Genomic DNA, 144179 nt, shown 5'->3' with positions numbered 1-144179 from the left:
GCACCATCAACTCTGTGGCAATCACGGCTCTGGGCCTGACGCGCTTCTAGATTTAAACTCAAGGACTGTTTCCTGGAAAAAAGAGAGAAAGAAGTTGAGGTATTTTTAGTGATGGATACAGAGCATGTGGATGTTTGATTCCGAGATGATTTACAATGCCGAGTGGGTCTATAAATCCATAGCGTTGAAAAGATACAAACATACCTCAGAGGCCACTGAGCAGTGGGAGTGGGAAGTTGTGGACAGAGAAGCAAACAAAAAAAAACGTTTCATCAGGCAATTTTTGATCTTCCTCTCGGCTGCGTATCGATTTCCTCGGCTCCCTGTGCAACTTCACCGTATGCAATCTTTAACGGTTCAATGCCATGAAATAGTAGCTGCTCTCATTTAATTAACAAGGTCAATCGTTACCTCAAAGAGAGTGAGCCCTCTTCCGCCGTACTATTCTCTTGTTGTCTGACATGGAACTGATATTAAGAACTATAGGAATATGAGAAAAGGCAGAAACGAAAGACCTCCCCCACACACAAGTGATTCAGTTTTGAGTACGCTGCATACAGACAGCAGGAATTACTGTTGCCTTGTTTGAAAATCATATTGATCTTTGCCCCTTTTGATTCGTATTTTCCCCACTTGCAGCCAAATCCTCCCACACAGGCTTTGCTTTTTTGAAAGATCGCTTTCAGGCCCCCGTTTAAAGATGCCAGCCACGTACCGAAAAAATTGTTCTCGGAGAATATTACTTCAAAATACGTATTGATTCCGCTCGCAGAAATGAAGCATTATGTGGGTGTTGAGTGGAGCAGGGAGATACGGGCGGTGAAAAACGACACCGTGTCATGAGCTATCAGTTTCAGTGGCTCAGAAAGAAACATCTGGTCGGACTCGGCTCCAAAGAACACAAACCCAGCTCAGGAGTCGGCATGAGTCGGGAGCAGACAGCCTTCAAAACAAACGCCACCAGCTTTGTTGGCTTCTGACACAATTTGCTCGAGGTCTTATTCATCGCCAGAAGCCGGGAGTCTTACTTATGATCTCCATGTGCAGAAGCAAACTTATTGCCGTGTGGCGGGCCAACATTAAAAACTAAAAAGGTGAAAAAGGGAGAGAGGCAGTCACTGTGTATGATAATAGACAACCCATCCTATGAATGTTACATTTTTACCCCTTCGGGCACTGTACATAGTTTGGCTTTAGAGTAATCCATCAACCCAGGGCGAGAAATAGCCTTCTATATTTGGCCACTACATCTTTAGCTTGTTCTCTCAGTGGGTACAGCTGAGGAGACAACTCGCTCCATCAGTCATAACTGCTGGCCCGAGGCCCAAAGTTCCTGTCACTAAAAGGCTTACACCAAAGAATCTTCCCCCCCTCCTGTCGTTCGTACAAAAGCCAAACAGGTCAAAAGGTTCTCAAATGATTTGCAAAGCCAACGGGGAACAATGAGTTGTAAGACGCTCTAAAAAGGGCTAATTTCCTTATCTTTCTCCTGTTCTTAAAAACCATACAAGCCTAAATGTCCAGACCTCTAACAGCACTGCAGAGCATGCTCGAGGGTTTACTACCATCATCACCTTGAAAACATGCACTCCTGTAAAGTCCTGATCAAACCACACACACTTCAGTTCAGTCATTTCTTCTACATCAGCCCAATTTAAAGGCATCGGGCCACAGAATACGAGCCCCATAAAATGCAAGTGTAAGAGCGGGGATAGGAAAACATTCGGGGAAAGGGAGCAGAAAACTGGGAATTGCTTCTGTAACGCTGCAGGGTGACCACAAGAATCTGTCTGTGAACCACGTGAAGACTGTGATCACGATTTCACTCCTTTCTCCAGCTTTTCGTCTGCGTTCGTTTACCACCGCGTCAGCGTTTTCGCTCCAAATGAAATCCGGAGGCATTCCTGTCTCCGCTCTGCTCCCTTCACAGAGCCCTCATCAAAGCCAGTGTGAGAAGAGCTCAGCAGCTGATGTACGATCACTGCTCACACATTAAACATCCTCGAAACTTTACCCAACTCACTGATGAAGAGTTTAGCACCAGAGAGTTGATAGACAAAACTATAGTTTAGATTTGATAAAGGTTTTTCTATCTCAACAACAAAACTATTCCAGTGTTTCTCACTAAAACTAACTGTGAACTCTGGATGTTTTAGTACAAACCGTGGTTTTCCTTTCACAAGAAGATGGGTGCGAAATCCAATTAAGCAACAAGTAGCCTGTGGCCCTGAAATGGATGCAATACAAAAGGTTGATGAATCTAATCAGTGCAGCTCAAAGGGGACAATTTCTTTAATTTAGAAAATTCCAAATCCAAATAGGAATCTAGAGCTAGTGGATTTAAGTCTGGTTTCACACTGCGCTGTAACAAAAAGGGCTCTAAACCTGTAATGGCTGCCAATGTGTAGCTGAGATCATGTGGATTCAGTAGGGAATCAACAGTTTGCATGTAACTTCAATAGTTTTAGAAGTGTGTAATTTAAAGCCTTGCCAGAGGTATGAGCACCAATTCATGTTTTTGACTGGTGTCAGTCTGATGTGCCTCTTGTCCATTTTATCTAGAAAAGATCATTGTTTTTCTCAAGTAGTGATTCTCTGATTATTGCTCTCCGCCTCATGAAGACCACTTCACACTCAGTATGTTCACAATGGCTCCACTAGTGTTCTTGGAAGTCTCAACACAGTGAGTGCTGAACACAATTACCAAGATGGAACGTATATATGCACTGGCACCAGCTGATACCTTGTGGTCACAGAGCTTCTCCCACAGAACTACTCCGGCTGGAATGATTGACAGATTAAGTTGAAATAATGGTAGAGCCATCTCAGGCTGTCGTCAAAGTGCAACTGGTGCAATTTATGAAGTGTTCAGAAGTATCAGACTCTCTGTGTGTTTTATAAGTCGGGGCAGGACGCCATCCAATACACACTGGATGTTGCAGGAGGGTTTTCAGAGTGTGTGTGTTTTTACACTTTTTAAAGTCCAATCCCCCTGCCTCAAATTTCAATTTGTGCATATATAGTGTAGGCATTCAAGGAGCAAGATGAGAGCGCGTGAGTTCAGCGACTCTAGGATTTCTAGTTTTAGACAGGCTAACCGCTAACGGCTAACAGGCCAACCAGACAGAAACGTCATGTGGGAGTTAGACACAACTGCTGTTGACTTAACTAACTTTGTGTCCAGTAGAAAAACAAGGTCAGATTCTAGAGTCTAGTCTTGTAGCAGATACATTGTTTGTGCAAGAGTTCATGCACCATTAAAAAAAGGGTTGTACGCAGTAGCCAAGTGTAGCTAACATGCTACGTTATCCTCCGTTTGGTTCCCTCAAAGGTCAGAAAGGTCATTAACATTAGACTATATCCATTCCATAATTTGGGATTTAAAACTAAAACTTTCTCTTCCCACACAAGCTATAACACACTTGAAAACACGTTTCCCATGACCGTTCAGATACACTGGGCATCTGTATGCCGATGTAAACAGGAAGCAAGTTGTCAATGGTGGAAAGTAAAAGCATGGATTTATTGTCTTGGACCAACGAGGAAGTTGAAGTGAAGTGTTTGCATCACTTTTCATTCACTGCTAGAAGTTCAGTGGTGACTGACATGACCCAATCAGGAAGAGAATGCAGATGATGCTTCCAATGGAGTTTTCAAAATAAAACTGGCCCAGCAGCAATAGTGATGTCTTTAAATACTAAATGAAAGTATTATGGATGTAGCCTTAGTCGTTGGTGCAATTTCCCATGTTAAACTTCAAAGTTGAGCTCGACAGAGAAGATTCACACAGATCAACTTTTCCCCCTGAGAACTAAGACAAACATATAAGTTGGGAATAAAAAACAGTTCAAGGATATGCAGATAATTATTTATCTTATACTTTCTTGTAGTAAATAAATGTTGTTTAAGCTTTTCAGGGAAAAAACCCTGATGTTTTGTTTACGTCAGAAAGATCATTTTCACTTGATCTCAACTGTTTGATGTTTTCCTCTTCTGCTCAAATGGATATTTCTCTACGATAAACCCAGGCACTCACCACATTTCCGCACTTACTATTCGCTTCTGTTGAGGCAGAGTAAAAATGCAGAGGCCACACAATCATATGTACCACAAGTGTCTGATAATGTTATCCCACTATTGCATCTTCTGCAGCACTCGTAGCAGAAAACACTCGCGACTCTCGAGAGTCCTCATTCTCCGCTTGAGTTGACCGCCGCCCGAGCCAAGAGAGGCGGTATGAAGTCATCACAAAAGTCAAGAGCTACTGTGCCACAGAGACCGATGTTCAAGGAGGGAAGAAAAGTTGGCAGAAAAATCAGTGTTGTGTCACTGGAAAGGATTCGCCAGTGGGAGGAGGAAGAACAAGGGGAAGTAGGGGAGGGAGGAACTGTGGCTGAAAGCGGAAGAGGGATGCAATGGAGGGAAAGAGAGTAGAAGGAGGGGTGAGGGAAAAAAGTTCTGTGGGACCAAAGTAAAATAAAGACGGCAGCGGAGCAGCGAGACGTGTGGTTGTGGCGCAGGGAGAATGCTGGTGTTGATGGGAGAGGTGAAAGACATTTTGTCTGGCTCCAGACCCAGCTGGTGTCTACGCTGCACCGCTGCGGGTGTCAGATCTTTATTCCGACCCTGGAGACAGCTGGAGATGTCAACACCGCGCCAGCCTCAGTTATACCTCCTCTCCACAAAACTCGAGTCATGTGTTTGTGCATGCAGCCGCCCCACTGCCACAACAAGCAGATATCATGTTGACACAGGGTCCCCCCCCCGCCTCGTTGCATCTTTGGGACTATTTGTCCAACATGCCCCGGAGGCAATGCTTTTGTTTGTTGCATTGCCTCTTCCCAAACAATAAAAATTGATTTGAAGGAAAGGTTTTACTTTGAAAGTGTCAGATGTCCGCTTGAAAACCAGAAGTCACTATAATCGAACATGACAAGAGCCAAAAAGAAAAGTTATAGAGCAGCTTTCATGCCCCATTTACATTGAAACAATCACTCACTACAGGGGTTTCAAATTCTCCTGCACCGCAAACAGACATTTGAGGGGTTAACCCTCTAACTACAAATCAAACTGGTAGGAAGGCCTTTTCATACGTCTCCTAATGGGTTCCAGAGCAGAGGATGGCTCTCATCTATCGTGTGTGTGTCTCTCCAAAACTCCCATGTCACCTTTAAAACTTTACAGCTCTACATAAAGGAGAGGGCAAACACCAGAGTTGGGAAAAGATGAGAGGGAATCCACTTCCATATCCGTCAAGAGTCGTGATTTCTCTTTCGATCCGGGAGCAGCGTCCTGAAGGGGAGATATATGGTCGGGAGCAGGAGGCGAGTGCGTAGGACTTAGACACATTCCTCAGTAATGAGGTTAGTTCTGGTCTGATAGGTGACAGAGGATGATTTGACGGCCTCTGCAGGAATCTGGAGACGGCAGCGTCCAGGTCCAAAGATGATAAGTTCAATTTCCAAAATAATCCTTAAAAACTGAGGTGGCAGATTTGACAACGTGAATTAGCTCCTTGGATAATAACAACAATAATCATAATAATTGATTTAAAAAAGAAAAAAGAATGAAAAATGAAAACAGAAAAGGAAAACATCTGTCCTTTGCCGGTCTGGACTTCCTCCAGTTGAGATTTGATAGATCACCTCTCTGGTCCATGCAGTCTCTCCCTTTAAAAAAATAATGAGTCCATTTCAAGAGGAAAAAAACATTTACTACCGATAAATCATAACGGATCAGGAGACGGCGATGGTTTGGCGAGAGAGGCTGCGTTTCACTTTTTCAAAAGGGAAGAAAAGGCTTCATATTTTTTTACATCAACGAACTAAAGAGAGTTTGATTAAAAGCTTGAAAGAATAACTATGAGTCCCTTTTCACGATACTGCATTTACTTTAAATTTAAAATAAGGAGTTGAAGAGAAGTAGAAAAGTGGATCTTCCTCTTTGCCCCTTTAAAAGTTGAATTCAGCCCGATGTGTTCCACCTCCGTCAGGTCTGAGATGTTTTACAGATCGCAGCCCGACCTGCATCGGAACTCCGCCTGCAGTCGTGTTTATGGGCAAATGGGATGCCTAATAAATCTGTGGCATGATGTTATTGAATTAGTTGGGACTTAGGACCAGATACCACATTAAATCCTGTCTTTTCCAGTTCACTGCTCTTGATAGAAACATATTAGATTCCCACATGATGTACTTGCGCATCCGCCATCGTTTTTTTTTCCCCCACCTCCAGCGAGGGCGTCGGGCGAGGGGGGGGCTGACGATGAATAATAAATGAGCCTGAATTTTCTGATGGAATTTCCATTTGTGCTGTGAACAATTTTCAGGAGAGAGGATTTACAGTTAATACCTGGCAGTGGCCCCTCTGACAGTGGCTGTTTGTAGCACAGATTAACAGAGAGATCTCCATCTCCTCCGTGGCATGATGTGATATTTGCAGCCATTTAAAGAGATACTTAGTCCGAGCACTCAAATCTTCAGATGTTCCAGCTGAATTAAAGCAGCTGCCCATGGAATAAATATTGGTAAATCATAAGATCTGCAGCGTACACAAGTTTACTGCACAGCAGATAAACACATTTTGGCCTAAAATTACATCTCTACACGTCTAAATCTTACATGAATACATAAATCTAATTTTGAACACGTTTTTGTTTAGAGACAAAAGCATAACTTTCAATAGTAATACTGTGAGATCAACACCGATACATCAATGACATCATACTAATTAAATGGGTAAAATACAATTCACTAGTCACACAAATAAATTCCTGAAGTCTCGACCCGTCTTTCTGTTGTTCCTTTAAATTTTTGTGACAGTCGTTCATCCAATCAACTTTGTGCCAAATACATCAAAGAATATTACTGTTTTGGCAGCAGTATTCTATATGAATAATATGAATTATGATCTTAGTTATAGAGATGGGGGAAATGTTTGGTCCTCTCTAATAGGATTATGTACCTAAATTTAAACCTTTTTTGTTTTATTGACAATAATTATTGATGCTAATTTTCTTGTAACGATGGATGTCTAACCTTATGGAAGCCTGAATGGATTCAAAGTTTCAAACCTCAACTTATTTTGAGTACTGGGAGCCGATATTGTTGAGGTATGGTTTATAGTTTGTTTGTTCAGATTTAAATCTTGCATTTTCTTCATATATTTTTTTAAGGAAACGTTGTACAACTGCCTGCTTGAGAACTTTAGCCTATTTTCATTAAATAAAAATGGAATTTGTAAAAACTAAGTTTAAGAAATTCTATTCTTTCCACATTTTAAATCCATTGCTCAGTTTGAACACTTGTCATAAATGTCCTGTCCTTCAAGAAACATTGGAGCATATTGTCCTTTGCTTCTTTAAGAAACAAAATATTGACCACGAGCATCGATTCCTGACAAAGGAAACAATGACGCGTCAGGAAAGTGAAACCTCTTTAGAACAGAGAGTCAAGAGAAAAGGCTGGCACAGTAACAGGCAGCATTTGATTGACAGCTGATCACAACATAAAACCCAGACCCGTCCCTGCTCATCACCCCACATGTCACCAGCAATCCCAGACTGTTCCCGGTCATAAACCTCTGGTGTGTCACCTCCGGGCTTTGAGGTTTCCTGCTTCAACTGTTCAGAAACCTCACTCCACCGTTTCTCTGGATGAGAGCAGCAGCTCGGAACCTCGGATGTAAACGTAAACACGCTCACACGCCCCCGCATGGCACATACTTCCTTTCTTCCCAGCATGGCTCGTAATTGGACGCCTGGATGCCCCTTGCCATCCCTCATTACCCAGCATTCCTCAGGGCTACATGCCGAGGGCGCGACAGAGAGACCCCTGTGTGAAGCTGGCACGGGGGGGGTTCCAGGTGACAGTGACTGATCGGAGTATGATTGATGGCTACAGCTGATTCTCCGACTCTGTTTTCAATTGTTGTTGGATCTGGCACTTCTCGCCTTGTAAAGTCGCTTTGAGGGGAGCTGTGGGATGAACGTGGGTGAAGAGATGGAGGGAGAGGAGGGGAAGAGTGAAACGCACGATCTGTCCCACAATATTCTAGCATCCAGTCATCACAGGGGGTCAGACAACACGATCTCCACCCGACTATAGTCTGACCCGGAAGTTGAGATGAAGCCACAAACAGATACGAACATGGCGAAGCAAAAGGAGAACGATGCTGGTGATGTCAAAAGATGGAACTGGGAAACAGAGGAGAAGTTCATCAGCCTGTGGCAACACGGCCCCTGTGTTTTTGAGGTTTCCTGCAGGAAGTCATTCGAGGAAGTTTGAATGTGGGCTCTGTAAATTCTCTCGGCCTTGACGCGGTGATAATTTACGGCTCTATAATCACCTAATGTGACACAGTTACCATCTTAACAAAATATCTTTTAGTCGGACTCCCGGCATGTATAAGAAATCCTTCATTCAATATGCCCTGTACTGTCTGTGGAGTTCTAAGAAGAGGATTATACACATATTACATATCAGACACTACATAATATAAAACGTGCCACATCAACAGCAATAAATACATACATGCATTTTTACGATAAACACATTACACAAATGAATGAATATATAAAAAAAACTGTTTTCTGTTTGATGCTGCTTCTTATTCTTCTTAAAGTTTTTTTTATTTTTCAATTTTCTTAACTGAAAGCTCATTCATATACATTTATTGTACAATTTATCTCAATACTTTTAAACTGAAGTTTTTCTTTGAGTCAGTGTGAGTGCAATGCATGATGGTAGATATTGCTTGGTTAGCGACCTTTACACATTTCCTTTCATGATGCATTGTGTGATACTGTCTAAATGGGATATAATGCATCTCACTGAACACACTGTGGCAAACTCAGTGAACTAGTGAGTGATTTAGAGCCCGGCCTCAGTCTGTTAATGCTCATCTGATCGCTCCATCTTACTACTGAACACTGCAGGTAGTGGATTTGCAGACTTTGTTTCACATTACTTTTTTTTTCCTAAGGCAGAAATCACAGCACATGCATCAGTTACTATCTGAGCCAGTGGTGTAGGTTGACATGTCTGCTGATCCCCTGCCTTCATTGTGGCCGTCTCGTGCTCACATAGGACGATTATAAATCACAACGTCTCCCTGTTTAAACGGAAATACCTATTCTCTCCTTTCAAGTGCCCACGGGTTAGATGGTGCAGTGGAGGTGAACAGGTGGCACCGCTCACTCCTCTTCCCCACCGCGCCGCTGTTTGGGCCGGGAGCCGCATAGCTGACGTCTTCGCTTTCCGAGTTCCTGCTCTGCAGCCAGGACAGAGTTACTCTGTGTCCCAGCAGGGAGGAGACCTATCAGGAGAGCCAGGGAGCTGCACGGCATGCCGACAGAGTACAGAAGGACATTAAAGCCTCTTCTGTGACCTTCTGAGACACCAATAGCCGTCTGCCCTTTACTCCACTGCTGTGGTCCTGTACAGTGCACAGGACAAAACGCAGCTGGTTTCAGATGCATTGACGGCTCAGTGCTTTGGTTTGATTTAACTTGCAGCCGGAGAGAACCAACATTTTTACAGGGGGGGGGTGGAAACAAATTTGAGATACTGATTCCCCAGTACCAATAAGATACCAACGCATTTAAAAGAATAATACATATATAAATTTTAAATAAAACAAATTCATACTGAGAATGAATGCCATGGAGCTTCTATTATTATCTATGCTTTGAGAGTCATAACTGAAAAATCTAGGAATACACAACAATTACTACCTTTAACAAGGTAAAAACTGAAGTACTGCATATTGTACATGTCACCTTTTTACTGGTGGGACTTTTCAGCATGAAATATTGCCAAATTGCTGACATTAAAGCGAACTTTAAAGATGTGGCATCACATCGGTACATTTATTTGTGTATTCACCGATCCCTGGCATGGAATTTTTTGCCTTTCTGACAATGGTATCGGAAGATATATAAAAAAAAATTATTATGGTGTGATAAATCAGCAGGAATCTGGTATAATGAGACACTAATCACAATCATAAGAGAAAATCATCAGTGAGGGAAATAAGAAATATCACAGCCACACGTCAAAGTATTTTCAAACTGAACGATGGTTCCTGACGTTTTTAACTGAGGCCTCCGCTGTGAGACTTTATATTAACAAAAAAAAAAAGAAAAGAAGCTGCCCCTCTCTTGTCGCGTACCAGCAGACATGATTGAACTAGAGATGGAGTCTGATCTGATTCCAACTCATTCTTTGATTTGGCTGCTCTGGTTCAAAAGCTGAGGGGATTTGCGGTTTGTATGCTGAGGTAATTGGACTGATATCTAATTGGGTGTCAGGAGAGAACGAAGCAGGCGGGCATGCTAAAAAATCTCCACGTGTGTATGAGCAGCAAAAAGGAGACGCTCTATTCTTTTTTTGTGCAGTTGTCTTTGTCTTAAAAATATCGGAATCAACCTTGAAATGTTGAAAAGGTGTCGCTCCTCCACAGTTTGCACGTTTTCTCCTAATTTGATTCTGTTATATTTCAGGTTTTTAATCATCCATCATCATTTATCACTAGGTATAATATCGTTTTATCGTTTTCTTTGAGATATATAACGTCGAGCACGAGAGCTCCACAGAATAGAAAAATAATCTTTGTGTTGTTTTTCTTCTCTGTGGCCATGGACCAGTTATGGAGTCAGGAGTTGATCGATTTGTTTCCCCTAAAGATCCTCGAAGTTGAGTGGGATTGGTGACAAAGCCGCGGTTCTGTTGATATGGGCCCCCGGTGACCTGGCGGTATTTGAGCTGCCCTTCAGGTCCAGTGATCAGAATGCTTTGTGTTATAGCCACGAGCACCAGAGAAGGGGTTAAGACTCAGTTGGTCCGCAAGGGCCAAGCCTTCTACACACTGGAGGATCTGCAGTTCTCTTTGCGAGGATCACGGACCTACAACCTGTCAACCTCTGCTAAATTCATGTCTCGCTGGCCGATGGAAAATATACCTGAAGCCCACCATTCAAGGTCAGCAAATCCAGTCTGTAAACATTTTATCCTTCAGAAAAAAAAAGAAGACGAAACCTTTCAGTGTTTCCATCGATATTCTTCCAAAGATGGAATTTATCTGAAATGGCAGAGGTATGATTCTCTTCACTCGGCCTCCAGCTTTTTACAGTTTGGTCTTTTCGGTCATTTGTTCCTTTTCAGTCAGTTGAGTGTAAATCCACAGTTAATATTCAGAATAATAAGTAGAACAAGCATTTTGGTGATGTTATGTATCAAATATATGTGGTGGGAGCATATAAGGACTTCTGGTACTGCAAAGAAGTGAAAGTAAAAAGAGGTGGTTGTTAAATTTAGTGCTTCCAAACCTCCGGAATACGATCTTCACACTCGCACCTTAAGCTTTGGGTGATTGGGTTGCTTCCAGGGTCTTTCTGTCATGTTCTTCATTAGTTTACTGACCAAAAAAAACTGACTTTAGGGTTAAATGCTCAGGGAATCATGTGCATTAAATCTAGATTAACCCTAAGAATAACCAATCCTCCTTCTAGATCTGCCGAAGCACTGTTTCATGCCCTTAAAAATAAGAAATAAAAACTAAAAATGTATATGTAAATATGTCCACGTTCGGCTAGAAAAGCTCCAGTGTCCGATGACTGTCTGCTGAAAGCTTCAAACTATCTCATTGACAGCAGCATTTATGTCTTTGTGCTGAATATGACAGCACAGCCTCAATTATATGTTTGAAAAATACCACAGGAAAAGACGAAAACTGGTTTTGTTGCATCACTTCAGGCACTTCCAGGCTATTTCCACTCAAGAAAGAATTAATCTGCTTCTTACAAATAGAAAACATCAAAAAAGGTCCTCACTTTTTGTATAAAGACACAAGATACTCTGCTTTAAATCATTACACTTTTTACAGTTTTTGCTCAGAAACCTCCCAGGTCCAATTTATCAGCCACATAACCTCTCTGTGTTTGGCCTAAACAATCCTACTTCACATGTGCTCGACTGTGAATGTCAGATAGCTCTGTCAAGATACAGGCCGAGTTCACCGGGTCGTCCGCAGCTGAATCTCACAAAAATGGAATGCGGTTCAATAACACGCAGATTAATTTTCGTAATCAAACTTTTTGCCTGTGCCGTATATTTATTGAAGTAGCATGTGAACATGAGGAAAAGAGCAAAGACGGAGACTGTGAAGTCGCCCGGATTGAGCGCAGGCCACGCTAGACATGCACAATGAAGTCATGTGCCCCACCAGGGATGCACAGTTTGCGTGATCCATCACATCAGACATTATCAGTCATGTAATGAAGGCTTTGGTTCCACTCCCATGCTTTCTTTTCTCTCACACTCCTCAGACAGGGTTTTTTTTTTCTCCTCCCCCCAAATAATAAGCTATCTCATCCCTTTTTCATTACACAAGTATTCCAACGCTGGAGTAGCCTGAAGGTTAGAGGAGCTTTCTTGTGACCGGAAGGTCACCACAGTCGGAATCTGCAAGATTTGCAATGAAAACCGAGGTGGGGGTGGGGGTGGGGGGGTAGGAGTAGGAGGAGGGGGGCCATTGAATGAGTACATCACAACCTCCATCAGTGTGCCCTTGAGCAACACACAGTGATTTGCATTGGCCCCTGTGAAGCTGCTTTGTAACCTTTTTTCTTTTTTAAGTTAAAACTACAAAAACTTAAAAAGCTCATAAGCAAACAAACTGTATTGCTTTTTTCAGAAGAAGCTCGTCAGTAAAACAGTTGATGAATCTATGTTGAGAAATATCTATAATAGCTCTGATACGTGAACCCTGTCAGGAGCACAGGTCTCAGGCTGGAGGCAGGCGAGGCCAGAGGCTGCAGTTGTGTGAAACAATCTGGAACCAGATTTTACACTTCTAATTAGATCTATCAACAACTGGGGCTTTCATGTCAAAGCCAATGTGTTTCCTGTTAGCTGAACACTGTTCGTGACAGCCCTGCAATTAATTGAAACATTAGAGAGACGGGGGAATGCTCCGGGGCTCATGTGGCCTTGGCTGACGCGTCGCATGCACCACAGCCCCCCCCCCCGAAAGACACGGAAAGCGCAGGCCGTCCAGCGGCAGCTTAGCCTAGCCTCAGTGTCAGCAGGCTAGCTTTCCTCCCAGTCAGGGGGAACCAGATGTAACCCGGTACTCAGCATTAGCACACGTATCATGTGGAGGCAGCCGCCACGGAAACATCCTCTTGTGACCAGGATACCACTCGGGCGCGTGTGCGACTCTGGAAGGCAGCTCCTCACGACAGCTTCGTTCAGGACGCACATATGATTCGATGACTTATGGAGCTGTGTGTGTGGAGAGCAGCAGGACGGACTTGCAATAAGAGCAGAGACCTTAAGATAAGAGGTTTAATCTCAGCCACAGCTTGTGTGTCTCTTTCTGCAAACATTTGCAGAAGTGACGTATGGTTGAAGTATGAAAAAAAAGAGGGAATATGAAAGAGTCATGTGCAAGATTCGTGTCAGAGTCCCTGAGATAAGAGAGTTGTTTTTGTTGGTAACTCAAAAGTAACAATTTGCATTACACTACTATTTGCCTGTTTGTGAACAGGATTAAACACAAACTACTGAAGCTATTTTCTTTAAATTTGGTGGAAGGCTGGAACATCGGCCATAAAACAACCCATTAAGTTCTGAAACAGATCCAGGAAATTTGTATCACTTTATTCAACATTGTGTTGTCTATTTTTTCAAGTTTTCACCGACTTCCCAGGTAACACACCATTGATCATGATGAGAAACAACAGGCATATTTCTAAGACTGATAACTATTGAGTCCCATTCTAGTTAATTTTGGATTTGACAATAACACCGTTAGACGTTCCAATACATTTTGACCCATTGACCCATTATTATGTGATGCTGATTTATTTTTGCGTCCCTAATCTGCGGTTTGCAGCTGCACCAGTTAAAGGAAACTAACTGTGCTGTCATGAAAGTGATTAAATCTGATCTTTGACTTGAAGCTCTCCTTTCCCCATTCATATCCACAAGTGAAGGCCTTGCAGGCACCAACTACTGTCTGCATCTGTGGCTGCAAAATCTGCAGGCTAAGACTTTGTAAGAACTTTTAAAGACCATCATGAATGAAATTTAATACCCATGTCAAAAACGACCGACATGAAGGAATATCAGAGTCCCAGAATACTTACACTTCTCCTCATTTGAAGATAAAGTGAAGTTGTCTGGTAGAGAGAAACTCCTCGATCAACACGATATCTCTCAAACTACAGCCAGAGACAGAAGGTATCTGGGTTCCTCAAGGTTTCGTGGACTCACTTGTCAGTTACACATCAATGGTCTTGATTACGGTTTTATACGAGTATAATATCTGTATGGTTGAGAAAGTACTACAACGCAGACATTTCAAACTATGCATGCCACCAAAACTGATCTTTAAAAAAGTGCTAGCGTGATGGAAGAAGCACTGAATGTTCATGTATTTAGAGCTATGATGTGATAATTAAACATATTTCAGACTTTGAATATTCAGATTATACATTTTAAGAGTTTGACAGTATGTGTGTGTGTGTGTGTGTGTATGTGTGTCAGTGTGTGTGTGCTCATTACAATGGAAACTCTTGTGTGACATTCACAGCATGCCAGGGGTCAGCAGCGCCCGGGCTGCAGCGAACCGACACGTCAGTCAGGAGAACGCACTTGGAAACAATCTTAAGTATTATTTATGAGGCCGGCAACTGCGATTACAATGAACTATGACATCACGTAAGCTTGGACCAATAAGCATTTATTTGCAGCAATGTGTCACCTCACACATCAAAGCTGTCCGCCTGGTATTCCTCCGACAGCCTGCAGCTAATTACATGATCTGATCGCTACACAGGGAAGGTTGTGACTGGATGCTCACGGCGGGGACAGTCAACCCGGCCGCTACCTCTGAGACAACGACAGCTGCTGTGCCCTTGAGCAAAGTGCTAAACCCACAACCAGTCCAGTAGCTGCTCATTGGCCGAGAGCGGATGAACCGGGCAGCTCAAAGATATCGATTAACATTTTTTAGAAGGGAGTTGATCATCATGTTCACGATTTAGATTAAGAACATTTATTTTTTATTTAAATTATATGTACTTGTGTTTTATCTATAATAGTACACAATGTTTATATTTTACATTTTGTGGTTTAACAAATATTTTCCTCCCTAATATCCGCCTCTAAATATCAGCCTCTAGCATGAGAAGCCACTTGTCTCATTCTCATTGTCAATCAGATAAAATACAAATACACAACAATCGTTTCCCTGTAGCTGCATGAAAACAGTATCAGAGTCACACTTTGACTCCACACACACATTTGTCCTCTGGGATCAACACAGTCCATCTTTTCCATTCTGCAACTTTAATCTTCACACAACATTCGACAAAAAAGGTTTTGAATATTTGTCATGTTTTGAAATCGCCCTGTGAGGTGAACTCAGTTTCAAGTGGAAGAGCGACACGGCTCCTTTCAGAATGACGAGGACACACACTACTTCTGTTCGATGGAAGCAGGGAGTTCACAAAAGGGTTTTCAGGTTTCTATGCCACCGTCTCCACCTGTGGCATGTGACAGGGTTAAGCTGCTGGTATGTTTTTCTTTTCACCACATCAGAGCGTCGCAGCTCGGTTTTGTTAAACTGATGCAAATTAAAAGAAAAATATTTCCTTGTTGCTGGTCTGGAAGCTACAATTTTTATTTTGTCGGGCATGGTCGAAACTTTTTTTTTGGCTTCACATTTGTCACTCCAGTTAAATATCAGTTACACGGACCCCATTAAAGAGAAGAGCTACCTTGTGAAATTGAATGATTTCAATGAAATATTAGAATAAAAGGATCAATGCTTCATTCAGGCCGGACATCATTAGGTTACAAACGTGTTATTGATATCTTGTGTTGCCTCATGTGAGATTTATTAGAGACTTGAGACTTTATTCAACTTTAAACCTTTTCATATTAAGGGTCAACGAGTGCACCGTCGTTTTTTTTACATTGCCGAGTGGAAGTCGATATTATGATACCAGAAATCTGAAATATTGTTTGATTTAAACACATGGGGCATGATGCTGATTTATCTTTGGTGATTTCTGACTTTGGTTATAGAGCAAAAAGTTTATTTCTGCCATAAGTCTATAGCATCAATCCATCGACTAACCCCTAAACAAGAAGGCTGCCATGTTTATTTATAATGTTGTATGATCCAGAATCCATCGCGGTGAGATGCTAAAATGTAAGCTTAGAGTAAATCTGTCTTTCATATTAAAAGCCAGAGGCCTAAAGTGCACTATGCTGACTGAACTAATCACCAAAATCAATTCCTTAACAATCTCACATATGAAATTATTCTTACTCTTATATCTCATTATAAATCCTCCATCGGTCATTGTTGTAATGAAACAGGTACGTTCTGGTTCTAGGACTAGAACCCAACCATCCTTCCCTCTGCACAGCACTGGCCTTTACTTTTCCTCGGGCTTGTGTCACCATTGTGTTGACGGGAAATCAAAGCGGCCGCAGACAGAGAAATAGTGAATATGTATACCTTTAATCCCCCTTATCCTGCTGTTAGGCCAGGGTGTGTCCCCCGGTCTTCTATAATAGTCTGCAATGAGAAGCTTGAGTAAACACAATCAATGGAAGACACTAGCATATGCACCGCAGAGACTTACCAACTCCCCCCCCCCCTTGTTCTATTCAACCCTACATATATTCAATTACACACCTCAACCTTTGTGGGTTCCACACAAATTACAATTGACGCAATATTACATGTGGGCACCAAAAATAACCATCCCAATCACAGTCGTGGAGAAAAACTGATTCTACGATAGGGGTGCCCTCTCTTTTTTGTGTATTTGTGTGTGTATTTGTGTGTGTGCATCTTGGTGCGTGCGTGTCGGGTGCTCTTGCATGCTCTCTTACTCCTGGATTACAATCTCTTCATCCATTATTAATGAAGTTAAACTACTAGTGGCATGCTGAATGTGCTGCATGGGAGATTTGCAGCTAATCCAGCGCAAAACAGCCCCAGTCACATAATGAAGGGGAAAAAAAGCACAAATGTCAACAGTTTCACACTGGGACTGGATTAGACACCCCCACCTCACCTCTCTCACACACACACACACACTCAGACACACACTGAATCAGTCGCACCGCAAATGTCGCATCCAGCATGAAGAGTTGTGAGTCTCCGTGCAGCCTCCTCCCTCCGTCACCTTCTCTGTGATGTGTGCCCGCCGGAGGATTAGTGAACCTGGAGTACCACATCCAGGGAGAAGGCCGAAGAGCTGCTGAGGTCTGAGACTCCCAGTCGTGACGCTGCCTCCTAAGAAGAATCCCAGTCTGTGCTGCGCCTCAGTGGTGACAGCTCCACTGGGTGTGAGTGGATGTAGACCCTGCGTCAGGGTCTGGTGTGTCACTCTGGTTTGTCGTGTTGTGTTGTGTCGTGTTGTGTTGTGTCTTGTGTACAGTGCAGCCGTGCATCGTGTCTCCGTGAAAAGCAGAGATGAGCGTGAAACACTGGAACTAATCAGAACACATGACATGGGACTAGCATGCTGATTTCAGATTAGCCATGTCGTACTCGCCCTCCCTCCTTCTGTTCCTCTCTCTCTCTCTCTTTGTCTTCCTGTTGGATACGCTCTTTTTCACATCTGTCTCTTTCTTTTCTTTAAATCTCTTTGGATCACACGTGGTGTATTCTCCTCTTTGCTCCCTCCATTCTTCTCTTACCACAGACCATCTTGTTTGGGTCACGTAATTAGAACGTTGATATGAAACAGAACTAATCTTGAATGTTGCAGTTCACACTATATGTCAACAAGACAGTGAAAGACCAACGCTGCCGTCAGACGGGGTCAAATTTAACATGTTTACAAGAACGTCAAGATTTCGTGGTTTTCACAAAAGTATCAGAAAGTGGCGACTTGTTTTCAAACATTTTCAGAAAGGCTGCAGGCCATGGGCAATGGTCTCATATTTTTTGTTCCTTTGTATTTCCTGCACTAGCCTGCTAGCCGACAGCATAGCCACAAGCTAATAGTTGCATTTGAGGTCCTGAAAATACTGCGACACGACGCCCATCTTAACAGGAGATTCAGAGACCTGGAATAATAACTTCTGATGTTCCATCTGCACAACTTTCCATTTTCTTCCCTGAGGAATGTAAGGTATATGAAGCAACTTTTTCTAAAACAATTTTCAACCATTATCACAATGATACAATACTAGTTTCGAGATCACAGTATAGCTCGGTTTGGTTGGTCCACCACTTTTAGCCAGAGCTATCTTAACACCTACTGGATGGACGGGAATTATAACGACTTTATACTCATGGGGCCACTTTACGCTAGTGGCCCCATGACCCTTGTTAGTAGTTCTATACGGAGTTTATTGCTTAATAGCAAATGTTAACATGAAGTCATTAGTATTTAGTTTTGGACCCTAAATTTGACTTCAAGAGAATTGCTAGTTATTGAAAACACGGGTGTCAACATTGAGGAGAAAAATTATTTTCACATTTAATTAGTGAATTTGTTTGAACGTTGCCTGGATCCATCTTTCCCTCGATATACTTCCAAATAACATGCTTGTCTTTATATCTTTTCAACCTTTTTACGGGATTGATGAGCACATGTCATCCATCTTCTACTCTCCACTGTCTGGATGTGCCTCTGCCTCTCTCCTCCATCTCTCTCCTCCATCTCTCTCCCTCTCCCCATGCCATCCCTCTCTGCCACAGTGGACCAATTAGGCCTAAGCTGATTCCAGTTGTGACCTTTGGGTGCAGCTCGGCTCTGCTGACAGGAGAGTTAGCATGTAGCTGAACTGTTTTACATGTTATTGACGGGCTGGGAGGCATCATAGTCATTTTATCACACCAATTTCATTCTTGGCCGATTTCCCCTTAGGCAGGTTAGTGGCAGCTTCCCATTGATTTTTCCGGTAATTGATCAGAGACCTGCTTGAGCAATTTATTGGCCCGCTCGCACCTGTGATTAAGGCTGAGGCCGCATGTGTTTATGCATGCACGGACTATTACCTTCCCCGAGATCAAGTGCGGTCAGTAAAAAGCGTGGCCGTGCGGTGCCGTCCGTCTGCGGCCCGTCGGCCTAATAAATGCCGTCCTAGTCTCAGGGACATTTTTAATCACGCTTGACCAAAGCCATGTCATGTCCAAAGTCAAGAGAAAATAGCGGCGGCCTCGTCCGACTGACCAGCAATGACAGGAGTTAATGTGCTCACATAAAAACATGGACCAGAGTTTAATTCAAAGTAATCCTTGCTCATCTGAAGCCGCCTCGTGCATGGGATTAATATTAGAGCAGACTGGGGGCCAAAACCACAGTGACATCAGCTAAGCATTTTCTTTGGAAGCCGAGGATGGGATAATTACAGAAGAAGACAAAGACGAAGAGCTGAGTACTTTTTAAATATACACCATGTTCGCCGGGCACGTCGGGAGAAGTGAGGCTATAGCCTAACATGCAAGTCATCCACTGGGCCCCGCACATTACGCTCTAAACCACAAGCCATGTTGCTGAGCTGGAGTGGTTAGCGTCGGTGTAGCTCTTCTCCCTCTGGTACAGTGACAGAGCTGGAATGGTACGGATCAGGCATAAAGCCGCTCAACAAGCTCAAGAGCTATCAAAGAGCCACCCTTTTAATTTGGTTAATTTACAGGCAGCTTTTTCACTAATAACATTCTTGGAGTGATACTTGACAAATGGAAATACACACACAGGGTATTTCTGTCTCGGGAGGAGGAGGAGAGAGACTCGTCTAACGTTCGGTTTTCCTTTTTTTCTCCTCCTGCAACGGAGACCCAGCCCGCGAACGAAGCTGAATCCACATGCCCGTTGCTTTATTTCTAACATATTAGCAGCACATAAACTGATTTGTTTAAAGATTTGTGGCTTTGGAAACACCAATTTGACTCCAAATTTTATTACACGGCCACAGAGCGCTGGCCAGACAGAGCGCTTCGGCGACAATCACGTGTGGTTTGAGGCTAAAGCTGAAAAGAAAAAGAAAAACCAGGCTCAGGCAAAGCACCCCCCCCCCCCCCCCCCCCAACCCCCCCTTCACATCTGCATTACTCAAGCTTCCCGGTGCACCAGAATGACGACCATCTATAAAACAAGGACGGTAAACAGTAGATCACTGAATGCTGTGTGGGAAGAATAAAAAAATAAAAAAGCTTTAGATTCATTTTAAGCGACGGCCTATTTGGAATGAATTCTGAAGTCGTGGTGCAAGGTGAAGGGAGAAGTCCCTCTAAATTTTTGTTTCTTTTTTGATTTGACTGTAATTGATTCCTTGTGGCATGAGCAGGATGCAAAGGCTGTATGATGGAGGAAAAGGCATTAGTCACAGCAAACCATTTCTCTAGAATTAGGTGGGGTTCCATTTCACAATAAGACTAATATCTTTGCAATATACACCCTCCATTTAACAATTATTACTGATGCTATAGCTATATTCTGGGAAATGTAAATGTAGGCCCATATTCTGGTGGAACATGTGTATTTTCTCAATACTGATGTGGCTTTGTGGCCTAAATCTTTGCATTCAGCCACTTTAAATAAGTGTATATGGTTTCCTGGCCTTGCAGATGTACACTCTGCTTCCAAGAAGGGAAATATTGAGTTTTAAGCATCGTATTATTCACATCACCGGTTCTTAGAAGGTTTAAAAGTGCAGTTTAACGCAGTAATAAATCCCAGAAGAGAATAATGAGCAGAAAGAAGCTGGAATTTCCTTCCAAATAAAAATGTAAAGCAGATTTCTCTTTTCTTCTTCTTTTTTTTTTTGCCCTATAGCTTTGGGAGGTTGTGTTAGTGTGGCCAGTCAATCATCTCTCCTCTTAGAAGAGAAGGGCTTGGATGGATGCGTGCTGATGTTCATGAAAGCTGGGAAAGGCTGTTTGAAAGTCCGTGCGCGCTGCTGCACCAGCACGAGGAGGAAAAGTTGAAAATGTCCAACTGTACCGAGGCTGATGTGCTCGTTAAGAGTCAGGAGAGAGCGTCGGCGGAGCAGGTCACCCCCGTTTCTCACATCACAGCCCCGTCAGAAATTCTTTCAAGTGTCCTTCTGCGTCGCCAAAGATGACAACGGCGAATCGATAAGCGCTTGAAATGAAAAGGAGCCGCCGGTTTGGCCCCCGAGGCGAAAGATTTCATACCCGCCAGCCTCCTGTGAACTTCAGGCATTCCTCTGCACCTTTCTGCGTGAGAAAGAGGAGGCTCGTGTGTGTGTGTGTGTGTGTGTGTGTGTGTGTGTGTGTGTGTGTGTGTGTGTGTGTGTGTGTGTGTGTGTGTGTGTGTGTCTCCCCTCCTCCTCTTCCTCCTCCTCTCTCTTTGTATAAGAAGGTTAGAGGAGAATATAGCAGCCGAACCATCACCACGACTCTCCAGACGCAGCTCAACCTCCTTGTTCTCTCCGTGCATGCAGGAGGAGGGGGTGGGGGGGGGGTGCATGATGTGGAGGATGTTATCTGCACGTGCTTTGGGGTCGTTTACATGTATTGTGCATATGTGTGTGAGTGTGCACCACAATCCAATATTAAAGCGACCAGGTCAAATTGCGCAGCACCGAACGAGCAGTGCTGGTAAACGGTTGATTTTGTATTTGTTCCCCTCGTGTTGTTTATCATTTGACTCCACGCACATGTGTTTACAGCGGTGGAAAAGGAAAACAACAAAAAAAAACAGGTCTGGCCTTCACGGGCCTCTGTGGAAGAGCCATTTCCTTAATGTGTTTTAAACCCACTCTTATAATTATACGCATTTGGTGATTTATCATATCACATGTGATGCTGGGATGCCAGGTTCTGATTCACCTAAATTTAAGGATGCTGGAGAAGGAGTGAGGGGGTAAGGGGGGGAGGGCGTGATGCGCACGGTTTGCTTCAGTGTTCCCTTTTTTTGCCTGGAAATTCCCGTGTGGATGTGCGCATTAATTAGGGTTTAATGGGAGTATGACTAAAAATGTAAAAGAAGGATTAGGCCAGGAGGGGGGAGGGTGGGAGAAGGGGGGGGGGGTGCACAGGGCCTACGTCCGGTCTGCTCTCCTCACTTAGGATGCGAATGGAAACAAAAAAAAAAAAAAACACACCAGTCTGCATCTCAAGAAACGGATCTATAAAAACATTTGCATCCGAGCCAGCTGTTCACTTCACGAGCACATAAATCCGCAACACCGCTGCTGCTGCTCGGTCTGGCCTCGCGAAGGAGCCTCGTGTAAATACATGTGTTCTGTTAACCAGCCACCTCTTCAAAATAGTCTCAATGTTCTGTTTGGCAATTATAATAAAAATTATGACTAAAATGACCCAATAGATGTTAATTGGATGTTAATTAGACGCAGATTTCGTTGATTACACGTGGGTCGGAACAGGAATCTTCAAATGCTGTGTTGGATTTCAAGTAATTTGATATTTAGCCATAAATCTATTTGTTTATTCATTAGTTTGAGATAATGAGAGGTTGGTTCGTTTATTTAACGTTGCAGGTTCGGTTTTACGCTAATTGTGTTTTGTGTATCTGTGCCACAAATGGTGCAGTGCATCAATAAACCTGTCAGGGCCCACTCACGTGTTTCTTTTTAAACATGCATATGCGTTTTATTTCAAAGACGCCTCTGTTATAAGAGGACTCTTATTTTTTTGCGTTGTTGATGAAATGTTGTCTTCTGCCGGACTACAACAGGGAGAGACGCATACATACACAAACACACCCCTTTAAAGGCGCGCGAGCACGCACACACACACACACGCGCGGGGTCCCTGTCTGAGCTCAAAAAGAAGGAGGAAAAAAAATGCGCCACTCTTGAAGCGTCTTTCCAGGGGGAAAAAGTTGAGGAAGACAGAAGAGGACGAACCAAGGGGAGACTCGGATGAAAGCGCCTCCTTCGCTGCTTCTCCTCACACTGTAAACAGATGGTTATTTATGCGCATAAATGAAACTATCCTGCGTCTTTCTCTCGCTTTCTTTTTGGATAACATAGCGAGAGGGAGCCTGATCCGCGCAATTACGCACGCGTTTCCGGACAGAAACTTCAGACTTGTGCGTAACTGGACCTTGAAGACTGCTCAGCCGTCGCTGTAGAACACAACTACTGTAAACACGAGCGGGTCCCGGACGCTGGAATTTACCTCTTCACTGTAGAATCAAACGCCGACGGCTGCAGGGCGACGCACCGCTGTCCACGACTGGTAAGTGAAGAGTAGAGGAGCTGGAGGCGCTTCGAGAGGAAGTGAGTTGTGAGTTAATGCAAGTGGAGGAATTTGTTCCACTTTTTCCTGCGCCTTTCTGGTGTGAATTTCCAAAGCTGTGGCTGTGGCACATAGCGGAACATGAAGTGACGTGAGAGCAGAGTGCGCCTCACAGGTCGGCGGGTGATAATGGTGTATCGTTAGAGGTGATGGAGTGTGGGGAAGTCAAAAAACACAAGGGGGAGGTTAAGGGCTTGATAGTCCTGTCCTTTGGTTGGTGAGGCTTTTGGGGAAATTAAGAAATATCAGCTGAAGTAAGAAAAACTCCGTATTTTGTGCGTAATCTGCGGGTTTTGGTTCTTTTCTCTGGGTTTAAAATTGCGTAAAACGTGTGTGCACAACAAATACAGCTTCTAAACACTCATAGATAAAAATGAAATGGAGTTATCTCTCTCCAGCAAAATACAAACAACAGTGACAAGTGATTATAAAGTGAATTCCAGTGTTTTTTCACCTTCCTCCGCAGTACAGTGTAAAGAGAATGGAGAGGGTGAGAGGTAGGGGGGGGGGCGAGTTTGGGGGACGTTCACGGTCTCACGCCTTTAATTAATACGGGACCATATGGTGGAGGTTAGACGATCCATCTCCCGGTAAAGGCTGCAGTCTCATGCTCCGCGCACTGTGCTGATTTCAGAAGTGGAGCCAGTGTGAGGCGGTGCCAGCTTTCTGTCTGCGCTGGGCCCGGTGCCACGACACTGACTCACCGACCCACTGTCGGTGCTGAGAGCTGAGAGAGTCCGCGAGGAGCCGAGAGGATCCCGGGCTGAACGAGATTCATATGAACGATCCTAAATATTAAAATACGGAAATGTGTTTCAATCTGGACACTCAGCATTTAATTAAAAAATATTAGCAAATTAACCACCAATATTATTGTTATTATGAATGTGTCACATATATTAAAACGTCGTTAATTTATAAAATATTAATTGAAAAGAAAATATCACTGTATTTATATAATTCGTCCCTTACGTGTTGTCAAATTAACACAATAATGTCGTTTTTATTTCACTTGAAAGGTCAATTTATAAAGGTATTTACACTTTTTATTAATCTGGGCCATATTATTATTATATTGGTATTAAAAACGTGTTGTTTTCTTTCATTTTTCACATGTTATTTAACAAAAAATATTTTTTTATTTAATGGAAATACTCGCCTTTAATTTAATTGTTTTAATTTTTCAACAAACACAGAAGAAAAACGGATTAAAACAAATGATTCGAGGCTGAAAGTGAATACATAGAAAAACTGTATAAATATCAGCGGGTGCGAGTGAAACACTGGAGGCAGCCTCTCATTAAATCTCACTGATTAGATAACACGCAGGCTCATGCAGTGACCTTACACCTGACAGCCTGACCCGCAACATTTCATTTTGCGGAGGACAGATGCGGGGAGAGAGGGTAGGTCGGGTGGGGGGGGGGGGGGGGGGGGGCTGCGCAGGTATGAGACACACCGTGTAAAACTTAACCTGTAATATCTGCATCCTCTGAATCTGAGGCAGAGAAATAAAAAACCCAACCCCACAGACGGTGTAGAGCAGGTGAAGAGAAGAAGTGATGGAAAATGGTTAACAGCATGACTGCATGCAAATTCGCCCCCGACTCGAATTATCATAAGCAAACAGTGTGAGCCTGGGCTAATAAACCCCCATCTGTGTAACTTCATATCGAGGTAGTATGAGGGCTGCGATAATGAATTTTGTAATATCCCAGCGACAGACATCTCAATCAGACTCTAATCCCGTGATTTCCACTGCTCCTCCAAAGCGGCTGCAGGCTGCGGCAGGAAAACACACGATCCTGGCTCAGGCCAAACACGACGGCTTCTCTGCGATATACAAATCTGAGCGATGCGCAAAAAGAAATCTGACGCTGGAGGAGGGAGGGGGGGGGGGGATACTGAACAATGCACGAGCGATCATATTTTAGTTTTAGTCTTTAAACAAGTGGGAGAAAAAGCAGAATCAAACTGGGGGGGATTCATAATTTTCTACAATTAAAAATAATCGTGTTTAGACTCATTTCTTATTGTGTAAAATAAAACGTGTAAACGTGTGTTGCTCTCAGCTGTCGAATCAGGTCAAATAAAACTGGAATTAAATTAAATGAATCTTTTTATATTAAAAAAAAAGGTGCAGAGCAGATAAACTCGTTAAAATGCACATTTCCCCAACTGTAGTGCAACAGCTGAACATCAAGAGTTTGAATACTGCATTTTAATACACAACTCAACTCTCTCATGTCTGAATCCAGAGTTGTTGTTTTTCACTTTCGTCATTCTATAAGATCTGAAGAATAATCTTTGAATTCAAGGCCTAATAACTCAACGTTGATTGTGTGATCTAAAGTCTAAATGCGACTCTTCTTTCTGTTTCTTTTCTTTCTCAGGAGCCGTTTCCAACAAATTTGCCATAATGGATTCCCACTGCCGCAAACTGGCCACCACCTGCGCGCAAATAGGTGAGTGTCTGGTCCATGGGAATCGATCTGATGCGTTTTCGACCACGAGAAAACAGGAGGTTTTGACAGCATTGTGATTTTATATGTCAAATCTGCATGGGAATTAATAGGAAGATATTTGAACATAATTTAAATATATATATTTATATATGACATGGCTATTAATTCTAGGGAATAATCGGTGTACTACTCTTTAGGTTAGGGTAAATACCATGAGGAGGAAAAAACAACTAGAACATAGAAAGTATTTTGATATCCCCTGATAAGTAAGGTAATAATAATAATAGTAATAATAATGATTAATAATAATGATAATTGTATCTTTAGATGTGGCTTTTATCTTAAAATATATTTGACATAAATTAACACTGGTCTCTGTTCAATTGACTGTTTTTACAACAACAAAAAAACATTAATTAAAATGCTAAATTACACAGATTTCTCCAGAATAAAAAGCAATTCTCACAAATGATCTCAGATTAATAATATTACAGTATTAGAAGAAGCTGCTTTATGTGAATATTCCACAGATAATTCTACTAGTATTCCTTTTTCTAAATGAGTGGTGGTCTCAGGTAGTTTTGGCCTTTGGTGATGTGGAGAACTGGTGGTGGTAAGGGGGACTCCAGGTTGTTCTCTGTCTTAGAGGGACACCTGGCGGCCACATGTGGGACATGCAGCTTTAGAGTTGCACGAGGAAGCGTGCAGATAAACAGAGCATCATCTCCCCAGCATGATTTAATCAGGAGGATATTTGACGCAATTATAACCAATATGATTATTAATGAATATAAAAGGATTTAATTTGGCTTTTACAGGACTTGTGTTGCAATAAAGCTGCAGCAAAACACATGAGGGTCCTTAAGCATTTTCAAATCTAATCTCATTCCAAAATAACGTCCCCGAGGAGGGGGGGGGGGGGGGGGGGGTGTGGAAGGAGAATAACAAGATAACAAGAAAAATCTGGGATCCTGCATTTAAATGTGTGATTTATTAATTATTCTCTTCCGCAGAGGGGGAAATCACATCACGTCTTGTTAGGGAGGTAAACGAATAACCGATAACTCCTCATTCTGCTCCATTTACCCAGCGTCGAGGTGGGACAGAGCGCGGGCAGGACATAGCTGCACATCGGGGGCGCTCATTGATTATGAATTATAAAGAAAATAAAACAATAACAGAGGTGGAGGACGATGCAGAGGCGTCGAGCATGCTGCAGTAAAATATGCAGCGCTCGTGGGATCGACTCCGGGGACAGAGAAAACGAAATGTAGAGCGGAAGCCAATTCGTGAGGAGGAATATACTAATGGAGGAATGTGATGTCTGACCTAATCCTATGTAGAGCGCCTGCTCGTCTCCTCCTGTATTGACTGAATGGCTAATTAATGGCCCTCTATGACAGAGGCCTGCTGCGCGCGGTAATCCGCAGAAGAGAGATAAAGCATTCACAAGGTAGAAATGAAGAGGAGACCGATAATCCACTTCAGGTTTAGTGGCGTTACAGTGGAGGCGGGAGAAGAAAGGAGCAGCTCGCTGTTTACTGAGGAGCACGAAATAAATACAGAGAAGATGGGATGTTATAATATTTTGTTTTTAAGTGTTAAAAAATATATATTTTAGATTTAGACCTTTGTAAGATTGGTATTATTCATGAGCCTCATTTTCTTCTAACTTTCACTTTAGAGGATGCTGACAAATACAAGAGGATGATTTTATTGTGTATTTAAAAAAAGAATAATGTGTTGGGGATACATTTGTCAATTAAAAAATATATGAAAGACGATAATTTAAAAAACTTGCATCACCCAAAGTGACGCGGGGTTATTGCTCAATATGAGAGTGTGAGCGTGCGTGCGTGTGAGCGTGTGTGTGTTATATATCAGGGGCTTTGGCGGGATTAGACCAATACCTTCATAACAGCCACGATTCCAAATGGCCACGTGGATCTGGGAAGGGTGTGCTTATCTAATGATGATGGTGGTGATGATGTTATGTGGAATGAGAGAAAATGGCCAGAATCTCACGGGCCTGCACTTTTACGCACATTGTCCCACATGCACTGCTGTGAATTTGCGTAATTACGCAGCCTCCTCTCTGCTCCATGGCTGCTAACCTGTCTCCCAGCTGACAGCCCCCCCACCCTCAATTCCCCACCTTGGAAATTAAAGTCACCTCTGTTTGATTAACCGTGTTTACTTTGCCTTTGGACGCGTCACAATCTTAAGGGACCAAATTTTTTTTTTACTAAATTAAAAAAATGACTGCACATCAACTCCAACTCATTAAAAGTCCTTTTCCAGAAATTCTTAGGCAAATGAGAGGCTTATCAGATTAGAAGGAGAGAAAACACGCAACAGGAGAGCTCCCTGGCTGAGGGGTCCGAACGCACGGTGAAGAGAGAGATCCAGTTAAGCACTCTGATGAAGTAATCCGTCGTCAACAAACCCGAGTGTGCGCGGCTAACTGCGGCTCCGCTGGGGTTGATTTAATGGATATGTGAACCTTAACTCTGGTGGGGGGTCAAGAGGATGGCCTCATTTGACAACTATATGACTGTCAATGCTTTTTTACCCCCCGGAGACCAGTGAACCACTTCAGGTCAGACTGGGCCGAATCTTCTGTTGGACAATATTTTACAACATTCATCTCCTGATGATCATAGTTCGGGGGGGGGGGGGGGCACTTTAACAGAATTTGTTGCCTTTGACATCCTCTTTAACTTATTATGTTATATCTTGGATGAACATGCGATAGCTGGAAATTCTGCACCAGATGCACATGTGCTCATTTTAACATACTGTACATGTCTGGTAGTTAGCGTCAGTTGACAAGTGCGCACTGTTTGGGAGCAGACAGGCCGGGACCCCCTCCCTTTGAGGCTACCATTAACCCCCCCCGCCTCCCTCCCCTTTGTCCTTTCACGGTGCCATTCTGCTGTGTGTTGTTGTGTTTGCTATTCAAGTGCACATCTTTATTTTCCTTCTTTGCGCTTTCAGTACAATCCTCTCAGTGCCTCGCTTTATCCACACTGAGTCCCTGAGTAAACTGCAGAGCCAGACGCACTGTGAACACGCGGCTCAGCTCGGGTATCAATAGAACTGCGTCGTTTTGCTGGGCCACTGGACCCAGCTCATAAAACGAGGCCAAACTATGATATTTTCATTTTTTATTTGGTCTTGGGCTGCTGCGCAAAGGCACCTCGGAGCGCCGCGGGGGCACCGTGCGTCCCAGCTCTCTTTACATGCTTTTATTTGGAAGAGAAAATAAGCGCCCAGCCCGGCATAACGCATTGGCAGACATATCTCGTTTCTGCGAGCTCCGGTTGGTCGGGCACACTGTCATATCCACATGCATGCGCCTGTCAGAGGAAAATCTGGGCGGGCGCAACGTGGTGACGTGGAATCTGGATAGAGGCGCAGATAGAGGCAACAGCTGAAATGAACACAGAGCGGTGTGGTGTGTGTATGCCTCTGGATCTAATATCACCTACCTGTCCTTGTCACTCTGATAGTCAGCAGAGGTAGCCGCTGTTCACCGCCGATGCCATGGCAGCGCTCAATGGCCTCTTTTAAAGCATTTATCAGCTCAGACACAACGAGGGGCTCTCTACTCAGCCGCAGGAGGAACCGCGCTGCTGTGCGTATTTTGGAGAGCCGCTGAACACATTCCGCAGTCGGACTTTCCGATCATCCTTCCAGTACTGAGAGGGACTTAATCTGCTTTTTTGACAGCCAGCGGTGCGATTTTTGCCGATGAACTCTATGAGGGATCCATTAAACACAGACCATCACCACACAGGGAATAAACTTGCCTCCACGCACTACACGGCTCTGGCGATGGCCTCTAGTTTACAGCCGCTGCAGCGGTCGGTGGACTCGAAGCACCGGCATGAGGTGCACACCGTGTCGGACACTTCCAGCCCGGAGTCTGTCGGTAAGAGCCGCCCGGGGTGCAGATGTGCTCAGCGAGGAGCCGCTCCAAACAAAAGATGGCTCCCGGTTTTACATGCATGCGGATAGGAGATTACAGCTGTCATTTTACTCGGATAGTTAGTTTTGACTCTGGCCTGAATGTGTGTGTGTGTGTGTTTGTGTGTGGTGTTGAAGTGACAAGTTTCTGTGTCATGTTAATGGAGCAGAGCTTTTCTTATGTTAAATAAAATTAGTCTCAATGTCAACATGGAATTAGAAGATTAACACAGATCCAACTAAACTAATTTCAGCCCATGAAACGTGGGGTTATTCTGTGAATCGGAGCGGGAACAAACAGCTCGTCCGTTTCCCAGGAGAGTCGTGGGTTCAGGATTGTATTTTACTGAAGCATTATAAAGGCCTTTAATCCGCTGAACTAAACCGAGCGTGCTCTCCTCTCCACAGAAAAAGAGAAGAACCAGAGTAAGAACAACGACGACTCTTCGGATGACCCCTCGAAAAAGAAGCGACAGCGGCGGCAGAGGACTCACTTCACCAGCCAGCAGCTCCAGGAACTGGAGGCCACTTTCCAGCGGAATCGCTACCCGGACATGAGCACGAGGGAGGAGATAGCCGTGTGGACCAACCTCACAGAGGCCCGGGTCAGGGTGAGTTAGTCCCCTGGGTGTAAACAAAAACAATTCGTGTGAATCATTTCGGGGGAATTCGTGCCAATTGTCTGGTTTTACTACAAATATCCTGGACGTTAGTATTGTTTACGCACGGACGCCAATCTTTACGCACGGCTGAAATTTCCAAGAAAATAATTAAGGACACAATTTTAGATTAAGGAAAACAAATAATCAGATTATTGTTTAAATATACTACTTGTTGGAGCTCAATTTAATTAATTACACCGTATTTGCTAAGCTAATAAACTAAATATAATTACATGATGCCAAATAATCAATTGTTGGCACAAATTAATTTGTAGCTGTGCAGACTTTTTCTTTTTCTGTTATTATTATTATAATAAAACAGAAGAAAACGAGCTGTTGGTTATTCGCCTGTTGAGGTGTAAGAACACATTATTGACCTTAACAGTTTGAGTCGGTGACAGATACCAGTCGTGTTCGCCTGTTCGTGTGAAAGAGGTGCAAAGCTTGTATTTTGCGATTGTCGCCCTGGTGTTGTGTGATGAAGGTCAGCGTGTTTGTGGGAGCCTGCAGGGGAATACACATCCACGCCACATTAGGATGGTGCAGTGACAGCCCGGTGTGTATTCAGATAACAGACACAGTCTAAGCGGATTAATGAAGTCTGTGTGGATTTACGCACGGTGATTCTTTAGGGGAAAAAAGAGATTAATTTAACCTAAAACTTTTTTAACAATTACAAATTAATTAAATAGGTTTACACAAAGATAATACGCAGCAAAATATCGAGGTTTTAAAGGATAATTCATCTTCGAAAAATAATCTCTAACACTTTCCAATTTTCTTTATTCCAGGTTTGGTTCAAGAACCGGCGAGCCAAGTGGAGGAAGCGGGAGAGAAACCAACAAGCCGAGCTTTGCAAAAACGGCTTCGGCCCTCAGTTCAACGGACTCATGCAGCCCTACGAAGACATGTACCCCAGCTACACGTACAACAACTGGGCCGCCAAGGGCCTCACGTCGGCCTCCTTGTCCTCCAAGAGCTTCCCTTTCTTCAACTCCATGAACGTCAACCCCTTGTCCTCGCAGACCATGTTCTCGCCGCCCAACTCCATATCCTCCATGACTTCCAGCATGGTGCCATCGTCGGTGTCGGGCGTGCCGGGCTCCAGCCTCAACAGCCTCAACAACTTGAACAACCTCAGCAACCCATCGCTCAACTCGGGGGTGCCCACGCCGACGTGCCCCTACGCGCCGCCGACCCCTCCTTACGTGTACAGGGACACTTGTAACTCCAGCCTGGCCAGCCTGAGACTGAAAGCCAAGCAGCACTCGAGTTTTGGATACGTGCAGAATCCGGCGACGAATCTGAGCGCTTGCCAGTACGCCGTGGACAGACCCGTCTAATACCGATCCGCACTGCCAAGAACGACCACCCTAACAAGTCATTAAAGGCTGAAGTGGCGTGATTTTGCGCGTAATTGGGGTGAGGAAATCTGGTTTTTACTTGTTTTGTTTTTTTAAATGCATTTAGGGAAACTCCTCCATCGACTGGCATCTTCAATAGCTGGAGTGCTGCATTGTTTTGGGCTTTTTTCCCTCTTTCCTCAACATATCGCCACTTGCCCCTTGAACATTCCCCAACATTAAAAGAACCGTGTGAGATTATCCCACCCGCTCCCTGTTGTTAAGATTTTTTTTATTTGATTTTATTTCAGCAGGAAAAATAAGATTTGAAGGTTGGCTTGTTATGGTGGTCATTTTTTGCAGTGTGTGAGTGTGTGTGGGTGTGTGTGTGCGTAATCACAAACAGCCGGCCACAGGAACAAGAGACTACTACAACTACTTCTTTTTTTTTGTTGTTGTGTTTTTTCATATTTTTTTTTTTCCAAAAAGAAAAAAGGGCACTAGAGACTTAACCACTGACTCAAGCTCAGCTCCGGGAGGTTTTAGGTTTATTCCCCCTTCGATGAGTCCAGGCCTGTTTGCGCCACCGTCAAAAAGAAGAAGATGATGAAGAAGAAGAAGAAGAAACACACGCCTGGTTCATTTTTTTCATAAAAACTCCTCATGAGGGTTATTTTTCATTTTCTCTGGACGTTAAATGTTGACTGAAAAAAAAAAAAAGGTTGTAAATATATATTTGAACTATCATCTCCTGTCTGTCGAGGCGAATGCGCTTTAACCCTCCAAGTTTCTCTCCCCAGGTTCGATTTATCAACGCATGTGGAAAAAAAAACAGAATTAAACAAAACAAAAAAAAAAGATAAAACCCTAAAAAGGAATCATGTTTTGCTTGCAAACAAAAAGGGAATGTACATACTAAAAAAAACGCACCAGTTGTGTGTTTCTAACATATTATAAATTTATTATTAATGTCTGTGTGAATATCGATTTAGAATAGCAATTCTGGATTTAAACAAAACTAAAAAAAAAAAATAAGAAAAAGACGCATCAAAAATGTTCCTGCGACAAATTATTTGTTTGTTTTTTTGCTCTGTGTATACTATTTGGTACGGAATTATGTTTCTCTCCTCTTTTTTTTGTTCTTTTTTTTTTCCAACATCCAAAAAAACTATTGTGTTTTATTTAATGGAAGTAAATATATTGTTCAAAAACATTCTGCTGTTATTGAATCTTTGTGTCGCGCGGTGGGTTTAGCGGCGAGCAGGGCCACTGACAGTCTGTCTATAGCCTTTCGATTATGTGAGGTGCTTGTGCCGCCTAATCTATAGAGGAAAAACAATGGGCCCGCTCCAATACACATAGCAGCGAGATGCTCAGTCAGATTAACTGCTGAATACATGTCTCGGGCCCCGGCTGGTCGCTGGTGCTTGAAATAACACGGGAATCAACAAACAGGAGTTGGACCACACAACAATGACAGGGGTCCATTAGAGTCTGTGGGGTTGTCTGAGTCTCTGAGTGTGTTGGAACTCAGGAGAGTCTCTGAAGTGGATCATTAGAAAAGGGCAGAAAAATCCACATTTACATTGAGTTTATGCTTTAATTTAAAAGGGGGTCTACTAAAGTGGAAATGTCCAAATTGTGTGTATTTAATCTAGAATTTTAAAAGATTTGAATTAACCATTAGGATAATTGTTGTTGCACATCTTTACGCAGCCTCACACACACACATCCATCCGCCTTCCTTTTGAAACTCTCCACTCCACATTAACGCGTAATGTTGACGACAAATGCGCCAAAGCAAAACAAAAGGGAAACTATCTCTGATTCACAAGCTTAAGCAAACAAATCTCTGTCACACACACACACACACACGTAGGTATGTGGGGCGATGCTGACAGTGGGAGGCGGAGATGGGGGGGGGGGTGGACGAGTGCAGATTCGTGGCCGCAGGCAGAGCCCAGACACCGGCGAGGAAGCACCGCCATGGGCAGAAGGAAAGAGCCAGACAGATAGAGTCTGTTTTTTTTTTTAAAGCCTGCTCCATAATATCCATCTAGTGAACTGTATTGGAGTTTAATTACCCTGTGTGATTATATACAAGTGTCACAGCTATTTAAATATCTAGAGTTTTTGTTTTTAAAAAGAGCAGAAACTCGATGTCAGCCTCTCGTTGGAGCTGATTTAGGAGCTGGTGTTAGGCTGGAAGAGGCCTGAGGTCATCCATGGGTGGGGTGGTGGTGGTGGGAGGGGGGGGGGGGTATTATGAAGATAAATAAATCAGACTTAGTCCAAATTGTTTTCATACAAAAATGTTGAACAACAAACACGAGAGAAGCATTGTTCTCTCTTCACATCCATGAGGTTCTCTCCTGCAGCCACTTCTCCACAATCACATTCCCTCTCTCTCTCTCTCTCTCTCTCTCTCTCTCTCTCTCTCTCTCTCTAAAAGAAAAGACAAGCTGCGGCCTCTTTTCTTTTATCCGCCTTGTGTCACCTTTTGATGGAGCCGGTAACGCAGGGCAATAATCAGCTGACAGGAGGGGGGGGGGGGATAAGCCGCGGCTGCTGTATAGGGACGAATACGCAAGTCTGCAGCCTCAATACACATCAACACGTGAACAGGGGATGACCCTGAAGAGAGGAGGCTTCAGTGGGAAATGTCCATTTGGCTGAAACGGCGCACAGGACTGCGGACCTTTGCCCCCCCACCCTCTCCTCTCCTCTCCTCTCCAGCCTGCACAAGGTAAGAGCTTATTAAAGTTTAAATGGGAAAACAACATGGAGTACACTTAATCAGCTGCTGTGGCTGCATGTGCACTTCAACCATCGATTTCTGCAGAGACAACGGGAGGATTCTGTTTGTGTCGTGGCTGCGTTTGATCAGAAATCAATTGTGAATCGTTGGTCATCTTGTGCGTAAAACAAAAAACAGAAAAACAAGTTCGGGTCAACCTAAGAAACGTCTCCAGGTAGAACACCGCCAGAGAAACACACTCAATAAACGTCAGACTCGTGTAGTTCATGTTCCGACAAAGATGTGATTCTCGGTACATGTTTAAAGCAAATTTATACTTCTCCTCCCACATGCACCCAAAACGCACAAGTACATCTTGATTTGAGATTTGTTCCGCCAGCGTGATTAAAAAACAAAACCCAACTCGAGGTAACACAACACACACACAGACACACGCCGCTGCAGCTTTCACCTCCACTCCGATGGGAATTCAAATAAAAAAGCGAGCGAGTGCAAATATCCAAACATGTATCGTTATAGGCTTTAATCTGAATAATTAACAAGCTGTCAGTATTCATGAAGCGGCGCGTGCACATCCTGCACGCGAGGAATCAGGGCGCGAGTTCTGCTAATTACACGCTGATGAGGCCTGGATTTCTACTGTTGCGTTCTTAGACAAATGAACGCAACAGAAACAAATGAACTCACACACATAAATAAAGACAGTTTTAAATTCAAATATAAACAGCATGAGCGTAAATATGTTAAGTCACACGCATGGAAATGGTGACTTTCAGCTGTGTGGATTAGTTGCAGATATTAGTGTGCGAATGTTATGAATGGACAAAAGATTGTTCGATTATGCACTTTGAGAATTAACTCCTTCAGAGAGTAACAGGTTATTTAGTTGGATCTCAGGTTGTGTTGTTCTTTTTTTTTTTCAAGTAATAAAAGGACGAGTGGTGCATGTGCATGAATTCAGATGCTTCTTGGATTTCATTTTGAAGTTATAGCAATGAGGCAACAGGGAATTATTTAAATCACAGGAGGAATCCATTTCTGACACAGAGCAGTTTCAAAACCTCAAAGGTCTCCAGTGAAATCAGCAATTTTCAGGTTGTTAAAAGCACATTTGTATCTACAAGTGAGATGAGATGTTTCCAGTATTGAAATATCACAAATATACCAATTAATTATAGTACAATTGTTGGAAAAACAAATACACACAGCCACATGTGAAGTCTCCGATTTATATCAGGCCAAGTCCTTATAGCCTTGTATAATCCGCTATATGTTTAATATAAGTATAAATTAATGGAAGTGTGTATAGAGACCCACGTTTCTTGTTATCTTCAATACACACACACACACATTCACTTGCACCTACCAAGCTTTTTTATGTAAGGACAAAATACATGCTTCTATCTTCGTATATCCTTCTAGGTGTTTCATATCAGAATTGAATACTTGAAATAAATAGCGACCCACCTTTTGAACACCCCTACTTACATACATAAATACTCACATGTGCAGAGTATTTGGGGAACTCAGCAAGATATTGAATTTAAATATGTCGTATATACACACGTCTATATATAAATCACATAAGACCTGAATAATGGAATTGATACATCTTTCTTAAATCTCCACCTATTTACATACAAATGCACACACACACACACACACACTTATATTCTTAGATATCCTTCTATTGGTTATATGTTTAACATAAGAATTGAATAATGGATACGTATAGAGAGATATGTGTTAAATCCCAGAGTACATCAAATTGCTTTCATCTATCCAGCGACGTATTGGATCAAAGGACAAAACTCCCCCCATATACTTATAGAATTAAATGGCTACACATGCAACCTCCACACAGACTGGACTCCTCTCCGTCCCCTCTGAGTGCAGCAGAGAGGACTCCTGTGTGTCTGGGGGAGGTGGGTGCTTGTGGCTATGGGGGTTTGGCTCTGGACCAATGGCGGCCCGGCGGCCTCAGCTAAAGGTCACATGGTGTGACCTCACACATTCTCACCCTCACCTTAGGCCCGATGAGACGCTCCTCCATAACAAGACGAACGGGCCGTCCACACCCGAGCTGAGCCCGCACGGCGACGTCTCTAATTCGGACCTGCTCGCTTTGCTTCTACAGAAATCCATGAAAGATAAATTGTAGAGTTTGCTTTTTATTCACTGTAACAACATTCTCGTTTGTTTGCAGACTGTAAAGAAAGAAAGGGAAAAATAAATGTATGTCTTTGCCTCGGGTTTGTGCTTTGTGTGAAAATATTGACTCGCTGGTTCATCTATGCCTCCATGCTTGGGAGTCGGCCCACGAAGCCACGCATTGCTTCCTCTCGGCGCTGCACGCATCTTGAGAGTGTACGTGTGTGTGCATCTGGCGTGCATACATGTACGTGAACATGTGCGTGCAGATGTGTGTATCAGCTCCTCTCGCAGTGGGGGGGCTCGGTGCTGTGCGAGGGCAGGCGTCTGGCCGGAGCGTGTGAAAGCAGATAACCAGGGCGAATTTCTGTGACGCACACACTTCCTGCTCACTGAAGTTCTATTAGAGAAAGATGAAAACAAAACACACATCTGAGCTGTTTTCTCTGCAAATCAATTTCTGCACATTAAGCGTGCTGGAGAGATCAGCAGCACGGCTCTCATGGACCTTGAAATAGGGAGGGGGGGAGGTGGGGAAAGGGGGGAGGGGGGGGGAATGATCCATCAGGAGCGACTCGTGAAACATAGGCAGGGTTTAAAAAACTAAAATCTTTACGAATACAGTTTACCTGTAGGTGTCACGTGTATTTCGCCATTTGTGAGAGGCAGCCTTTCAGGAGCCTGGGGGGGGGGGAGAAGTGAACGTCACTCATCGTAGGTGGGGAGAAAATGTTGGAGGCTTCTTGGAGGCATTTTGAGTAGAAAAAAAACAAATACTTAAAAATTAAAAATGCACTTAACACCTAGTTTGCTCCTGGAGTTCTTTCTCCTGTGTGAGTGTGTGTTTAGGTGTGTGTGTATTTGTGTGTGTGTGTGTTATTGCAGAAGAAAAAGCTTGCATGCTCAAACTCCTCTGGATAAAAATGCCATTCAAGTGGTATTACGCAGCATTAAGGTCGACCTACCCAGCTGCAAGGAAAAAACAGGGAATCCTTTATTATGTTCCACGTTGATCATATGAAACACGTCCTGTGTTCTTCTATCAGATCCTATCCACGAATGGATTCTGTGCATAATCTATGGAAAATTATAAAAATGACTTGAAACAAGGTGTAATTCATAAGAACAGGCAGCCTGCAGGCCCAGCAGCCGCCCAGAGTCTTCCTCATGCCTCCTCTTGTTAACCTGACAAGTCCAAAGCTGCTAACATTTTAGCCTTATCTGCAGCATCGTGTTCAGACACCTCCAGTTTACACAGTCGGCCCCAGATGGCTTCTCTCAGCACTGTTTTCTTTGGACCTGTCATCTACTGTAACGTCTTAATTGACGTTTACCTCTGCTCGCCTCTGTCAGCCACCCGGAGTCTGACGAGCAGCCTGGCAGCACCGGTTCCCAGGCTCCGGCTTCCAGTTAGAAAATTACACCTGAGCACTTCTGTTTGTTTAAGGTCCCCCCCCCCCCCCCCCTTTCTTTTCATTTTGTGTTGGACAATTTTGTGTCTTTCACACGCAGAGCAAATTCAGAAAAATGTATTTGTTTCCTCTCAGTTGATGCGAGTGCAATCCTGCTTGTATGTCCTGTTTATGACCAAAACCCTCAATTTGACCTCTTAGAATATGATTAGATCCGATTCATGCTTCAATCAGGGACTGAAGCTGAGAACATACAAATAATAGAGAAACTAACATCGCACAACAGTTTAAAGTGACTTTTCAGTTGATAAGGGTCGTCTCAAAGGATAGAAAACCCAAAACCATGCAGAGTTGATGTTGTATACTCGAAACACTGATCTGAATCCAGCTGTGCAAACATCTTTGGGCATAAAACGCACAACATTATCGAGAGGACCACTTAGAGAGGAGCTTTACATCCATTATTCCAGCCTGATGCCACGTTCAGCTCAGAGCTGGAAGTCAGAATAGTGTGTTTCCGAAATAAAACCTCGGAGCTCTCATGTGATCCAGTTATAGAAGCAATAAGACAGAAATGGGGACATTGAATAAGATTTAAATCATTAAACAGCGTAAAGCAGTTTCTCATTTAGATGATACAGATATATTTGGTTTTCCAGACGGCAAATGTAGGTTTAAATTCTCACAGCGAAAAGGGGAATAGGAGCTCATGCAATGCAAAATGTGGTTTAACTTACAGTAAAGTGCCACAGCATCACATTTTCAGTAAATAGAAATTAAATGAAACTTTCTGAAGCCAGGGATCTGACCAGCAGCTCAGTTTAAACCACAGTTACAAGAGTTACTTTTCCCCTTTTCCAGTTTATCACAACTTTAAATCTCCCGTTGTTTGATCAGTGTCAGAGCGAGCTGAGTGACATCCCACAGAAAATCTAACTTTGCTTATTAATAAACAAACTCCGGCAGGAAACCGTCCGATTCTCACGTGATGTAATCCTTTGTGTTTCTGTTACACTGCACGTGACCTGAGATCAATGTGCTTCTCTCTCTCTCTCTCTCTCTCCACTGTTTCCAGAGCCTGTTGCTGCCTGTGTCCGTCCTGCCAGCAGCAGCTTGTGGTTGGAGACCAGCTATAATTCAACATGTGCCTCCATCCACAGACTTCAAGCAAAACACAGAAGCTCTGCCTGCTGAGTCACTGTAAGATGATTGCTCCTCGCAGAAGTTGCATGTTCCAGTTTTCCTTCTGCAGCGTTGAAACAATTTTTTTAACTTCCAATTTTTCAATTTCTGCTCCAGTGGTTACAACAGATGTCAGATTCACTCTCATGTGGACGAGCAGCTGTTTGAAACAAGCAACAGTTATATACTAACAGATGTTTAACTGAGACTTAGAAACTGTAAATATTGATTAAATGTTGAATGCTTGCTTCATGTTCCTCATTCTAATGTGGTCTGTTGTGTGAACTATGCATTAAATATTATTGTTTGATTGCAATCTCTGTTTATCATCATGTATTCATGTAGTTTATTAAGTTGAATGGTCACGCTCGTCAAAGTTGTCATCTGATGTCATATAAGAAGACAGATACCATTAATGACCAGGGTCGGCAGTGAGGTGTAAAATAACGCTCCACCTGGTGTACCTGGTCGCTCTGCACCTCCACCGGCCCCGCAGCACTTCCAGCCCGGCAAGAACAGACGGCAAGGAGAGCGACTTATTGGATTCGATTCCCACCCAGCAGTGACTTATACGCTCAACCTATATGTCACAGATGGCAGGATTTCAGCGGGGCTGATATAGGAAACCCACTAAGAAGTATTGATCTGTGCAAGATCTGCTCCCAGAGCCTGATCTCCACAGGATCTGAACATATGCAGAGCGCTGCAGGGGAGAGGAGCCGCGGGAATCTCACTCTGTACCTGGAACCACTGAAGCACTAACAAGCAGTTCACAAAAACACATTATACTTAACCTAAACTCTCTCTTATATGCAGAGGAAATCCAGTCGATCTTGTGTGAGCATGAATTATGGTTATTAACGCCACATTGTCCAGTTAGCAGCGGCTACATTAGCATCAATTAGCAGAACGCTAGCATGCCAATCGCCTCCGTGTACGAAAAACAATGGGACATTAGTATTTTTACATTTACATACATCAACATTGATTTACAATCAATACTTTATTGTCCACAATTAAAATAAAATGTGTTGTAAATACATCTTCAGCTCCATACACCCTGATTGATCGACCTCATCAAAGCCTTCATGCTCATGAAGCATTAATACAGTGTAAGAAAACAACCAACATGCTGTTATTAAAAAATACTATTAATGCTAATGCAGAATCTAACATGAATTGTGATTTTAATTTGATAACTCAAAGCACTATCAATTTGAACCATCAGAGTTTTGGCTGAGGAACTCGATGAGAAAAGGGTCGAGCTCATTCTGACACTTTATGCTTTGACTTTTGATTCCCCTGATTATTCAGATCTAACAACAATCAAATAAATATTACATTCTCTTAGACAAAACTATGAAGTTAAACGCTTCTGCAGAGAAAACTATTTTTTGAATTTAGTTGCAGCTTTGTATATTTTTAATCAAATTTAATAAAAACAACCTATAACAACAACAACCTTTAATTTCCAAGCAGGTGATTTGAAAAATTGCCCGAGCAGGTTGACTGAGCAAGTCTATAGATCACTAACATAGAGTGTGTGTGTGTGTGTGTGTGTGTGTGTGTGTGTGTGTGTGTGTGTCTCAGACAGTTTTAATCTCTGATAAGACAGTCACGTCCATCTTTGTCGTCTGCCATGTAAACTCTGGTGGAGAGCGACCTGCTGCCTGCGCCTCCAGGTCTCCACAGCTCCCCTTCATTACCGTGCACGGTGGGAGAGCCAGAGCGCACGGTGTGGTAATCCCTGCTGGAAGGTGTCACCATATACTGTCATTAATGATAACACACACACATACACACACATATATGCTGGGCCAGGATTGGCTGAGGGATTAATGGTTACAGCAGCAGCAGCATGTTGGAGATGACAGCTAAAGGTTTATATCTCTGCAGGTTATGTTCGCTCATATCATCCTCCTCTGTAGGAAGCTGTACACGTTTACATTACTCTGTTGTTGGGGACATGTGTTACACTGTTGTGTTGTTTAACGCCATTTGCTCACTTCTGTTTAATGCTGCAGAAATCATGATATTTTAGAAATAGATGGGGATTTCCGCAGGGAAATTATCCTTCAAATATATTTTGAGGTTTTTTAATTGTCTCCTAAACTATTAACTTTCAACCCCCTGAGAGAGAGGTAAGTATACGTGTTACTCCTTTAAACAGACTATTTATTTACCCTATTTGAATTATATCTAGAGGTTATCTAGGCCAAAAGTTGTAATGAAATCCATTCACAACATTAAAGACTACGGAGAGAAGTCGGAGAAAGCAGCCAATGGTGTGTTCAGCAGAAATATATGAATCCACTCATCTCAGGACCTGGCAGGTTTATTTCACGACCCCTAGAGGGCAGCCGCAGCATTGCACTAATATGTTTGACCTGTGCCCTTTGGGTTTCTAATAGTATGTTTATTTTAAAAATTTTCCTAAACTACATTGGTTTCAAAGGATTTAAATATGATTTACTATATGGTGAGATCACTTACTATATGTAACAGGGATGTTAGCTGCTGAAATGCATCTACCTGGATTATGTGTAATTGTAAATGTTATGATGAAAATATTTAGACACAAATAGATATTCATCTAAATACAGTATCTAATTTCTTATCCTAATATTAGAATGTTTTGATATTAATTTAAAAGAATTTGTCTCCAACTGAATTAACTAATAAAGTATTGTGATTCTGTAAATAAAAGTATAATTATTTAATTTAAGCTCAGGGTTGTAATATGAAATAATTTCTCCACAGGTTTGTTAGATGACCCAGAGTTGATAACGTTGTTTTCTTGATGATTTGTCAGTGAACACACAACCACCAATTATTCAGTCTTGTAATTAGACCACATGATCCAGCAGAGGGCGCCACAGACAGTTGATTTAGAAAATTAGCTCCTCCAATATTAAAATTATTATTTTTAAACGTAGTTTAGCATCTTCTGTTTTTGAAAATTCACATTATGTTTGAGTCCGGTAAACTAAAGGTATCATCATATCACTAAGCTGTATATTTCTGTATACATCTCAATATCTATCAACTGCAAATAATGTTTTAATAATTCATGCCATTTCTAATTTTCTATAATAACATATCCCTTAAATATATCGTGATAACTATTAAAACATATTTATCATTCAATCATTAGCTTTTCATTAGGCTTACATTGCAATTGTCTTTAATTAAACTCTGATTTTACAGAATCACAAACGACAAAACAAAGTCAAGCAGACGCATCAAGTGAGAAATAAAAAATGGCAGAGAGAATAAAACCGAGGGTCTGACGTGACACCGGCTCCGTATTCTCCTCAATTTATCAGGCATCACGGTGGGTAATGAAGCAGAAAGGTCAGGCGGGGAGGGGGGGGGGGGGGGCGATTTGTTTTCATCCGCTCTGAACCAATAGGTCAGATTTCCACTTTCCACACCACAACTCTGTGACTGCAGCTGCTGCCCTTCTGGTTAAAACAATACATTCACCTGGGCCACTCATACATCATATCACCAATTCTCCATCTTATTGGCAATGTCACAGCGAGTGCTGCCGGGGGATATTAAGAGAATAGATTTACTGCTGCCTGACAGCCTCGGATATGATATGAACGGCCGTGTAATGTAAGCCATACATTATGAATCCAATTTGTTTGGGCCACAGCAGGTATGTCAAGAGCAAAACAGGTCGGCCTGAGAGTCACGCTGAGGCCACTAGGTGGCGGTATGCTGGTGAATATGGGCCCAGAGTAGGGTTTTCACGGTAATACAACATTTATATTAAAACTATAGTAAGTAGCTGGGACACTATCAGGACATAAATGATGAGACAATCTCTAATAAAAACATCTTTATTTAAAAAGGCACATTTATTGCTCTATTTTGAAAAGGAATGTGTAATGAAACCACAGTTCACAGCCATTTATTTGCACTTTGCTCATTTGTGGTTGTTTTGAAATGTCATTTAAAAAAAAATTACCTGACATAAATATCCTGCAGCATTTTACTCCCTAGATTCTCCTACTGTTCATGTTTATTTTTATATAATGTGTTGTCTCCTCTGATTCTACAGTATGTAACCAGTTATTTAGTCTGCACTTTGAAGCATATCATATTTTTTTAAAGCACTCCTTTGCAGGTCTGCACTTTGAGGTTCTAAGCAGCTTGGACATTTGACACCACAGTTACTGGGTTACTGGTGACCACACATCTTATTAGAACACACACACACCCCCACGCACACACAATTTACACTTAATTAGAATAGGAAAACAAGCCTCTTATTTAAGAACTATTGCCTGTCTCATTTCTTTAAGAGATGCTTATAGGGGTGGACGTTGAATACATGATACAAAAAGCAAGTAATGACTTTCACGAGTCGAAGGTAACATCTGGTTTTAGATTGAAACAAAAACTCGAAAGCCTGAACATATTAAAAATATAATATGATGAATATAATATATTCACTATAAACAAAAAGAGAGAACATATGTTGTAATTTGGGCTAATAATAAATTCCTCAATAATTACATTTAATCTTGAAAATGAACAATTTTATATATAGTTAAGGCCATTATACATTTACAGTTATATGAGCATTCAGGGGGAAATGCAAATACACTTGAATCTACCAGAGATAAACTTCAGTGCATCCAGATGAGACGTGTTGTACTTTTGTTTCAGGACAGACGGGTTTGTTTCAAGGACACAGTGCATTCAAGACACTGCCAACAACAACAACAGTATAGGAACAATATGTCATGACGTTAAAAGAGCTGAATGTACCAAAGGGGAACGGGTTGAGGATTAGGAAGGGTCACAAAGATTCATGATCCCACATGTGTGGTCATGGGAAAAACAGGTTCACAACACAAAACGATGACAAAAAAAAGTGTGTGTTTCTATCAGATAAGAATCGGCTGTATACAATGAGGAGGCTATTCTACGGTCACAGGTTATCTGCTGAGATTATTGTAACCGAAGTTGTTCTGGTTTGTCTGAACCGAAGTGGCAGCTCACCACAGAAGCTCTTGTTTTGTGATGCAACGATAACAACGAGCATCGATACTTGTTCTGGTTTCAAACCAGTCAGTGTTTTCAGCTCAAGTTCTTGAGACATTGAAGTCCTGCCCCCTCCCACACAAACACAAACACACTGTGTGCTGCTCCAGATACATGAAATACCTGTCCAACCTCTTCTTCAGGGCAGATCAGCTACAAATTCACTTACTCACTACACACAGCACACACGAAGCAGAACACAAACACAAAAACACACACACACAGAGAGACAAACACCTCTGAGCAGCTCCAGATACTTTAAATAACTGGAGAACTTCTCCTTCAGGGCAGACCAGCTACACACTTACTTACTCACTACACACACGAAGGAGAACACAAACACAGAAACACACACACACACACATACACACAGAGAGACAAACACCTCTGTGCAGCTCCAGATACTTTAAATAACTGCTGAACTTCTCCTCCAGGGCAGACAAGCAACACAGGTGCACCCACAAACTCACAACACACAGACACACAATGCATGCTCACATTCCTCAACAGTGCAGATTTATTAGATGTGCAGAGAACAGGGTGTGATGATGAAATCCCGCATGATGCTGCAGCACAGCCCCCGCAGATGCTCCACCGGGACACGTTGAGATGAGATGTTTAGACAGACAGGTGAGAGGTCACCCCGCTCACTTCTACTGCTAAATTACACCCGAGGGACTCGTGGGAAACTAATGATGCAAGGGTGAAATCCAACAGATGATATTTTAGGAGGCATAATTAGGTAACCGGGGAGAAAAGGAGACGGACGGTGCGGGAACATAAGAGCAGATCAGTGTGTTGGCTCAGGTGGAGGAGATTCACTGAAGGGAACACAGAGCTGATATTTGGCAGCGAGCCTCAGCTCTCCTCACAAGCCTGCGTCCAACTATGTACAAAATAAACCAGTACACACACATTAAGAGACCAGTGGCAGCCAGTAGGAGGACTCATCATCTTCATCATCTACTGCAGAGAAAGTGACATGTTTACAGGCCAGAAATTCCAAATGAAATTCAGCAACAGAAAAGAACACATGGGCGAAACGGAAAATAACTGGAATGTCCCTCAGCGGAGCACAGACCTCGGCCAAGGGCCCCCTCTCACTTTGTTAAAGAAAGTGATTTAAAAATTCCTGGTCCAAATCTATGCCGAATTTGTTGCCAAGGAATATTTATGTATAACTATTCAAGAGAAATGTCAAAAAAGAACATGTACCCTTTGCACAAAATCCCCATTTCCCAATCTTAAGGAAAGTGGATCCACAGCAACCTGTAATGGGTTGTTTCCTCCCATCACTCCAGCAACTTGCATGGAGATCCATTCAGTAGGTATTTTTGTATTAAACAAACCCTAACCAATGGTGATAACTCACTTCACTTATATCACACAACCCTCAGAATGTTATGTCACACTCAACAGATCTGGATGGATATGTATATATAGGCAACATGTTGGAGGTCCTTCTGGCTGAATGCAGGTGCAACCGAGACCAATGACCTTTGGAGTTAAAATAATCCTCCAAAGCTCAGATACACACAAAACAGCAGAGAACATCTTAATACAACGACTAAGAAGGAAAACATGAAATGACTCAAATATCTCCACTTCTGCACAGGCCTACACTGAGCCAAAACCACTGAAGCACCACACACACAATACTGACAACAACACGTTTATTGGAACATGAGTGTTGATATGTGAGCTATGTGTCAATCAGCATCAGAATCGACACAATAACAGAAAGGGTAAACGAGCTCAGCCACAACATGTGGATTGAAGCTAGGTAGTTAGCGGCCATGATGCAACAAGCAGCCGAGCAGAAAGTGGCTGAGAGGAAACACACACCTGCACAGAGAAACCTCACCTCACAGTGTCTGAGCAGCAGAAACTGACCTGGTGCAGTGACGTGTCTGGGGGGGGGGGAGAAGCACTGGATCCCAGCTGCTGGGCCACATGGTCCAAACTTTACTCCAAACATCAGGAGCAACAGCTGGATGTAAGTTCACTCCACTGAGGCCACACCAGGAACCAGCAGCAGCAGCAGTATTAGTATTACTAGTAGTATAAATATTATAATTAGTAGTAGTATTAGTAGTAGTATAAGTATTTGTGCACATTCACAGTAGTTAATGGCAGGATGCGCCAAAACAGAGAACCCGCCAGAAAAAGGGTGCGTTAAATATTCGACCCAGCAGGTGGAGACAGTCACGTGACTGCAGGAGCGTTCCTGTGCTACCAAAGTAAAAGTTCAGTTATGTTGTTTACTTGACTTACAGACAGTGGAGATGACCATGAACAAGAGCCAGGGGAGATATGTGTCATTTTCAAAGGATTTAAAACATTAAATATTTTATATGAGCTAAGTTATGAGAGCTAAAATGAAATATTAACATTTTCTATGAATCTCGAAAGTAAAATCCTCTGAAACTTGACACAGACAGTGAGAGTCACCATGAACAAGTGTGAGAGGAGATATATGTGTCACCTCTTAAGGATTTTCTAAAATAATATTTAATATGAGCAAGTTGATATAATAAAGAAAGTAGCTGACTTTCCCTTTTGTGTCCATTTCCTAAAATAATTTAGTCTATTTCTTTCTTTCATTCGTACTATAGACTAATGAGAGTTTTTTTATCTAGGCATCTTATGAACACATGATCACAGTAAGTGATTTAGGGCCAAAAACCCACAGCTACATATAAAAGATATAGAAGTTTTTAAAAACGAGTTGAACTGCATGTAGAAGTGTGGTTCATTTGCTCAGTTTCTTAGGCCAGGTGTTTAAAACAGACAAATACATTTTAGATTATGATTCTATTCAAAGGCTGTTACATCATTTTTGAAAGCAGCTTGTAAATGTCAACTTGTCCCCCCCCCCCCCCCCCCCCCCCCCGCTGATGGAGTGTATGCCTTGTGATGATTGATGAGCTGTTCCTGTTCTTGGTGCAGGGACCTGTCACTGGGCCTGAAGGAGTCAGATGTGGGCGATTGTTTCAACATCCGCTGTCAGCAGGTCTGTCATAACTCAAAGTCCTCTGACACTCAAGTGCTTATTGACTGTGCAGAGATGAGTTGTACGATTTCCTCATCCCTTTACCTGCAGAGCGAGATGGTGTCACAGTATAAATCCCAAACTGCCTCAGAGGAGTGAATGAGGAGTTTCAAACAAAACGAAAGAATTGCACAAAGGGATTAATAACCGAAGACCTGGTGCCCTGCAAAGTTTGCAGACCACCTTTACTCAGTAAAAAGTTACAGCTGTCTAATGACAAAGGGCTGGTCTCTCGGGATGAAGTGTATTTGAAGATGCATGTGTAGAGAGAATTCAAAGTGAAACAACTAATTAGAAACTATTCCTCTGACAACATGGTGGTATCAACCAGCGTGTTGTATTGTTGACTGTCTCATAGCAAACTATTGAAACAAGCTATAGTCAAGGTGTGGCCCGGAACCGACCTCACATAGCCAGTTTCCCACTGAACAGCTCGTAAAGAGGCTTGTCTCAAAACTACCCGCCAGACCTGATTTACCTGCTGTTGCAGATTAACAGCGTATTCTATGAATCGGGCTCCCACTCTCATGGGAAACCTGGAAAAGGTTAAAGACTTGAAAAGTCAGGAAATGTTGTTGTGTAATTTTGTTTCATTTCAATGTGGCCCACTGACTCCATCGTACAATATAAACACCAATAAAACTCTTTGTTTGAATGAAAACTTTAATTTTCTTTGTTCCGGGGAAGGAAAACTTCTAAACCTCCATTCTTACCAACTTTAAAAGTTCATATAGATACAGTAGTTGAGCCTGTCTACCCCATTTATGTCAGATGGTTTCATGTAGTCGTGAAAGAACGAACAAATCCTTTATATCCAGATACTGAGAGCATGTTCAGGCAGGCTGTTCTCATCTGTTGGGTGAGGAAAGAAATAATCCATTCATCAGTTTCCTGAAACTTCTTTAAATCTTTGAATCAGAGGGTTTAGAAATCATGATCTTTGTGCCTGAAGTCAATGTGAAGCTCCAGTAAAATCCAAAAACATCATCAGGTCACAATTGAAACACACATGTATGTACAGACGTCTTCCAGGGGGCACGGCCTGCATGTCAGTGCTGAGAGGACACAACCTTTAGCTGTATGAAGACGGCTTCATGTACTTACAGTATGTCTTGTAAATGTTTGAGTAGTGGGAATGTTTCCTCGGGCGGGTTCATGAATGGTTCACTACACCTGTAACTTTTTATCAGATGAAGCTTCCACCTGATTGGCTGATGAAGCAGGCATCGCATCGGTTTCTCTAAACGTTGGGAAGAAGCTTAAACAAACTGAAATGAAAACTTATCACAAAGCTTTTAATTTGAATTTGTGAATGTGAAAATCTGGAAATCTATCTTCTTATGTCCATTCTTCCTTTTGTCTAACTTATGGAAACCTGTTCTAAGTTGGAATCATGCTGTCTCTCAGTTAGTTAAGATCAGGGGCCCCCCGCGGGGCCGCACCATCTGTTGATCTTGTCACTGTCGAAGGACAATGCAAATGCAACATTGCACTGTACTTGCAAATTCCACAGCTTGGAGGCAAGCTATAGGGCCTAGTCAATAAAGTCAAACTAACATGTGTCAAACAAATAGTTGAAATAAACGTTTCTGTCCTTTTATGAAGATTCTAATCACACTGATGTTTACTCAAGTATAATTTGGTTTTAATCACCTATTGGATTTGATTTGTACAATACTGGGGTGAAACATCATGATTTACAGCTGAGACTGAGCAGCATTCGGTCCAGCATGTGTATCTGTGGTAAACAGTAAATATCTACTGTTCATATTGCATCTATCTTTTTCCTGGTTTCTAGTGTTTTTTATTTTATTTTATTAGTATGCTTGCACTGACAACTCACTGCAAATTAAATCAATCCATCATATTGTATTTGTTTAGCTCATATTCACAATTTTGTCTCTATAGGGTTCAACATGACATTGAACCCTATAGAGGTAGGAGGGGGGGGATGCGTCGGCGTTAGGACCCGGGGAGCTCCGCCCTGAGGAAGAGGGCGTTGGAGGAAGAAGCCGCCGCCACCGATAACTCGCGCACATCCGCGAGGTCCTGAGCACAGCGCGAGCGATGCGAGTCGGGGGGTCGCGTGGAAACTAACAGACTGAGAACTGATCGAACCCGGAAGCAGCTGGACTCACGGTCACGTCCCGGCTACAAGCGGCAGCAGCAGCAGCGGTGAGAGGACGCACACGGCGCAGCGAGCATGTCGGTGCTGGCTCTGCAAGAGTATGAGTTCGAGAGGCAGTTCAACGAGGACGAAGCCATCCGATGGATGCAGGAGAACTGGTAAGGACCGCGAGCACCCGCCCGTGCCTCCGGGCCACAGGGGAACCGGGAGGCTGCCCCGGCGCATCGGGGGATTAAACCCCCCGCGGCGTCCGCTCTCCCCATCAGCCGCACACCGTGCCTCAGACACATTCACAGGCCGATGCTGAGCCACGCTCCAGCCGGTTCACTCACACACACACACACAAACAGACACACACACACACACACACACACACACAGACACACACACACACACACACACACTCGGGTTGCGTTGCATTACGCCTCATGTGCACAGGGAGGATTTGTCCTGTAATTAATTATCCTCATCATCACCAGTTACCGCAGCTGCAAAGGTCACCAGCTGCCTCGTCCGCGGTTCACTGAAACCGAAAGCCTCCAACATCTGCATCAGCCTCGAGAGATGCTCCCTTCATTCATTCCACTGGAACTATCCTGCACTTTGTTAGTCCTGTGCATGGTTATTAGATTAAAATCTGATTTAAAGTCGGTGAAAACGATGCAAACCGTGTTTCAGGGATGAATATAAATGATCTGAGCAGCAGGAATCAGGCTCAGAAGCTCGATTTGTCCAACTGACAGTTCTAGATTCAAAGACATGTAATTTAAAGCGATGGCCCAGCAGCATATCTGCACATTAGAGATATTTTCAATCAGACTAGATAAGGCAAAGTACACCCATATTAGCCGATATCGATAATTATTGTCATTTCTTTGCATTTACAGACAGGACAGCAGAAGTGTGTGATGGGTTAGAGTGGGGGGGGAATGGGAAGAGGGCTGGGTCAGCATCGAACCTGCGGATGCCACAGGAGGCCTCAAGCCTCAGCACATGCCCCCTCGATATCCATAATTATCACGACAAACTTTTTAAACTGCTAAACAACTACGAGGTAGAACTTTAAAACCAACTTCCACATCATATTCGCACAAGGCATGAATATAGTGATGTGTTTTAAACTTTTGCTACATTGCTACTGACTTTATGGCCCATAATTGAAAGGTTAACTAATCAAAAGTAAATGCAATCGACTATTAGACCGATCTGGGTTTTAAAAATCTGGGTTTCAGCCAAAGCAGGAGCAGAGAACACTGATTAACTGTCAAAGGATTAATTGCTAAACAATCTCTGCAGATATGAATCCCCTGGAATCACTGACAGAAAATCAAAACTGCTTTTAGACCGCTGTGTGTTTACCCAGGGAAGTGTCTGGCAGGGTTTGCATATACTGCAATATTGCCCTGGACTAATATTTCACTGTTGATAGTGGGGGTTAAGTAAATATTGCTCTGCGGCCGTGTGCAATGCCGGTGCATCTGAAATGTAGGCTGTGTCCAGAAAAACCTCCACTTTCCCTTTTTGTGCATGAACTCACTGAAGGGGCCATTCTCGCTGCAGGTCTGTGCCAGGTTGAAGCTTCGGAGCAGAAACAGAATGAGTCATGTGTTAAGTTGGTACAGGCTTCATTAGGCATTCAGTGGCACTGGATTGGTGAAAAGTAGCACAGGCGGAGCAGGAGGCATTCGTCTGGATTCCTCTGTCGTCTGTGAGAACGCTCACATTCAACAGAATCGGGATTGAGTAGCGTTCACAGAGTCTATCTGAAAAGAGTTTTATTATTTCTATTTGAAATAAATCTGTCTGTGTGAGAGAGGGAGAGAGAGAGAGAGAGAGAGAGCATGGCAGCAGTGTGCAGGAGCTGTCCATGCCCGGGTACTGACAGCCGGCCAATCGCGTTCATCTTCTGATGTCTGCTGACTGAGAATTGGCCAATCGCGTCAGGGCATGATCTGTGCTGACTCCTGTGGTGGAGGGTGTCTGGACGGGGGGGGGGGGCCGGTGCACATGGCCAACCAGGGCAACCACCGCAATTAATGGAGTTTCAGAGAAAAACTGCCGTAACGTTGACGAGGTGACTCAGTGTGACTTTGTGTTATTTTTAGGATTTAAGGAAGCGATGGAAAGAAGGTGAAAGCATCTGAAGGCTTGAAAGAAAGAGGAACAGAAATAAATAGACTTTATTCACACACTTGTGCAGCACACGTTGATTTATTAGTCGATGTATTCATCCAAGTTTAAGACACTTTCATTAAACCTTACGTCCACTCATCAAGTACAAATGCTCATTAAATTAGTTTTTGGCCGAGGAGCGATCACTTAGCTGAGCTGGACATTAAGATTGAAGTGTTAATGAATCTGTTTTATGAAGTTCAGATCAGAGTTTCTTTTGTTGGCATTTAAAATACATATCTGTCTTCAATTCAAACTTCTTTCCACTTTTCACTCACCCTATTTCTCTGCCAGTTTTCTGTCACTGTGCGTCACAGGCGGTATAATTGTGTTATGAGGGAAAGCAAATCTATTGCATCATTACACATATAGAGAGAGAAAGTAGGAGCTCTTGTTTTGATTTAATATTTGTCAAGATGTAATCACCAGTTAATCTGATTCTGAGGCATCATAACCATAGCTTCAAATTTTACATGGCATAAAAAAAACAATATTCTTTAACATGTCTTTGAAAATCTTATTGGTTTTTGGGTCCAATATGTTGATGAACTATGTTAAAGTAAAAAATGCATTGTCTCATTATGTAGGCAATGCTGTGCTGAACATTAATACAACAATCAATGTTGTATATAAAGGCCAAATCAAAATTGGCCATACCAAAAATATGCTTTTTGTGCTGCATACTTTTTAAAACTGATACTTCTATCCAACATAATATTGGATAGAAGTATTTATCAGTTGAGCTCGTCATGCTTTGTCAGTTTTTTCTAACTAAATTCAATCCTATGTTAAACACCGTGTTTCCTTGATGATGTTGAGCAACTCAGAGTTTCACTGACAGGAAAAATGTTCTATAGGTTCAGACACTCACACACACACACACACACACACACTTACATACTAACACTTACACAAACACACACACACACACAGAGGGATTCCGCTGCAGGTGTTTTACCTTTTACACCCTTTCTAAAAAATGCCTGCAGTGACAGAACTGGATTGGGCGAGGCCAGAGCTGCAGCATGCCTCACAATCTGAACCTACAGTCTCCATGTTGTAGGTGAACCGTTCCACTTTCTTCCCTGATCATTCCCCATGAAATCTGATAAACGAGAACTGAATAAATATGAAATCTGCTGTCGGTGATCGATCTCACATTTTGATATAAAATCCTCCGACGAGGCGGAGCCGACACCAAAGATGGAGGATCGGCTTAGATGAATCTCCTCAGAAACTCAAAGGTAAGACATCTTTATGTTTGGATATCGCCTCTTTTGTTTAATATATAACATTTAGAGTGGGCGATGCATTGTATGTGTGCATGTCAGAGTAATTAAATCATCAAATATCCAGATTACGACACAGCACTATCAAAGCATGTATCAGATGAACTAGATAATTATATTCCAGATTAATTATGATAATGCAACCCTGGCTTTTTCTCTTTTTATCCATCAGTATGACTTTAGCTTGACAGAATCTTTCTTTATGTGATGAGCACTTTGTCCATTTTAGCCTCCATAAACACAGCTGCTACTTTTATGAAGTGCTAAATTACAGTGTTGCATTTCTTAAATCTGTTATTGAAACCTCAGCTTTGCTTCTGACTCTTTTTCATATTTCATACGTCATTTGAGCAACTCAATGAGTCGTAAGTAATGTTTTCTGGCAGATGTTTTCAGGTCACCTCATATTGTTATGTTAATTAATCCAGCTCATTTACTGCTCTTGGTTCATCCTGTCACTTTCACTTTCTGTCACAGTTAGAGGAGCGACACAGTAAATTAATATATTTCAGTAAAGCAATTGTTTTGTCTCGCCTTGGGTAATGCACGCTGTGATACATGTGTTGACGTTGTGTGTTTAAAGTGTGTACATGTCATTGTTTTGCAGGGTTGAGTGGAGACTGGTACTCTGATCTGATGTGTTTTCATGGAGACCGGCTGCAAACAGATCAGCATTGTGATGCAAAGACAAAAGAAGATGAAGAGGAGGAAGGAGTGGACATGGATCAAGATGCTGCAACGACATCAGCATTGAACCCTTTGACCCCTTTGACCCAAGCATGAGGCGGTGAAGGAGCAGGACAGTATATTGGCTTTACATTTGGAAACTAATTGGTAAGATTTAAATATGAAAATGACACTATTAATTAATATTTAGTTTACTTATGTCCAGAAATTGTATCCACTGTACTTTCTGGATATAGTTTAGAATTTGAAAAGGGGAACTCTTCATTATACATGACAGGAAATGTAGAAATGTAAGTTTTTGTTGTTCCTTTCTTTTTCCTTATGATAGTGGATGTGGAGCTTTCTATGAAATGCTGTAGGTTTAGACATGAGCTGTCAGATCTTTCCAAATAAAGGATGTTCTATCAAACATATCATGTGCATTTCATTGTGTGTGTATAGTTTGTTAGAGATTGCCGTGTTCACTTTCTCCTGATTATAATTATAGATTATTTGTTGTACTCCACATTATTGCTGGACTCATCAATTATATCAACAGGAAACAACACAAATAATAGAATCGTCAGATCACTCGTTTAATCAAATGGAGAGAAACGTCATAGCAAATACACAACTATCAGTCAAGTGATTAATATGGGAATGAGCATGATCTACTTGTCATTCAGATGGATTTGCTTCAGCCCCCTGTGATCCTCTGCAGGATGAACATATAGATAATGGACGGATCCAGATGGAGCTCTTGCATTGTATCGTTGCATTTGTGTATTGATTTTCTTAATGCAATTCATTGTGATGGGTTCAACCTGCAGTTTAGCCTGTTCTGTATTGGGGTTGTGTGTGTTTCAGTTTGGCATCACTGTCCTGAGGAGAGCTGCTATCTGCTGTTACACACATCTCCATCCTGCTGACTCACAGTGCATTCCCACAGACGTCACCCCCCCTCATTGCCATGCAGGTTGCTGCAAATCTGTGTTCCCCGTCTTTGAAAAAGTCGGCGTCCCCCCTCGGGTCTTTGCAAATTTGATCGATGTCTGGTGGTTTGGGCTCTGGACGGATAAGAGATCCAGAGCCGGAGAATGTTGCAGTGAGAATTAACAATGAGATGGCTGTGGTCTGTTTTGTTAATTCTGCCTCTCCCCACAAACTAGACACACTGGTTTCCTCTTAGCTTGACGGAGATGTTGTTATTCCATTTCTCAAAGCGTAATATCCAGCTTCTTGTTTCTTGGCAGTCGCCATGATGCTTGTCAAAGATGGCACGAAATCACTACAGGCTTGTTTTGTTCACCCTGACTGACCTGAGAGGCATCCAGCCTAAAGCACAGCTAGCGTTTTGTCACTAACTTGCTAAAGGACGATAGTGACATTTGTGACAGACATCATATCTATGATTTATTCAGAGTGAAATTAGATGAAAACATGAACTGCCTTCCACGGATGGAAAGTGAAAGTGAAACCAGAGAGCAGTGGCACATCCAGCCTACCCGTTAGTTTCTGAGCAGCCAGTCCACATCCTCATCTTTGGCTTGCAAACATCAGGCCTGGGGTGGATTCTGTGTTAGTCAAGTCTTATTAAGATCACCTCATGCTACTCTTGTTACAATGGCAGCAACATGCTAGGGACTAGGACTTTGTAGATTCAGTGTTTGACGATCAAGAGACACATCTAGAACTGGAAAGGAACAGTTTCTATATATGTAGCCTGGTATAGTAGCACATGTTGGTTTTTGCTCATGCTTGCTTTAATAGTGGAGGTTTATTATTTGATTTAATACAGAATAAAAAGATGGTATCGAGAAGAACATCATCTAAAACAAAAACCTAGCATAACTCAGGGAAGGTTCTGGATGGGTATGGATTTGAATGTTTAACTAATGCTGACGTTGTGCTTAAAGTGGAAACCTACAAGTGTCCTTAAGGCCAATTGTCTTACAGCTTGAAATAAGCTTTACTCAAGATGCTCTTAGGGGTTCAGGTTACTTAACAGGCTGAAGTAATTGCTGCTCAACAAAAGTAAGGTTTCATGATTAGACAAATGATCATTGTAAGCTGGCCACCAGATGCAGAGTGAAGTCAAAAAGTGCTGCATAGTTTTGTTGGTAATTTTATGTCACACCAGAGCGTGCATGCAGGGAAGGGGAGGGGTGCGTGCCACTAACTGGATTATATATGGGCTCTTCCTGGACGAACTGATGCTGTAATAGCTGTGTCTTATTTCCAGCACCTCCTGGTCTGAGGCTGTGTTTGCTGCTCATCCAACTCTCTGGCACAGAAGCTCTGGCAGCTTTCTACAGCTTTAAATACAGCAGAAAATATACTGTAGTCACCCACTCTGAACTGCACATGCACAATTGTAGGCACATGCATTAGCTGCGGGTGCAAGTTGTGTCTGCATATGTGACAGCATATGCTTTGCAGAGACAGTTCGAGAGCAGCTCAGTGGCCCAGGCGTGCAGACTCATCCTCAGACTGCAAACTCAGGATTACGTAACGGCTGAAATCTCCTGGACCAGCTAATACAGATCCAAGTTCCACAGCAGGTTACCCGGCGGCTTTGTGCAACACTGTCCGTGGGGGGAGGGGAAGGGTCTGAGGGATCAACATCCTCATTATATCATGCAGTGTTCCAGAGAGGACACATGCAAGTACACATAATGTGCACACTGTGATTTACTTTGACAATACTCTGAGCTCATGTCTAGACCTGGAAATCAACCCTATCTTTTCTGAGTTGTCTGGGCTTCTCGTTTAAAGTTCAAATAAACAGAGGAGGACACATGATGCTTTTACACACACACAGAAAACACTGCTCCTGAAGCTCATCATAGCCCGACTGATACTTTCCTCATCATCGCGATGTCATGTGACATTATGATGCCCCACATTTACATTACGTACAGCTAGTTGCTAGTCCTGCTTGGGCCTTACCTCAGCCAGGTAGAGCTGAGGCTGACGTTTTCCAACAGGCGCTGGAAACCAGTTGACCAATCACAACCAGTGGTCTGTGTGGCCAATCAGAGCATACTGGACTTTATCGAAGGGGGGGCTTAAAGAGACAGGAGCTAAAACCAAGTCTTTCAGACAGTTGCTGAAATGAGTTGCAGCAATTTTGTGAACTTTAGATCCTGTAAACCCCTTTCAAGTAATGTCCGAAATTAAATTTATGAACCTGGAAATGAGGATATTAATGTGTCTGCATTACCCATCTTCATAAATGTTGTATTTAGTGAAAGCATTTTGATGTGAACAGCTCTGTTGAGTTTTTTTATATTTATACTCTCTCGTTTGGCAGATATGAGCATCCTTTTTTTTATGTCAGATATCAAGCAGAAATTGGCAGCGGTGCGAACTGGGCCAGCGCCCACCATCTCACCCTGTGATAATAATCTCACATTAGAGAAAGAGATGCCAGCGATGCCTAACCAACCCCACTGAGCAGCTCTTGCACACTGTGCTGGTTGTGCACATCGATAACGGCCTCTGGAGTTGGCAATGTTCCTGTAAACTTAATATTTGACTCAATGTTCCAACAACACAAGGACTAAACAGTATGACAGCTCTGTAAAAGACCAAAATAAAACCCGTAAAGAACTGGACCATATAAAATACGTATGCAGCGGATCTAGGACACACACTGATTTTGCTGCTTACTGTTGTTTTGGAGGAAATGTCAGCAGGAAGAAAACAGCTGGTTTCTAACCAGGCAAGAAATATCTGCTGATTCTGTCCCCACGTCCTGCTGATCCTTCTTTAAAAGAGCGCTGCCTTGTAGTTTTTCACTGGTGCAGCCGTGGCCCACTTTCCCTAACAGCAGAACAAGCCTCTTCACCCACCCTTCTATTATGTGTTCCTCCTCCAGCTCCCCACGACCTGCAAAGGACGAACGGTTTCTTAAGCCTTTCATTGACTAATCTGCCTTATTATTGTAGTCTGCCCTGTTATACTTTTCTAATTGTTGTTGATAAATGAGAATAAAGAGGATTACTTGTCAGATCTCCCTGCACCAGAGACGGAACAGTGATGGAAGAGATCAGCTCTTACACTAGCCCATCCTATTTCTCTATTTTCACAGAATGGGTTTATAAGAAACCTATTGTAATTTGTGTTTATATCCTGGAGTTGGTTCGTAGTGGTTTTGAGCCGGTTGATGAAGTCGGGTTGTACACAGTCGGAGTCCGTTTCTCTCTGCGATGCAGTGATGGTATTCCATTTGGCCGCGGGAATGATTCAAAGAATCTATCACTTGTCCGTTGGCATTCGGTTTCAAGTGTCAGAAAATCCTGTTTAATTCGAGTAATCACGTTTTATATCTCAGACAAATTTAACTACTGAAACTCGTTGGCGGAGCTTAGAACCCATGATGTGAAGGTGTGATGTGAAATTCCACTGACATCTGAAATGCATTCCTGTGACTGCACACGGAGCTCGGCCTCAGTTGGCACTTTGGCGCATTTGCAAAGACAACAGCAGCACCTCCCCCACCTCCTCCACCACTTTGCCAGCTTTGCCCGAGCCCGTGGGTTTCTTTACCCTTGTGTTATTTCTTCGGACAGCTGTGGAAACCATCTTCTGAACCTAATGCATCAGGCTGTGCACATCTTAATCTTTGAGTTGGTAGTAATGTACATACTTATAATGATAAAATACAGAATGACACAGAAAGAACATTGAGTTTATGTTTGTTGTAGCTTTAAATTTCAGTTGTGTAATGATACTGGCGGGGATGTGAAGTTACTTTTCAAACCATTTCAGACTGTAGACTGTAGATAAAGATGGACGACGTGACAGCTCCTCAAAAATCAATAATCACCAAACTCCTTTTTGACTGAACAATGGCCACAACAATGACGTCTCCACACTTTGACCTTTTAGCTTGGATGGCAGCACACTGAGGGCGAATGCCAACATTGTTTCTCGTCTGCGGCTCCTCCGGCCAGGCCACAGTATGTAGGCCACCGTCTCTGCTCTCCCCTCATTAGAGTGTGGTTGAGACACAGTGCTGTCCCTCTGCTGTCCAGGCCTGTGGTTGATTCCGTGGAAGCGGCTCCTCTTGACTTTGACTGGGCTGCATTGTCCTTTGTGCACTGGAGGTGGCCTGAATCTGGGAGGATCAGAGAGTTGGCATCCTTCATCCTTAGAGGAATGACACACAATGAAGTCTGTTATTATTTTTAACACTTGACTGTTATTGAAACTTTGGAACCGATGTTCATGAGTTTTTTTTGGAGGGGTGAAGCATCATAAAAGGAAGAAACCATTCAATATCTAACCCTCCAATCTATTATTTTAATGTAAAATAAGTTTTATAGTGTTGATTTAATATAGAATTGTTTATATTCCAAATGTATTAAAAAGAGAGGTGGGAAATGGGGATAGCCAGTCTCCTGCGCACTGAAATGCCAGAGCAGACAAGTTTATAATATTATAAACTCATCTTTGTGTGGCTACTGGGAATTAACACCTTTTCCCTTTCTTGCATAGCTTCACACCTGCTCAGCAAAGCTCAGTGCTGCTGTAGCTGTGCTGAGGCTGCAGAACGGGATCTACTGCTGGTTTTGCAGGTTGCTTATGTCACGGTTCTGTGAAAAATGTTGGCAATTGCAACAGAAGAAGTATGCAGAGCACTCGTCAAGTCCGCTTGTGGGCATGTGAGCTGCACTCTACAAAGACAGATGACGTTAGATGGCATCCAGAGATACAAATTGCCTCGAGTAGATTGCAACTTGCAGTACGGCTTAAAAATACATTCCTTTCCACTGAGTAATACATTTTAATTTAGTGATTACTTCATGTCAGGTTGTGTAACCTCCGAACAGAACGAAAACAACATATCCGAATTGGATCATCACTCCTTGAGCTAGTTTTACACCGCTCCTTATCTGCAGCACTGTGGATCCCTGAGGTCCCTGAATGCCTCATTCCTGGTCCCTGTGCACATTTCTCTGTGAACAAACCTGATTTATTTGTTTGTGTTACTGTACAATCTTCTTTTAGCTCTAAGTTTATAGTTAAACACGTGTGACTGCACACTGTCCAATGCTCTGCAGACGCCTGGTCGAGTTGTTTGTCGGCAGGATTACACAAAAAACACTGAACGGATTTCCAAGAAAAGGATGAGACACAGGGCCGAGAAATAACCACGAACTCCAGGAACTTTTAACCCTTTATGTAACATTGCAGGATAAGGAGTCGTTTGACCTTTTCACATATTTCTCAGAGAACAAGGGCCCGGTCACACATACGTGAAGGAGATGTGAATATCGCAGGTCAAATTTCATCAAAATTGACATTTGTCTCGTCACAGAAATGGACAGCCACTGATTGGAATGTGTGACAGGGCCCTTATGCATGGATTTTTATGATTTTTTTAATCAGGTATGTTTAGGAAACTGATATTCATGAACGTTTGCAATTTTGTCCAGATAAAAATCCACATCTTGCAGATTGAAATGTGGTTTTTCAAGGGGACTTGTGATCCTTTGCCAAATTATGCTCCCTACTGAGATCCATTCACCTGCAAGACTAAAACAGGTCCAAACAGTTGCTCTGCTTTGTGTCCAATACACCAAACAGTGTTCATGGACACAGCTGCTCTAGCTTTAGGCAGCATGCCCCATCTCCTACTCAGCATCGAGTCTGTCATGTCAGAGCACCTGAGCTCTGTGATTGTGCTGAGCGCAAATTCAGCTGCTCCAGGTGATGCATCATCACAAGTCCTCAGCTTCACACGGCACAGCAGGCATCTCTGAAAACTGAAAGCTTTTCTAACTGATCAATAGAGGTTGGAACTACTTCTGGATATCACTTCCATGTCTTCTTTTGTATAGTTGTTCTCCTCACTCCTGTCCTGCAGAGCATCTGTTAAGCTGTTGGTGTTTTCTTTCTCAACGTGTTCATCACTTAAACCTGTGACTTGAACAGGCGATTACAAGGTCACACAGAGAGATTAAAGTTGTCCTCTTTTCTGTTTGTGTTTTCAGGAAGAAGTCCTTTCTCTTCTCTGCACTCTACGCGGCCTGTATCCTCGGCGGCCGCCATGTCATGAAGCAGAGGGAGAAGTTTGAGCTGAGGAAACCTCTGGTGCTGTGGTCGCTCACGCTCGCTCTCTTCAGGTCAGAAAGAGTTTTTCTTTATTTATTGTTTTTAAGTGTATTTGGATTTTTTGATGAAACTGATGAACAGTGACTATAAAGTAGGTTTTAGCTAGATGTATTAATCTGCTTTGTGTGTCTGTGTGTGCAGTATATTCGGTGCCATCCGCACTGGGAGCTACATGACGTACGTCCTGATGACAAAAGGCCTCAAAACGTCCGTTTGTGATCAGGGCTTTTACAACGGGCCCGTCAGCAAGTTCTGGGCGTACGCCTTCGTACTGAGTAAAGCACCGGAGCTGGGTAAGTCCACACCTCCTTAGAGCTCATGCTGCTCATCATGCACACTGGTAATAATGTGTTTCTCCGGAAAAAACAATTTCAATGAACCGATCACCAAAATCTTTACTTCTTTATTCATCTCAGCTTTAAAGTTAGAAAAAGACAACAGCATGTTAGTGAACCACAGTTACTTTCTGTGAAAAATTAAAATCACTTCATTGCAACGGATGTGTGACTGACAACATTGATTTGATTTTTAGATCAAATTTAGAGTTTAACTTTTTTTTTTATTGGAGTAGATCATCGATATTAGATTGTGTACGCCTCTGAATCCGATATTTCAGACACGATTTAACTTTAATACCTGAAGAATTGAGGAACCTTTTATTTCTCCATCTTTCACATCACGTTTAAAATGCAACAAACTCCAGGTTTAAACTTAGAGCAGTGGTTCCACTCGTAACCACCTCGTAGCACCAATACACAAGGTCATGAATTACATAAATGTCTCACACTTTCAAACACGTTTACATTTACTTCCTGTATTTTTGAAATATAAGGTCATAGTGATGTGACATGAAGGTTCCTTAAATTCTTGTGGTTCGTTTTCTTCTTTACTTCCTAAAATCAATTAAAAACCTGAAGTCATTCACGTCAATCCGACTTTATTAGTATGAATAAAAACAATGTGACACAACATGCTTCATAATAATACCCATAAAACAATAACAACACTTCCTAAATGTTTTTAAACACCACATGCATGTAAACAGATTGAGATAAATGAAAAAGATAAACACTAACATCTGCATTTTAGTGACTTGCAGCTGAAAGTATATGTTCACTATTCTTTTCTATTATGGCATCGTTAGTTTCTAGATTAATTAAAAGTATATTTGTTTACTTCTGAAAGTTTATGGATTATACTGGATTACTTATGTGTTCTCTAGATACGGATTTTACTGTCACTTGTGTTTCTGTTTATTATTTCAAGTTTTCAGCTTTCTGGCTTTAGCGTGTCTCTCTGCGTGTTTGTGATGATTGTCTCTTTCCTCCGTGTCCCATCACGTCATTCATCCTCCTCTCTCTCCTGTCCCACCTCCAGGTGACACCCTCTTCATCGTCCTGAGGAAGCAGAAGCTCATCTTCCTCCACTGGTACCACCACATCACCGTGCTGCTGTACTCCTGGTACTCCTACAAAGACATGGTGGCCGGCGGCGGGTGGTTCATGACCATGAACTACTTGGTCCACGCCGTCATGTACTCTTACTACGCCTTGCGGGCCGCCGGCTTCAAGGTGTCGCGCAACTTCGCCATGTTCATCACGCTGACCCAGATCACCCAGATGGTCATGGGCTGCGTGGTCAACTACCTGGTGTACTCGTGGATGCAGCAGGGCCAGGAGTGTCCATCCCACATGCAGAACATTGTGTGGTCCTCGCTCATGTACCTCAGCTACTGTGTGCTCTTCATCCAGTTCTTCTTCGAGGCCTACATCATCAAGTCCAGAGCCTCGGCTGCGGCCATCGCCAGGAAGAGGGAGTAAAAGAAACGCCATAAGTACGGGAAGACGGGAGATAATGACGAAAGAGGGAATTCGAAACGGAGAGCAGGGACCAGTGACTTTAGAGGGAGAGTCGGGCGGGCGGGGTGGTGGTGGTGGGGGTGGTGGTAAATTAAAAGGTGGAGGTCGGGAAGCGGGTGGGGGTTGGAGGGACAAGAGGATGGCTGGTGTTTGTGCTTGAGCATTACTAATAATGTGCAGATCCTAAAAACGCCTCATCCGAGGTGACGAGTCTGTTTGCGCGACGCCACGTTTCAGAAGCCATCGCCATGAGCGGTCCCCCCCGAAGTGTAAAAACCTCCTGTTTTCAATCCAACATTAAATCGTTTTTTAAAATATTAAAAAGAAAATTACATTTGCCACAAGCAAAAATGTTTATTCGATATTTAAAATAAGAAGAAATGAATCCGTACATATGAAGATGGATGGAGTCTGAGTATGTGTTCGTCCTCTGTGTTTGTCGTTTTGCTGGCATCTGTCTGGAGAAAAGGTTTGAGACGCCGGCGAGTGCTCGGAGCTGCGGTGCGGCGGCGGCCGATGTGAAACCGACGGTGGTGAACGGCACTGGATCGTCTGTGTCTTACGTTGCAACACGCGATATATTTCTCAGGTCTTTTAGGTTATCTCCTTCAATACAATATGCATATCAAGACAAGGTGGACGTGGGTTAACATCAGCGAGGGTTTACAGTTCGGAATCACCGGACTGACTGGGATGATCCCACTGCTCCAGGAGGGGGGGGACCAGACGCTGACAGTGGCCCGCTTCACCGATCGTCAGGACCTTGCAGAAGCTGCCGACCACACTTTGATGGGGACTTGATTTCCAAAAGCTTGTCTGTGTTGAAGGGTCCCCACCAGGGAAGAGTCTGTCGGACACTGAAATCATAAATGAAGGACAAACATATTTATGTTTAGCGAAAGGCAACAAAAAAATCAAACACGCAAATTGTCAAAAACCTGCTGTTATTGACTTAGTATGTATCATTAATGGCGTCTGTTGTGCTATCGTGCATTTGCACCGTGTCAATGTCAGAAAACAAGTGTTGCTGAAAAACATGACGTGAGAGCAAAGAGTGCTCAAATGTGACGTGTGCCTGTCGTCTGCTTTTCTTTTTTTTTTTTGGTCTCAGCTGTGATGTCTTTGTTTTACACAAATCTTGTTTTTCTGGGTAACCCTCAGGTCAGAGGGCGATTATCAGTTATAAATATCAGTTTACCTGTTCAGCTGTTTTACACAGAGACTGTTTATTCTTCAAAACCCCTCATTTGACCGAAGGACTCCAAAGAAATGCTGAATTGTATTATTACCACAGACAAATAGGACACACATCTTGGTTGTAGATTTTAATGCTGCTTGTATTTCATATGAATTTTACTATTAAAAAATAAATATTGTCTCCTACTCAAAATGGAATTTATTGATTGTCCCTAAGTGACAGCCCTGTCATCTGAGGTGAAAGTCCAACCTTAAACCAACTTCACTTTCTTTATGTACAATGGCAGGAAATGGAGTCAGTCAAACTTCTATTTGTTTAGCCCATTTTCATCATAGGGTTCATCCAGGTGGAATGTCCTCGGACCATTACCCTCGACTGTACAGAGGCAAACTAATCTAAAAATAAAGTTATACCCAAATGTAATAAACTGCTCCAGCAAGAAAACCAAATAAAAAAAAAGCTCATTGGAAATCAGGAGTAAAGGAGGACAAAAACCAAGCGGTGTCTCTTAGTTTGAGTCACATCAATCTGTTCAAAGTCCAAACTCCCAAGTGAACTTAATATTTGCTCCTGGCTGCATGAAGGAGTCTGAGGAATCTGAACACATCTTCGAAACTGAGGTAAGTGACAGAAAGAAACGTCCTGAAAGGGTTTAACAGGAATGGATTGTGTGTAATCCTCAGTCAACTCAGATGCTTCCTTATCTTATCTCATCTTGTTCCACTTCACTGGGCCTCACCTGAAACTGTCCAGAGCCACTTAGAAGACTTCTGGTGCACGTGTTATACAAACTAAGAGTATATAGAGCCTTACAAGACAAGATCTTTTAAATCATCCTCATAAAAATCTGTAATAACAAACGTATAAAAACTCTATTCTGTTCAGCCAATGAGATTTGAACAGAGATCCTTTGAGGCCCCAATTATTTAAACTGATTTGTTTGTGTGTTTGTTTATCTCTGAAAACTGGTATTTTCTTTAATCTTTATTGTTACTGAATTTCACACAGACAGGCCTGAAAAGGGACTTTTCTCATTCCAATGAGAAATGTTTATTCTAAATGAAAGTTGCTCTGTGTTAGAAGCTTGCAGGCCCCATTTCAAATACTTTCACAATAGACAATGAATTTAGGCTAAAACTCCTTTAGGAACATTTTCCACCTTAAAACACGAATAACAGCAGATGAATTATACTTCAGGCACGAACCAATTTCATAATAACAAACATGTCTCACAAATTAAAGCTTTTGCCCTTCCAGTTTATAGATTGTTATCATTTGATAGATTATCACTTTATTTCCTTACAAATGACATGTCACTGTTTGTGCAGAGTGGGTTTCTTTACACACTATCGCCATCTGCTGGAAGGAATAGAGGGGCAGCCTCACGTGTCATTGATCAGGAACAAGACAGACAAAATGATCCTAATAAATAATATTATGGTCTGTGTGGTGGATATGTTCATGGAACTAACAGCTCTAGTTATTTAAGTTTATTAATCAACAACTATTATGATCAATTCAATAATTGTTATATAAGTTTCAGCTGTTTGGGGATTTCATGCTTTTATTTCAAACATGAAAGTGAACTGAATATTTTTGAGTATTTGGATGGTTGATGAAACAAAACAGAGCATTAGAAAACCTGCATGGAATTAAAACTTTTATTTTTCAACCATTTAAAGTCACTTTACAAACAAAATGATTAATAAAATATTTTTAAACTACACAAGTTGTGCCTTTTCTTCAAACCTTTATAAACTACTGAACATTTTCCATCATCAGCTGTATGTTGCCTGAATTAAGACAGTATTTGAAAAAAGAAAACATATATTTGGATTGAAATTCACAAATCAAATATCTACAAATTCATCCTCTGATATTATTCAATCATTTGAAACAGCTCGTAACAATATTTGAATATAAATGAGATGTAATGATGCAGGTTGCACCACTTAGAGGAAACGTTTCAGACTTTAAACCAGTGAAGTCTAAAGGTTCCCTGCTGCCCCCTCAGGAGATTAAATTAACAAGGGAACTCCCAGGTTCTGTTCTTTCTCTCTCCCGCATAGATTCTGGCTCATGTATCTATGTCTAATATATGTATAAGACCACCACCCCCCCTCCCCGCTCCACGTTTTAGACTTTAAATCTGCCAAAATCCTTTCAAGCCATTGTTACTATGTCCTGCTCAAGAGCCGAGGAGACCAACTACTGACCTGGAGGATCAGAGCAAAGCCTTTGAGTGGGCAGCTAATTCCCTCTTTAGCCCTCATCAGCTGTCCTCCAGGCCGAGATGGAGACGAGAGCGATAAAGCAAAGCTAGTCCCATCTGGCAGAAACATTCTAAAACTCGCTAATAGAGAAGGAATTATAACACTGCATTAGTTTGAGGACGTTTTTAAAAACAACGACTCGCACCATCACATCTCATTCCTTTATCATTCTAGTTTATCAGAGTAACTTTTCCACTAATTAAGTCTTACTGCCTCTTCTTATAATTGTATTCATCTGTTTCATCTGACTTTTAAATGACAAAACTGAAGGTTTAACGTTGAATATGTCCACAGCATAAGTGACGTGAGATCCCATCGAGTGAAGATGATGGTTTTGAAACTTTTCTCTCTCATACTCTTACAATTTTGTCCATTAAAGTTTATGATATCACACATTGGGACAGTTGTGTCATTAGAGGTCTGGAGCTGGGGACCAGTGAGTGTAGAGGGACCAGTTTTAATCAACTTGTAAATTACCACAGCATAAAAAACGGCTAATTCATCGTTTTAGACTTTAATATGAAGAAGTAATAATTTGCATTGCATTAGAAAATCAACCAATGTTTTTATCAGCATCTAAAATATCTACGTGAGGCCACTACTCATTATGAAACCTAAATTAAAACCTAACAATCTCAACTGATGTATTTTAATCGTTAAATCTATGTTCAACAATCCAAACCAATAGAAAGTTTATAAATTCCTCATATTCTGACTTTTTAATAAACGACTGCAGGATTGACTCACTGGACGCAGAAGGTTTTCACACAGTATAAAAGAAGCAGAGCCACATTCACTCTGATTCAAACCCACTGCTTATTGCCAGCAGGTCGTTGTTGAACTGAACAATAACTATTCCATCACACGCGCTGCAGAGTCTCAGCTTCATAAAGTCTGCACTGATTTGAAGGGATGAACCTGTGGGGCTGATTATGTCAGTTTATGAGGGGCCTCTAAAATACAGGCTGATACAACACTCCTGTGATTTATTCGACCGTAATGAAGGTTGTATATTTCTAATAACATTTAAATCAATGCTGCTTCCATAAATCCGCCCCCCCCCCCCCTCCCCGCCCCCCTGAGGCCCCTGTTACTTACAGTGTCAGTGACTCTATTGCCCCCTGTTGCCCCAATTGAGGAGTAATGCAAGATAAATTGACTCTGGGCCCAATTTCATCTTTTCTTTGAAGGCTGATCTGCTGCTGTTTAGAGCGGCGCCCTAACCTATCTGTCCGGCCTAATGGAGGCCAATATATATAGATGAGTGTGTCTTGCCAGGAAAATCAATATCTATGTGGCGGCTGATGGTTTTCAAGTGAAAGTGCTTTGTTTTCTGCCACCACCTTGAAACAAAGAGGCTGCGGCCACTTCTATTAACAATCCCCAGTCAACCTTGAGACGGAGTCGCAGACAGAGACTCAGGGAGAAATAGACAGATGGGGGGGCGGTGGTGGTGGTGGTGGTGGTGGTGGTGGAGGGTGGCAGCAGTGGTACCAGCATCACTAGAGCGTTAGATTTGGTGGAGGATAGAAAAGCATCATCAGTGGAGCATGGGCAAGAGCTCTGAAGAAGCGATGGGCTGTGACGAGCTGTGAATGGACAAAATAATCTCTCAATTATAACAAAGATAATGTCATTAGAAAAAGGTGTTTTGAACATAGAAGTTGACGATAGAGAAGAACAGTCAAAGTTTATTGATGGTAAAAATAACCTCACGCAAACTGAGGTTAGGGGATAGGTAAATGTAGTTTTATTGGAATAAAAACAAACTTCATCCTGCAATTTTTCTTATTCCAGTGATTGTATCAGATAATCAGAGCTTATTCCCAGTTAAATGCAATATCAATAAAACAATTCTGGATGTTAGGAAATCTTTACCCACTTTTGCTTTATTGAAATGCGAAATAAGTCAATAGCAACATCTTTATCCAAACTCTTCAACAGTTCTGGTCTTAATCCTTGAAGCACTGATTCAAACAAAAATAACTCTTTTGAATAAACTAGGTAAAGCACAAACGTTGCAAACAGTATCACGGTTTTCATGTTAGGTTTTTAATGTAGTCGTTCTTGGGTGAATGGGACCATGTTAATGCAAACAATTTTGTTTTGCAAAAATATAATAATATAAACCAATATCTAATATGAGTGTTTCAATGAGTCTATACAAAAGTAAAGTTCATGGTTAAACTATAAAATGACATGTCTTATATACTGTATATATATATTTGGCTGAGAAGTCGAATCAGAAATGTTTTACTCTCTATAATTGCAATCGGCTCCAAAAATGCTTATTGCTCTAAACTTTGAATCTAACTGTGCCTCTGAAAAAACCTTTGTCCTACAATTACTCAATTTATATATAACAAACAGTGAGAACATGTAAACAACTGCTAAACAACAAATAACAACAACACAGAGTATGTCCCTTTATAACACTAGCAAGCAGTTGCACATGTGTACATGACTGAGAACTCCACAGATACACAAGCGTTTATTATTTGCTCTCCTACAACCACAGTGATCCAAGGAAATTCAGAAGTTTGTTTGGATGTTAGAAAATTTTAAACTTTTTCAAATAACTGCTGTTCTAGTTCCAGATCCGTGATAAAGATTTGTTCAATGTGAGTGTGTTTGTTTAGTTTGGCATCTACTCTAGAAAGTCTGTAGGAAAGACTGTACACATGTAGATGACATAGCTAGTTTTCTTTGCCAGCTACAGGTAAATTAGTATGAGAAAGAGTTTCAGTCCAAATACTTTATTTTTCTCTAATAGCTCAAAATAGAACTTAATAAACTTACCAATTACTAAAATTACTACCAATCAGAGCATTATGCTGATTTACACCAGGATATGAAGTCCAGAATATACTTCTCTCTCCATCATATGGTGGATAAGGACACTCACTCTACTGTATATACATATTCTGCAGCTTCGTTGTGTTTTGATGTAAGAGAGCTCGTTGCTGTTTTTCGATGCACCGGAGTCTGTGTGTGAAAGCAACGGCTCCAATGTGACTTCTCCTGGGTGGGTGTGTGTGTGTGTGTGTGTGTGTGTGTGTGTGTGTGTGTGTGTGTGCAGCCTAGATGACTCAAAGGGGACTGTTGGTCTTGGAATGAAACTCTTCACCTGCAGTTGGTAAATCAACCAGATATTTCAAACTGTCCAGCGCTGAGTCGGTTCCCTCGGCTGAACTAGGAAGCGGGCGACTCCAGGCTTGTTGTCTTGGAGACTAAAGATGAACATGAATATGAACTTGCTGGTGATGGACCTGTGGGTCGGGTGATCTCCATGGCAGCAGCCGACACCATGGAACACTCGTACCCTCTGTTGTGTTTGGATAATGTCTCTGACTCCTCAGACAAGGGGTTGTCACCTGATGGACAAAAACAAAAAACTATAATTTATCAACAAAGAAAAGAAGAGCATACAACAGTTTAGTTGCAGAGTCATGTTAAAAGTAAGTCAGCATCAGTTTGAGGCACCTGTCTCTGAAGAGCAGGACGGACAGATGGCTCTCCTGGGACAGCCCATGGCAGGGACGACTCCTCCTTCTGAACCACTTTCCATCAGCAAGTAGAACTGCAGAATCACACAGTGACTTATTTAATGATGGGAGATAATTGATCAGTCAAAATTTAATTGAAAAATTAATTTTCTTTTTGGGATTTCATACACTGAGGTAAATGAAAATAGTTAGTTGCAGCCATAGTGTTTTACAAAAAGAAGTTCATGGTGTCATGAGCTTAGTTGAATACAGTTTAACCAGAATCCAAATTGCTTGATGAACTTGTGACCACGTTGATGGCGTTCTTACCTGAGGCACGGGGCTGCTTTCTGACGTGCTCTCGTCTGTCACACTGGTCTCACTCACATTATCCACTGACGGCTGTTTGCGGAAGAATTTTCTGGTTCTGTAGAGAAGACGGAAAAACAGTCATCAGAATCATATAGTATTTTAATTACTTTATAAATTAGTCCTCAAATTCAACCCATTATTATTATAGACTCACAAGTCAAGAATTTCCTAATTTGACCTGAATTTTTATTCTATTTTACTGAATATTATTATTAAAATTCATCTAAAAGAGTTATTTTAAATGAATATTGTCTTTTAATATTTGTGATTCCTTAAATTTGAATGTGTTCATGATCTTATGTTTTATTTTGATGCATTTGTAAAGGACTTTGTAACTTAGATTTTGAAAAGTGCTTGATCATAAAGTTATTATTATGAAAGTGATAAGGTTTTACCATCATTATGGGGAAAAGGAAAAAACTAGGAAACTAAGAAAACCTGAATACACACAAATGGTTAAAAGCACATTTAAGATTTAGAAAAACAAATTTCAAGTTATGATCACAGCTATAGATGTTTCTCATCTTTAAGAACTTTTACATACCTGTTGACCAGAGACAGTCTAGATTCACTACATTTGTTTTATTTGGTATAAAACCACAGAGCACGAGACACACGTTTTTATTCCACCCGGTTCTATATGATGCTTTCCTTGTTTGTGTCTCAGAAGACACTAAACCACCAAACTCAAAACCTGCCCAAGTGCACTTGCAGTCAAGTGCAGAAGGCAATTTGAGGCAGAGCTATTGGCGGCCATGTAGCGTTTCCACTGGGGTCATACCTCAGCGGCTTCCATTTTGTAGCCGAGAAATGACCTATTTTTATGTGTAATTGCTGTAGAACAAGCTAAACCAAGCATGTAATTGAAAGCGTGCCACTTCCACAGGGGAACCGAAGGCTGCGAGCGACAGGATGTGGTGTGTGTGTGTGTGGGGGGGGAGGTGGAGTGTGCTTTGTGAGTCAAAAGAGTGGAGGATGCCAACAGCCTTGTCCGTAAGCCAGCAAAACAACCGTAAAACAAATCAGCTACTTAGGGACGGCTCAGGTGGAAACACAAGGGGGGCGAGGAGGAGGGGGGGGGAAGAGGTGGGTGTGTGGTTTTACGTATACGCTCCTCGGTCGGCCGGGTTGGGGTTGCATGCTGCCATTTCGTTCCACGCGTGATCTGCTCCCTGACCCCCTGCTGTCATGCCGAGACACTGACATTACACGGATCATGCCACCGTGGGTTTGATAGACACCTCTAAATTCTGTCAGCTCATTCATTGCTGAGGCCGTCTGTGCTTCCCCTGTCCAGACGACTACACACAACACTGCTTTTGCTATACATCTTTACATGGGTGACTAAACAGGCGCACACTGTGACATTAGGTAGGTGTGGATCTACATGACAGCACTTCCCCTAGAGTATGTTTTTAAAGCCAATAAGACCCTTACGTTTAACATTTCGATAAAACCCAGTTGAATTAAATCATCTTTGATCTCACTATGTCTAAACAAGGCAAGTTTTTTAAGGGAAAACCAGGTAAGCCTTTGTGGAAAGTGGTTTTGATCAAATGGTTTAAATCCCCCCTCAAATGCAGATTTAACATTTTGATTTTCAGGTATTTCTCCCCCCCTCTTGTCCTCTCACCCGTAGCAGTAGGTGACACAGGCAGCGATGGAGAGCAGGGAGATGAGGAGCACCATGGAGGCCGCAATCACCACGTTCCTCCTCTTCTCCTCCTCGGCCTGCTGCAGCTCCCACCACTCCAGATCACTGAACTGACAGCGCTCGCCCATGTAGCCCAAAGGACAACTGCAAAGACACAGGTTTCAAATTAATTTAGAGTTAATTCTCTCTCTTTCTCTTAATGTGCTTTATGCACATTTAGTATTCTCATGTACCAAATGACCAGAATCTATTAGAATCTTTTATTGGGCAATTATACATTACCCATTTTCAAGTCAGTGGGTAATGTATAACTTCCACATTCAATAAAATCGTCACAAAAATACATTTTACAAACTGACTTGTTGCACTTATCTGAGGCCACATTTTCATAATCACAAAATTATCAGCAAAGGTTCCCGTTAAAAACTTCCCAATATAGAATATCCTAATGAGCTGTAATGTCAAACTGCCAGAGAAAAATGCAGAATAATTGTAAAATTTTGTCAAACAATAAAATTGACGTTTCTTTACACCACAGATATGAAACCATCATTTTGATGCAGTGGCTTTAATCATGGGACAACAGTGACTCCTACTGGTTGTCAGCTGTTATAAAATAAAATCACTGAATGTTTGGTTTCATTCCAAACTGAAGCAAGATGCGACAAGAAGTTTGGGAAAAGAAACATTTCCCTGTACGATAATTGAGTGGTATTCTACAGTATAAATGATCATGGTTTCTCTCAAACATATGAATAGAAGCTTGTTATAAAACATCTTTACGACTGATATGAGCAAACTGTCTCACAAGGAGGTGGCACGTGACATGAGAAGGTTTATTTACTTGCAGGCATATGACTTCAACTCAGGAAAGTAGAAGCAGACCCCCTGGTACAGGCAGTAGGACTCATGGGAGGCGGGGCAGCTCTCCACTGAGTTACTGATGTGGTGCAGGGTGGTGACGTCAGCAGGGCTCCCGGTCGTCACCCAAGTCGATGCCGCCTCCGGCTCTTAAAATCAGATTTAATATGACAAATACACAGAATGTCACTGCTGTGCATCTTTAATTATCATCTGCTATTTCAAATACAGCTTGTTTCTTAAAGCATACACTGATTATACAGGTTACTCGATCCTAGTCCTTTAAACCACTACTTTATCACATATGCTATTTAAAGTGATGAGACATTCGGCAAAAAATGAATGATACCTAGTAAGATTGCTGGTTTCAGTCTTTGTCATAATCTAAAATCCTGTCCAAAAACAATATATTTGAATATAAGCTGTAAATATTCTACACACACCGTGACATGTTTGCCCGTCGCTCTGGAATCCAGCCTGACATTTGCAGAGATACTTCCCCAAAGTATTTTGGCATTCTGCATTTCTGTTACAGTCGTGTGCTCCCAGGTCACATTCGTCGATATCTGAAACCAAGGTGGAAGAAAAGATTAATATATAATATGTGAACGTATTCTGTCAAATCACACAATATAAATTAACATTGTAAAATTTGTAAGTGTTGTTTTAATTGATCAACTTAATTGACACACTCTTCTTAGTGACAATAATGTTGTGTGCAAATCAATTTATAACAAGAAAATTAAGCTCTGTATCATTTTCTTCCAGAGCCGCCCTGCCTCTGAATAAAGTCTCTACATCAAAACATCAGTTCCATCCCCAGCACCTGTGGCTCCAGCTCAAAGCCCTGCTGCAGAAGGCGAGATAAAGACTTCTCTGAGGCAGATGTGATGCCGGGAGCTTTTCTGCAGGACGTGTACAGAACTAACTTCATCCCTCTGAGATACTCACCCTCACACACCTGTCCATCACCTGTGAAACCCTCCAGACACAGACAGGTTGGGCTTCTGGTCCGAAGGAGGCACTGGGCGTTCACGTCACAACGCAGTGAGTCGCATTCATTCTGGTCTGACAGAGGAGGGCACACGAGGGGACGTGACATTAAGTGAGAGGAAGTCAACGGGTTGTGATGAGGGAAAATAAATTGATTTTAAGATGTTACCTGAGACCATCTTGTCGGTGAAGAGCGTTGGTTCACTGCGTTTCAGAGATGTTACATCAGTGGGGTCACTCTCTCCAGATTCTACACATTTAACACATGGAGTCAACTTTAGGGTTTAGTTCTACCACATAGCTCGTCAGTGTCTCCAGCTGAAACAGGACGACAGGAGAATGAATCACCTGCTGTTCCGTTAGAGGCTTCAGCAGACGAGCAGCCTCTCCTGTCAGCTGATAGGATGTAGCGTGAGAGACAGGAGCAGTGAGCCAGTCCCAGTTTGATTTCACAAACCTGAGCACAACCTCCATTCAGATGAAGGCAAACATCTGCTCCTGGAGATGAGGACACAAAATGAAGAAGCTCAGCAAAGGGTTTTGTTTGTTTGTGTTTCAGCAGGATAACCCAGAAAATACCACGCAGGTTTCCACAGAACTTAGTGGAAGGATGAGACATGGACCAAGAATAAATCAATATCATCTTAGGGTGGAAGAATCAGGCACATTTAGGGGACTGATATCTGAGTATGTGGAATGTGGTGCAGCTGTTCTAATTGGATTATTAGTTTTGTCTGTTGCATAATGCATTAAGTCTCTACAAAGTTTGTTTTTAAAATACCTCACACAAAGATTTAAGCTGTATTCAGACTTGAATTCAGGAAAATGTCCAGTTTCGAGCCCGTCACATTCGAAACTTCATCAACACGCCCATTCAGTTGCTTGGAATCTTTCTGACAATTATTTTAAAATGTCTGAACTATACTACGTGTCTGAAAGCAGCTTTAGAAAAATATCGGAAATATAAGGAAATTGGTTTTGTTTACAACTTGACAACAAGATAACTGTTTAGACGCTGTTAAGCACTATTTGGGGTAAGACAACATTACTCTCCTCCACCCTGCTTTAATATAAAACATGATTCTGTTTTAATCATCACAGCCCCATGCCTACTCCAAATCGGAGCTGTAAACTGGTCCGAGCCTCATCCCAGTGGTCTCTTTGTACCTGGCTTTGCGAGAGGATGAACCACCACAATGGCTGCTGGCTGGACCATGTTGCCATGGATCCTCTGGAGTTTCTTCCCAGTCCGCTTGTGCACGCTCGTCAGCTGCCGGCGCTCCCGGTCAGAGATCCAAAGCCTGTCCTCGAAAACTGCCAGGTCAAAAGGTCGACCTGGACAAATCAGAGAGGAAGGAGGAGCACAACTGAATTGAATTGGTGGAACCAAGTGGGAGTTGTTTCCTCTTTGTTCAGCTGTTAACTCAGTGATGAGAGAAAAGGCAAGATCACACTGGTTAAAGGGCAAATTCACAGGAGGAGTCAAACCAGGGAATGAACAGTTTACTTAGGGTTAGGGTTAGAAAAAATAATTAGAAAGGATAAAGACGAGAGCTTGTACCCCTGAGGTACTCTGATGAGCACAAATACTTAAAACTAACTTTCTAAAGAGTTTTATCAGGAGAATTTTGGATTGTAGAAGTGAAAAGACAATTTAATAAATGACTGGTTATATTTTGAAACAGAACCTGTAAATGCTGTTGTCTTGATTTGTGTCTATTAACACAGCCAACTTTTAAGGAATAAAAATAATGATCAAACGTAATTTAACGAGAACAAACGTCATAATTGTTCAGGGATTAAGTCGTAATTTAATGTGAAAAGTAAATATTTAGATAACAAAGTCCTTATATTCCGAGAGTAAAGTCTTAATTGAACAGAGAAAATCATAATGTCATAAAGTTGTTATTTTACCAGAAAAGTACATATTTAGAGAACAAAGTAATTGAACTAGAAAAATATAACTGAAAAAGTGATTGTCCTTGAAAAGGCATTAGCTAAATGTATTGATCATATTTTTATTTTTGTTTATACCTTATCCAATTAGTGTAGGTTTGTTTTTCATTTTGGTCCCAGGAGAACTGTATTTTCCACACAGCAACAACAACACAACCACACAGCAAGTTACTGAGAAGGAATCAAACGGATGTAGTTTAAATAGTAAAAGCAAAAGTTTGATCTTTATTGAACCTGGATTCAGGGACGGTTCCACCTGAGTTCAACATGGACGGAAGCTCACACAGCTGAGGATTAAACTGAGGGAACCTTCCTGTTCCTCCGTGACTTTCCTCACAGGTCAGTTAATGGAGTTAAAGTTATAAACCTTGTGGATAATAATGGAGGGAAACGGTCGTTCAGAGAAAATACAAAGAAGGTTAGCTAAGAGCTAACGTTAGCTAGCTATTACTGGCTACAGCTAGATGGCTAGCTCTGCCACTGCCTCAGCTCCAACTGCATGAAGGGGATTTGTTTCATAAAGAGACTAATTAATTTTATCTTAATGTTGCTTCAGTTCTACAATAATGACACCAGAGACAATTGAATGTATTAAACAATATACACAGTTATATGACGTGGCAGATATTAGGTTACCTGGGGTTTTAATAAGGTAGATAGATGGAGGCAGACACAAAAGTATTAGGGCCACATGAAGACAAAAATAATTTAAAATTTTTTAGATTAACAGTAAAGTTTTAACTGACAAGCAGTTCTGATTCTGACAAGAAATTTATAATGTAATTGAAATATAGTCATAGTCTAATATAACAAGAACAAAGTAGTACTTTTACAAGAAAAGTCAATATTTAGAGAACAAAGTAACTTAATGAGGAAAAAAGTCACAATATATTCAGGATAAAGTCGTAATACATATGTAGGAAATAATGACAGAGGAGAACCCAGGCTCGCAGGAGTTCCACATTTTATGGATCAAAATCTATTCATTAGAATTCATGACATTTTTTAAAATACCATTACAATTTTGTTTTTGACATCTGAGTTATTTTAAGTGAACACTTATTTCTTTAATTAAGTTAATGAAGAGACGTTGAACATTGAACAGCAGCGACAATATAACATTTTTTTTCTAGAACCACAGGAATTCAGCTTCTATAAAATATAATTTGTTCTTGTTTTGTTTTGTGCTGATTTTTGCCGCCAGTCAAATCAGAAGGTTATGTTTTCACCCAAAAATTAACAGGGACGTGACATAAGGGCAATGTCCCCAGAAGAGCCGCCCTCATCTATTAGCAGTAGAACAAATTTGTTAACCTGGATAACACTAAATTTATGGGATTGGTTTAAAGTTTAAAAAAGATGCATTTGATAACTATTTTCACTGTTCTGACCTTTTTGACATTTTCCTCCCCTTCTATGGAGGCCGCTCGGGGCTTTTAAAGCTCAGCTCGTTAGGCTTAACTCGGTCAGAGTGCTTGAGTTCAGTTTCTAGCGTTCTGAGTGGGCGGCTGTGGCTCAGGAGGAAGAGCGGGTCATCACTAATCGTGAGGTCAATTGCCAGCTCCTCCAGGCTGCATGTGTCCTTGTGCAAGATGCCGTACTCCTGTAAGAATGGCTGTGCCAGTAATAGTGGATGCACTATGTATTCCCAGTTCACCTCTACATGATGGCTTGTGCACGTTTCAAACAAGCCTCACCTACTTGGTTCTCTAACAGGATCCGTCGGTCAGAGCCATCCAGGGCAGCCGTCTCCACCAGACCCCGGTGTTGGTCGCACCAGAACAGACGATCCTCTGTGAAATCGATGGCCAGGCCGCTGGGGGACACAAGGTTGGTGCTGGCAATGATGGTTCGCTCTTTTCCTTCCAAAGACGCGCTTTCCACCACAGGCTGGGCACCGATATCAGTCCAGAACAACTTCCTCAAAACAATAAAAAGAAGTATATTAGGCGTATTTATTCAACAGACCCTGTCCCTCTTGTCCATTATCACAATTAGGCACAGAGATATGTATCAATTCAAGCAGGATGCAGCATTACGAAAGTACACAACATTCTGCGAGTCATTGTAAATTTCTTCTTAAAAACTCACTTCTCCAGGGGATGAACTGCGATTCCTCTTGGTTTCTCCAGCCCTTTGCTCACAATCGTTTCTCTGCTTAGTCCAACCAGGCTACTGCAGTCAACAGTTGACCGACTGGAACACAAAAGTTCACATAAGTTTAAAACTGAAAAAAAAAGTAATTCCAGTTCTGCTTATTTTTTAGCAACAGAACCTGAAATACTTTAAACCCTATCAATCAAAAAAACCCATGAAATGCCCATGTCCCACAACATTTTTAAAACAAAACAAACAAGCAGAATGACCCGAACATTAGAAGTCACATTAACAGTTGGGTTAAAACAACATTCTCATCCACACACACAAACCTTGTATCTGTCCAGTACATCCTGCGATGGACCCAGTCAATGGTCAGTCCCTCCGGAGAGTTCAGATCCTCAGAAATGACAACGCCTCTGGATCCACCGTTCAAATCAACCCGCTCAATTGTCTTTCGGTTTATACTGGAGAAGTACACCTTCAAAATGCATAAAAATGTAATGAATAAATGTGTTTATCACAAAAAGCGGTTAAATGATAAACCAGACGGACAGAAAAGACCAAAAACTGCTTGTGTCACTTGATAACCTAAAGGCCATGAAGTTACAGTAACTGTCCACTAAGTGGCAGTAGATGTTTGCACCCGAATCTGCTCCTGTTAAATTCAGTTTCTCTCTTAGGTTAGAATCACACACCAGCAACAAATAAACAAGACAAAATCAGGAACAAGAAGGCAAAATAAATGTTCATCTTACATTGTTTTGGACAGGGTCATAGTCCAAAGCTACGATTGTTCCTCTGGGCTCCTCGACCAGGGTTTGATCCCCTGTGCCGTCAGGGTTAATTCTTAGTACATCTACAAAATTGGCCAGTAGCAGATACGGTGGTGGTCCTGAACAGAAAAACAGTGCAAGGTTGTGGTTTGTTTTATGTCCTGCAGCAAATATCAACCCAGTTAACAGTGAGATTATGACAGACAGGAAGTGTGTTTATCTGCGTGGGCTTGTGTGCCTCAGCTCTCTGCTTTGCCATGGTATGACTCACCGGTTGCAATGCACCGCTTGCCGTCCTGGTGGAGCCGGTAGCCTGGCAGACAACCACACTGCCACACACTGGGGCTGACAGGAGTACAGAGCTGGCTACAGCCCCCCATGTCCGTCGATGAACAGCCTGCAGCAGCAAAGAAAAAGACATTCAACTGATTTGATTTCTGGAAACAGGCTCCACGTTACAAAAACACCGATACCGTTTTTTCTGTGAACGACTCATACTGGAAGATATCAGCCAATAAATATTGAGCTCAGGCTCTAGTTTCTTGTAAAAGCAGCATTAAGCGTGCATTAATTGTATGTATGTAACACCAGTTTCCAGTATAACGCAGTCTAGAAGGCAAATAAAGAAATAAAATGTGACTTCATTAATTAAGATGTCGTTATGCCACCATTTTTATGACCGTTATCTGTTGTCCAGTAACATAAAGCCACATGGGTACGTACTGCTTTTGTGGTCAGGCTTATAGCCGACCACAAAGGGCTGATACACCAACACTGTACATACCAGTACAGGCTTGTCCATCATCCTGCAGTATAGATCCCTCAGGGCACACACACACGTTGCCCTCATATGTTTTCAGACAGCCGTGGCCGCAGTTGGTCATATTCCCTTCACACGGCAAGATTTCTGATAGAGGAAAGAAAACGTCTTTAAACACTGCAGATTTTTTTAATTGTGACAGTTATGGTAAAAAATCTGATAAATTAAATCCAAGGGAGATAAACTCAGACAAACAGATTTCAGGCTAAAGTAATTGAACGAGAGGCATGCAGTGATGTTACATGTTGAGTTATTTCCTGGGTTATTCTTGGGGCCCAGCAGGTAGTCAACTCTAAAGGAGCCAGATGGACAACAAGCTTCTTAATCCCTGCTCTGCTAAAATCCCTTTATATAAAGTCAACCATAATCCCATCAAAATAGGTGAAAGTGTGATGGAAGCAGGGGAAGCCCTCACGGTGATGTAATGTTACTTCACAGGTATGTGGTATGTCCCCGTATCTGTCAATAAGGGCCAGGTACTGTACACACAGGCAGGGTACAGGTATCAATGCAATGTGAAATAGTTACGGGACCTGTCGCTGAACCTCCTACTCGTACGAATTTTACTCCAGGAAGGTTGATCTTTGCTTTTTTCAAGTCTAAAAAAGCAAAGCTTTTTTTAACCCTAACCCATTAAATAGATATTGTAAATTTGTTCCCATTTATTTGTAATTAGTTGAAAAAACAAAGCCATATGCAGTGCTGTGATATCCTCCTGTATGTATCCAGGATGCTTGTTTTCTCTAGACCTTGGCAAAGGTTGTCTGCTAAACAGCTTAGACAGACAAAGCTGCTGACCAGATATGTTCCCTATCGCAAATGTCAACCTCATCATTTAATCTTATTGTGTCTGTGAATCTTTCCTCAACTCTTGGCCTCATGGCAGCGAGATTAGAGGAGAAGAGATTACGATAACGTCTTTAATATGTGAGGAAGTTAATCACAGCGTAGATATTAAAGCCATTAATGGTGAATTGAACTCTCGCTGATTCATTTTTTGTTTTATTTTTAAGGTGGCAAAAGATACACAATACAATCATAAATATCAACAAAAAAAGAATGTAACGATAACAATGCATTTAAATGACCACGACAATGTTTTCAATGGAGGCCTTTAAATTGATATATTGATCTAATCCCTACAGACAGAGATTGTAAATAAACTACTATCTTGACACCCTTGTTTTCGTCTCTTCAGTCTTTACACTGCTTCTCAGGCTCACCACTACTAGGCTTTTAGGGAGTGTGACAAAGTGTCTGTGTTTTGACCCACGTAACCTCACACACAATTGGCAGTTCACATAAGTCCAGCCTGTCTGGTTGTCTGTGACCCAGGCTTTTTATTGGCCCAGCAGGGTCAAGATAGTGTCTAGGGGACAAATGCCACCTTTCATAGTCCCCAAATAGGGGAAAACGCTCCAGTTCAAAAGCAGTGCTACATTTATTATCCCGCCCGAAACAAAGCACAACTGTTATTTCAATAAAACAAAAATGCTTCTACTCTCTTATTCCAAATATTTAAGATTCTTGAATGTATCATAGATACTCTTAATGTTTGAGCAGCATCAACCAGAAGTGTATTTACAATCTCTAAAAACCTTTAAGTAAAACTGAATTAAGTCTGTAGTCCATCAGCAGCAATCCTGCCAGTCCCAAAGTAGCGGCTTACACTAAGTGACCTTATTACATATTAGTTTCTTGCCATGAAACTTATTCTGCTAATTTATTTAGTATTTAATAATAAAATAAGTTAAGGAATCCTAACAGAAAAGAGAAAACAATATTAGAAGACAATATAACTAATATAAATTAGCTAGATGCTTAACATGATAACAATGAAAGTAAATCTGTTTCCACTCTACCTCCACATGTCTTCCTGTCTGGTAGGAGGGCGTATCCTTTTGGGCAGGTACAGAAATAGGAGCCTGGGATGTTCTCACATCCGAGAGAGCAGCCATGGTTCCAGTGGGCACATTCATTCACGTCTGTGGCAAACACAGAAAAACTGATTGTTATATTGTTATGAAATCTATGAGTCTCAAACCACCCTTGATTAGAAAAGCAGTCAACGGATATGTTTATATGTTTCCACAATAACTGAACTATAAACTGACCAAGCAACTAATAAATACATGCAGAAATACGAACCTTCACAATGAGTCCCTTGCTTACTGAGAGCAAACCCTTCAGTGCAGTGGCAAACCCCTTGTTCAGCCATGTTGGAGCATACATTCATACAGTTTCCAGTCTGTTTGTCACAACCTGTTTGAAAGGGTTTACAACATGTCATTAAAATGTTTTCATTTGAGTTATAGCAAATAAGATTCAAATGCAAGTAATAAAATCATGTTATGTTACAGAACAACGTAAATGTCAAAGTTCAGTGGCTACCTGGGAAGGAAGATAGGGAGTCGGCCAGTGGCTGGTTGAGGGGATGTACCACCTTGATCTGAATCGGGGGTTTTGTCATTTGCTTTGTGTTCACATCCAGTGGATTTCCTCCAGTGTACTTGTTCATTTGTTTTATAATCCGAGATTCAGTGTCAGTGTAGTATAAGTTCTCCAGAAAAACTGATATCCCCAGCACCCGAGACCTAACCACGAATAGAAGTAGTAAAACATCAATAGAAATAAAGATAAGTACAAATATATGTAAGTATTTGGAATACAACATACTCACCAAAGTGGCTGATCTATGATGTGAAGGGCGTTTCCATTGTAATCACAGGAGGCAATGGCGCTTTCTCCTTGGAAACCAAACTGAACCCAGAACAGTCTCTTGTCTTGTCGGTCAATCGTCAGTGAGTTGAGTTGCTCTGACATCTTAATAAGTGTAGTTTTCCCCTGGCCGCTCATATCAGACCTTTGGATACTGGGAGTCATCCCACCAGACAGCCAAAAAAGAAACCTGCAAAAAGTATGTTTGGAACTTAGAGAGAAGACTTTGCAAAGGAGTGTTCTGAACCTAGTTTTCAATGTATCCATAGATGCTTTTTGTAATGTCCCTGAGATTGTAGCATACCCTGCTGATCAGAAGCCTCCGAACCATTCTGTCATAGTCATGTTTAGGAAATGTAAGATGCTCTCTTACATTCGACTGAAGTGTCTTTGCTGGTGTCACACAGACTTCTCCCATCAAGCTTCCATGTTGTGAAATGCACATGGCTACTTGAACACATTTAAAATGTCACGCCCAATGAGTTGTGGTCAAATGTGGGGCAGTGGTGCAGTTTTTTACTAGATTGTCAAGATAGTCAGACGCACCTATACCCACTTGCTCTTGCTACGTACACAGATGGCTACTTAGTGCCTCTTACTACAAATGTGCCATTATAATAGCAATCCGCCAAGGCACAAGTGCACTTAGCTCTTAAAAGGAATATGAAATGGCTCTGTGTGGTTTATTGCATGTTGTGCCCAAAACACATCTTTGATTAATCAAGAGGTTAAGAAGAAGGCTTTTCGAACGACGTACCTCCTGCTGCAACCCTTTTATTCCTGCTCATAATCAAGCAAAGGGGAATTTTTTACACACACTTCAGACCAGGTGCTTAGATCATTAAAATACAGTCCCCAGAGTCGGTCTGGCATTTTGCACCTCTGTGTCAAACCGTGCTTGACGGAGGGAGATATAACGTCTGCAGAGTAGTAACACCCAAACAAAATGCCAGGAATCTGAACCGTTTGAGGAGCTGTACGGGAACTTTTTAATTAACCTACCTGAGATTAATACAGAATTGATTACCTGTTTGTGGGGTCAACAGCTATGGAACCAGGTTGGTTCAAGTGTCGTAATAAAGTTCTCTCATTTTTCCCATTTAAATCCATTCTCTTGATTTTTCCCTTTTCTCGACTTGTCCAGTAAACGCTGTTCCAGATCCAGTCCACTGCCAGGCCTGAGATGTGCTTGTCAGACGAGTGCAGTTTCTGGCAAAAAAATATATTTAAATTAATATGTTGTGGCTCAAATCTCAGACTAAATAAACAAATTTGAATTATTGGTAATTTCTTGGAAGTTATACTGATGAGTTACCAGTTTAAAAACCTGTTTATGTGCTCCTCTCACTGACGCTTTGTAAATGACCCCAGTGTGTTTGTCAGCCCAGTAGACATCTTCGTCTCTGTAATGAAAGTCGAACAGGATCGATCTCCCCACACCGGCCAGAAGTCTCCTCCGGTGCTTCCCCTCCAGGTTCATCCGATGAACAGCTTTGCCATGACCGAATATCAGGAAAGGCTGCGAAGCTTAAAAACAAAAAAATGCACAAAGTTTTGTCTTAATATTTTCAGAGGTTTTTGCGTAATCCTGCTGATAAACAAAACAACAAACAAACAAATCCGCCAACAAGAATACGGACAGGGGCAAAAACTCCATGTTTGGGGTTATGACACAAATACAATATTAGTTAAATGGCAATGACACATTCTGCTTGATTTGCAACAGCATATGTAGTCATTTAGATGTAGTGATTTACATTTTGATGCACAGACAAATTGCATTCACTTGTTGTCTGTTGAAGAGAATCCCAAGGACAAGTTAGTAACTTTGGCAGCGTTTAACATTTCAATAGCAGCTTAATTTTGGTTTGTGTCATTCATTTTGTCAAGTTATATGATAAATGCTCAATCTTTGCTGTAACGGGCTGAAGTTCAAGGCAGACAAACATTGTCTCTTAGAAACAAATAGTTCCTTACATCAACCTGAAGTTGTGAAACAGCTCTTAGCATTAGCTGTGTTTTCAATCGTTGTCAATAATGTATTTTTCCTAATATATATTGTAGAAATCTGTTGTAGAAGTATATTTTTAATACAAACACTATGCTTCTCTGAAATGCAATAGATAGAAGGTGTTCCGGTCAGTCATGGTCATGAACAACCATGGATACTGCTCCTAACTCTATGGAATGAGGAAAACAATGAGCACCACCAGAGAAACAACACAATGAAGTGTGTCTGGACTGACATCCCTAAGATGGCCACTGGTGCTGAGTTGCTAGGGAAGCATCCTAATGAATCATTGATTGACAAGTTCACAGGGTGGTCAACATGATTCTTCACCTAGTTAGCTCAGTTCACTGGATGTTGTTGAGAAAACAGCTTCTGTCACACAACCATTTTCCATTTTACAATTAAGGTATTGGACCTGACAGCAGAGGGACACAACAGAGGGTTTCTCTAAATGCATGGGTAGGCAATCAGTAGACATTGATGACCCATTTTATATTATGGTAAAACAGTCTGCGTGGTTCTTTTGGCTGCTGAGCCAGTTCACTGGGTTTGTAAATGCAATCCTGTTCCTCATCAAAACATCAAGCATCTTGAGTAATGGAAGTGTGAATGAATTGTTAAAGATGCACTTCAAAGACATGAGAGAGATATATATCGGTTGGCAGATATATCGATATGGAGAAAATGTTTCCATATCAAGATATGTAGAATGATTTTAATGAAGGCGGCGTACAGTATTAGTTTCTGTGCTTATTGTGACAAGAGGTATAATATCCTTCTTGCCTCAGCATGGTCAAACTGGATAAGGGGCTTAACTGTGACAAATACATTAACATATGACGGAAACAAAAGGAATATAATAAAAAAATGCCCCTGGATGTTTTGTTGTCTCTTGTTTCATGTGTTGGAATCGTTATAGTTCCTGTTGTAGACACATCGTGTGCCCCTCCAGGCTTTCTTACATAAAGTATTTGTTTAATTGGTTTAGGATGGCTGTAGTGGAGAATACAGTAAACAGGGTCAGAGGGGTGTTTTCTTTATCTGATCATAATCTTTGACACTGTTTGTAAAAACAGCACATTAATACAATTTATCCAAAGTTTTTTATGTTGTTATTACTTGTTTATATTTTGTTGAGATAAAGCTACGCTCTGGCCATCTGTGACTACAGTGGCTGTTACTCCAAGAAAACATAGTCACCATTTGTAAGCTCAAGGTGAAGTACCTGTGGCATCCCGCAAAAAACTTGGGATCATTCTGAGATACACCCACTCATCACAGGCCGTCTTACAGTGCACATTTCGTACAGTACGTCGTATTGTCTGTTAAGCCAGGTTCAGTGAGTGGCTGTGTTTTACCATCTGTTGCTCTGCTGTTACTTGAGATGGGGTCGTTTTAGTCCAAGTAACTTGTTTTGTTATTTTACATGATAGCGGATAGCAGAGTATGTAATAGCACTTTGCATACACACTTGTAGTTTATACTGTACCTGTAAATGAAAATGTAGTCCTTTTTCTTAGCCAACCACAATCAATCTTCAAGAAAATCTTTTAACTACCCTCACAGATGGTTAAAACACATCAGAATTTAAAGCAGTCTACAGTACTTTCGGCGTCACTTCTGTCAGTCCTCTGAGTTGGGATTATCAGTATTGACGGTGGAGGTGTCAAACTCACCCACACAGCTGCTGTTCCTCCCTGCTCGTGATAGGCGTTCATCCCAGCAAGCTGTTCCAAGGGCCAAGGCTCCAGATCTTTGCACCATAAAAAAGATCAGCGCTGCTGTGATCGTTGCAGCCAACATAATCCTGCGCCTGGCCCCTGCCACGGGAGCTGCACTTGTTCACTACTTCTCAGGCATTCCCACTATCAGAGCTGGCGCCCAAGAATTCTCCAAAATTAAGCAACGTCTGCTCATTGATTGTTGGCATCCTTGACCAAGATCTTCAACCTGCAGCGCCAGAGAAGTTTCACATACCAGGAAGTGTCCCACTAAGAGATGAGCCCAACGCCTAAACCCCAATGGAAGAGATGGAGAACTAAAGGAAGTGGGATACAGAGGGTATTACTGCTAAGAGGAAGAAAAAAAAGTGAGTGGGATCCTGCTCGCTCCCCAGTTTGGCCCCCGCAGTGCCAGTCTGTTTTGGAAGCAAAGATTGAAATTCCTGACACCCCCGTGGTAAATTTTGCACATGCTAGTCCAGCATTGGAGCAGGATCTTCTTTAAGATGCAGTCAGTGTCTCAAGCAGAATGTGGAATATGCAAGAAATGAGGCTGGGCTGACGATAGGTCCCACATAACAACAAGTCTTACCCTCACCCCACCCCCTGACCCATGTCCTTTCTGAATGTGGATGGATGAGAGTATTTGTGTCTGGGAGAGAGCGAGCTATCGCATGTGAGGCTATTAGCCGAGACGTAAGCCTGACATTTTTTATTTATTTAGTCATTGGGAGAAAAATGTATCTTTTGTACCTTTAAAACCATATCACCATTCGCAAATGACCCACACTTACAGTAAAAGTACAATTTACACATGCCACACACAACAACAGGCACTCTGTTTTGTGTCCTGTGTGCGAATGAGAAGTCAGTGTGTCCGACTGTCTCCTTCTTGACGTTCATGTGGCTCCCAGAGAGAATCTGTAAAATTAGTCATTTATAGAGAACGGAGCAGGAATTGAGCCGATTATCCCCTAATTGTGTGTCCTCCTTTTACCCGGGAGAACAACTAACAGACAGCAGGACTCAAAACATCCATTCAGACCCTACATGACTAGGATATTGTCAGCAACAACGTCACCAGTGAGCTCGCAGAGGAGAGGTAGAAGATTTACACTGCTGAGAAAGTTGCCTTGTCTCCTGACTAATGTTAGCCGTCTGAAGGGCACTGACCTTTTCCCACGGTATCACCCTCAGCAGATCACAATGAATATGTTAATGTCACTTCAGGTGACAATTGGACTGAATGACAACCGCACATTGGCTTTGAAACATCGGTATCTAGGATACAGCAACAGAGTGAAGATGCTGCAGCCATTTTAAATGCCACCTCACCTCATTGCTCTTCCCCTCCATTCCAAGTGATGGATCTTGATTAACAGAATCCCATGTTTAGGGGACTGATATTATTTCGTTCATAGAAATTGCTGCAGATTCTAATGAAAATCCAGATCTTGTGAATTTGAATGTGGTTTTATAGGGAGTAGGCATTTTCAGTTGTCGCACATTAACCGACAACAACCACCAAACTGTAGTGGATAACAGTAGGGAATCAAAAGTCTTTATGTGTCTTCAATAGTTTAGAACTATGTCCAAAAGATCAAGAGTGATTTGGTGCAGAATTGAAGGGGACTGCTGGGCCCTAGTGGAGTTATGAGCACTACGGGTGGAATCATTGCTAAATAAACCTAATGTGTTTGGTGGACTATATATGACAATATTGACCTGGGTTGTCAGGTCACACTTACCATCATCCATTTTACAATTTTACTAAACTGTTTTCCTGTTCACGTTACTTGAGAGTAAGGTTAATGGGTCGCTCATTGTGTTATTATTGGAATCATGTGTTTTACCTGTCTCATCTGTGTTTAGTATGATTCAGTGTATATACACCCAAGCTTTTTGTACTTATTATATCTGACCAGTTTTCCACTTCTCTATATCAGCGATGTTCCTGGATCAGAAGAGATTTGTGATGCAACCTCTTGAAGTATCTTTCTTGCAGTTGCAATGTGAAGGTTTGATTTAATGGACTCCAGCCAATTGGCAACTATGACACACTAGAAGAAGACAAAAATCGATCAGCTATGAAGGATGGATAACTCTGAGGCAAGAGGACCAGGGCAACAGAGAGAGGGGGGAAGAGAGAAAGACGGACAAAATGATAGAGTAATTACCTGTCTGTTCAGTCCCAGTTTATTGATCGTTAACAGCCGATCCCTTTCTACCATCCATTCATTCTGTTTGTTAAAACCTTGCTGTTGCCATAATAACAGCACAGCCGGCAGTAGAGATGACTTACTGCTGCATGCTCCTACAGATGGTGGCACAGAGGTATCCATGGGAACAGTTTCCCAGGTTCACCCATCGTCTTATCGGGATTTACAGCAACGCCTGTTCAGACATGCAAAGACAACTGACGTAACAAATGCAACCCATTGATTCTTTTAGGAGGAAAATGCTGTTCATAACTGAGTGAGCACAGCGGACATGTGTCAAAACTTTCATAAATAACACTTATACCAATTTACGAGTAGTAACCTCTAATATTCTGTTAATAATAGATAATATACCTTTTTTCAGGCACTCTTCTCCTCTTAGTCTGTAAGCCTCTGCCTGAAAGTAGCAGGATGGATGCACTATATATAGCACATGGAGTGGTGTGTGTATTGTAACAATAACATTTTGTTTCACCTATTAAAGCCTGGAAAAGTCATACAATATTCTGATAAGAGAAAAGGCAAAAAGATGATCAGAGAAATGAGAATTACACTGAGAAGAAAATGGAATTCTGTTTACGTGTAAAATATTTCGGTGTTAAAGAAATACAGAAATGTGTTACTTGTCTAAGAAATGGTGAGAATTATGCGTTGTTGCGTGTGACAGCAGACCAGATAACATTCTGATTAATTCAACACTACCGGTGATTAATGTCATTATTTACAGTGACAAAATGCTTCCTGTGAAAAAGGACCATTAGAGTTTTCCTTGTCCTATTGGAATCTTCACGGCATTTAATGATCTTTTGGGAGTCACCAACTTGTTACGAGTTACTTGTAGAAGGATATAATGTTGACGTGAGAATATGCTCTGTAATTTATAAACTGGAATATGAATAGAATATTATATTCTCATCAGAATAAAGTCAATAGCTGTTATATTGCTGTCTATGTCACTGACGGGCAACAATTATTTTTGATTTTGGAAACTCACTCACAATATTATATTTCTTTTATTTGAGAGTGTTCTGCATTTACCTATTCAGATAACATGGTACTAGTACATGGCACAAATATACGTCAACTGTTTTATTAATGGTTCATTAAAAAAACTCAAATATATACATAAAGTGATAGAAACTGGCATTGATTTTCAAGATGTGTCGATCAAACACACTGACAGTGCTTTTGTGTCCAGTAAGGCAACAATCAGCTCAATGCTTAAAGCAACAGTGATGTGATGTTGTGAATGTGATGGGCTGTGGTTAATGGGTCCTCTTTGACACACCATGCGATATTCATATATTAATCTTTGGCATTGAAATATCATTGAACACCACACACAGCAGGTTCTTTGTATGGTACTAGACACAATTCAGTTTAACAAAGGTGCTGTGCTTTAGTGACAACTATTGAGATTGTATATAAGGCTCCAAAACAAATAAGGGCATGAATAAAAAAAAACACGTCAGTCATTGACGGATCTGATTGTGGTTTTACAAACAGCATCCAGTTTTCATGTCACTTAAGTTTTTATAAACCGTTGAAAAAATCTTAATACATTGATAGGAAGTAGAGAACAGCTATCGGTGCTGTGTCACCTCACAGATGTGAAAGAATAGTATTTATAAAGATTTATGAATTATTTTGTTATTAATATCACTGTCATGAAAGGCAAATAAAGAGAATGTCACATAATGTCTCTCTAAAGTGGCATTTGGGCGTTGGCCATGGATTCCTGACGTCAGCAGAGATACTCAGATCGGGAACTGTCACTCTTATAGGTCATCTGAGAGTCTATGCTCGACCTAGAGCAGAGGAGCATTCGCTCTGAGTCATGGGTTGCTCTCCTTGCCCAAAACTCAGTGGGATTAGAGTTCAGAGTTCGCTGTTTCATTGAAATCGTCTCGAACTTGACATAGCTCTCTTTTTCCAGCTCCTCCTCATCCAGATCTGGTTCACGCCCTTTGCAGTAGAGATCAAGGATCTTGTAGAGCAACAGGGCAATGAGAGGCAAAACCAAAGCACAGGCGATGCCGCTCATAATCATGAAGACCTGGTTCTGACCACCATCCTCTACAATCTCCAGTGTGTAGAAGTCAATGCACGGATCTTTTCCGGCATCACTACCTTTTGCTATGAGGCAAACTGAGTACCTCATCCCAGAGGAAAGACCCTCAAGAAGGACTTTTCCACTGCCAGCATTAGTTTCTTCTGTCCTTTTGGTGTCATCCTCACCATAGGGGGAATATACAACTGTTAGTGGTGCATCGTTTGGTAACCCATCTGCTGTCCAGAGCAGCACTGCACTGTCAGCCGTTTCCTCTACAATCTTCAGGTCCTTGACGGACTTTGATGCGTCGCTTTTCTTGCTTTTCTCATCAGCTGCAAGCTTTCTCCCTTTCCCTCCTTGCTGGGTCTTCGTTTGTTTGAGTGAGCCCTTCTGTAAACCATTGCTGGGGGTAGTTCTCGGCTTCTTGGTTACTGCAGGTGGGGTTGGTGTTGTTCTTGGAGGAACTGTAGATGTTACAATAGGTGAGACAGATATTTCCGTAGTGGGAGTCAGTGTTGTGCCTTGGCTGGTCGGTGCAGTCTCCGTGCTTTGCCTCTCTGGCGGCATCGTGGTACTGATGGTACCAGCAACTGAGAGGGAAATAGTGGCTTCTGCACTGCCAGCAACATTCGTAGCTTTGCAGCTGTAGTTCCCAGCATCTTTGGGCAATATTCCATGCAAACTCATGATGGACCACTTGATGCCATCTCCAGGTGACTCCTGAACTATAGGGGGAAGATAAACACAAAAGTCAGTATATGGACAAGTCTAGCATAGTCTTTGCCTGTTTTGTCTGTTTTCATAAGAATAACATTGTGGCAAAAGCCTTACACAGATTTTCGCCTTATTTTCATCAGCCAATTTGAATTTACACCAAAAATTCCTTTCCAAATAATACATGTTATACCTGTGTTGTTAACTGGTGAGCCTTCTGCTCTAGCCCAGTACAGATTTGGTGTTGGCATCCCTGTGGCATCACATCGCAGGAGAACGTTGCTGCCCAGATAAGATGTGATCTTGGTTGCAGAGGTCATGACGATTGGTTTTACACAATTGTCAAGTTCAACGCGTTGAAAAAGGTAACCAGCCAGATTCTCCGGTCCACTGCAGGTCAGGAACAAGTCCATTAACACCACTGGGCTGTCTGTCATTTTTGAAATCTCTAAAAGCTTGGAGATTTTACAGTCACAGTACCAGGGATTATCTTGGAGACCTACAGGTGAAAAGATAAGACAAATCAGAATTATTCTTTGCTTTTTTTGCACCATCTCTTAAATGCCATATTGCTTAAAGCCCTTGTTGCTGGACACACTAGAAAGAATCAAGGGTGGGGAGAGAACAGTGGAGCAGCAAAAAAAAGGCTATTTCAAAATAGAAGAAGTCTCATGCTTTTAAAACAAATGCAGTGATGATTTGTGCTATAAAGTGATGATTGGAAAGAATAAACTTCTTAAAACTGCAATACAGTCATAGAGGTGGCTGTATGTCCTCAAGTGTTGCTTCTTTCTCTAGCGCGTGCATCCTTACAGAGTAAAAACTTAATAAAATATGTAGTAATGTGTAGTCTGAGATTAGTTGAACACCACTATTCAACAACCACCGTCTCTCTTCTCTTTCTGATGTAAAAAAATACCATGAAACTGAAATTTAAGGGCTATCCTAGTTACTCATGTACAGCTCCCATACCAGTTGCGCAGGTGCAATATGTAAGCTCATGTACTGATGCAGATGAAAGCCCCTTAACCAGATTAGTTTGTCTTAACAGTGGCAAAGCAGCTAAGGCTCTGGCCCTCCTCCAGTTTGTGGCAACACTCTGTTTCCATTAGCTTCTCTGTTAGCACAAATGTTAATGGATAACTAAATCTGTAACCCATTAATATCGCTCTGTTTTATTTTGAATACAGAAGTATTTGTATGGTTACAAAAACATAAACTGAAAATTGAGTGATCAGGTAATTTGTCATTTTAACTTCAGACTGTATTTGCATTTTTTTATAGATATTTTTAAATCTGTTTATTTTTGCAGATGTTGATATGATTGTTTAATAATACCAAGCAGAACGTCTCATAAGATATAGACAGAAAATAGACGTGCTTTAGAAGCTGTTTGTACAGAGTCTGTTTTTCTTTTTTCCGAACGTCTAATCCTGTTTATCCCATAAGCTAGTTTGCCCTTTTACAGCTTATTGACAATATCCCTCCCACTCACTGCTATGTAGATACAGCAAACACACAGTTGCATGTAAGTCGAAAAAACGCATCTGACAAAAGTGCATTAGCAAGTTGCTATGGTTGAGACAATTTCTAAAATGAATCCTCTTTTGCCAAAAAAGCTATAAGCAATTTCTGCCAGTTATTGCCAATCAAGCTAATCAACTTATTATTAGCAGTTGTTAGACTTTGAAACTGAAAGCAGGTGACAACACCTATCTGTATCTGTAGTCCCTCATGAACACAACTTAATTAATCTAAAATGTTGAAAACATTTTTTTTCCCCGAAAGACCGCAGAGCGTTGATTACCTGCATTTTGTGCAATAATCTTATAAATCCAAATTTGACACACAAAGAACATTTCTGCCTACTTTTGTAATTAAAAGGATAAATCGTTGACTGTGCAACTTTAGACTTTTGGTTGTTTTACATCTTGCCTTTAGAAACTTTACGCAAACGATGTTCTCTACTGTGTTGCATGTTTACCATATTGCATTGTCATATGGGATCCAGTCCACTTGCAACTTAAACCTAGATTGGATTGCCACGAGGTACCGAGTTAAACATTCAACATTAATTAGGACAGAACATTTATAATACAAATTAAGCGTCAACTCTGCCACTGCTGGGACTAAGCTTATTAAACTGTGTCCTGGCAGTCACTATCAAGACAGGTTTGAGTCAGTCAGAACGAGTCTGGCTAGATTAGCAGGTGATGGACTAAAGTTCATGGAGTAATTACAATTCACCTCAAAAGTGTCCTTCCTTGGCTTTTACATCCTGTGCAACCAAGTACTTTCTCCTTACCTAACACGATTTTCTGCGAGGAGTTCGTAGAAATGGGGGCTCCATTGAAGGGAGGCCAGATATCCATGAGGTCAGAGGGCAGGGTTGCTAATTTATTGCTGGATAGATCCAAGTAGGTAATGTTGAGGAGGTAGGGGATAGCCTCAGTGGGAACATTGGTGAGTCTGTTGTTGTGCAGATCCAGTGTCCGCAGCCTAGGCATCTCTTTTAGAGACTCCCAGGGGAACACGGAGATCATATTTCCATCCAGCCTGAGTTCGTGGAGCACTTTGAGGTTGTAAAAACTTCCAGAATCCACTGAGGTTATGGAATTGTAAGTAATCCACAGGTATCGCAGATCCGCCAGATAGTAAAAAGCTTCTGTTGGGACTCGGCGTACAGCGGTTTTCTCAATTCGAAGCTTAACCGTATCCACTGGAACGTTGACAGGGATATCAGACATGTCTGGGTCATTGCAGAGCACAGATCTGAGAACAAACAATAAATTCATTAAATGTTCAAATCTTGGGACAGATAACGGAACTGATTTACAAAGTCAAAATGCTCTTCAATCCATTTTCCAGTGGGAAAGCAAGTGATGAATATAAAAAATTGATCAATCCACAAGCTTATTAGTATCGATAGGTATCTGTCCATTCATTTATCCATCCGTCCCTCCATCCATTAACCCAGACTCTCTGTTGGGATGTGGGATGGTGTTCCTGACCCGACTAGTACAAGGCCACTTGCTGGATGTCAGGGCAGAGCTTATCACAGTCATCATAAATATGACTGATTATGTGGATGAACTTCCACTTCCGGAGACGGAATATATGGAATTCATTGTAGTCGTGGACAAAGAGAGAACGATTTCATTATAGTTACTTTAGCATTACATGATTACAGGGAGAAAAAAAACTTGAGCTATACCTTTTAGCCTTTCACAATGACTGTAGATGTCAGTTGCCCCATTTTCTTTGTTTATATTGTCTAACTTGTTCGTGGAAGAGAGATCCATTGTGGAATTGGGTTCAGTGCTAATACGACTAATCATGCAGAGGGCAATTAGATCTTTCTCTGGGATAAGTGGATTGGCACCGTGCCAGAGAACGTACACTATGCCAATACAGGTCAGGGCATCTTGTACAAATTACATTGTTGTGGATTTTGGATATAGACTTGCCTTTATTTTTAGCGTCCGTGAGACACCTAATTCAAAGCTGATTATTTTACTTAATGCTGGTCTAATTTCCCTCCATCTTCACTTGACAATGGATGGCTCTGCGTTTTAGTTAACTGTTGCTCATCCAAATTAAAAACACCCCCAATGGACATTAGCAGCTTTATGCTCCTGATTCATCATGTAACTATACCTTTTTCAATGCAGGCCCTTCTGACTTGCCATTCTTTTAACATTGATCACATACCAGGCGGTCTGAGAGCTATGGTACTTTTTCTTGTGCTTATTCAAATGAATCAACTGTGCAAAATAAGCCAACTTTAAAAAAAACAGTCCTACAAACTAATTTCAGGACGACATTCAGGTGAAATGTACTAGGGCCTGTATAGGACCATATTTTTATTTATTTTGTAGGCGATGGTCTAGCAGAGGTGACCTAATTAGACAAACCAATAGTTTTCCAAATTCACAAAAAAGCAATAAAGTGTAGGTTAAATGAGTGAGCACGAGTTAAATGCACTTTTTACCTGGATCCTATTCCATCATTACGTCCATGGAAGACACAGGTGCACTGCGATGGACAGAATGTATGAGCCATACTGAGGCAGCATAGGAATACGTGCATGCAGAGAAGTCGACGCATGGTTTCGCACCAAAATTCTCACATCGAGGAGAGATCAGGAGAAAAGACATCGGGATTCATCGAGAGCCTGGAGAATTATCCTTCCCAAAAAGAACAAAACCAAGAAAAATACCAAGTGGAAAATAGAGAAAAGAGCTTTCAGAGTCCATCAGAAGCGACGGTACACAGGCTTGAAGATCTAATTACAGTATAGGTGACCTGTCAGATTGACACTGTGTGTGTGGGGGAAGGGGTTGGGGATTAGCAGAGGATTTCTTGGGTTTGGCCGGGTCACGCAAGCTACAGGGAGACAGCAGAGCAGGACCAGCCCTTGGACATGGAACTAATCGGCTAATTCCGAGGTTTTCTCCTCACATGATCAAACCATTGGCTCCGGTTAAGCCAGTCACTTCCCAACCACGCCAGTGCGTTTTGTAGGTTTTGCTAAATCTCAATGTTCCCCAACTCACATTTAGTGTTGGACACATTTGAAAATTAAGCTAGGATCAGCCTTTTCGGGTTATATCCAACCACCTTTCCTTTGTAATGATCGGCAGTGGGGTTTTGACCCATTGTTGTTCGCTTTCTTGTTAAAGGAGGAGACTGTTTTTCTTGCATTCTGATGTAAGTTCCTCTGCTTCTGAAGAAATTCCTTAAATGTAAATGTATTATTGAGCTAGAGGCCATACGTAAGATGTGTGAGCGAGCTCTGTCTGGCACCGGGGTGCAAAGTGTAATCTTGGATTTGATTTATTACCTGACTGGGTGCAGACCAGCGGCTTGGGCTGGGGCCAAACCCTCTTTCATATTTTCTGCACACGTCGGTTTAGCTCGGGAATAAAAACAGTGATGGCTAGAAAGGGTCAAAAAACCTTCATAGCGTCCAGTTTCTTCCACAAAGTCCTCTATCTCAAGTCTTACTTGTCAATATATTAGGAAAAATAAATTGATAAAATTAAATTTTTCTTCTGCAGGTAAAATTTTACATTTTAATTACATAACTTGTTTGATAACACTTACTTAAATGCTTAAAAGTGCTTATTCATACCCTGTATTAATTAGTAAAGTTTAAATAATGGATATAAAAATAGTGTGCCTGTTATTATTAGTCCAGGCTAACTCTATTTGGTACGAGTAAGAGGAAAGGGGGACATCTAGTGGTATGAGGTACCTACTGATAAACATAAATGTTTCCTATCGAAATAATGATCTTTAATCCTTCCTGACCACAGTTAATAACAATAACGTATTGGCTCATATAGTTGCTATTAAGTAGTCAATGATATCAGGACACATTGAAATGCCAAGTTTTTATTTAATTTTTTATTTTTCAAAATCTATTTTAAGGTGTTTAACTGTTTAAAATGTATATTTATTTTGTCTTATTTTTGACTCACCTGTTATTTGTGAAGCACTTTGCACTGCACCTGTATGAAACGTGCTATATACAAATAAAGTTTGATTGATTGACATTGCAAGACACTCTCAGTGGGAGAAAGTGACATGGAAACAAAAAGGGACACAAGAGACGTCAAGTACTTATTAACAAGTACACAAGTGAGTTTTATTTATGCAAGCAAATTTGATCATACAGGTCAAATAAGCCGACTCAAGCTGTTGGCACATGAATGTACAAAACAGATTCAATTTAAAGCCTGCTACTAGAAGCATTCGTAGTGAAAGTACAAAAGACTAATACAAGGAAAAAGCAGAGAGCGTTTTTTTTTTCAGATCACTACATAGTAAGCAATGTTGGTATTAGTTTTAAGACATGGTTGAGAGCTCATCACAAACTAAACAGACACAAATCAAAGACTACAGTCTCTATTATCAGTAGCATAATGCGGTAAGCGTGGGGGGGTTAAGTACTGCACATATAAACAAAAGGTTGATCCAGCAAGACAGTCATAATCGTCAAAATAAAGAAGTGAAGTAAAGTAACGTTTGAGTCAATAAGACTATATTAATGCATGTCCATGCCACGAGAAACATCTAAATTCACAGTCTTTACTAACAGTACAGTTATCCAACTTTGAGTTGAACATCAATGCGCTTACATCTAGAGATAGAGCACAGAAATGATCAAATAAGTGCATGAAACAAGCTTTTTTTAATATTTTTGAAATACTGACAAAACAAACGTTGCCAGCCGATGAGCCGACATGTTTGTAGTTGTATGGCATCGAGATGTGTAAGCAATACAGTTACTGTCATGAACAAAATTACTGTGACACACACGTTCTGACATCTGATAATTCCACCAAGGATAGTGCCATCACACCAACAACACTTCACACCGTCAGGGTTTATTTTCCGGTTGAGACTAAAAGTGGATGTACGGTGACCTCTTCCTCTTCTCATCCGAACTATCCCCTAACGTCAGTGGTTAACATATAGGTATGCTTTGATATATCAGTATTTACAGTGCAGAGTTCTGCCAAAACAGGAGTTTCATATTTATAAAGTTCCACTTTTAAGAAATTAAAAAATTGGTCATGAAAGCATGTTTACATGTGCTTTTTGTGGCTCGTGATTCAAAGACAATGGAATCATTCACAGTCCTAAAATACATTTAAAATGGCAGGATTATTATAAAATAAGCCATAATTTCTATTTAATTAACTAATTTCCATCTTTGATAGCTATCAAACTGGTTGTCTCCTGTTTAACAGGCTTGGCACGTCTAGCAATATTTGTTTTAATCTAACGATTTGGTATTTGTGTCTTCTTGCTACTGTGTAACTTCAAATAGAAAAAACAGATTGAATTACTTTCACGTGAAAGTGGTTTTTTGATCCCTGGGAATACTGGTATGACAAAGGCTTACGCTGCTTCCTATTGTTGCATTGTGAGTTTAAAAATATTTCCAAAACTAACCACCCGTTACAGTACATAGTTTTTGAAGATGAAATCTCCGCACACACACACACACACACACGACATGAGAAATGTGCTTGAAAACCGTTTTAAGCCCCTGTTGACCCCCTCAGAAATCAGCAAAAAATAAATAATGCATGAGAGCAAAATGACACTTAGCATCAAATAAAAAACTCAAAAGAAAAATAAAACAATAATACGCAAAACTTATTCAAAGTAAAAAAAAAAGGAGAAATACTACTGCTACTTCTGATTCTAAATACTACACTAACACTACTATCAGCACTAAACAACTTGTATTCAAGAATAGTATAACTGCCATAACGATAATCGTAACACCATCCATGAGAGAGGTAAAGGGGCTTGTTTCATCTGAAATGCTGTTTGTGACTGGAGAGTTTGAGTGACGTTTCCCCCCCCAGACCACATTGTCATATGACGCACCAGTGACATCAGCGGTGGTGAGGGCCCTAGGCGCCATCCGCCCCCCCTCGGGAGGGGATGGTAGAGAGACAGAGAGAGACAGAAAGGGGGAGAGGAGAGAGAGAAAGAGAGGGAGGGAGAGAGAGGTCGGAGTGGGTTAGGGCCAGGCCTCCTGCTGCTCTTTATGTGTATGCGTTGAGACGCTCCTTGGAGCGGGTGGAGTGGATGTCGTGAAGCTCCTGCTCCTCCTTCGACTTGATGTCCTCGTACTTCTGCATTCGGCAGGCGTCCTTCACGTAGGCCCAGTTGGCAGACAGCACCATCAAGTAGTGGATCTGAGGGGAAAGTTCGGAAGTGTGAAACATTGCTTCTTTCAGGGTAGAAGCTAACACGGTTTAATGAATGAAACAGCGTAATCAGCTATATTATCTCTTGTGGATGTAAATCCTACAGTAGTTGTATATTAATCTGAAATTCAATTAAAACATTTGAAAATTTAAATTACAGATTATGTTCCCAGTGGTCCAGCAGGGGGCAGCATGATGCTAGATGTGGTCCTGTGCTTGTTACCATGGCAGCTAAGGCTATAATGAATGTGTTGTGCTTTAATGACTGAGGCTGAAACACAGCTTCTCTTTGTGAGAAGCTGTCTGATGTCTGCAGTCAGACGGATAATTGTTCGACTGGGATTCTATCGCGACAATTACAAATATTATTCCATTTGTTTTTCTTGTTAAGCTTAATTTGTTTGGTACCGTTTTTAAAGATATTTTTTTTAGCCCTGCTTGAGTTTGCCGACATCAGAGCCGACAGATTATCTGTTGCGATGATTTGTTTCCATCATTTGGCAGGAAAACAAACACGAGTTATCATTGTCCTGCTATAATCTGCCATCATAGCTGCCCTATGAAACACTCTCTGTTTTCTCAGAAAATGGCTCCTCGCAATTTACCGAGCGATGTTTGCAACAATTTTCTGAGCCTTTCTTCTCCCTGTTTCCATGACAACACATTGACATGTCTGGCGCCTCCGAAAGAGGGAGGGAGACAAACCCCATCTTTTCCACTGCGCCAAAATGCCTTCCACCCTATCTGCAGCTATTCTCTCACAGGCGAGCACGACGCAGGCCAAGTAGGAAGCAGCCACAACACAAAACACAGCTATTTTCCCAGTTATAGCATCTCTCCTCAATTACCCCCCCCCCCCCCCTATTTTTATTCAAAAACAGTTCCCGCCTACCGATGCGGGAATGATCTGCTAACTAACAACGAGGGGAAATCAGTGCTTTATGAAGAATGTGAGATGCTTCACTCGTTGGTGCTAACACTTGATTTAAGAGATATTTAGTCGCATCCCTCGAGAGGGAGGTGCAGCTTTTATGGGCGTCTCACCATAGCAATGACAGCAGCTCCTGCTCCAGCGAGGGCACAGATGAACAAGTGGAACGTCATGTCGAGCTGGAGCAAAAATAAATCACATATTAATATCTGCCAATCAAACACCTACATGAAAAGGGACCTGTTAAATGTAAAAAAAAATTGGAAATTGATTATGATCAAACAGACTCAATTAAAAAAAAGAAAGCAACACAAGGTAATATGTATATCATCACCATTAGTAAAAAAAAATTGAACAAGATGAATAATAATAACATAGAGATAATAAAACCATAAAATAATAAACACTTAATGAATAAATAAGTGTGCATTTAATTCATATTTCTCCTTTTCGAATCCTCTGGAAGGCTGATTTTCATATACACTGATTATTGATGTGGTTTGATTACTTAAAGTTGCCTTTATCTCACCTCATTGGATTCACACATCTTGAAGAATTTCTCCGATCCAGCACACACGGTTTTCGCCTCGGCGATTGGCACGATGCCTATAAAAAAAGTCACGTTAATCACAAAGCAAGTGCTACGCAATAAAAATCTGACAGAAAACACGAGCAAAAGGTGTGGAGAGGCTGATATGTACCGACAGACCATTACATTACTGTGTGCATACAGTCACACACAGGTCTGTAATGTGAAGGTGGCAGCACAAATAGTTGTTGACACAGAGGCGGCATTAATGGTAGCTGTGGCTAATGGAGTGGAAGACGTGGCACTAATTAAAAATAATGAGCCAGCCACATAAGCTTGTGATATGATGGACTGTTATGGAGCAGTTTTGATGTAATTTTTATTTTGGATCATTAAAGTTTACAGGACAATAATTCGAGGAGGAAACGGGGAGCTTCACCCTCAAATTGGACCCTTTGCTGTGTTTTATTTTGAAAGGGGGTTATTTATTAAAGTTGCTTGTTCGGTAACAAAAATATAATTAAGTGTAAAATGTATCTTATAGTTTATTACATCCCTGTGTTCAATAAATGCATTATTTATCCACAGTTTAAAGTCATTTTCCTGTAGAAACACAAAGGGCCATGAACTATATATTCTCCAAGACATTGAAATAAAGCAGCGGTTGAGGCCACAGAGATCAGAGCAAACTGAGATCTGAACGGTTGTAGGAGGGAAGAGATGGAGACAGAATATCCATTCTTACCATACTGGCGTGGGTCCAGGCAGAGTGTGGCCCCTTCCAGCACGGTAGTGTTTTGGCAGATGTTCCAGATGTTGAAGTATATAAAGACCGGCAGGGAGGTGAAAGCAGTGACTCCGAGCCAGGCCAGCATGAAGATGTATGTCAGCATGATGAACTGAAAGGGCAACAGACGAAAACAAGGATCACAACTAGACACTGTGTAAATCAAGAGTCCTAATTGAATCTATGTACGATTAAATGATTGAGGATTTGAACACTTTTACTTCTTCCATTACATCATGGGTTTGGTTCCAGGTCGTGAGATTTTAAAATTTGATCGACGTTAATCTGTGAATATATTATATGGTACAAGGTGCTCCTTGTCTGCTCCATGGCACACTTATACATTTCAGCCAGCTATAGTCTCATGTTGGTGTGGATATTTCCATGGGCACAGGATTAACCCCCACTAACTTAATGAACTCATCCATCACAAATACTATAGCGTGGCTTACATCCTTTGCCTCCATGTGGAGCCTCAGATTGGCTGAGCAATTATATTCCAGCCATAATCCTGTTAGGACGGCTCCCAGCTCTGTGATGTGCGCCAGATGAGAGTGCTTCTAATTTCTGTATTGTTATCAGCAGTTTAATATTAAATAATTTTTGACTGATGTTTTTAATAAAACAAATTTAGAGCACTTGTTATTAGAATTGATGCACACATGCAACTCAACACTTGTCTTCAGGACACAGAACCATTGCCATTGGTTAGACTGCCACACTTGCTTAGATGTAACCCTGTTTAACCCTTTTTCAGATTAACTGCAACAGAGATGGGTGAAAAACCAATGACCGCATGGTGTTTGTCACTGTGACTGCAAAAATGTGTGACCTACAGAAACCTTCACGTTCTCAACCTTTTTCTAGGGAAACTCCCTCGGGAAACTACCTGACATTTAGATTTCCATGTGATTCCGACAGCAGAAGGCTACAGAGTCTACTTCAATACAGTCATAGGGTCGGATACTGAATAGATACATAGAGGAATACATCTAAAAACAAAAGACAAAATGGGAAATCAAGAATTTAAATTTAAATGGCAGCCCACCTACACCAAGACCTGCATCCATTTGATGGTACTAGCTGTCAATCATACTGTATCCACGCCCCAATGCTTTATCATTCTTTTACTTTGAATTGGACCACTATTTACGAAATGAGCATCATGCTGTTTTCTAAATCACATAAAATTACAGATTGATGACTAAAATGTTAGTCATACCCAAGCGCTGACACAGCGTCCGCAGGTGGTGATCTTGAAGTCTCCATACAGGTCTTTGATGGCTCCACTGGTGAAGAAGCCCTCCACCATCAGCAGGATGCCATAGACGAAGAAAGCTGAGGCGATGCCGTAGATCACGTACTTTATGATGTCAATCCTGGAGAATGAATAGAGAACCAATTTGAAATTTTACAACTAGACCATATTACGCACTTTGGTGAATTTTGACCTGCAATATTTGCTTAAAATTTACTCATGTGGGACAGTGTCCTTAGTAACGTAGACAATAAAAATAATATATTGTTTATAAGCTAAAAAATTATGTGGAGATCTGGTACAGTATGGTGCAAATATGGTATGTCATGCACGTATGGTTTTCCATTTGTGGGCAAATAACCAATTCCTAATGGTCGTAATGTTTGCTTCCTAATCTAACCAACACTCAACGTCACATTATCCACTCACATGGTGAACACATCCAGTGCATCCACGGGGCTCCGCATCACCTCGAAGTAGTTCTGCAGGATGGTGACGGTGCCGGAAAGGGCCTCATGTCCGCAGCCGCAGAACAGAGCCACGCCAGCATACAGCAAGATGGTGGCTATAAGGGATGGGTACGGAATCCCACCCAGGCATTTGATGCAGCATTCAAGGCATCCTAAACACACACACAAAAAATATGCAACTGTTAGTGACCAAAGACAGAAAAGGAAATTTCAGTTTTGAATAATTCAGCAAAACTTTGCCGATGGGCAAATGCATTTGCATGTTTCACGCTGTAGAGCCATTTACTTTTTGAGAATCTCCAACAATCAGACCACGGTTGGGCGGCAGCCATGCATGCATGCGTGCACAGTGGAGCAAAATATCACAACTTCTTAAAGTGGCCTGACCTCAGTACAGTACATCTTCTCCCTGGTGTTCGAGCAGCAGAACTCATAGTATTTAAAGACACAAAAGAGAACGAGATATTTAATGGCCTCTTCTCTTTTATCTATGCCATTGTCTAGCGTCACATTTTGCCCTTATACTCTATCGGTCCACACACTATATTTGTTGTGTCAGTGGTTCAGCCCTACAGAGGATGCTGACATTTTATTCAGCACTAAAAAAGGTCCGGCTGAGCTCTACATAGTGATCCTGACCTTTAGCCCTATTCTTCTTTGGCCCCGCTTCTCTTCCCTGGGGCCCCTTAAGGTGACTAACCACTGCTCAGTTCTAACTTCAATCTCCTGTCACATAGATTGCTCACAGAGAAGCTGAGACTGTAAATACTCGCGCACGCAACTGTGTCTGTGTGAATCTTTGAGATTTATGAGTCTCCATCTTATGTCGGCGAGTGTGTGTGTGTCAGTGTGTGTGTGTGTGTGTGTTTGTTTTTGTGTGTGTGCGTGTGTGTTTGGGGCATAGGCACTCAGTCATTTCTCACTGTAGCAGAAACAGAAGTGGAATTTATTTCCTGTGGAAGCACAGAACATAACCAGACTTTATGGGGTCTTGCAGCGCATTGCGATATATTAACCACACAGTCCCATTTTTCACAAAGCCGAGCCCATTCTAAATCAATTTGTGACTCCTCATCCGCAGTTGATGATAACCTATAACCTGAATATGTGCAAAGCTGTTTGAATCACTACACGCGTGTGAAATGTGCAACATGTAATGTTGTGTTCATAAAACAGAAAACTCCCCTCGATCGGTTACATCACAATCATGGCCCATGATTAAATTCATCTGCATTCAGAGGCTCGATGGCGGCACGGACAGTTTTCATTGTCAGTTACAGAGACAATGAAAGATTTCAGGATCGTTCTTCAAGGCAGATTTCGGCACCATCTCTTTGTGGTTATCTCGTTGTCTTTGCCTGTGTTACAAAGCAGGAGTCAGCGCAAACATCCCCTCTCTTCCTCCTCCTCCTCCTCCTCCTCCGCCACCTCCTCCTCCTCCTCAGCTCTTTGCTGGTGACTCTGATCTAAACCTGAGTGGAATACCAAGTAGCTGGTCTGTGCAGAGCACTCCGATAGTCGCTGCAGCTCCAAGCCAAGCCTAGACTTCCCTAGACTATCTGCATCCTCGCTGATGTAATCTAGTGCCAGACTGTAGAATATCTGCTCTGCCTTTAATTCTCAATTTATTTTGTCCATGAAAGGTTTGCTGTGAATATGCACTGTTTCCCAAAATTGTATGGCTATGGTTTTAGGTTATGTGCATGTGTCATGTCACATTCTTAGCGTCTGTTTGAGGGTGTTTTCTCAGATCAATTGTGTAGTGTTTGAAAAATGTCCAGTTTATGAACAAATGGTTTAAAGGGGATATATATGTCTGCATAGGAGGGTTTTCTGTGGCTTCCCCTTCTTCCAGAGAACTCAGAGAATAGCGCGTCACGATATGACAAATATGGAGAATCCCTCTCTGAATAGTTAAACCATCTGCCGGCTGTATACAAAATGTCTATGTCATCACTGCCCCGGTGTTTCTCCAACATTCGTATCAGCTCGTGCTCCCAGGAGTGGGACATCACAACACGTTAGCCTTTTGGTGCCTTTTAGACTATCGGGTATTTTCGGTGTCACCTGACATCCACAGGAGCTTTTCACACCAATTCACACCTTCATTCATGTTACTCGGATAACCATAGGACTCCCTATCAGCCAGTGAAACTGATGGATGAGAATAGAATAGTGCTTTTGTCTGTCGTGCATTAAAGGGGAAAAATTATCTCTGGAAAAGTTCCCACTTTCCTTCCTTTGACTTCTCTGCACAATCATTGGTTCTTGGTAGAGTTTTCTATTTGAAGTTGTGATATCCATGAGGAGATATATTTTGGGTTTTAAGAACCAAAACCAGAAATTTTGTGCGAAAAAGCCGCCCCTACATTGATTTGGTTTATTTCTGCCAACACAGAGGACTCTGGAAACAAAATGCAGGATAGTCCAATCCAGTGGAGCCTAAGTAAGTGGTACCATGATTCATTTCACTGACTAGTTCGATTTATAAAAATAGATGACATACTTTCTTAATCGTCACGAGAAAAGATAAAAAAAATACTGTTTAAACACAGGGCGGTTTTTCAGCTCGAAAGGCGCTAAGACAGAAAGTGATCCTGTCAGCGCTTCCTCCCTCAGACTCATTATCCTGAGTTACCTTATCGTCTCAGGAAGCAGAGAGTGACAGGATTTATTGATGCGAGGGTGTTTACTGACGAGATGAGAGTGACAGCGAAGCCAGTCACAGTTATCCCTCTCGCTCTGGGTCAGTGTGCCTGTTTAAGCCACAGTAAGAACTGAACTGTCCAATCTTCTGAAATACTCACCCAGTGGATGAGAGCATTGATTTGTATGTAGCTTTGTTCTTTTGCCTGTCGTTGAATCTAAACAAATGGTTGACCATCATAAAACAACACCTTTTTACTGTTGGCTTCTTTGTTAATTTATGTTTTTGCTACAGTCAGACTTTTGAAAGACCTTAATATGGATGTTTTTCGTGGAGGCAAATTATAAACTCACACCACGAGCAAACTCTCTCCAAATAAAAATCATGTTGTTTTTCTCTTTTTATATCCACCTTAGGGACATCCTGGTTAAATTTGGTGCTGTGGCTGTTGGGAGCTCGTTCTCTACATGAAGAGGGACGAGCAGGAACATAAATGATTTATGTCGTGGCCTCAATCAAGGTTTACTACCTCTGCATTATTTACATTTCTGCACGCAGATTCAACCGGCTGAAGCCAGCATCTCGGCAAGTCCTTTTAAAATCGTATTTTTACTCCCTCCCCTGCTGTGTATCACCACCGGTCATATGAGGAACCTGGAGTCACTGCTGCTTATTACAACTCTAATTAACAGAGCTGAGCGACAACAACATCCAAATGCACGTGACTTGACTGAAGGAGGGAGCGTTTCCATGGAAGCAGTTGAAGATGTAGATCCAGGGGGTGATGGGAGAATTGGTGAGTTGTTTTAACAAGAGTGATGTTTAATTGATTGTGTGGTCTTAATTCTGTGGAGGAGAAACTCCTCAGACTCGGTAAAGAGAGGTGTGTAAGAAAAGGGCAAAACTAGAGGCAGATGACATTTGATTTCTGTATTCAGCTGTTTTCTTTGTCTGTTTTTTAAGTCGTCATATTTTTATGAGCACAATAAAAAATAAGTAGGCCGTGCTATTACAGCTTTACCGCTTTTAATTAGATGAGATTTGTTTTCGTAGTTCTCTTATCAAGTGTAGCCGCTGCTGCGTTAAACAGAACCTCCTCCAATACCGCCACATCCTCTCATTTCCCTCTCTGTGACTCCTCATTGATCTTAACTGACTGCAGAATCGAACTGGTGAAAAATGGCGAAACGGCGGCGTGAACAGACTCGAGAGAGAGAGAGAGAGAGCGACTGGATGCTTGATCCATAATTTAGAGGAGGCACAGTGAAGCAGAGCGTGAGCCTCTCACATTCATTATTCATGCTCTCTGCTTTAGCCCAACATCACCTGCGATGTAATAAAAGGATCTTCAGCTTGACAAGGAGCTCCTCCAAGTATTTGAATTGATCACGCCTGCAGATGTAGTTACTACTTGTTTTTTGAAGCCCCCTCTGACATGTCAGTCCAGTTGAGAATTTGGCCTAATTGACTTTGGCTAATCTGATTTGATGGCGGCAAAGATGTGGACCCTCATGCACTGAATGTATTTTACTTCATCAGGTCTAAGATAGTTTTGATGGCAAAATAGTCAAATTTCTCACTGAAATTGCTTAATATCATTAGATTATTACACATTAAAGGGTTATACCCAATGAGTCATGAGCAAAAAGCTTTCAAAATTAAAGAAGTCTTCTTTATGACTCTCCCACAAGGAAAGAAGATCGGAGGATATTCTTTCCCCTCTCACATGTATCATAATGTAAAATCTGGCAACAGGATTTTAGCTGGTGTGGGGTTTTAAATATTCTATCCTCCGCACAAAAACATCTCTGTTTATGGGGAATAAAGTGAAGCCCACATGACCCCAAACACTGCAGTCCAATCAACAGAAGGCGTCTCCCTAATACAAAGAGAAAGGATGACCCCCCTCCCAAGGCCCCTCCTGCCTCCCACTTCTCCTCCATCTGTCAGTGTCATATCCGACAGGCAAAAGGGACGAGCACACACACACAGACTAAACACACACATGCTCTCACTCTCACTGACCTAGTCAACATTCGCATGAAGGATGGGGTTATCCTTGAATTAATCTTAGAGATAAATGACGTCCTTCAAAGGAAACTTGGCTCCAACATGCGGCAGACGATTGGAGTTAATTAACCAAAGATTATCTGCCCTCGTTTAGGTACTAATGAGATGGATATTGTTATATTTACATTTCTTTGACCTCGCGGAAGTTTTATTAGTGACGGACTCACAGCAGATCCATGTTAACATAACATGACAGTTTAAGCAATCAATTTTCTTATTAGCTCACTTTTCAAGCCGATGGGTTCTGTTTAAAAAGTAAAAGACATTTTATAAACTGTATATATAAAAATAGAGACAGACTCCGACTCTGCAAAAAGAAGCAAATGTGGAAACGCCTTATTATTATTATGATTGTTTTTATTGTTTATAATTAAATAGACAATAAAGCATTGTTTGCATACCGTGTGATTGACAGGTAGTTGTGGGTCGCAGGTGTAGGTGGGAATTCAGCCCTCAGTCAGACTCCCCCCCCCCCCACACACACACTCTTCAAAATACTTCTTGTTTCAAAATACCAGTACGCCATTGGCCAAAGCGCCAAACTCGTTGGGTTGCCATTTGGCAGCCAATATATTCAAAAGTTTCAACAACCACCAAACCAGCTGCTCTTCAGAATATTTAAATTACCATAATTCTAATGGTTAGTTAAAAGAGTGATATTTAACAAATAGAGCCTTAATATTGCAGGACGAGTTTAATGGCACATGTCCGTTTGAGTAATATTTGATGTTCTGTGGAATAGACTCTATTTTCACCACATGCAGACTGAGCCTTAATTGTTCCAATTAGCATAGGCAGCTGTGGTGTGAACTGTATCAGTGCCAGTAAATTCCCCTCTTGAACCTAAAACAAACAGTGATTTAAAGCGTTGCAACCTCCATATTTTCTGTGTTGTCATTTGAGATGCCGACAGACACAGAGACGAAAAGATGAGGACTGTTTACACCAGTAAATGTTGGGCTGTTGACCTGTGTGCAGAGAAAAGTTGTTGGAATGGACTGGAATGGTACCATTCTGGGAATATGGACAAATATTATGTCAAGATAAGTCTATAATCAAAAATTATCACAATATTATTTCTATTATAACCTGAGTAATGAGTTATTTCTGCTCTTGGGTAAAGATTGTTTAATTGCTATTTTTTATTTTTCCAATATTTCTTTAAAATAATGGAGTACTACTGATCCTAATACTGATGTGCTACAGTGCTGGATCTATCTTCATGTAATAAGAAATATGTCTTAAAAATCACTAATCACTTTTAATGTGTTGCCATTTTGTCAGAGTTACATGTAAATATAAATTGAATACCTAAAGTAAACCTATACATATAATAGGAATCTAAATAGCTGGTTCTACACAAATTAACATCAGGCTGATTCCAATTAATGCTTTTTAATGCAGATACTGGCCTGTAATGATTATACTTATGTCTTTGTCTGCACATGCTTAATTAAACATCACATAGGAATGTTAAGCTTTGCTTTTGGTGCAGAGACAAATGTATACGACGCAGTGGCAGAGGAGGGAATGAACCAAATCGAATAAAGGAGGTGACATAAAAGAGAATAATAATCAAATTTTATGTCTGGTGCACGTTGACTGCAATTCCACCAGGAGACGTCCAATCAGACTCAATGTTTGTGCATCCAACTACATGTTGTTAGTTCCTTGTTAGTGGAGGAGTCTTGCATGGGGGGTGGGGTGGCAGCGAGCCTGGTCCTAGAGAGGGAGGGAGGGAGGGAGGTAGATCTCAGTGGGGGATGGTACGTCTGTGTCTGCCTGAGAGTAATGGGCGTATACGTGTCTCGTTGCTTTCCTATATTTAATGCGAAGCCCCCCTTTCCCCTGAAGCAGGCAGGTTTTTTTTCTTTCTCTCCCGCTCCCTCACACTACCCCCCCCCCATCTCCTCTGCGCATGTTTAATCAACCAGTATGGTTGCCATGCCAACTGCAGCACAAAATCTGCGAATAGGCCGGGTACATCAGAGCCGTGACCCACTTACTGTATGTCAACAAATTCAGTGGGACAATAGTGAAGGAGACACACTATACACAGAGATAACCCCTCTGGGCAAGAAGGACGTTACAGGCCAGGTCCAAAAGCTCGGCCGCTGATTTCCTCTCTTCATTTTCTTTTCTTTTTTTTTTTTTTTGCTGAGAGATGGAGGAGGCTGAACACGACTGCGTGACTGCCGAGCAGAGACGAGTCTTTTGTCTGCGTTAAATTCACTTCACAGGAACTTAAGGGCAAATGTCAAAAACTCAGGAGGGGAGAGCAGGGCTATTCTTTTACTCTGAATTCGTACACTTGACTTTATAAGAAGCCAACACCTAGCGGTTGAGGGATTGAAGTCACAGATACTAGAATATAAATCTTTATAATAAACCTGTCTTCGGTATCTGATTGAATCTACGCAATTGCGTTCGGTTCACAACAGTTTCAACACGCTCCCCTTTGAAAAGAATGACTTTTAAAATGTGATTTTATCTGTGAAAGGCTGTCTTTAAAATTACCATAGAATATATGAAAAACACTATAAAATGCCCATTTATGTGTCTAAATTGCATTTTTATTATTAAATTTAAACAATTAAAAGCAACTATTGGAGTACTGTCATATTACAATCTTAAAATCTCATATTGATATATTAAACACCTGTTATCCTGGATATAAAAACCTGTAGCAGTGATTCCTGTGAGAACAATCAGAAAACTCTCCAGTTCTCCAATAACACGCCCAACAATGAACATTTGGTGGAACTCCACAAACTTCTGCTTGGCTCGGGAAAAATACAGCTTCAGAACAACAAGGGAGAGAGCGAGAGAAAGAGGGGGGAAGGAAATCGCTGTCGATATTTAGAGGCCGTCATGGGACACAAACTCTCCATTGATGTGTTTACCAGTTTAATAAATTCAGATCAGAAGCTCTTAAAGGCAACATTATCAGCATCAGAGTGAATGGAAGGAAAACTCAGGCTGCTCCTACCTAGAAATGAAAGAACACTTTCACAAACACTATATTAAGCCCTAAAATGAAATGCTTTTCTGCAAATATGAGTATCACATAGCTTGTGCATTTCCAGTCGACCAAATAAGGTCTGTTTGTTTTTTTCTTGATTGTTACTATAACACAAACACTCCTGGATGGAGTACCATGAAAACTTGGTGAAAGAATCATGTGTGGGTCAAGAAATATCTAGATCAGGGGCCAGGGCCAGGAGATGTTTGTTAATTTAAGGGATCTTGATGAAATAGTCTGGGACTGATATTTACAAAAAAAATCTAGTGAATTTACATGTGGTTTCCTGAGGGGCTGGGACTATGAGTGCCATTACAGGTTTGTTATTTATGGTCATGTACTGTGTACTGGCCCAACGGCGTCATATATTCAAAGCGGCTTTTTTGTTCTCACCAAGCCGGCAAATTTCCCATTTATTGCCGGAGATGAAAATTAAGTTCATTGTTTATTCTCTCATTTGACTAAACCTCATGTTGTTGTGTTTTATGAAAATTAACGATAAATTTAAATGATATTCTCAACATTTAAGATGTTCCCAAGTTAGTAGCCTGATCCACCAGAAGGGAAGTGGTGCCTTGGAGAGTAAATTCTTGGCTCGGGAATGGTCGGGTTGGGCTCTTTCTTCAGATTTTTCATTCAGTGCTGATAGGAACAAATGTGAACTACATCTCCAGAATATTCTGACTCAATTTCTTGTGTACTTGTGCTCATTTGCAAAACTGCAATCATTTCAACCCTGAGTTCACACGAGTGGAAAACTGCTTTGTCAACCAAAGGTGTTGGTCTGCTCCCTGCTGCTCTTGGCCCTATTTGGTCCATGGTGTGGGCACTGCTACATTTGGCTAGCAGCTGAAGTGAGCAGTTCCCACCTGGTGTGTCTGACGCATAATCAGAGATTTGCACCTTGAGAAAATGAAGACAGAAGGACATCAGCATGCTGCAAGTGCACCCGTTGACACCGACACCTTGCCTCAGATTGACACACCTATTTGTATGCATTTTGCCATCAGCTATGATGATGATGATGATGTTTAATCAGTAGAATCATATTGAATTGTCCTTTTAAGAATGTCGTAAACATAGCAGAGGTAGGACCCGGTTGACATTAAAGCCCCTTTAAGGGGCCTCATCCATAGGAAAATGTGGCTTGACATTCATAAGCTTTTAAAAGTGTTATGGCTGCACAGAGATGTTGTCGTAGTGCTCGTGTTTGAGAAATTCTGCTCTGAGCAATGTTTGCCAGATTATTCAGTGTATCCCTGTGTTAACTCTACCTCTGTGTTGACCTGTGATGCACTGAGGTTTATTCTGGGAGAGAGCAACAGCAACAGAAATTGTTGTTGGTCTTTGCTCTTTTTCTAGGAGTCATTTAATACCAAAGATGATCCTGGGGTACAACTTGCTAGTTGCATCTTATAACTTATATTAATGCTCATAACTCAAGTATAAACAATGATTCTTACTTACTTTTAAACAGAGAAACGTGAAGGGACATCTGTAATGTTCATCAGGCCTCATCAGAACCATAACATCAACCTGTTATCTTATATAATGCTGAGCTGTCAGTTCTCAAGTCAATCATTTGATGAAAGTGAGCCCTGCTGTCTTGTTCTCACACATTTATCTTACTTTGTGTCACTTCATCAATCAGAAAAATCTCCTGAAATTATCTGTCATGATGATATCTGTCAAAAGGTTTAGAGAGAAACCTTTTTACTCAAGTAGTTTTTATGGCTTCAACAATTGACACTTGACCATTGCTGTCCCCCTATCACAACACATAGTTTTATTCAAATATTTAAAACTGTAATGGTCACCCTGCTATGGGTTCACATCAACATAACCAACAAAGTTTAAACTTATCAAATCAAATTTGTCTTCACACATGGCCAGTGACTCATGGGGCGGTGTCACTATGGTAACCATAGGGCTGAGATAGGGTGCATCTGTCCGTCATGGACCAGATTGAACGTCAGCTGGTAACAGGGTGGGCATTTCCTTTTTTAATTCTATTTTTTAAACAAACAACCTGTATAAGAACACTAACTTTGTATACAATGAAAATTGCAGCCATAAATACATTATTTTGGTCCAAAAACTGTAAATGTTTGTTAATTTCTCCATGAATGCATCTTTCATTTTACCCTGGACTTATTTTCCCAGATAGATATTTGATCAAGCTTCACATCCTTCCTTTCTAATCATACAGCAAAACAATTACGTCACCGAAAATGTATAAATGAATAAATAAAAAAATAAATAGGGAAATTACGTTTCTTCTCTACTCTGACTGTGTTAAATAAATACAAATCTATGTAAAGACTTCTGTTAGCAATCTTTTTAGATTTCCAGTGGAAAATGCAAGAAAATGCTTGATTTAATCTCATTGAGATTTCAGTATATTTGCTCACATACATACTGTTAATGTAATAACAGAGTCTTTACAAACCCACACTTCACCCATGTAAATGGACACATATGCACAGCTTGCATGGCTGCATCTTCCAGTTGGGTGAGCATTTGCGTTAGTGGCCAAGGATGACAGCTTTTTCTTTCTGAATAGGATCGTGAGAGTGCACACCTAGTAATGGCGGCCAGGAGGTATTGGCTCAAAATCTGTTTTCAGTGGCTCAGTATGAATTGTGGTGTGAGCAGCTCCCTCATAAATAATCTTCTAGCCATTTTATCAATCCCTTTCATCAGCAAAGGAAAAACATATAATCTTTGAATTATTAACATACACTCAACCCTGATTCTCTTTCTATAGATGATTATGCTTTTATGTTCCACCTCACGAATCTCTCATCCCTTCACTTTCCCTTCATATCTGACTCTGTATCTCCTTCTGTCTCTTTGCTTCCCACACTCAAAGATCTCTGCGAACTATTTCTGTGTTATTGAAATGTCATCAGCAGGAGTGGGCGAAGAAAGAATAGATAATGACTACACTTGGCCACTGCCATGGCAACTGTTTCAGCTCATGTATGTGCCTGAGAGGAGTGCTGGGCTGCAGGGAGGAGAGATGGGAGGAGGCGGGAGGAGGAGAGGGGTGTGGGGGGGGGGGGAGCGGCAGAAACACAACACAAACATACGAAGCCATGCCTGACACATGAAGTAAATCTGAAAAGATAAAGATGCAAGTGTTTTCTACAGGACAGCATTATCCTGGTCATCCGTGTTTGTGTGTTATTTTGGGGATTGCTTTGAAAAATAACAAGCCTATTGAAAATGCTGCAGTCCGCTGGTAAACACAAACACATCAACAACACATTCGCTTGTGTGAGTCCCAGCAGTGCACTCAATCATTCATGCAGAGAAAAGGTGATGGTGCTGGGTTGGGGGGTGTGTGGGTGAAGTATAAATAGCAATTCCACTTTGAACAAAGCAAACAGTGCCCCTCTGAAATGAACGCAGAGAAACTCCTGCACCCAGCATCAACATGAATGCCGCAAAACCGGCCGGGTGTTTGTGTCCCTGCACACAAAGGACAGAACCTGGCAGCCGATGGGTTTCGCGAGTGAAGAAGCTTGGTTTGGTTCTCCACTCTTCATGTCACCGTGACAGGCATGAAAACCTTATCACACAAACAAAGGCAGCCCCAGCCCTCTCCTCTGAAGCAGTTCACACCCCTCAGACTACCCGAACACCACACACAGACACGCACTCCTCAGTGGAGTGGCTGAATCTCAATGGACAAAGGAATTACCCCCCAAACAGCTGCTCTCCTATTCAGAAAGGGAGAGGCACACATTCGTCTCTGCGGAGGGAGGCAGCACTGACAAAAACACCCAATGTCAGATTTATTAAAGGGAATCCACCCAAACGCGAGCTGAATACTTTCTTACCTTTCTGGGTCTGCCCCTCATCCAGGTCCTCTTCCATTGTGCTGATGCTGTTTTAGAGCAACACGGGATGTGTGATAAAAATGCTGCTTTTAAGTCGCAGGCACGAAACCCTTATTTGTTTTTAAGGGGTAGTCCACACAGCACCTCCCTGGATCTCACTTTCCCACTATCTCTCTAAATGTCCCTACTGAGCGCCGAGATTGCCTGTCAGCTGTGGTTTCCGTCAAGCGTCCGGGAGATGCGAGGGAATCACTGAGTCTTTGTGGTGCTGTCCATTGCAAAGCTGCTGTGGCAAGTGCTGAAACCCCCTTAGTCCCTGGACCAGGAGGAGGAGGAGGAAGAGGAGGAGGAGGGGAGGAGGGGGGCTGGATGGAACAGAGGGTGGTCTCTATGTGGCAGGAAAGCGCATGTGCGACGGAGGGGTATGCAGCTGAAAAAGGCAGGTGTGTGGATAAATGTGGAAATAAAACAACGATAGCAGCAGAAGATTAAAAACAGAGTGAACATGGAGCCTCAGACTGCGTCACGTTAAGGTGGGGGTGCTCACAAACTCATTTTACCCATCCTCACCCAACCCACCCTAAACACCCCTAGCTTTCGGTTTGAATGGTTAAGCCTGACAAGCCCCCCCAACCCACCGACAGCGGCTCTGCTGCATTAACTGAACCTTTCCTTAAATAAGGAAGGGGAGGGGAGGGGGGGCATCTGATTTCAAAATGGGATTCTCCTAATCTTATTAGTCATACAGATTCAATTATACGATCAGCAAGGAGGTGTCATTGGATTCTTATCACAGTATGTGTGTGTTTTGGTTGAAATTGATTTTCAGTGAGTTGAGGTTTTATAGCCCCTGGTCTCTAGAAACTTTTGACAGCCATTGAGTTCCTCCTTTTTTATTTATTTATTATTATTATTTATTATATGTTTCTACTGCACAAAAAACATTATGTGTTAAATTCCATAGAGAAGATCACGTTTAATTGTCTTTTTGGGTAGCTAGGTTAAGAGACCACTACAAAAAGAATAGTCAAAACCACTCCCGGTAACTTTCGGACACCGAACCTTTGACTCTGGGCTTATTTTCCTAAATTTATAGTTAGTTTATAGTTTCAGTAATTACCTTGATTTAATTCTGAGTCTGTTAGAACACCAAGCATTCTGAATTCTGACCGTCTTTGGCTTTTAGAGCAAGGTAACTTAGTCATTTACTGATACTTAATATTGTGGTTGAAACAAAACAATCACTGTTTTGTCCTTCTTTAGTTCGTCTCCAATCATTTATCTGGTCTAAACAATAACAAGATGACTGAGAACTGATCCCTGGGGGACTCCACACGTCACAGAGACTCACTGTCAGATTCATAATATTGTGAAAAAACAACTTGGGTCTTCTAAATAAGACCTGAACCAAATTAGGACGGGTCCGGGAATTCCTGCTCAATCTCCTCACTTGTCCAACAATATTCTGTGATCGACAGTGTCCAGTAAAATCACACCTGATATTTCTATTTTTATCAATATTCAGCCATTTGTCAAGTTTTTATTTTTTTACGGTGGTGAAGTCGGAAGTTTATTAGAAACCACTTTCTCAGTAATCATAGCAAGAAAAAATTCTGATAGCATCGAGTCAAGACAGGAAGTCAGTAACATCGGATTGAAAACTGTTCATCGAGGAAATCGTGACAAACAGAGGAAACAAGCAGAACCTATTACATTTCTCTATGGGAAGTTTCTGGGGCTTTCTGAGGGGATGTAAGCTTGTCAACTATATGGGAAATGGAGTGTGGGTATTATTGATGCTCTTCTAAATCATCTGAGCTCATGCAATGGAACAGCACCACAACAAATTCATACACAGAATGTGCAATTTATCAACTTTTTATGATCTAAAATGCGTGAGGTGATGCACGTAGATGGATGGACGATCACTGAGGTACATTAAGCTGCCGTGGGATGAAGATGTGCTGTATGAGGGAGATCTGACTTGACTTGAAGCGCAGACAGATGGTTGAATGGGTGGACGATCAGACAGGTGGATGAGATAAAACTTTAATGATCCCTGTGGGGAAATTGAGCTTCTGCTGCTGCAGAGAAGATGAAAAGAGGCAGGAGGGAGGCAAGTGGAGAACTCTGAGAATGATCCAAGTAAACACATTTACCAAAATAGATTGTACATAATACAGAGATGGGAAGTGTTGAAAGCACAGTGAGTGATTGAACAGGTCGGCACCGGCTCAAGTGGCAGATGAGGTGACAACCTGCCGCTTTACACATGAACATACTGGGGAAATGTATTTTTCATCCAACACTATACTTTATCTGCCCCAATTAAATTAATGATGACAGCTGCATTCATGGGCCGTCTATCACATTCTCTTTATATTAATTAGGTTTAAAAATTATTGTAATTATTTATTTATGTTAAAATGTAATGACTTATTCATATTTCATGGCTTAATGTAAGATTGTTAATTAATTATTAAATTAACCTGCTTTAACATATTGTCCAACCAAAGGGTTGAAACACCTGTGTCCACCGAGCATCTCTCTTTAGTGTAAATGATGAAGCTTAGCTTTTTATTAGCCGTGAGCGTGGCAATGTTCAAGAGACAACTGACCGTCTGTTGTTTGGACAGACGGTCGGTTGATCGCTTTGCTCCAGATCAAGCTAACCTTGATTTCTCATACCCATAATTAGCTTTTCAATCTTAAACCCGGCTACAACGGGATGGTTCTTGCTATCCCGTTGTATTCAAATTTGTCAGCCACATCCCCTTTGGAGATTGTGCACTGAAGATTTTTGGTCCACCTATTTACCGTGTTCTGCTATTTCCAAACTTAGAGCAAACCAGGCTCTCAGCATGACAATTTGGAAGACTCATGAAAAGAATTCAGCAAACCTTGCTTAAAAATAGCAGCGTGAAGCAGTGGAGGTAAATATTGCCAGTGGCTTAGAAGTGCTAGCAGGAAATAACAACCTAAACTTTAGGGTAGCACTGTTTGTCGGTATCTATTAATGGATTTTTACCTCGTATCTTGTGTTGTCCTTTCCTGCTGTTAGTGGCTTCCTTCTGTTTGAAATACAATTTTGTGATTAAGTTTGAATTTGAGTTGTATCTAGATGCACACTTTAATTGTACAAAAGTGTATATTATATATAGATTTGTACCGTGATCAGTAATTTGACTAAAAAGTATTGTGGAAATGAGCTCCAGCGCTTAACAAGATGTACTGTTTTTTGTCCTTTGTACAGAAAAGTAAATGTCAGTCAGTCTGAAAAGGCTTTTTCCTGTCGTGCTCTTGACCCTGTGTTGTATTTTTACTTTGATGAATCTTCCTGTTGCCAGTGACCTTTCTATTGTGAGTCTCGTTGTAGCAGGTTTGCTCATTTCATCATTGCAGTATTATTGGAGGTGGAGGATGCTGTGGTCACTGGTCTCACTGTACTGATGCATGTAAGCTCCATTAATCGCCTGATTTAGTTTTCAAGCGTTTTTTTGCAGCCCTTGCAGTTTTTGATCAAAATCTTGGTTTTAGTTTTGCTCTCACGTGAAAATGAGTAAATGATTCTTAAACCTCTATAAAACAGCAGTAATCAACATTATATCAATACCTAATTCATATTTTATATCTGTTTAAGTTCTATAATTGGCATATGGAACATAAAGAAATACTAATTGCACTTAATTATCTTTAGTCTCATGGGATTTGACAATAATCACATCATGGGCCAGTAGCTTTTTGGTGACTAATGTTGTTGTTGTGTTGTTGCTGTCTTCCGACTGCTCCCACGAGGGGTCACCACAGAGGATCAACCATCTGCTTATTCGATTTAGCCCTGGTTTTTGTTTTATTTTGTTCATGCCAGATGATCTTCCTGAGGCAACCAGGGTTAAGGGATCGAACCACCAACCCACTTTACCGCCCGAGCCACAGGCCCTCTAGTATTGCAAAAAAAATTGAAGATAAGTATTTAAATAAAAGCAGAATATCAGTGGATAATGAATATATATATCACAATCTGACATGCACGTGACTTTCAGACGATTTGTTCGCATACCATCACACAGACACACAAAGTGCCCCACCCTCAGCCTGGAAAACATGGCTACACACTAGCTTGCAGCGGCTTTGTTAATAGGGGTGAGAGATTTGCAGTCGGGTAAAGGGGGAGGGCTTTTTTTTCCCCGAGGGGAATCCTGAGCTTACAAAGCCTCACAATACTCCCCTCCCTGGCCAGTCATGTTTCTGCCTGTGCTTCCATCAAGGCGTCGCCCCCTCCTCCCCGTGCTGCATCTCCTCGCCTTCACCACCACAGCCTCCTTCTCACCGAAGGTACAGTGATGCCGATATAGGAAAAATGACCAGATGGTTGTGAACACCTCCTCGGGGCGTTTCAGGCATCCTTATGGCTTCAAATGTCGATTAGCAGACATCCCCCCCCCCCTTTTTTTCAACATTATGTGGTTTTTTACATAAATGTAGGTTTGTATTTATCAGCTTAAAAATGAACGCGCCGGCACATTGTATTTTTCATGAATGCACATGCAATTTGAAAAAAAACTGCAGCTGCTGCCTGTCCTCATGACCAACAGAAGGAGCCAAAGAAGCTCCAGTAAGCGTATTAATGTCTCCTGTATGCTCTCCAGTATGGGCTCGCTAGTTGCCATGGCAACCAGGCACCAGTTATTGTTCAGTGGGAGAGGTGTGGAGATATAGAATAAATATAAACATCACCCTGTAACCCCGGCCACTTCTTTTTACTGTTAAGTCAGTTTCACCGGATATAATGAGTGTTTACACAATACTTTATTTTGTATTGTAAAAAAGCAGCATATCAGGAGACAGGGTTATACTTTATAATGTGATAGGCTGCTTAACTAGCTTCTGATTCTTATCCCCCCCCCCCTCACGTTTGGATGCTCAGTATAAACCAATGCAACTGAATATAAGCATCAATCCAAAAATTCCGCCGCTCGTCACCCAGCGCCTGCAGGAATCAACAGGCGACAGCGCTCGCCATCTTAAGTGCTGATGTGTGTTCACGCCCAGTCAAGCTGAGGGAAATCAAAAGACACTGAAAGATTAAGGAGGTCAGGTTTTTTTACGGCCCCGCTGAGGGATGCAGGAAAAGAGGCTTTACCAGCCAGGGACTACCATGGAAACAGAGCGGGCGGATTTCTCAGGGAACCGTGCGATACGCAAGCTGGTGGAAAATTCTCTAAATGTCAGATATCCACTGTTACACTCAAACAATCGCCGTTAGATTGGTGTCGAAACAAACGTCCTACGTGGCAACGTTTTGTTTGCGGTTCAAGTCCATCCCCGCAGCAGAAATTAATCTCATGGTCATCTGTGGCTACTAGTCTGTTGAGGCTGGAAATATCATATCATTCCAGCGCTGTCCTCCCATCTCCCTACTGGAAGCTGAGGCTCTCAGACCACACGAGGAGCGGGGCAGTCAGCCAGAAACACTTACCATCCTGTCGTCCGTTTTTCACGAGCTTCACTGCTCAACTGTTCCGTACTCGGAGCATCCAGGAGTGCCTGGAGATGTAGGGCCAACAGGGTGAACTCGGTGCAACTGAGTCTGAGTGGCTTTGGCACCGGAAAACGCTCAACATGAAAAGATAATACAACAGGGCTTTCTTGACGTCGAACATCTATCGGCCATCGATTTAAGGTGTATGTTTCCTTGTGCTTATAAAGAAATTAAGCAAAGTTAAGGTTGTTTACACTCTTAACAGTACCTGGCTACAAAAACTATATTATAGAACAAGCCCTTCGAAATCAGGTGAAAACTATATTATGTACTTACATATTACAGTAAGAGCCCAACTGATGTGGAGTTTAGGATACCGTTACCGATCTTTGAGTGGATACATATTCAACGATATATACATCATTTGTAATATATATATTTTTAAAAGGCAGTGATTTCTAAGAAGTTGTTATCAAACCTTTAAGCCAAAAATAAGTAGCTGAGGCTTTATATGTTGGAGTTTAACCCCAAACTTATGAATGAAAAGAAAACATAAATACAACCACTTATATATAATTTGAATTGAGAAAAAATTTGAACAGAAATCTTTCCTGCATTATTTCTTCTGTAAAATAAACATTTTAAAATCGGTGCATCTGTGAAAAAGCTCATTTTGCTACATAAATAAATTGGTTGCGCTCCAATCACACTTATGTACACAGCTTCAAAACATTAACTAACACCGGCACTCATTTGTTTACCTCTATGTTCTGTTTGCTGCAGTCACTGATGCACTGTAAGTATATAAGATGACAGACCACAGCCCTGAGGTGATCCAGTAAAAAGGGCACAACATATGGTGCCATTACCACTGACACACAGGATCTGTCTGTGCAGTAATTCAATATCCATCCAGCAAAACAAGGATCCATTTACTGGTTTAAATATGGGAGTACATGAATTTGGTTAAACGTGGCATTAAAAAACACCCCAAGAAAAGTGTTACCTACTTAATACACCTCCCCATCATCTAATTTAAGTTTTTTAATCTCTTCATAAGCAGTGACGCAAGATACAGAGTTATATAATCCTTATCACACGTTTGGGATTTAATGAAGCTGTCAGCACGTTACCACGGGCAAAGTTCTACTGACATCTTAATAGAGACACAGCATCTTCAGCCTGTGGTCATCAACCACCAAACTAAAGCCGGTGACTCATCACCCACTCGTGCTGATGTGCAGCATCTCCTGTCCGTGCACAGTGAGTGATGAAATCTATTCAACCCAGAGCTGCAAAAATTGGGAACATTAATGATTTAGAAAACAAGACAGGGAAAAGCTTTCTTTGTCTCCATGCTGCTGCCCGGTTATTTTTAATTTAGGAATCAGAACTCAGCATCAGGCGGAACCGACCACAGAGAATCTAATGAGTCACAGGATTAGTTTACCAGCTTTTAGCAGGTGGTGGATTACAAAAACCTTAGAAAGCAGTTTTGCCTCAGTGACGGAAAAATACGAGGGAGGGTGCAGAATCAGAAATGGGCTGAGGTGACTCTGAGTTGGATTTGGCTCGGTGATAAACACACACCAGTGAACGTAAGGCAGGAGAATACACTGGTGTGTTTCCTCCTTTTTTATCAATGACTCACCTCCAGCAATGGATTTAGTCCCAGAAAAACCTCTGAGAAGAGCTCACGCCTCCCAACTGCCACCTACTGGCGCACGCAGGTACTGTCCAGCAGTGATGTAGAGCGACTGTTACATTATATAATCCATTAAAAAACAGTGATGTCATCTGTTTTTCAAATCAAGTTGCACTCTAGGCAACATTTCCGTGGCTTAATAGAAAAAAGGGCTAAGATTGGGATTATTGTGGAAACCGTATCAATACACAAAGTGACACATTAATACACAATTCTTTATCAAAGCACAGATCCTTTCGCAGGAGCGTCTGACGGGCTGATACACAGTTATCTGAGCGGCTTCACTCCAGGTCAGCTCTAGAACTCTATAAATTGGAAAGAAGAGTTAAGTTCAGCTGCAAGCATGTTCTATACAAACTAAAACATTTATTTTAATCTTTTAATCATTTTCACTATCATTGATATACAGCATATTAAATAGCATACTGCCTCTGAGGAGTAAAATATATCTTTATCTTCCTCTTGCAGAGTGAATGTAAAAATGATTAAATGGCTTTTCTCACTAGTCTGTTTGAAATGAGGGAACTGAGCCTGAGCTCCTCTGCCACTGAAACACAGACGGAGCAGTTGATCCTTCAGACAGAATAAAACAGCAGTTAACTAATTGTGCTCTCTGCGTTTTCATTTCACTTTATTCGTCACTGTTTGCCAAAAACACTAGACATGCCTCAAAGTGAACGATGCATCTCGGGCATCATTGTCATGGGATTTGAATTGAATTACAAACCGAAGCTTACTTGATGAGGTGCCTCCAGATGAAGAGCTGTCAAAGTGCTCATCTACCGAGATTGGGTTTCTTTTTAAATCGTCCTGCCAAACAAAGAAATGGTCAAAATTGCACAAATTCAGTAACATTCAGAGAAATATAAATTCTGAACTACAAAATGTCAGTTTATACATCTAACCCCTAGTTTGCCAGTAAGGTCCCAAGGTCCCCCCCCCCCCCCCCCCCCGGTGGACTCCCCTCTCTGTAGCCTTGTTCTCCAGGTGCCTGTGGAGAATTACCTCTGCCTTCCTCTGGTCTGATGTCGGGCGTCGCCATGATCTCCGTTATCCTCAGGTTGTTCTTCATGGCTTTAGAGGCTGTGGAGCGAGTCAAGTCAAACTCTAGACCCTCAGGGTTCCTGATACTAAATCATAAAGGTTTTTCCATATACAGGCATCTATTGTTGCTCTTGGTGCCTGTATTATTTTTACATTGTGCAAATGTGAAGTTTAGCCCTTTTCGTGGCCGGGTATTGTTATTAATATATTTTCTTTGCCCAGCCACAGTCGCTGTCCGGTCTCAGCATCCTTTCACTTTAGGTTGAATATGAAGCAGTGATGTGTGTAAGTTGTAACTGGAGTGTCCCTGATCTTTCAAGAAACATCAGTATTAGAGGAAATCTGAGAATGTGATGATCAACCCTGAGACTGTGGCTGTTACTGAAAGGTCACACTTCTATGATATAGCTTGTATGTAACACTTGTCATCTGTAGTCATGCTGATAATTTAATAAAAGTTAATCTTTAATTTCCTGCCCTCGCTCCCAATCCACACAACCTCCTTCGTCAAGTGCAACAGCTGCTTCCGTAAAGACGGGGACAATTTAAATAATTATCTGACTCAAAATAAGATCTTCCTGTAAAAGTAAATTAACCCTATTTAATTATTTTTTTTTATGCAAATACATGTACCTGTTAAGTGAACGTGAAACTGTATTAAACACTACATGGGGAAATTAATTGAAACTACAGCTCAACTGACATTTCTTTTCACCTCATGATACTTTCGATGTTCTCATGTTCTCATCCTACCCGCTATATCCGGCTCTAGTTCCTCTGCTTGGCAGAAAGTGATGTTCCTCTGTCAAATAAATGCTCTGGGAAGTGCTGGGGGCAATAACAAGAACATATCTCTGCCACAAGGTAACCACTGGAAAAAATCCCTGGAAATAAAAAGTGGAGGGAAAACAGACAGAGTGTATTTCAAATTCTGAACAATTGTCTGTCTGCAGCTTTGTAGAGCACGTGTTTTCTAAATATACTTCCTTGTTATAGTATATTTTGTTAAGGCATCATTCTGCTGCAAGACTTTGTTAACTTGTTGAGCTACGTGCTTAGCAAATAAAGTTATATTATTTTTATTCATTAAATGAACACACATTTAACTGGTTTTATGTTAGAAGGTATTTTAAATTAAAAGCCGTTTGGTATTAGATGTGTAAAATTGGTTGAAAAAAAAGCTGCTTCACCATGGATAAACTAAACATCTAGCAGCCCAGCTCAGCCCTGAATGATGAAACCTCCAGGGTAACATGTAACCAGGACTTTCCAGCCACACAAATATCAGTTTGAACATATTGAGGTGAATGTCATGTGTGTATGTGTTCAGTGGGGAGTGTAGAGTTTAATCAATAAGAGCTCCTCTTTACCTGAGCACATGAAATGTCAGGTCGAGGCTCTGCAGCCACTTCACCACTTCTCTGGACACTCCTGTAGGTTGAGGACACTGTGAAAGACGTGCTGCTGAACAAACCCACAGACGGATGTTGTGTCTGTGGTTGTAGAACAGTTATAGGATCATGATGGAGCCGATCTTGAGATTGACAAACGTACTTGACTTATTTAGTTGATATTTCCATGGCAACAAGACACATCTTCCTGGTGCTGTAGCTGCTCACACACAACAATGACAGTTTACTGCCCCCTGGAGGAAGTTGAGGCAACACAAAATTTCAAATTCTAGAAATTCAATAACATTTTTACCAAAATAAAGCGCTATTAAGTATTCATAATAATTTTAAACAATTAATATATAATACATAAGCTTTTAGAATACTTACAATAAATTATTTTAACCCGTACAGTAAATAGGGGGACTTAAAGTTAACTTTTTTTTAATCAATAAATAAAAAAAATGTAATATTCTTTTCAGTACAGACATGTTATATTGTGATAACATAACTGAATAGAATATCTATATATATATATATTGAGTTTGTATATATATTAAACTCAACTCAATTTTATGAAATCTTATCCCTTAATTTGCTCTATATATTCTTTTCACATTTTAACCCTATTCAGCACTTTCACAAATGTAGTTGTGCTATATAAATAAACTTTAACTTGACATGATTATTTAGTTTATAATGCCTCACGAGCATTATACTATATATATTCCATTAGTATACTACACAGTTTTAGCTTCTGTCTCAGATATTGAAACAAACACTTCTCCTCCACCCACTCATATATTCATACAGAGACTTTCCGGTAACGTCAGCCTCCTCCAGTTGTCGCTACATATTAATCCAAGCATAAACACGTCAAACTGTTTTTGTTGTTAATTGTTTTGTAGTTTTGAATCTGTAATAGACCTACGGCACATCTAAAATGAAAACTTAGAAACACAGCCCACACTTTGGCAAATGCACCAGGTTTCAAATGGATTTTAATGATCTAAAGGTGTGCAATGCAAAACTACGAGCACTCATTCATATATGTACAGTATAAAGAGATTTTTTGTGTCACAATATGCAAAGTTTTCAAAGTGCACCACTCATTTAATACATTTTCTAACAACACTACAAATCTGAAAAGCAGATAAAACTCTGTTTATCAAAAATATTTGTATTCCTAATTGATCTGGGGACGGCTGAGCCTGAGGGCCTGTTTTAACAATATCCTGCTTCACATTCGTCCAGGTCCAAACATCCACACATGGGAAGCAGACTAGTTCAACACAACGTGGTTCTGTCAGCTACTCTGCGGCAGCTCCGTGTCTTATTTCCATAAATTGTTCGTACAGCATTGAGTAGCAGCTAAAATTAAAGGTCGGAGGAGTTCATGGAGTTGATGTGCAGTTTGTCGAAAGGCGTCTTCTCATAAGTCCCATTGGTGGGGGGGGGGACATTTTGTTTCTTCTGCCTTTCACTTGTACTGCAGGTAGTTCTTGAGCCTGTTGGGCAGAGGCAGGTGGGCGAGAAGGTGGAGTCTGTCCCGGCCGACGCAGTTCCTGATGCACTGACGACACAGTTGGCTCAGGAGTCGTGGTGTAGCTGTGAGGAGGAGGACGTGAAAACTCATTTAATATGCTTGTGGGATTCATGCAGACAACGTTCAAAGACAAACGGGCCTCAAGCCGACTTGTACCTTCATAGACGAGCAGGAAACCCTCAGTTATACTGCTGGGTGGAGCCATGTCCACCGGCCTCTGAAACTCTGTGTTCCGGGCGTTAATGTCGGCGCCAAAGTCCAGCAGCAGCTTCACCGCACCTGTGAAGTCTTTCTCCGCAGCTGCGTGTAGCGGTGAATCCAGGGATTTGCCTTTCTGTACATTGGCACCTGAATGGAGGATAAACTTGATTATCCCTCCCTGCCACTGTCCAATAAGACAACTGCTACTGTTAACTATCACTACTATGTCCTGTTCATTTTTAAATCGGGCATAAATTGGTGACTTTCCTTTCCTATTAAATGGTCAATGCATTTTTTTATTCACCCGACTTCACACAGCTCCGCTAACTATTTCCCATTTTTCTCAGAAATTACTTTTGAACAGCCGTGGGAGATTTGAAGTGAACGGGTTGCTCTCAATCAAAGGTCGGAGGCGATATGGGTTTTCGCAAATAGTTTGAGAAAGTGATCAATCAGCTGTGGGCTACGTGGGATTGATGTGTCGCTGCATACGTTACTCAAACTGCAGTGTGTTTTAACCAATCTGTGTGTTGTTATAAGTGAAATCTCTTTATACAATCTCTAGGTGGAGTTTTCACTTACATTTAAAATAAACAAACATAGTTGGTTAGTTTAGCCTTGAGGGCTTTGACAAATGATTTGACTTTACCTCTTATTTACAATGACTTGCTCATGTAAATTTGTGGTTTATTGCTCTATTTTCTCCTCTCGTGTTCCATTGTTTTATTCTCACTGTGTCTGTTAGGTGATTTTTCATGAAACTGAAAAAAATAAAATAAAGCTGATTTATTCCTCAATATTCTAGTCTAGAGTAAAGGTCTATTTGTGTGTTTATTCCCTTGTCAGTGGACAGTAAATGTCCTTGTGTTTCTCTGTGTGTTCATCCAGGTTGTGTGCCTGACCGTATGGAAATATAAAGATCCACACTGTGCTGTGAGCCGACCTTCCCTCAGGAGTTTCCTGGCACACTCCAGCTCTCGGCAGACGCAGGCCGTATAGAGCGCCGTGCCCAGGTGAGGAATGTCCATGTCCACATCTGCCCCCCAAGTCACCAGAGCCTCCACACAACCGTGATGACCTGAAAGTAATGCAGCATGAAGACGAAAAGTAATGTCACGTTGGGATAAACCTTTAAAGCTGTGAGAGTTTGTTAAAAGAAGTTTAGTTGTACAGCACAGGACACAAATACAAGTGGAATCGATTGAGTTGTAATGTAATTTCACTATATTGAACATCAGGAGCAAATACACCACGTTTTCACCGCATCAAATTATCAAAAACCAAACTTCCTTGAAATAATTGTACTTTGACTGCACTGTACATGAGTATGATATGACAGAAACCATCTTTCAGAAAAAAATTACTTGTAAGCTTGGCCCATGTCCCATCCACTAACATTGAGGTGGTGGTGTTTACGATATGTACTGCAGCCAGCCACCAGGGGGTGATAAAGACACTTTGACTTTAACTTTATATATAGTCTATGCTTAAGGCTGATTTTCAACATATTTAAAAAGTCAATGGGGAAATTATAGATGAGTATGAATTATGTCATACATGCACAATATTCTTTTTTATCGTATACCTTTGCTTGTGGCTTCATGGATGGGCGAGGGGTGGTACACCATACTTTGGGGTTTTGCTCCATTTGCCAAAAGAGTTTCGGCGCATGCCACGCTGCCCACAGTGCAGGCGTTAAACAGAGGGCTGACTCCATCAATTGTCAAGGCGTTGACCTACAAACACATTTTCTGTTGATGTTATTCTTAGGCTTGGTTTAACCATGCAGGTTGACAAATAGCAACAGCCCGGGGGAACAGTTGAAGGGGAACAAACAAATCCTAATAGCTCTGCAGCGGCTGTAGATGGAGAGTGGCGCACCGCTCGTATGTCACCCCCCCCCACCCCCGCCTAGATTTTCCCAGCCGTGAAAATTACATTTGACCTGTGCGGTATAGCAACAATAAAGAGTCATGAGGTCAATTTGCGACTTACATTGGCTCCTGCGTCGATCAGAGCTCTGGCACAAGTAACGTGGTTTCCGAGACAGGCCTCATGAAGGGGCGACACGCGGTCTATGGTCAGCACGTTCACACCGTGACCCTGGAAACACAGTCAAGCAGCCGCGGACGTTAAACCGATTTAAGGGGCATTAACCTTTGTCACACTCTGTTGGTGAATCCATGGAATTGCAGAAAGATTGAAAGTCCTTTTAGAAAAACAGACCCAACCTCTTTAGTCATAGATTCTCAGTCATTGACAAGCTGCGGTCCTGTTTCAACTATAGAGAATAGTGGTCCAAAAAAAGCAGAGTTAATGAATCACCGTGTCAAATAGGGCTATGATATCAGAGCTTTGTCATGAGCTTCTCGGAGATAAAGACGTATCATTGTCGAGGTTGTGGCTCGGATATTTATTCATTTACTGCCTTCATACGAAGCTATTTCAAGGTAAGGTTAAAACTGGTCAACTGTAAAAGATATTAACCTCAGATATCTGTATGGAAACCCCTGACCTTCATCGAAACCTCTGTCTGACTTACAATATGCGTTAAATACAAATTAATCTCACAGGGAATAGCAGTGACAGAACCCACATTGTACAAATTAGGAGGATGCGTATAACTCTCTCCTTGGATTATATTCTCCTCACCTGAAGGATGAGGGTCTTCAGGGCCAGGAGGCGGCCATGACTTGCAGCCTCGTGGAGGGGTGAGCGGTCTGCCCAGGAATCTGGGACAGGAATGAGAATTATATATTATATTGTCATATTTGTCATCATTTACCTTGTGCTTCCATCCAGTACCATTGTTCACACCGCACAAGAAGGGGAAGATTATTCGCAGAAAATATAAAACCTGCAGCTTGAAGTGTAAAATAAAAAGTTTACTGAGTATAATCAAAGTGTTATTTTAAAAACAACTGTTATGTCTTTGTAGAATTATTTACTTTCACTGATATTTGTACTATTTTTACTATCATTTCTCATGTCAGAATGTCTTTATTCTTTATTTCTTAACCATTACAACAACTTGATGAACCTCAGATGTGAACTCACAAAATCTCCATCCTCTTGATATTTATATCAAATTCATATTCTACGCCTTCTAGTCACATTTTAACCTTCATCCTAAAGCATTTTATTCATCGTGCAGGACATTTTTATGTGCTTAAACAATCCTGATGCATTAATAATCTCAATAAACTTGACAAATTGTCTGCAGAAGGTTGGATGTCATGTAGGGAAAATAAAAAATAATTCTAATTTAGCAAACCTGAGTCAAGGTCCAGAATAGCCGCTGAAGCATTCCACACATTCTCATCATCATTATCCGCTTCAATCATAATTTATGGCTCATAATCAATCTGATGTTTTCTATTAAATTAATGCCATTTCCTTCATGCAGCCCATTTTCCTTGACTGACGTTGATTTAAAATATGGGTATAAAGCAGCAGCTATAGAGTCATTAAACAGATTTCTTCGTACAAGGGAGGCCATATCTCCAGGACCATGACTAATACCCTAATCTCGGCTAATTAGTATTCCTCGGAGTTGGTCTCCTTTAAATTAAACATTTCCCCTTTGAATGATCGCCGCAGATTATGTTGTCGTCTCTCGTCACCCAGAACGTGCCTCCCCGTCCAACCGCCTCGTCCCGGAGAATGTGCAGTGTTGTTTTGGTGTGCTGTGTGCCAGTGTGAGAGGGTGCACTGCATAGCTGGGAATGGAAACTAGGGCAGGATGGGGGAAGTGAGGGAGCGAGCGAGGGGAGGTGGCGGCGGGGGTATCATGACTGGGTTCTATTAATACATGAGAGGAAAAAAAAAGAGCTGCCAGCCCACAGTGTCTTCATTTAATATTGAATGTACACTTCATGGTGTATAAGCGGCGATTAAGCTAATAAAAAGGAAACTGGGCTATCGTTCATATCTACACTCTATATTAATGTGAATACAATTAACGGCTTTTACACCAACTGGATTAGCAATGCAGTGTCTATTGCTCATTTGTAAACACAGAAATTGTGTGTGTGAGCAGAGAGCAAACATTGATATTTTCTATGACCTTTTGTGCCTGAGGTTAATCATGTGTATTAGTGTACAGTTGCACAAAGTCACAAATACATAGAAAAGACCAAACTCCTCAGGGCTTTTTATGGGTTACTGCACTCAGTACTCACTGTGCCGTTGACCATATTCATAGAACTCTGCTGATATCCTCGCCGCCTCTTTGCGGTTCCCACGGATAACGTAGAAGTATGTCAGCAAGTTGAGAGAAATCTTCACAAAGAGCTTGAAGCAGAACAGTGCCAGGATGCTGAGGTAAACATTGGACAACTGGGCCGTGAAGGGCTTGTTGCTGAGCTCCTCTGTCGGGTCGGACATTTCTTCTGGCACGTTCACAGGAGAACGCGGCTGTGATGAGAGCCGGATCAGATGCTACACTTCAGAAAGCACAAGAGGAGCCTGCTTTCTCCTCCCGGGGCACTGACTGGTGGGCCGGTCCTGACAAAGTACAGGCTGGGAAAAAATAATGCCTTGCAGCTGCTACTGTGCCTGAGAGCAACTACTGCAATGTTATGGTACAATGTGAGGGGTTGTGTGTGTGTGTGTGTGTGTGTGTGTGTGTGTGTGTGTGGGGGGGGGGGGGGGGGGGGGCTGTGGTCACAAGTTACATCTCAGTCCGACACGTCACCTGTTTCAGCACAAAAACGTGACATCAAATATTTAATTTAGACATTTTTAACCTATGATTCTAGAGACATTTGAATTAAAATAATGAATTTTGCATATACACTCATGACAGTTTAACGATTCAATACACAACATAGCATGTGCATTTGTGTTTCTGAATAACTGCGATGAAAATACATATTAAAACTGTATTTTTGCAAAGGTTTGAGCTCACAATATTGATTCAATGCTGATGAATCAGATTAAAAAAGTTTAAAAAGTTTTTATTTCACCACAAACCAAACAACATATTTTTCCTGCAAAAATGTAGATGAAGATGAATTGATATTCCACATCCAAAAAGTCAAAGGTCAACTTCCAAGCAACATCTGAAAGTTTACTGCAAAATATTAAGCTTGATATACAATGCGCCCACTCACATATGACAATAACTTCTGCTCATAAATAATGTCAATACAAACAAAATTACTCTTGCTGAGTGTTAAGGCCAAAAATTGTGATTTGTGAATATGGGCCTTACAAATATAAATTGATTGGTTAACAAAGCTAACTATTTTAATTGTATTAGACTGAAATGTGAAATGTTCCTGAGAGACCTTAAGGAGTCAAATCCTCCTTCCTGGGAAACTTAAATTTGACTTTCTCTTTTTAAGGAGGCGCCTGTTGATCTCTGCGCATGCGCCAATCCTCGTCCTGCTCTTCCTCAAACACCAGAAACTCTTCGTCCCTCTCATCTTCGCGTGTCTCCACCTGACTCCTCTTCGTCAAATGAGGGTTCGTCAGCTGTTCTCGTGGTTCTCGCTCTCTGTTTGTTCGCTCGTCTCTTCTCTCTGTTGTCTTCGTGTTCGCTCGGATGCGACTCGGGACTCGTTGAATTCCTCCGTTCTGGATTTCGACTCGTTCAGAAAACACTTTCAGCGCCAGAGTGACGTCACCGGCGATGAGTTGAACCGACGTCACGTGTTTTTCCAGGTGAGATTCTGAAGAGACGCGAAGAAAAACTGAGTTTACGAGTTTTAAACGCATCTTAAACGTACGTCACTGGAGACCCCGCCCCCTCACGTACATGACATCTGGATAGTGTTTAGTGTAAAACTTCAAATGTTCACAAATTAAAAGTGCAAGTCCTCAGAGGTTTAAAGTAACTTAGTACATTTATCCAAGTACTATTGTCCAATACTATTTTGTGGTGTACTTATAATTCATGCCAACTAGTAGTTTTTAAGATTACCAGAGTTAGATTTATTATTATTATATATATAAACCCACCAAATATAAATCTTTCTAGTCTCTGATTTTTTTCTTATGTAAAACTTGTAGCAGATGTTTTTATTTTGTAGAATTTGTAGATATATTTATTTCTTCAAATGATTTTTAAACAGAAACTAGTATAGCCCTCAGTGGAGTGCATTTTGCCGCCATCTTCCAAAAGCCCCCTATGAACCACATTTCAAATTTACTAGATGTGGATTGTTATGTGGATTTGCACCAAATTGCACAAAGTCACAAATACCAGTCGCCTAAACATGCTTTATTTTATTATTCATGTTAATCCATCCAGTGAATTCTGCTAACAAACATAAATTAATAAAAATTAGCTAAAACAGTCAAATGCTGTGTATATATCAAAGTATTGATATTAACAGTCTACCAATGCAAAATGTATACCAGTGAACACATTTTCTTATGAATGAGTACTACATATTAAATATATATTTAATACTCTGAGCACAATTTTCTGATTATTCGTCTGTTCATCTGTTAATCTCTTCCGTCTCCTCATTATTCTTGTTTATCTTATTTTGATGTACTCATCTGCATTCTGCGGCTCCTCCAGTTGACTCTGACGCCCCAATGCGTTATTTGTGTCATTTCAGGAAGCCACAAAGCGACATGCGTCCCTGAACTCGTTTTCCACAGCTCCTCAGTCTGCAAAGTACGGAGTCAACCAGTTCTCTGACCTCTCGCCGGAGGAATTCAGAGGTAGACGTCAGTGTAATCACTAAACGCTGTTGTCATATTTTGAGTTTGCAGTATTGAATTAGGTGCATGTGCTGAATCTGTGTTTGTTACATCTACTGGATAGTTCTAAAACAGCTGAAGGTGCTTTATCGGTCGATATATAGTTTCACTCATTTAGTCTCATCTTCCTGGGGGACTGTGCTGAATCTGCAGAATCATTGTTTACATGCATCTTTGTATCCTGGAATGACTTTGAACAGTATCTGTTTTTCCACAGATCTCTACCTGCGAGCGAGTGCCGACAGAGCGCCGCACTTCTCTGGACGGAAGACAGAGGGGCTCCCTGCCAAGTGGGACTGGAGGGACAGAGCAGCAGTGGCCCCGGTCCAGAACCAGCAAGCAGTACGTGTTACAGAGGGACAGATGATAGATAGCGTATAGCATATTGCTATTAGCACTGTGTTCTAGGTAAACAGACCCAGTCGGGGCACGTTCAAACAAATGACTTCATTAAAAATGATTAAAAACACATCCATCCGTTCTCCCCCTTTGAAAGTTTTACTTGTGAACACCACAGACTGTTTATAAAGATGGACGACGTGTCTTAATTTCCTCGTCCTGTGCAAGAGTGAAGCTCAATTATCCTGGAGTGGAGCACAGCCATATTGCACTTTAGACATCATTTCGGAGCCAGAGTCTGAGCATCAGTGATCGGGGGATATGGAGACGAGGTATCAAGGTCACGCAGACATACGCTCGATCAATCATTTCTCAGTCTCAGATATGAATCACCATATTTCACCCTGTTTTTGTAGCATGAAATAACTAATTAAAACCAAACTCAAAAGGAAAAATCAACACTTAAACTTACATCAGTGTGATAAGAACGACCTATAATGACAAAAACTAGCTTATGGAATATGATAACTTGTATTTCAATATATTTGCATTGTCCAATCTACTAACATGGAGGAGGTGGGGTTTATGCAGCCAGTCACGAGGGGCCGATCCAGAAGATTTGGCTTAATTTTGAGGGAGCTATCATGTCGTCGATCTTTATTTGCAGTGTGTGGTGGACACATGCCGTCTCTTAAGTGACTGGAAGCATCCAGGGGCCCTGTTGTCTTCATGTCCCCACATCACTCAGTACCATCAGCTTCGCAAAATCATAATTGGACATTTAGGGACAGCACAGGGAAACTCCCTCCCTTCGCACAATGATGGTCAAACGTGAAGTAATAGAAAGCGAGAGACAATTCTGGGCTAAGTGGGACTTCAGTAACAGCAAAGGAGGTGAAATGACAAACTAAGTCATTAGGTGTGAGCTCTGCTCAGCGAGCAGAATGGACCTGGGGACAAAAACAGGGAGCGCGTTAGTAAGATGGAGTTGCTGCTCGTCCTCGCAGGTTCACTTCCTGCTCTTTTGTCCTTTATCTCCTTACTCGGTTAATTTGCCGTCGGGGAGGATAGTTTCTCTGTAAAACTGTTGTCCTCAGGGATAGACAGGGATAGCCCATATAGCGAAAAGCCAAAGTGATAACATATATTTTACTCTCTTGAATTCAGGTTAGGCTCACCACTCCAGGGAGCTTCTGCCTGCACATGACCACACTCACCTACCAGCTTCCTCTCCTGCTGTTTTCCTTCACAGATTTTTTTTTTGTACTCATTCTCCCCATGAAGCTACCTGGGCTCAGTTTCCCCTAAAGACGTACATATGTAGAGACAAGATGTAAAAAAAAAACACTACTAATTTTCTTTTAACCTTTTATTTAACCAGGAAAAGTCCCATTGAGATTAAAAGTCTATTTTTTCAAGGGAGCCCTCGTCAGCAATAAACTCACAACCTGCGACCTAAAACATCCACATCCCAGTGATTCCACTTCCTGGTCTTTCAAAAGGGATTCCAAATCATTCAATGATTTTTTAAATCACGTAGTTTTAATACTTTTAGTGAAATATTGCAATCTGATGGGGCCTGAGTATCTAAACGCCTTTTTTTAAATCTCCATACACTATCTGTCGATACAATCTAACACACTGTGATGTACGAGCAGAGACAGGAGGGAAGCAGCAATGCACAAAGCCACGAGACATCTCATCACTGCTTCTTGGTTGAGTTTTCCCTCGTCATGATTACGACTCAAGTGCTTTTTAATCATCTTCAAGGAGAGAGAAAATAGGACTAATATTTTGTGTACTCGACAGATTTTGGTTTCGGTATTGATTTTTGACATGGAACCATATTGAGCAGCAAAATATTGGATTTTTGCAGAGGGAGGATTTCATCACAGTTGTGGGAATTTACGCTGAGCTGAGCAAGTAAACAGAACTGAGTGGGATGCTGGGGATGAGAAAAACAAATGCACTGGATTTTTTCCTATGACTGGTTTCAGGGGGAAAAAAAGTGTTTTAATCTCCATCAGACATGAAGAACGAGATAAGTTTTTCTGTCAATATATCTCAAAATAATCCTCAGCTTTAAAGCTTAAGTACATTAACTGAAGCAGAAGTAATGATTTTTTTTCCTCACGTCAGTTTGACCTGAGGCGTTTCTGTCAGTAGATGGCAGCAGAAAACAATTAGTCACAGTTGACTCAGGCTGGTCGGGATCATTTCACCTCGTCCTGTGTATGACATCCACACTCAGTGTAGATCATATCAATCAATCCTCAATCCAATTTCATCTGTGTAGCCCATACTCACAAATCACAATTTGCCTCTTAGGGCTTCACAAGGTGCGGCCTCCTCTGTTCTTAACACTCCACTCACAAAGAGAATGAGGAAAACCTCCCAAAAAACACAAGTGATGGATCCCTCTATTACAAACAACACAATTAAATGAATAAAGATAATGAAGATGAAGAACATAATGAAGTATAGTGAACGTGTATATATATATATATATATATATATGTATAGATGTATGGAACAAATCTTTCAAATGTATCTAGTTTCACCCACAATCCAAACTCTTTTTGAAAATGCATCTAAATGATGTGCTAAGAAACACTTTAAATATACAGGATTGATTTATCCAGTAAAGTTGAAAGATCTGAGACCAGCATTCGAATGAAAGTTTCCTTTAGCAAAAACACAGAAACTCACATTTTCATCTCTGCCGTGTTCTTTTTCTAATTACTGTAACTTTTTGCCTTTGCAGTGTGGGAGTTGTTGGGCTTTCAGCGTGGTGGGAGCCATGCAGTCCGCCCACGCCATCGAAGGCTCGCAGCTGGAGCAGCTCAGCGTACAACAGGTTCTGGACTGCTCCTTCAGAGACGAGGGATGTAATGGAGGCTCCCCGGTCAGGGCTCTGAACTGGTTAAAACAGGTACTAGTTACAACATATAACCCATTGAAACAGATACAGTGCACAGTTAGAATGACCCTTCCAGTATTTCACATACTCCAGTAAAGGAGAAGCAGATATACCAGAGATTTTTGAATTTTTATATAAGTGCAGCTTCTGTCATTTATTTGAATTAGTGAGGTATGTAGTGGCAGCAGGCGTAGTGAGATCGCTGCTCTACATTCAAAAATAAGGACAGTGCCTGTGACCTCTGTCACAAACAAGATGAATGCATATTTTGTATTCAGATAACACACTCGCTGAGATGGACTATTTTCTTTTTTTTCTAGTCCCGGGTGAAACTGGTGCCCCAGTCCGAGTATCCCTACAAAGCCAAGACGGGAATCTGCCATTTCTTCTCCCGGTCACATGACGGCGTTGCTGTGAAGAACTTTACTGCACATGACTTTGGGTAAAATACACGTTTTGCAAGTTGTCAGTGAGCAATAAAGTCACAAGTAGGGCTTTTCATAAAGAACCAAGGACAGAGAGGGACGGAAGGGGATTGGTCCTGCACACTGACACACCACAGTGTTTACACAGTCAATGATAGCTCAGTAGCACAGAGGTTCTTGACCTTGGGCCAGCTATTTTGGACCAGAGGTAACCAAGGGGTAAAGCAAATTCAGATCATCTTCATTCAGCATTAATTGATCAGGACTGTGACTCTCACTCATAGTTCACATCAGCGTCCTCTGATTACATAAAAGTTACAGATGTCGTTTTTTATTTGTTAAATTTGTATATAGAATCATATTTAAAACCTAAACTAGAATGGCACTCAGTAGAGCGGAGTACTCTACCAATGCCTAAAAGTCTTTTTATTAAATCACATTTAAATTCACTAGATCCGGATTATTTGATCTGCACCCAAGTACACACACTCAAATATCTGCGCCCTAAACGTGCCCGATGTTCTTCATCGAGATTCTTGAATTATTCCCTGAAAAAGATGACAAATTTGTAGTGTAGAAACTGAAAAGAAAATCCTTGCTCTGCCACCTGATCTGGATGCACGTACAAAGTGAATGGGTTCTTCCCTGTCCCATATCGAATCCTTCCACCAAGTTCCGTGGTCCATCTCGTAACTTTTGCATAATCCTGCTTAACAAACTCACGCGGATGAAAATACAACCATCCTGGCCAGGGTCATTGTTTTTAAAGATGCAGCCATTATCAAAGCTAGTTAAATGCCATGGTTCTCCAGCGATCAGAGTGCAGGGTCAATGAGTGTGTTAAGCTGCTGGAATTAGACATTTCTCAGGGGTCAGGGCAAATTCTTAACCTTGCGATAAAGGTTTATTGCTGCAAAGCAAAAGAAAAGCATGATCATAAAAGTTCCAAGAAATCGAAACTTCACCTCCAGATGAACGGGATGTGAAATGGCTTTCTAATTCTGGGATCACCTCAAACTCCATGACCACATGTGATGAGCCTGGCAAAAGAATGGTATCACAGAGCTCCAGGGTGTGAGTCATTGCCTCATTGAACAGCAGAGTGGGGGGAAACAGAGAGAAAGTGCAATAGTTGGTTAGAAACTGCTACAGGGATTTTAAGAATGAGAGAAAGTGGAGGAGGAAGAGATGAGGAATGGTAAAACTGTGCAGCCTTGTGAAATGAACTTAACATCAACTTAACATCCATCACCGGAAGTGTGTAGACGAACACGTTCTCAAGCCCCTGATTTTACACCATAACACCTCCAGATGCTGTGTAATCACAGGTCCACACACGACACCACAGTTTTCTTATTCTGTTTTCCAGTGGTCAGGAGGAGGCCATGAAGGGTCAGCTGCTGCAGCACGGTCCTCTGGCGGCCGTCGTGGACGCTGTCAGCTGGCAGGACTACCAGGGAGGGATCATCCAGCACCACTGCTCCAGCCAATGGTCTAACCATGCTGTTCTGGTGGTTGGATACGACACGACTGGTACACATCCACCACCACACTACTGGCATGAGACAGACTCGTTATTTGTTTAGGTCGAGGAGGTTTTCAAACTTCAGGGTCTGTGAAAGTAGATTTAGAGTCAATGCACCAGGCAAGATTTTTAGGTAAAGACATGTACCCCAACTCAATCAGCTGTAATCACAAGTTGCCTCAACTCCAACCGAGCCTGATCTCTCACCCCCCCAATTAGTTCCTAAAACACTAGGAGAGAAGAATATATTTTAACAAGCTCTTTAGCTATGGATTAAATCTTAAATTTCTAAATGTGTTAAAAGGAATTAGATGTCTAATTGCACGGTGTGAACCCTGCAATTAGACATCTAATTATTTCCTGAAACTTTTTGCAAGAAACTCACGTTTCTTGCAAAAAGTTAATGTGTCTTCGATTGATAATTTACTTCATGTTGTAGTTTTTTAATCAGTTGTGTTAAAATATTGCAGTCCTCATTTTTAGCAAAATCGTTGAAGGAGCAAGGAATTAATATCTCGCCCCTGTTAGGGAGATATCTCAGAAAGCAAGAATATTAATAAAGGTCTCGTTGCAGGATTTATATTTTCTAGATTTTAACATTTTAGTACTTTACCTTCCTGTTGGGCCCCAATGTACACAGTGATGGGAGAGTGGTGCGGCTGGTGCACGTGAGATTTGTGTGTTTGCAGCCCTAGACGTCATGTCCACAGATTTCTAAGTACGGAAGCTCTTATTATTTACTCGGTTTTAACTCTTAAAGCACCCCGCTCCGAGTTAATAAGACAAAACGTCCCTGTGAAATTATTTAAAAAGGTTAATAGGTAGTTTTGTAATCAATACGTGTTCTCTGCCTTCTCGCTGTTTTCTTCTCTCTTGACATTCTTGACAAACGGCGGTATTTTATATTTTTCGCCATCAATTATTTCACACACCCGCTTGTGTTTGTGGGCTATTACACAAGGATATGAGTGATTATGTAAGGGTTCAAAGTGGCCACAGCTACACACACACACACACACACACACACACACACACACACACACAGACACACACGCACATGCACAGTGCTCCTTTATCCTGTAAATAATACATTTCTGAAATGCGTGTTGTCTGTCTTAGGGGATATTCCATACTGGATCGTGCAGAACTCCTGGGGACCCACATGGGGGAAGGAAGGTTATGTTTATATAAAAATCGGTGACAACGTCTGCGGTATGATCTTTGCCTCTTTTCATTCTCCGCTCATATCTCCTCTTACTTTGCTGCATGATTGTTGCCGTACCCACTGTCCCCTCAGAGATTAATACAGCTGTCTTTCTTTTGTCTTTATCATCCCAGGTATTGCAGATTCGGTGGCAGCAGTTTTTCTTTAACAACATTATGTTTATTTCTGTTTGTGTTGTTGAATGTGTCTTGTCTGAGTGTTTGTGTGTTTGTTTGTTTGTGTATGCATGTGTGTGTCTCCACATCTCCACTGCTGCCAAAAAAAAACGAAAATCAGTCATCTGCCTTCAAAATGTCATTTTAAATAATGTTTCTCTTTATTGAAATGTCACCATCGTGCATCGGTAGAACAAAATAAATCACTTCATACGTTGATACATGTTGGATGATAACTGAGCGATTAAGACACTCGCACTGTAAAACCGACAACAAGATGCACTGTACAAAAATGTGTATCTTAAATACATAAGGGTTATACAAGTCATGGGTAATATAATAATGATCAAATTAAGATATACAGAGATCATTTGATCATTGCATAAATACACAGCATCAGTCAACACCATATAGAATACTATACAAAGCTCATTTATATCAGCTACATTATTGACATTATGTACAGATTCAATGGTTTGTCCTATTGTAGATCTTGACGTTGATTGTTTACGCAGAGGTTTCCACCCGAGTCGTGTCTGAGTGAGTGTTCAGAAATAACTTGCTCTCTGACACCGTCCTCATGCTTTGTTATATAAACAAAAAAAAAGAGAAAAGTCTTCATCGCCTCCAGTTTGATCAGCTCCCGCACCGATCCATTCACTGTCAGGTCAGTCACAGCGAATTTGCATAATGTTATTGAGAAAACATCTAAGCGAATCTTATCAAGGAGCCATCTGCCGTTCTCGTGACTCGTGACCGGTCAGGATCACAGATTGGTGCCAAAATTGTTTACTCTGGCTATTTGATTAAATCAGGGTCAGACGCCCGATCCAGCTAATGAACTAATCATTTACTTGTTTATCTATTTTTGTCATCGGGAGAATCAATGAGTTTCTGCCTTTGCTTGCTAAACAATGAAATGTACAAGTTTCTGTATTTACACAAACTTCCTGGAAAAAACCAGCAGGGATGGAACTTTTAGTTGTCCCTCCTTGTCTTATGTCCCCCTCCAGCATCCTTTGTCAACTAGGAAAAACATCAATTTTAAACTCAAGATAACTACTACTAAAACACAGTATTTTGTCTGTAACTGACTTATTTATAGTCCTAGAGGTAAGATATTAAGACTGTCCTAATTAATTCCTTACAAATGCACTCTCAGGGTTACACCAGCCTGATGCATAGCTCATTAGACTGCAGCGTTATGTTCCCTGGCATCGTAACGTGTTCATCTGCATGGCTTGTTGACCACCTATCCACCTACGCACCTGCCGTTAACACTTTTCAGCTCAGCGAGGCCTGATTTACAGTTAAAGAAACGAAGCCAGGACCCCCCCCCCCCCCCACACCACCTCTAGTCGGAGTCCTCGCTGCTGCAGTAGGAGCTGTCGCAGCACTCGGCCATGTACAGGAAGGTGTGCACATTGGGATTCAGCTTGGGCACCCAGTGGCGCGGCACCAGGAACGTCGCCAGGTTGAACAGATCCACAAACACTTTGTAGCGGTCGCTAAAGGTAAAGAAAAACACATCATAAATTAAACATGGGACTCGCAGTATAATCGAGCATCTGTTGGAAATGATTGCTGCTCAAATGCTGGAAAGTTTAAATACAGTTTGTGCGTGTCTGGATGAAATGACCATATGGCAGGTAATTTAGATAAGCGCAGAGTGTCAGTATCCTGTCCTTATCTAAATTAACTCTGAAGTGTTTGAGATACTTGTGATGTAAAGAGTTTTAATCAGTCAGGCTTAAGTTTACAGCAAACAATACCTGACAGTGGATCTGAGGTAGTGGTAGCCGGAGGAGCCCCCCGTGCCGGCTTTGCTGCCAATCATACGATGCACCATGCATACGTGATTGTCTGGAGACAGAAGATAAAAAACATATTGGTTGTGACGTGGGCAAAGTTTGTGGCTGAGGGTGTTTTTCATCCAAGCCGTAAATTGTTTGGACATAGGAGAAGACGTGGGTCGATAAGAAGTGATGTCATGGGACTGGTGTTGTTTTGCTGATCAGCAGGCGTGGAGGAGATGTTATGAGAACCTTCTGGCTATGGGGTCGTGAACTAACTTTAGTTCTGTAAACTCCCCTGTAAACCTCTGGCCTCCTGTACAGATGAATCTCCCCCACCATTTTCTCCCACAACCCCCCCCCCCCACACACACACACACACATTGTTTCTGTTCTGGTTCACTGGCGAGTGCAGACAGCAACTGACAGATCCACTGCAGCACTTACATCTCCATTTAGTCATTAACGTGTCGATATCCATGAGGGACGTGAGCAGCTGGAAGGGAACCTGGAACCTCGGCTCCTCCCTGAAAGGTACAGAGAAGGCTTTATATGGATTTTGAGGGATAATCATAATCATCTCTTACATAAATTATAGCGATGCATGAATATGTGTCTTTTTGGTGTTGATGGCAGTTGTAAAAATAACCTATTCAATACCCTGCAATGGGATTAACAATGTAAAACCCTGGAGTTTCACATTAATTATCACTTTTTAGTGGCTGTCATGACTCTGTTGACGCTCACAAAGCCTTAATGAGCGTGACGGCACATTGTGGCCACGCTCATTGACAGCACATTGTCAGCGGCAGAAGCTTATAACTATGAATCTGAAGCAGGAATAACACAAATGCATTGTGTCAACACGTTCACGAGACAATTAAAGGTGACGAGATTAGGTTGTTAAAACCACAAACCTGTAGAAGTTGATCATCAGGGCGCCTTGCAGAGCCTTGTAAGAGATCCGCCTCTCACCTTGAGTGGAAAATGCAATTATGAGTCAAATTAATTGTTGATAATTGTCTAATTTTAGGGCCTCAATCCTAAACGTTTAAATTCTTGCACAGCACAGGCACAACTTTAGATCTCACACACTAACTTGAGCCTCAGGACGACGCAGTTCGATTCATTTGACAGATTTTTAATGGACTCTCACCTTTGCTGACAAGATGGTCGTGACGCTTTTCATCAAACAGCGAAGTAAAGAGCTCTTTCTGTTTGACCATCTCCGCCATCATTTCCTCCTTCTCCTCAGAATCTGGCATTTTCTGTTTCCCCACCCAAGAAGAAAATAAAAAACTAAATATCTTGTCAATCATGTCTTCACTCCAGGATAAGGGAAATAAAAATATATTTTGTGTTTTCTACTGAGAGCTAGTCATCTCCTACCGTGATTTTCTCCTTCTCTCTATTCAGCCCATCAAATATATTGATTTCCAGCCTTTGCCAGAAATTGAACCCATCCACCTCCAAGCCCGGAGTTCTCTCCAGCCACTCCTGGGGAAGAACAGGCCAAAGGTTGTTATCACATTTCTACCCAGTTAACTCCCAGATGAGCTTTATCCAGAAAATCAAAATGTTGAAACAAAAAAGAAAAAAAGCACAGATTTAATAAGACAACTCGTAATAAAATGACCCAAAATTCATGACTTTATGCAGGTGTTGGTGCAGATGTACCTCGACCAGCTTTAAGAGTGAGGGCTCCTTCTCACTGGCCAGCAGCATCTCACTCTCACGACCCTTGAAGTTGTCCCTGTAATGGCGTCTGTTGTATGGAACCCGCAGGTTGTCCGGGACCCCGGTTTTGTTTTCGATGAGCCGAAACTGAAGGCTCTGGAAGCCCGAGGCTGGTGTCAGGTATTCCCTGTGCACGAGCGCAAACACACAGACGTGAGCACACATGCATACACAGCCAAGACAGCGAGCACTGTACATCTCATACATTTTTTAGAGCTGATGCAGAGATGCCCAGAAGTTATTTGTACACTCACCTGAAGTCGAAAAAGTCCAAGGCTGTCATTGTTTCCAAAACAGCAAACTGGTCGACCAGCAGCCGGAATATCATCACGATCCTGTGGATGCGAGTGTTGACTTTGAGCATGTTGCGTTCGTCCCGGACCTTGAGGAGAAGTGAAATGTGTCAGGAAATAATTAATTATCTTTGCAAATCCTGTAAGTACATACACAGGAAAAAAAAAAAAAATCTCATTACTGGAAATAATTAGTGTCCGAATTTTGGCATTGCTCTGATTTCAATTTGGAGCATCAGCCGGAGTGATGAACAAAATCTCTTTCTCCTCCAACGAACTCCAAAGCCGGAAAGACTTGAATAATTCTTATTGAATATAAGTTGAGAGAGGTGCAGCGAGATCTGACTACCAAAGAGTTTCTCTTAAGTTGTTCTGCTTCATGTTCTGCTTCATGTTTGCAGTGTTCACTGACGATACTAAAACATACTCATTTAAAATGTTCTTTCCTTTTCCTATTACTTAAAAACCAGGAAATCTATGTCTGTATTTCACAAAGAACGTGACTTACGTGTCCGCTGATGAAGATCTCTCGCACTGCATCAAGTTCAAACAAAATCTGTTTGAACCACAGTTCATAGGCTGGAATACAAAACAGAAAAACGGTTTTATTCGTCATAAATATTCAAGTGTCATATTACAAGATGAATACGTCAGTGAGCAGCCGAGCTGAAGTCGAGCCACGTCACAACTAAGTTTTTGTTTATGTACTCTTTTCAATTCCAGAGGAGCTATTTCTAGATTTGTAAGATTCAAAGTCTCACATTTTCTGATTCTTCACTGCAAAAAAATTTGAATTACTCCCAACAGAAACTTTAAAGACTTACTGCATGATTAGGAAAACATTTCATTTCTGTGAGAACATTGAGAAAAACATACTCTTATCCTCCCCGAAGCTCTTTTTACCTTGGTGGGTGACAATGAAGAGGTGCTCATCGTGGATCTTATTTCCCTTCACTTCACTCTGCAGCACCTGGGCCGTGACTATTTTGTCAAGCTGCGCGATGGAAAGAAAGAAACCATTTGACGTTTAAAACAAATGCAAATTCCAGCACTTGTCTTTTAATATAAAAATCCAGGCATATGTTGTCGGCGGTGTTTTTCTACCTGCAGGTAATCCCCGTAGATGATTCCTCCTTTGCTGGCGTTGTTCACGCCTGCCTGAGCGGCTTCCTCCTCGTCCTCATTCGGGGGCTTGTTTTTGAATAACCTGCAATGCGAAGACAGTTGGTTATTTGTTCTCTTTTTTGTCCTGCATTAATGTCACTCAAACTAAAAATCAAGTTCCATCAGAGCTCTGTTGTTAAGGGCAGAATCAAACCCAACGTACAAATGCCTCTTCTCAAAGTACGGACATCCACTCATGACTCGTCAGTAAAGATGCTTTCTTCTTCCTCGGATAATATTTACTAAAACTGTCTTCACCGCGAGGCAGATTTTTAACGCGCACCATGTCCAATCGCTCACGAGGAAACAATCACCATCCGGCCCGCCTCTATTTGCTCCATGTTTACCTTGAACCGGGACCACCTTCTGGACTTTGTTTGACATGCTAAAAGAACGGTCATGAGATCCTTTTCAAATAACAAAATGCACAACAACAATTGTACCAAATACAGTTTTAATTCATTATTGTCGAAGCCTTTTTATTCTAAAAGAACAAACAGTATATTCAGGATACGTGTCTGTATGAGTGTTAATGATTTAACCACAAAAGCTTCTATTCAATAAACATAATTCTAGATAGATGAAGAATTATATGAAAAATTGTACAAAGTAAAAGGGGAAACATTCTTAACCTGAACCACTTACAGGTCCATAAGAGGTTTGATTGAATTTGCATTTTAACCATTGTACAATGGTAAATTTAATTTGAATCTTCAATAGAAAAATGCATACATATGATGACATATGA

The 144179-nt window shown here is 41.6% G+C and overlaps 8 protein-coding genes across 10 annotated transcripts; 3 read left to right on the top strand and 5 right to left on the bottom strand.

Moving 5' to 3' along the window:
* The first annotated feature begins 22890 nt into the window (after positions 1-22890).
* pitx2 (paired-like homeodomain 2) lies at positions 22891-32863 on the top strand. 2 transcript variants are annotated; one of them, XM_062393123.1, is made up of 4 exons: positions 22891-23208; positions 25662-25733; positions 30111-30313; positions 31156-32863. In XM_062393123.1, the coding sequence occupies exons 2-4, from the start codon at positions 25688-25690 to the stop codon at positions 31705-31707; spliced, it is 801 nt and encodes a 266-aa protein (XP_062249107.1). In that variant the 5' UTR covers positions 22891-23208; positions 25662-25687; the 3' UTR covers positions 31708-32863. The 2 variants fall into 2 exon arrangements, with proteins under 2 accessions (XP_062249107.1, XP_062249106.1); XM_062393122.1 differs by lacking the exons at positions 22891-23208; positions 25662-25733 and adding an exon at positions 29181-29667.
* A 16478-nt stretch (positions 32864-49341) lies between these two features.
* elovl6 (ELOVL fatty acid elongase 6) lies at positions 49342-63946 on the top strand. Its single transcript, XM_062393805.1, has 4 exons — positions 49342-49606; positions 60577-60708; positions 60839-60990; positions 62075-63946. The coding sequence occupies exons 1-4, from the start codon at positions 49524-49526 to the stop codon at positions 62515-62517; spliced, it is 810 nt and encodes a 269-aa protein (XP_062249789.1). The 5' UTR covers positions 49342-49523; the 3' UTR covers positions 62518-63946.
* Positions 63947-67770: 3824 nt separating this feature from the next.
* Positions 67771-83275, bottom strand: egf (epidermal growth factor). Its single transcript, XM_062393918.1, has 22 exons — positions 83087-83275; positions 82787-82968; positions 81722-81949; positions 81433-81635; positions 81190-81303; positions 80904-81026; positions 79006-79128; positions 78493-78618; positions 78204-78340; positions 77778-77926; positions 77440-77544; positions 77046-77269; positions 74560-74727; positions 73687-73890; positions 73562-73642; positions 73351-73467; positions 72843-72965; positions 72383-72548; positions 71518-71682; positions 69843-69939; positions 69511-69607; positions 67771-69401 (listed from the first exon to the last, which is right to left on the bottom strand). The coding sequence occupies exons 1-22, from the start codon at positions 83237-83239 to the stop codon at positions 69220-69222; spliced, it is 3267 nt and encodes a 1088-aa protein (XP_062249902.1). The 5' UTR covers positions 83240-83275; the 3' UTR covers positions 67771-69219.
* Positions 83276-88878: 5603 nt separating this feature from the next.
* On the bottom strand, positions 88879-94791 carry lrit3a (info leucine-rich repeat, immunoglobulin-like and transmembrane domains 3a). Its single transcript, XM_062393246.1, has 4 exons — positions 94469-94791; positions 92783-93249; positions 90671-90976; positions 88879-90488 (listed from the first exon to the last, which is right to left on the bottom strand). The coding sequence occupies exons 1-4, from the start codon at positions 94582-94584 to the stop codon at positions 89455-89457; spliced, it is 1923 nt and encodes a 640-aa protein (XP_062249230.1). The 5' UTR covers positions 94585-94791; the 3' UTR covers positions 88879-89454.
* A 1308-nt stretch (positions 94792-96099) lies between these two features.
* gpm6aa (glycoprotein M6Aa) lies at positions 96100-114107 on the bottom strand. The gene is made up of 7 exons (XM_062394513.1): positions 113770-114107; positions 102145-102337; positions 101680-101836; positions 100416-100569; positions 99671-99747; positions 99255-99320; positions 96100-98198 (listed from the first exon to the last, which is right to left on the bottom strand). The coding sequence occupies exons 1-7, from the start codon at positions 113804-113806 to the stop codon at positions 98046-98048; spliced, it is 837 nt and encodes a 278-aa protein (XP_062250497.1). The 5' UTR covers positions 113807-114107; the 3' UTR covers positions 96100-98045.
* A 10268-nt stretch (positions 114108-124375) lies between these two features.
* asb5a (ankyrin repeat and SOCS box containing 5a) lies at positions 124376-129711 on the bottom strand. 2 transcript variants are annotated; one of them, XM_062394590.1, is made up of 7 exons: positions 129320-129711; positions 127791-127870; positions 127134-127241; positions 126724-126874; positions 126082-126216; positions 125094-125285; positions 124376-124999 (listed from the first exon to the last, which is right to left on the bottom strand). In XM_062394590.1, exons 1-7 carry the CDS (start codon positions 129522-129524, stop codon positions 124872-124874), a joined length of 999 nt encoding a protein of 332 aa, XP_062250574.1. In that variant the 5' UTR covers positions 129525-129711; the 3' UTR covers positions 124376-124871. The 2 variants fall into 2 exon arrangements, with proteins under 2 accessions (XP_062250574.1, XP_062250575.1); XM_062394591.1 differs by lacking the exon at positions 129320-129711 and adding an exon at positions 128413-128855.
* Positions 129712-130518: 807 nt separating this feature from the next.
* Positions 130519-138663, top strand: ctso (cathepsin O). Its single transcript, XM_062394429.1, has 8 exons — positions 130519-130805; positions 131711-131816; positions 132073-132197; positions 134959-135126; positions 135435-135556; positions 136909-137072; positions 138184-138276; positions 138403-138663. The coding sequence occupies exons 1-8, from the start codon at positions 130602-130604 to the stop codon at positions 138435-138437; spliced, it is 1017 nt and encodes a 338-aa protein (XP_062250413.1). The 5' UTR covers positions 130519-130601; the 3' UTR covers positions 138438-138663.
* tdo2a (tryptophan 2,3-dioxygenase a) lies at positions 138582-143702 on the bottom strand. The gene is made up of 12 exons (XM_062394428.1): positions 143595-143702; positions 143372-143474; positions 143171-143261; positions 142776-142846; positions 142229-142356; positions 141915-142101; positions 141627-141734; positions 141394-141505; positions 141155-141212; positions 140685-140764; positions 140217-140307; positions 138582-139952 (listed from the first exon to the last, which is right to left on the bottom strand). The coding sequence occupies exons 1-12, from the start codon at positions 143627-143629 to the stop codon at positions 139799-139801; spliced, it is 1218 nt and encodes a 405-aa protein (XP_062250412.1). The 5' UTR covers positions 143630-143702; the 3' UTR covers positions 138582-139798.
* Positions 143703-144179: the final 477 nt, after the last annotated feature.

This window comes from Platichthys flesus, chromosome 8 (genome assembly GCF_949316205.1).
Source record: "Platichthys flesus chromosome 8, fPlaFle2.1, whole genome shotgun sequence".
Taxonomy (NCBI): domain Eukaryota; kingdom Metazoa; phylum Chordata; class Actinopteri; order Pleuronectiformes; family Pleuronectidae; genus Platichthys; species Platichthys flesus.
This window is presented reverse-complemented; position numbering and strand designations above follow the sequence as displayed.

Excerpts from the sequence above, each read along its gene's own strand:
- asb5a (XM_062394590.1), bottom strand. The coding sequence starts at position 129,524 with ATGTCCGACCCGACAGAGGAGCTCAGCAACAAGCCCTTCACGGCCCAG. Across the intron at positions 127,871-129,319 it reads TGAATATGGTCAACGGCACA|ATTCCTGGGCAGACCGCTCA; the intron begins GTGAGTACTGAG and ends TTCCTGTCCCAG. Across the intron at positions 126,875-127,133 it reads TGATCGACGCAGGAGCCAAT|GTCAACGCCTTGACAATTGA; the intron begins GTAAGTCGCAAA and ends ATGTGTTTGTAG.
- pitx2 (XM_062393122.1), top strand. The coding sequence starts at position 29,487 with ATGAACTCTATGAGGGATCCATTAAACACAGACCATCACCACACAGGG. Across the intron at positions 29,668-30,110 it reads TTCCAGCCCGGAGTCTGTCG|AAAAAGAGAAGAACCAGAGT; the intron begins GTAAGAGCCGCC and ends TCCTCTCCACAG. Across the intron at positions 30,314-31,155 it reads TCACAGAGGCCCGGGTCAGG|GTTTGGTTCAAGAACCGGCG; the intron begins GTGAGTTAGTCC and ends TCTTTATTCCAG.
- ctso (XM_062394429.1), top strand. The coding sequence starts at position 130,602 with ATGAGGGTTCGTCAGCTGTTCTCGTGGTTCTCGCTCTCTGTTTGTTCG. Across the intron at positions 130,806-131,710 it reads GACGTCACGTGTTTTTCCAG|GAAGCCACAAAGCGACATGC; the intron begins GTGAGATTCTGA and ends GTGTCATTTCAG. Across the intron at positions 135,557-136,908 it reads TTTACTGCACATGACTTTGG|TGGTCAGGAGGAGGCCATGA; the intron begins GTAAAATACACG and ends TCTGTTTTCCAG.
- egf (XM_062393918.1), bottom strand. The coding sequence starts at position 83,239 with ATGAACCTGGAGGGGAAGCACCGGAGGAGACTTCTGGCCGGTGTGGGG. Across the intron at positions 81,950-82,786 it reads GCTGTTGACCCCACAAACAG|GTTTCTTTTTTGGCTGTCTG; the intron begins GTAATCAATTCT and ends TACTTTTTGCAG. Across the intron at positions 78,341-78,492 it reads CAAGCGGTGCATTGCAACCG|GACCACCACCGTATCTGCTA; the intron begins GTGAGTCATACC and ends TTTTCTGTTCAG.
- tdo2a (XM_062394428.1), bottom strand. The coding sequence starts at position 143,629 with ATGAGTGGATGTCCGTACTTTGAGAAGAGGCATTT. Across the intron at positions 143,475-143,594 it reads TACTTTGAGAAGAGGCATTT|GTTATTCAAAAACAAGCCCC; the intron begins GTACGTTGGGTT and ends TTCGCATTGCAG. Across the intron at positions 142,357-142,775 it reads AGATCTTCATCAGCGGACAC|GTCCGGGACGAACGCAACAT; the intron begins GTAAGTCACGTT and ends CTTCTCCTCAAG.
- lrit3a (XM_062393246.1), bottom strand. The coding sequence starts at position 94,584 with ATGCGTCGACTTCTCTGCATGCACGTATTCCTATGCTGCCTCAGTATG. Across the intron at positions 93,250-94,468 it reads AATGATGGAATAGGATCCAG|ATCTGTGCTCTGCAATGACC; the intron begins GTAAAAAGTGCA and ends GTTTGTTCTCAG. Across the intron at positions 90,489-90,670 it reads CTCACCAGTTAACAACACAG|TTCAGGAGTCACCTGGAGAT; the intron begins GTATAACATGTA and ends TTCCCCCTATAG.
- gpm6aa (XM_062394513.1), bottom strand. The coding sequence starts at position 113,806 with ATGGAAGAGGACCTGGATGAGGGGCAGACCCAGAAAG. Across the intron at positions 100,570-101,679 it reads GACGCTGTGTCAGCGCTTGG|TTCATCATGCTGACATACAT; the intron begins GTATGACTAACA and ends TTGCCCTTTCAG. Across the intron at positions 99,321-99,670 it reads AGATGTGTGAATCCAATGAG|CTCGACATGACGTTCCACTT; the intron begins GTGAGATAAAGG and ends TTTTTGCTCCAG.
- elovl6 (XM_062393805.1), top strand. The coding sequence starts at position 49,524 with ATGTCGGTGCTGGCTCTGCAAGAGTATGAGTTCGAGAGGCAGTTCAAC. Across the intron at positions 60,709-60,838 it reads CTCACGCTCGCTCTCTTCAG|TATATTCGGTGCCATCCGCA; the intron begins GTCAGAAAGAGT and ends CTGTGTGTGCAG. Across the intron at positions 60,991-62,074 it reads GAGTAAAGCACCGGAGCTGG|GTGACACCCTCTTCATCGTC; the intron begins GTAAGTCCACAC and ends TCCCACCTCCAG.